The 144179-nt window shown below is 40.3% G+C and overlaps 1 protein-coding gene across 1 annotated transcript; it reads left to right on the top strand.

The window, feature by feature from the left end:
* Positions 1-64759: 64759 nt before the first annotated feature.
* ofcc1 (orofacial cleft 1 candidate 1) lies at positions 64760-136353 on the top strand. Its single transcript, XM_026180920.1, has 21 exons — positions 64760-64790; positions 67176-67280; positions 67930-68013; positions 70124-70348; positions 70677-70774; positions 72168-72254; positions 72343-72413; positions 73656-73782; positions 78313-78555; positions 81634-81782; positions 82093-82207; positions 83030-83327; positions 89092-89183; positions 90975-91120; positions 103936-104190; positions 106236-106488; positions 106871-107034; positions 112170-112329; positions 129509-129709; positions 134985-135117; positions 135313-136353. The coding sequence occupies exons 1-21, from the start codon at positions 64760-64762 to the stop codon at positions 135384-135386; spliced, it is 3111 nt and encodes a 1036-aa protein (XP_026036705.1). The 3' UTR covers positions 135387-136353.
* The last annotated feature ends 7826 nt before the right edge of the window (positions 136354-144179 follow it).

Genomic DNA, 144179 nt, shown 5'->3' with positions numbered 1-144179 from the left:
ACAACGCACACCTTGCCAGTATTACTATAAGAGTAAAACAAATGATTTCCCACTGACCAAAAATCCATCAGAATTTTCTTGAGTGGACTAAGAACAAATTTTTACGTTTTCCCACTGGTCACCATCTAATGTCAATTATAAAATGAGTTTTATAGACAAGTTTTGGGTTAAACGGAGGCACTATTTATATTTTAAAACTTCTAATAGACACCTTTATACAATTTATAAAGAAAGACAACCTTCCACTCTTTTAGCCACGGGACTCAGTCACTCATCTTGCTGGCCAGCCAGTCATACAATATCAACCTCTTGAGCCCGCCAGCTAAAATGGAAATGTGTGTTAGTGCCAGTAGTTGGAGACTGTTGGGGGACTTAGCTTTCACACTGTTGAGATAAAGTAGCAGGTCTAAGCCTTGCCTGGTGAAATGACACATCCCCCCACCTTCCTTTTTTCTGTACAATCGCCATAATATTGTGTTTCTATGCTGGGCCTGTAACCTTTGATTAAATTAGTCCAGTATTGCCTGGGTCCTTTTCTAAACTGTAGGCACTGGAGAGCTACTTAACGGAACCTGTCCCTTGGAGGGAAGAAACTGCTTGAGCTTACAAGTGTACGGCCACAGAAATATCAAACCCCTCTCACTCAATTCTTTCTTTCTATCCCTCCTTCTTTCTCTCTCTTTCTCCGTCTTTCACTCTCCATTTACACCTCTTATGCCCTCTCTCCTTGTCTCTCCTCAAGTTGTTCTCCCTCTGTGTGTGTATGTTTATATGTGTGCACATCGGTAAGTCGATCCATCACAGTCTGTCACTCTCCAGGTGAAGCACGTATTATAAAATCTCAAAAAAGTGCAGTAAAATGACATTTTGTTGTTGTTATACTTCAAATGTATGAAATATTGGTGCTGCAGACTGAATGACAGCATAAATGAACAGATCAGAATTGCATTTTGTTCAAGTAAGTGGGATTAATGTGGGGACAAGGCAATGGAGACATGGCACTGGTCAAACGTCAATCACTTCTAAGCCTTGGTTAAATAAAATGGCACTTCCTGTCCACACTTTGTGTGTTATTTACTACAGAGTAGCAGCAAGCTTTTCCCTAAGGCTTCACATTTTCTTTCTGAAGTGTATAACTTAATACATTTTACATTGTTTTATCCATCAACCTTTTACTAATCCCGTTATATACCTTAAAAACATTTCCACACTTTCCACCTTTATCTAGCCTTGCTTTGTATTGTGAAGCTAATGCTGAGTCTCAGACACAGACTATTGGAAAGGGTGGCTTTAACAAACAAGTGAAATAAATAAGGTAAATTCTTAAGATCCAGCACTGTGCAGATTAGCCGCTGCAATTAAAATCATTGAGTGACTGCATGGCTAAAGTTGGAGGTCTCCCCAATGCTGTGGCTTTAACAAGCTTGTCATTTGTGATCATTTATATCTCATCTGTTGAACAAATGTAAGACTACAACTTTACAAAATCACTTCCTTTATCTAAATATTTATATTCACAAACATGTCCTCAAAAGGCCTTTTATTAAAAAAAAGTTCAATAGCTTTGTTATTACAACACAGATTGATTAATTACATATGCTACATATCAAAAAGACCAAAAGAATTTCAGAAGTGAGTTGTTGGGTTTGATGCAGTCTCTATAATGCAGATAATTGTGTTTTTTGTGATTTATAGTTTTTGTCAAAATGTTTCTCATGTAAATATTTCTGTTCTGATTTGGGCAAAAAGCAAGTGTTGATCGTAAAAACTGCTTGTAGCGAGTAGAAACTTTTGGGAAGAGTCAGAATTGAAGGAGGATGATCAGGATCATGTCAGAGTGATAGAGAGAAAAGTTAACAGTAGAAAAAGGACTTACAGACTTCACTAGAATTGGATCGAGGTGATAGAGGGATCTCTACAGGGGCTGATTGGATGATGGTGTGCAGGTGTGCTGTGGTTCAGGTGGCAAATAGGAAGACGCCACACCCGGTACATGTACACAAACAGACAGGGAAAAATGGAAAAACAAGAAAAGCTAGCGCAGGAATACACTGGAAGTTCCAGAGTTTTTTAAGAATCCCCCCATAAAGTGAAAGCAAAAAATATATATTTTTAATACAGCTTGCATTTTTTTCCCACTGCTGACTGACATTTTTCTTTCTTGACCAGCAGTCAAAGCTTTCTCAGATTCATGATTGTGGTTCTCTTCCCAGGGTTATCTTGCTAATTATTCCTATCCAGAGGCCAACTGATACAGGAAGGAATCACTTGTCAAAAAAAGGAGGGAAAAGAACCCCTCTTAAGATCTCTGTTAGGTGTGAAAAGGGTGTGTGTTTGAGTCTGAAAAAATATATTTGTGCATCTCTGATTAGGTGTGTGTTTGCATGTGTCTTTGTGATTACGGATGGTGTGTGAAATTTAAAACTCAAACAGGATGTGCAAATACACGACTCGCAGACAGCGCTGTTGTCTCCAAGTGAAATGAATCATCTTGTCAAACTGCGGTGGTACATGGCTCTGAGTGGTGAGAGGATTCACTCATTTAAAGCGTGAGAAAAAGAAGACGCACAGAGGTGAATTACAAGTTAATCAGACAGTGAAACTGCAAAGCTGTATGTCTTGGGGAGAAGCATCTTCCACGGTAGGGTCTTCACCATGTGAGGAGCGTGACATCCACATGATTGATAGCACAAATCTCTTTGGGTGACATAATGAAAGATAATCATTTTAAGCTTGCATATCATAGATTTGCTATTAAACGATCGACTTTATTAAATGATTGCCTGCAACCTCACAACTGGATTTTTAAATAACTCTAAATAACCCTGGTAAACCTTTGAATCTGCATTGTGATGCCTCAAACATGCAGAACATTGGCATCAAAGGAAGGAAGAAAACAACTATTTTCCCACAGCTAAAGAAGCTTTAAGCAAATAACATTTCCACATAACGCAGGCCCTGAAAAGCACTCCACTCAGTGTCACTCATGACCCAACTGCAGCTACTGTTGGTGTTACGCAGGTGTGTGCAAGTGTGTGTATACACACTGGGGACCTGATATAGTGAGATGGAGCACCACCAGCCTACACATCCCTAATGGGGAGGTCTTTGCACCTGGGTCCACACATACAGAGACACACATACACAGTCTCGTGTCATATTTCACGTCAGTGGGCATTTGATTTTAGACATGGGATACGACAACATGACAGGGTGGAGCGGGCTTTTTGTACAAGGTAACATCACAGCGAATAAGGAGATCTGCTGTGTGTGTCTGTGTCCATGTGCATCTGTGTATGTTTCCATGCCCACACTTTTCACACATGTCAACACACAAAAGCCACATGGGAGGCGATTGAGAGCTGCGGCAGCTGTGGAATATGTTATTCAAATGGTGTGTGACTGTTTGTGTGTGTGTGTGTGCGTCGCGGCATTAATATGTGTGTGCGCGCTTGCGTTATCATCTCTGCTTGTAAGAATAAACGGCACTGATGTGTCTCTGCGGGGAGCTTATAGAGAATCACTTACCTCTCTGCATTTACTGTAGCATAGCAATGAGTGACTCAGGAAAGATTTAACGGATTTACATAACACTTTTTGAATTAAAATAACAACAGTCAGACAGCAAACACAAGAAAAACATGTGAAAAAGTGGCCAAAGCTTATTCTCCCCCTTCAAACCTCAGTCTAAAGTCATGTGAGCTATGCTTCCTATAACTGAATTGGCTGAAAGGCTATTTTACATGACGTTATGCATAACTGGCAGACTAGTTTCTTCCCAATATTCTACAGATTAGATCAAACTTGTTTTGGCCCCTTGTCTGTCTGTGTGTGTGTGTGTGTGCCTTGCACCAGCTTTATTTGTTTGCTGCTGCAATGTTATATGTGTGTATGCATGGGATCCCACCCTTTGGGGTGTGTGTGTGTGTGTGTGTTTATGCATGTGTGTGTGTGTGTGTGGACTGCTGGCTCCCTAGCCCGTGTCTAGCCTTTGCGGCACGGTCCAGGGCTCCACGACTGCCCCGGGGCCACCATTGTCCCCGGTCTCCACAGCCCAGTGGCCACAGATGTTCCCCGTTTGATACCGTGCTCCTCACACATGCACCCCGCTCCTCTAGATGTGTGGGTGGCCAAGCGGGGCGCCCTGTTGCGTGCCACACTTGCACGCCATTGGTCGCCCAGCGCCTGCACGTGACGCTGAAAGGGGGAAGCCATCACGTCTACAGTTTTAATCCCGCCACCATGCATAATGGAACAGAAGTAGCCCGAAGTGGAGAAGAAAGCTTTGCATGAGGAGGTGTTCATAAAAGGATCATGGGAAAACTGTGCGCGAAAGGATAGAAGGAGAGCACACTGAGATGTTGTTCAAAGCACCTCAAGGAAGAGAAATAGACTTTGGAAGACAACTGACATCACTCGCCAATTGTGCAGTATTGTGTGTGAGTTTGCACGTATGCGTGCGCGTGCGCCGGTGTGTGTGTGTGTGTGTGTATTGATGTATACATTGCATGCAATGCACGAAGAGGGACTGATCAGGTGGCTCAGTGTTACAAACATGTTATAACAATGCAACAACAACAATGAATGCTGCAGCAATGAATGTTGAGAGATGTTGACATTAGAAACATCTTACTTTCTGAAGAAAAATATGAGACACATGGATATAAACTATATTTACAGATCAATGAGTTACAGTTCAAGCTGCAGACCTATAACTTCTTTTTTGAATATTTACTTGTTTTTTTTTTTTTTTACTTTAGGATAAAAACACTTTAAAACCTTCTGCATTTTTTTACTGTGATCATCAGTAGCATACATGCAGCACATTGCTTGAGTTTTCACTTTTCTGCCAAAAAAAACAACAAGTAACACGAGTTAAGGAAACAGTTTATCCTCAGGCACAGATATACTGTTTTACCTTATCTATGTATGGATCTTTAACAAGTTTGATTGCTTACAAACTGAAGTGTTTGACTTAGCTTTTCAGTTTTCCAGTCAAACAAGTGACATGCATTGCATATGCACTTTCAAACAAGGTGTGGTTTAAGATCCTTTGATGATACATCTCTTTCCCAGGCGCTGGAAAACAGGAAACTGCTTACTTTAGTTTGCTGATCGTGGCATGCATGAAGCTCTCTGGTGGTCCTGCGTTTAACTAAATGTTGACAAACGTGTGACACGCCACATGAATTCAGTTATGCAATGGTGTCTATTAAGCTGTCACTTCATAATTAAAATGCATTCCAAAAAGACCAAAGAAATGAAACAGGGAACTGTCCCCTTCATGTCAAAACTCATATTAAAGTAATCCAAGTCCACTGACTGGAAGCATTAGCAATTGTTTTAGATGAAAGGTTTCACTGTGAAGTTCTTGGTAAGGTGACAAATGATGAATGGTTGACAAATGATCTGTTTAAACATTCACGGCGTTGAAGGGTAAATGAGTCACAGAGAAATGGCAGACTGAGGCGTTTATGATCTGGAGGAGAAGCGCAGATGCACTGACATCCCCACAAATGTACAAAGTATAAATTTGAATGGAGAGAAAGGAGCCGCCATTTTCTTCAGCTCTAAGACACAGCCCAGTCTTAATCAAAATCCCACACAGGAAGAACACTTGAGTAGCTTAATCAAAGATCAGCCTGCTCGGTATTAATAATAGAGCAGAGTACTGAAATGGAGTTTTACTTATTCAACACTGCACTTATTCGCCTCATATACCTTTAGAACATATTAGGCTCTGGGTGTGGCAGGAGAGGGAAGTCAAGCTAATAAAACTGGTGGAGCCTTTACCTGTTTTGCCATTAAAGTAGCAGATCTTAAAAGCGCCGCGCATTTTAGCGTGCTGCCTCTGTGTTGCAGTGCATGCTGGGAATTCAAAACTATGGTAGCCATGACAATATCGAAAGTTGATGTTTTGGTGCTATTTTATTGATTTCAGATTGCATCAAATGAAATTCAAATCAAATTATATTGGTAAGATGTTGGGTCCACTGCAATTTTTAGAAGAGTGGCACTTTTCCAATCCAGTGAAATTATAACACATTATCACAGCCATTTGCGAATTACTCATACAATTTGATCAGTTTGGAAAATTGACTTCCAGCACCCCATTTTTTCTTTTTTCTTGTTCATGAAACACCACATTGTTTATACTGATTTATGTCCACATTATATTTATAGTTTAACATTTACATTTTATGCAGGTGTTTATATTTAGGCTTAGGAAAAGATCATGTAGAGTGATTACTTCAACATTACTTTTTTCTGTGTCTAAAGTCAGAAGAGTCCAAATGTGTATAAAATATTCTGGCAGTTTAAATACATAAGATTCAAATTTGGAATTAAAAACAAACAAAAAATGAATCTGAAATCCATGTCCATTTACACAAAGAGATAGCATGTTTGTAACTATTTCATATTTAATATGCAACAACTGTTTGTGTCACAATTAAAAACTGAGAACGATTTTCTTTTAGTTACTTTTTACTAAGTTCAGATGTTTTTGGCTGAAACACCAACAATAGATTTTAAAAGCACCACAGTTGGAGTGGGGACAATACTCTTTATATAAAATATACATAAATTGAAATAAAAATGAATAAATAGAAATATACAAAAAGCAACAAAAAGAACACAAACATGTTTGCTCATAGGATGCAAGACCTTTGTTAGCTTCTAGGTAAATGTGTTTGCGTGCCATTTAGCAAAAGTTGCTATTCATTTGTTGGAGGTTGAGTAATCCAGTAGATTCCATCAAACACTAATGAATGTGATTTTCTAACAAATAACAGAAAAGAACGGAAGTTGCATTAATGGCTCTAATCTTTTAAAAGTACCCCTGTGAGGGAACATCGAAGCTACAGCTTGATGTATCTTTAATAATCAAAGTAAGGCAGTCACAGACTGGTGAATAACAGGAACACAGAAAGACATATAAGGAATGTATAGTTTACTTTATACTAATTGGTAAAAGATTTATACAAAGTTGCATCTGTTGGTATTCTGTTAGTCTGGCAGCAGGTCCTGTATTTACTAAGTTTGACTAACTTCTTATCTGCCTTTATCATTAAACACTTGTTTTACATTCTTGTGCCTCTTATTAAACTGTCAACGGTCAACACCTGGCAGTTAGATTTGGACTCCTGAGCGTATCTTAGTTTGTAAGCATAGAGGGCTTTACCAGTTTGCATCTCAGTATAGCTGGTTCTTGTCTGTTGTCTGCAAATATAACCTATTGTTTACACCACTCACGTGCTGCACCTTTCTCTGGGTGCTCACATGTACCACCCAACTACTACAATTACCAATCAAGCACCACTCCCTCTGCTGATGTCCTGCTGATATGTACTCGTCCTCTACTGTTGATCTTTACAAACTAACTTAAATAATTTCTTCCTATAAATCATTAAAAAGTCTACAACATTCAATATTGTCGAGGATAACATTTTATTACATACTAGACTACAATACAGTTATTGGTATTAAAGGAAGTGTGCTGCAGTGGTTTGCATCATATGAATTTGATGCTTGTAAATTGCGAGGGGGTCTTTTTCACCCACTAAGGTTAATTTTGGAGTTCCACTGGGTTCTTTTCTGGGACCAATGCTTTTTCCATTACACATCCTTCCCTTGGGCAATATTATTAAAAATTAAAGTGTGCATTGTTATTGCTGTGCAGATGATACCTTTCTGTATTTATCCATGAACCCAGATGACACACAAGAATTAGTTACTTTAGGCATGTCGCAAAGACATAAAGGATGACCTCTAATTTCTTCTAAATTTAAGTAAGGCTGAAATTATTACTTGGCCATAAAAATCTTAGAAACATGAGATCTAACCACATAGTCTAAATGACATCACCTTGGCCTCCAGCAACACTGTGAGAGTCAGTTTTGATCAGGGTATGTCCTTCACTACACACACTAAACAAATAGATAGGACTGCTTTCTTTGATTTGTGCAGTTTATCTAAAATGAGAAACATTATATCTCAGTGATGCTGAAAAACTAGTTCATGCATTTATTACTTCTAGGCTGGACTGTTGTGATTCATTATTATCAGGCTGTCCTAAGAACTCCCTAAAAACTCTCCAGTTGATCCAAAATGCAAGCGTGTGTGACCAAATGTGACCAAAGGGAGAACCCATATTTTTCTTTTACTGCTTCTCTTGAATTGAATGTAAAATCTTGCTGCGCACATAAAAATCTTGAATAATCAGGACCTGTCATATCTAAAACCTCATTATCCAATAACTTCATCCTAATAGAGCTCTACACTCTTAACTGCAGGCTTAATTGTGTGTCCCAAAGTTTCTTAAAGTAGAATGGGAGTCTGAGCCTTCAGCTATCAGGCCCCTCTCCTGTGGAGCCAGCTCCCATTTTGGATTTTGGGGAAAGACACTTTCTCTACTTTTAGGATTAAACTTAAAACTTTTGTTATTGATAAAGTTAATAGTTTGGGCTGGATCAGGTAACCCTGAATCATCCTTTAGTTATGCTGCTATAGGCTCAGCCTGCTCCGGGACTTCTTGTCATACACTGAACTTCTCCACTCCCCTATTTTCACTCCCTGTGCTTTACATAAAACTTCATCATGTCATTTTTTTTCTTAGTCTTTGCTCTCTCTTGTCTTTTTCTTTTCCCTCACTTCCCAACCATTCAGTGCAGATGGCTGCCCCTCCCTGAGTCTGGTTCTGCCCAACATTTCATCCTGTTAAAATTGAGTTTTTCCTTCCCACCGTTGCTAAGTGCTTGTTCATAGGAGGTCATCTGATTGTTGTGGTATTCTCCAGTAGGATTTTTACCTTACAATATATAGAGCCTTGAGGTGACTGTTATACAAAAAAATCTGAATTGAACTGAATTTCCTGTATTTCATCAAAATGAGTAATTGTGGCTTATATTTATGTATATATGTTTTCTTTATTTGTAACTGTATAAATATAACATAAACAAAAATGTCATGATTAATAATAAATAATCAATATGTCTGTCAATTATTTCCTTCCTTTTTCAAATTTTTAACAATGGCAGTTTTGGTCCTCCACACACACACACACCGGGGCGAGAACGTGAATCCAAATATCCAGAACCAGGGTTTTGTGCTTTATACACAAAGAGCACTTCTTACAATGCAGTCACACTAAATTACATGCTGCAGGTAACTAATAAATGGTATAATAGCTTTTTCTATCATTGTCCTTGCATGACATTATAATATGAGGGAGCTTCTGATATACTTTATTAGACCCGAGTAGCAAAGCCACTGTTTATGTTGGTTAATGTCACTGGCAAAAATGGGGTATTTATCTTCCTCCAGGTCTCATAAGCACCTCATTTAAAGTTGTCTAAACACTATTGGTGGGCACCTGGTTCAACAGTATAGAGACATTTTTGCAAAGGAACTGCAGGTCGCAGTGTCCTTTCATAATGATTGACAGGGTGAGTCTGCCACCTGCTTTGGTACTGTAGCTTGCTAAAAGCAGCTGTTTTCACACACTCTCAAATGCATAACTCATTGTCAGATTATCTGTATATCTTAACTCCCCACACCCTTATTTCATTTTCATTTCTAAATCTCCTCTCAAGTGCTCCTGGAGAGAACAGAGGACATCTCGCAACATCACACCTGTCTTCCCCAAGGGCGAAATGGCTTGGGAAAATATCTGAGGTAGGCTTTGCCTTTCTCACTCCTCACTTTCTCTCTGCAGTCTCTTGCTGCAACTCAAGAGGTCAGCCCATGTTGGAAATTACTGTGTTTTAACAATATCATGACTAATTTTCCCAGCCAGTAGTCTGACACAAAGTACTGGATGTTCAAAATAACAGACTTGCCCTCTAAATTGTCGCTATTTTTAATAGGCTGACCTAAATCTTGTCTGGGTCAAATAGAAACACTGAGTATATACTGTATAGCTCTCTGTTTAAATTCAAACAAAGCTGTTTTTAAGATAATCTTTCAGACGTGGCTTTAAGATATGCCACAGTCTTATTTAAATTATGAATCTGTGTTATTCTTGAAGGTTATTTTCAATAACTTGAGTTGTGAACATGGGGCTTTATCTCTTAATGCCTATAATTCCTTGGAGACAAAGGGCAAAATGGAGGAACTGACGGGAAATCAAACACTGTCTATGAAGCCGTGTCTGGCCATGTCACTTCAGGACTCACAACCTTAAGACAAAACGTGCAGGCGTTACACAGGATTATTGAAAAGAACCTGGGCAAACAAAAGCCTGTAGCAGTACAGTCGGATAGAGATTCGTACACTGACAGCAACAATGGACATGTGTGGTGTGAGATAGGCAGGCGTCAGCTAATTAGCTCAGTGGGAAAACCCTATTGTTTAGGGTTCGTGGCAACTGTGCATCAATGGCAACTCACTTGTAGATTTTTATGCTGCAGACTGGGTTCGATGTGGCTGGGCTATTGTTGAGCTAAATGCTATTAACTTTTAAGCTGAGTGACGCATAAAAGTGAAGCTGGTGTAAATTACAATTCCCCTGCACATAATCCACTTGCTGATGGAAAACATTACAGGGGCCTTGTCTCTTGACAACAGATTACAGCTGTGGCTTTACCCTACCCCACTCGCAAACAGGAGAAACCATGGGATTTCTGTTTTTATCCGCCCCATCCCTTCTTCATCTTCTTTCTCTTCCTCCCTCCCTAACGTCCCCCTTTTCTGTCCTCTCGTTCTCCCATTGATCTCATAGTGGTATTCAGTATGTGCCAATGGTTCATGCCTGCAGGGGGGCCACCAAATCCATTATCAGGTAGGACAACAGTTTCCACACTGCTTCACTCACACTGTATACTATATGGAGGAGAGAAGACAGGGAGAAAGAGAAGGAGAGATGGGGGATGAGGTATACAATAGGTTTTCAAACCAGATTATGAGCCACTGGAAATATAATTTAAACACTGCAAATAACAGTTAAAAAACTGATGACTGTATTATCCACAGTGCAGATAAAACGTGTGATCCAGCATAAGGGAGCAGAATGTCAATATTCACACAAATCTAACAGATTTAGAGTTTACATATAAACATCATGGGTGTGAATATTAATTTGGACTTTGGATGATTCCTTTAAACTGTTCTTTTTCCCAGCACAAATTTACCATGAAATTAGGCATTCTGATGAATGTATTTAAACTTATGACCACAACTACACATTCATCTTCTAGCCATAGCTGACAGTTCCCACTGTACTTACTGATACTGTATAATGTGATATATAATCAAGACAAGCCTGTGCAAAAAGTGAAACAAGTTCAAATGTGTTCGAGGGTGTGTAAATCCTTGTGACAGTTACGACATGTTACCTGCATGACTTCAGAGATAATATTAGATGAAGCATGAGCATGAAGTATGTCAAGTGGGTGGCTTTTTTTTTTAGCATTCCAACAACCAGATATTATAATACATAGTTAATGTTAGAATGTCTCCAATTACTCATTTTAATATAAGGATAGAACAAGTCATCTCATAAAAACAGTTCTCAGGATCACAGATCAGCAAGATGTCTGCTGATCTAAAGTAACATTCTCGACCCAGACATCCACAGAAAGCTGCATCATAGTGATGCTGTGAGTTTAGTGCCTCAGTGGGTTTTGCTTGTTGGGACTGGTTGAGATATTGGGAACACTGAAACACTACCGGCAACTGGCAGCATTTACTTATTCACACACACACACACACACACACACACACACACACACACACACACACACACACACACACACACACACACACACACACACACACACACAGGCGAACTGCGGACTAACCAAGGACCGATGTAGCAGTACTGATGGCCAGTGTGCCAGCCTGAGCGTGAGTGTGTCTAATTCTCGACTAATGCTGTCTACCCCCCAGGTCCACTGTCCTTGGCTGCCTGCCACTCTCTCAGTACTCACTATGCTCTTTTAAAAGCCTTTCAAGGAAAAGTTCAGGGGCAAAAAGTGAGACAAAAAAAAGAACGACACAAGAATACTCACTCAACATATATAAGAGACAGGTGTACTTTATGTACAATGTTTAAAACGACAAGCAGTATTGCTATTGGAGGTAGAAAAAAAACAATATAGCAGTTAGATTCTTTTAGTAAAACAAACACTTACTTATCCATTCTCAATCTGAAAGTAGTAAATTAAAAATAAAGCTACAGCAGGTATGCAAACTGTCTGTTTGAAGCAGCTGTAATCAAGTGCTTCATATTCCCCCCTCTATATATCTAGCAGAAACAGATGCCATTTAACCATCATTTAACCTGAAATTTATCAACTCTGACCGCAAACCTTTCACCTGTTCCCCCACTCCCACATAGTCAATATCCAACTGCAACACACAGCTCCAAGTTAACCTTGCAAAAATTCCCTCTTGTTGCTTTTCACCTACTCTCCCTTGCGTTAAGTTGAAGGCAAGTTTTAGCTACTGAGAGCGTGTATTCAGAGATTAACATAAATGTGTGTTGTGCTTAGGGCCCTAGGCCCTGTGGCTTAGTGACATTGTGCTGGAGGCTCTCCCTTATGAAACCTGACGCCTAGAGCAAAGCTTACAGATAATGGGTCAGCTGGAGGAGGGGGGGTGTAATGTAAGTTACAGCAGAGCAAACTAACCAGTCGGGCCAGTGTGGCTCGTTGTTATTTTGTGTGTTTCCGTGTGAGAGCCAAGCTTCTGATTTTTTCCTTTCATATACCCACAAGGTATATGAACACAAATGTGGCTGCACACAAATCCGAAGGCACAGGGTGCATCTGTACGCATACGAGCGACGCACACAAACATGCAATGCAGAAATGTAATTTGATAATTTTGCTTGCATCTGTTGTTAACAAGGCGTGTCCAGGAGCACACCTATCAAAGTGTGTCATCTATGGCACCTAAGGCCCTTTTTGAATCCTCCACTCTTCACCCTCTTTCTCAGGTTTTGTACTCTCGAGGAACCCAAAATAAATATGCCCTCCACACTGTTTGAAACATATTGTCATCACTTTCACCCCCAAGATATGAATTTCAAGGAAAGAACCACTGGAATTTTTTTGAGAGATGCCAAAGCATAAATGCTGCGCTTCAGGTAATGGAATAAGACTGATTATATTTAGAACAGTAAGATCCTTAAAATTTCAACACTTGACTCATTCATTTTTTTTCATCGTATTTGATCGCGTGCTTTCTAGTACGGGACTGCCTAAAAACACAGGCCATCTACAACAAAGACAACAAAGGAGTTTTGGAGTAATATTTTAACCTCAATAAAATATAAGGGAAAAGTAGAGTAAGGCAAATGCACATTAAATCACATATTATATGTTGTTGCATGTTACAACTTAATTTAACCTAATAATGCCACAGAAAACACCTCTAAAGGCAGGGAAATAAATATTGTTTTGATCTCGTTTTCATCTCGCTGTCATATTAAGTATCTAATCTGATGGCGGATTGACAGATGAACAAACAATCCTGATGTCTCAGACCGTAACAGCTGCACTTAATGATGCGACTACTGTTCATGCGATGGAAGGAATGATGATGAAAAATAATCTCGAAATTCATTCACAATTATATACTTACATCCACGGGCACAAGTCATGTCTTGGAGATAAAACGATAGAGTGGTATATTTAAAGGTTAATGGCCTTGGGTGTCTACGTGCATGTGACTGTGAATGCACGGCTGTGTGTGAATGTGTTTTCATATGAACTTATGAGAATATGCGCAAATGTCTGCTCACATGTGCACATATCGGGTAAGACAGATGAGGGTGACAGATGTGAGTGTATTCGTGCATGTGGGAGTGTGCGGGATGGGGTTGGGGGGGGGGGGGGGGTGAGCTGGGGGGGGGTGTGGTGTGGGGTATTCGTGTGTGCATGATTGAAAAATGTCGAACAGACATGGGAGCACAATGACGGTTTCATCTGTCTCCCCATCACTGCCTTCATCCCTCCTTCCCCTACTTTCCTAAAGGCACAAACTCTGCCAGTTGTCACCATAGAGTATTTCAGGCCTGCTGAAGCACTCCACTCCTCGGGAGGAGAATGTCAGCCCAGGCTTGGGGCAGTTTTGACAAACAGAGTATATATTGATACATGATAAAGTATGCTAGAAATCACCCGACTGCTGAGGGCTACTATAGTTTTAATATCATCATTTGAATTAACAAGCATTCTGTAGAGAAATAATGAGCTTTCATTATTCAGAACATCATCCTTACCCCGGCGGAGACTCGCAGGGCTATTAGTGCTTGAGAACTTAATGAAAAGAAGATAAAGAAGGTTTGAGATAAAAGTTTGAATGGCCACACTCGGTAACCAGAGTTAAAATTTAATGCAGCCCCAGTGGATGACGGATGAGCTTCTTATCTGGGGCCTGGGGAATGGGTAGACAGGGGATCCGCTTTGGAAGGTGCCATTCTGGGGGAGGTGAAGAATGTGAACCCTTCCCACTTTTTCTGACAGGCCCAGTGCGGTGTGCTAACCTGGGTGGACCCCCCACCCCACTTACTCAGTGATTCATGACAACCTGTAGATAGTTGAATGTGTCACTGAAAAACATATACAGGATTTAAAAAAACAACAACAACCCACTGTTGCTTTGCCAAAATGACATCCCATTAAATTAACTCATTGATTTGATTTGTTTGTTTAATATTTCATATTTAATATTTCCAACAATGTACCCAAAATTAAGTCTGCTTCTCTTCCCTTCTGTAAGCTAGAGAGCTACAGAGTATTACATCATTACTGATTAGTTATCACCAAGAGAAGATAACTAATGCACATAGGAGTTGTTAGTTTAAGATCAGCAAAAGCTAAAAAAAAGTTACAAACCTACACACACTATATGGAAAAAAGCACTGGGCCACACCTCTTGACCACTAAAGTCAGGTGTTTTCAGTCCAGTTGCCACAGGTGTATAAAATTAAGCACCTAGTCATGCAGTCTATACTTACAAAAAATTCTAAAAGAAGTTCTTTTTTCTAAGGATCTCTAAATTTGGGCATTGTACTGTAATAGCAATCCATCACTGCAACCACAGCAGCTCAGCCACAATGTGGTAGACCATGTAAAGCTGCAGAGCAGGGTCACAGAGCGTTGCATTGTATAGCGTGTAAAAGCTGTCAGTGTTCTGCTGACTCAATAAAAAAGTCATATACATGTATATAACATTGCAGAAATTGGGGACAGCTACAAGAACCTAGGAATCCCACAGATGAATGGGAACCACGAAGAGGCTGCTAGGACACCCGTAACTACCAAATACCTGCAGAGGGAAAGGCTAGTCCTGATGAGTCAGCTGAATGAAATGAACATGTTCGAGACAATTAACACCTACACCCTCACTGACAACAAGACCAGGAAGCTCCTGACAATGCATGGAGGATTTCACCCCAAATCCAGCACCCTGAGATGGTACGGTATGTATTCCCAGCAGATGCAAGAAGTGGCTAACATCCAGAATCCTACTGGTGGATGGACAAAGCTGGACTGAGAGGCAACACAGAGGCAGCACAGCACAGGAACAAGCTCTCAGCACAAGATCGATAGAGGCTGTGGTCTAACCACACCAGGCAAGACCCCAGGTGCATGCTGTGCAAAGATGCCCCTAAGACAATCCAGCCAATAACAGCTGGGTGCAAGATGCAAGATGGAACGCCATAACCAAGTGGCCAGTGGCCATAGCCAGTTATGGCCACTTGGCATTATTTTATTTCACCAAACTTTCATCTGTTTCATTTAATTCTCCGCAATTTCAGACATATTTATGCATGCAAGACAGCCCAAAGATGGATCCTCTTCACTCATCAAACTCTGTTATGATGCCCTTTTCCCTTAACTAGTGGTTGTTGCTTTATTCCCTAAATGTGCTTTTGCTACACTGTGTTACATAATTGACATACACTGAGATCTGAAGAGATGGAAAACAAATCAAGCAAAATATTTTAATTTAACCTAAAACTGAGCTTAAGACAGTAAGAAATAATGAAAACGCTGTTATTTGAAGAATAATCTGATGATGGTGAAACATACAGGTAGAACAGTTCAAGAACACACTCATAACACACAATACACATTGGAAAGCACACACACAAGGAAAAAAGACCACAGCAACCACTCATAGAGTGCCTCTGCTTGATGCTGTGTTTGTCCCAAGGGCCTTAAGGGAAGTATGTTTGCTTGCTGAACCATTGTGAAGTCTCCAACAGACATGTCTAGTTTGCTGCTGTGCTGGGCTGTGCTGTTCTCTGCTGGAGGAGATCTCGGTGAATGGGAGGGGAATGCATTGATTTGATGAATGAGTGCATATTTGTGGGACTACTGGTGGCCAATGTGCAGTCTGGTGTGAGAAGTTATTTTTGTGGCTAGAACTTGACAACAAAGCCTTTAGCTCTAAGACGGCGAGAATCACAGCTCAGTGAAAGGCTACCACAGATTTTATTTTCCCAAACTGTCTCGTAATCTGTCTTTTAAATGTATTTTAGTGTACATCGAATATTTTTATTTCTTATGTGCTGTCATGGACTTTTAAGTATACAGAACTAAGCGCAGAATTTACATAATGGCATCATCTGCATAAAGAGAAACCTTAGAAACTGGATTAATTACTTTATGAATAAGATTTCAACTAATGCGTTTCATAATTCTCAGCTTTGTAATTCTGATGTGCACTGCTGACACAATACTTTAACAAGAAAGTAAAACGAGAGATGTTGTCCCGCACAGAAAAAGAGTTTGGGTTTTACAGCTTCTTCCCTTAAGCTCAAGTTTATAAATCGAAAGAATTTAGGGCAATGCTTGTATTATAGCAATGTGTTGCACCTTGTCCCATTCCCATACATCAAGACACATACATATGCTGCCAATGTGCTTTTCAGTTTATAAAACTTTTAAGTTGGCCAATATAATCTTTTTAAAATAACCAATTAATACTTCTACCAGAACTATAAAGTTTGACATCAAACCCAGGTGTTTTATGGAAAAAGTAAAAATATCATTCAAATGTGTGTGACTCAACAACTTTTATGGCTATAAGTGGTTCACACTTCAAAGAAACTGTTTAATTTTTTAAGTTCCTATAAAGGTTCCTTATCCATCATGGCAACTCCATTTATAGAGGCTATATAACTTTAATTAAGCACACCCATGTGTTGGCTCGTACAACAACTTGACACAGAGCAGAAACAATACGACCTGGTTAAAGACACGTGAGGGGGAAAAGGGAGGCTAGGGTTTCATGGGCTAGCTGAAATTCTGGGTTTCCCAGAAGCAGTGTAGCCGTGGTGGTACTTCAGGGTTAAAGCCAGTTAAATTTGGAATCCATGTGTGTGTTTTTCTATTAGAAATACCGATATAAGATGGAAAACAAATGGTTTACAGAGCCATATGTAATTCACATCACCTATTGTTTTGTTTTTTTCAATGGAGAACTACAAATTTAAAGGTGAATTCATATATGTTGTTTAAGAGAATCAAGAAAACTGTGGAGAATGGATTGATTCAAAATGATAAGTGCATCACTGAATGCAAAACATGTTGGACCTTTTAGGAGATGGGCAATAGCAGCAGACCACTCCAGTCAGTTTATGCCAGAAACTAAGTTTATAATATTATAAACGTATAATTTGCACAGTGTTACCAAATTAGAAAAATGTTGCCCAGTGGTAGGGTCAAACAACATGAATGCATCATGACTTGTATCAAAGGTTCAGGCTAGTGATGTGATGGTGTGGGGATGCCTTCTTGGCATCCTTGGGGTCCTTTAGTATGAACTGCTCACCATTTGGTCGCCACAGCCTACTCAAGTATTGCTGCTGACCATCCCTTTATGACCACAATATCTCCATCTCCTGATGTCTGCTTCAAGGAAGATAACATGTCATATAATAAAGCTCAGATAATCTCAAAGTGGTTTCCTAAACATGACAATGAAATCACTGTGCACAAATGAGCTCCCCAGTCACCAAATCTCAATCTAAGAGAGCATGGATTGGGCCTGGGATATGGTTCAATGGAAGATTTACATCCTGGACATGCAGCTTACATATATGCAGCAACATTCACATTTTTACTACTAAAATTAAACTGGTGTGATGGTCATTGGCTGTTGCAAGCCTGAAAGGGCATTTAGACACTTATTCGACTCTCCCTCCTTTTTTAATATATGTAAGATTTTCAGTCATACCAGTCATATCAGAGTTTAGTTAACATGTAAGTGTTGATTTTCAACATTACAAACCCTCCTGCTAGAAAAAATCATTCACAGAAGGGTTAAATGTGACAAAAACAGCAGACTTACATTAAAACCCTTTTTTTGTAATTTAAAGGAATTTATAGGGGGCTCAATGCTGCTTCATTTACAGATTATCTCAGCCTTTGTAATTCAGTTGCGTTGCATCATTTTTTATGGGACGAGGCAGGGATAGCTGGAGGGGAGGGTTGGGGGATGGAGGGGAGCTCGGTCTAAGTCCTGTACAAGTATTCACACGCTCAAAAAGCAGGGAGGCATCATAAAAAATGGCTCACTAATCATTTCAATACAGCACCGAGGTAGGCAGGAAGATAGCTTTATGTCCACAAGCACACACATTCCCAGCAACAGGTGACATTCATGAAACCTTCGGGGACATTACGAGAAGATGACATACGATAAGAAGTGAGCTCAAGGAAGCGAAAGAAAAGGGTAGCAAATGAGTAAGAAAAGAAAATAAGTTGGATAGTTTGTGTTATGATCCACAAGAGAGGGAGAAAAGAGAAAAGCAGACTCAGAAGTGATGTAACAGCTCCACACATCAGAGGCAGCAGAGAAGAAGGTGGTGTGTTTTTACAAGGTGAGCGTGCCTGAGACGTGGAGACACCTCATTTAGATAACTGGAGTAGTGAGCCACTGTCATCTCAAGGGGAATCTTGCTCCTAATTTCCCTTGGAATCACAAACAGCTGTTGTTTAAACTAGATCACATCACTGTCACATGGCTGCGGGGGCTTGGAGTAGTAGCTCTGCTGCTACTACTGACTGTCACCATCCAATAGCCATTTTTAACGCTGATCCCTTTCAGGTACTTTAATGTTCTTGCCGTCTCTCGAGACTGGGGGTGGTGGAAAACAGAGCAGGAGAAATCTGATAATGAGAAATATGTATTTCTTTAATAAGCGCTGACCTAAGCTCAAAAGAACACACAAGCCTGGTGTCCAAACCCTGCTAACACAGAGGCAATCTGTCGTTTTCTCTTTTACTTTCCAACAGGATGTGTGGGCCCCATCTCTGTCCTTTCTTTCCCAGGATCCCATGCTCGTGCCATGTGTTGCTGCTGATCACAAACATATGGTTTAAATACAATGAGCAGACAAAACAACAAATGCCGACATTAGGATAGATTACTTCCCCTATTCTTTAAATTTCTTTCATAGCATGTGATCTGATGTGACCTAAAATGTTTAAATAAAACATAAATGTTAATGCAATTTCTGTACACATGGAGTATGTCAGCAACACTTAGTACTGTTCAACAGGTGATACAATTTTCTTTAAAAATTGCCATTTGTATCAGTTTTCTTAGTACCAACACAAACATAGAGCCACAGTCTGTCTTCAACTTATGACTCAAGATATCAGGTGATCTTACTCCACACAAAGGAATTTTGTAATAACTATGACATTCAAACTTTGCAGTCTGCCTAAACGAGGAACTAATAAACACCTTTGTGATGTTCAAAAATTAGCAGCGGTTTTAAGTACTTACACTAAGATATACTTAGCGTAGTGCTCTCAAAGAGATGATGTAGCTTAGACAGTCTTGTATGACACATAGATTGCAAGACCCTTTGAGTGCAGTCAGTTTTAAGTCCAGTAATATACTCGAACTATCTCAGTCTTTGGTCAACTTAAACTATATTTTTTCCTGTATGTTATTAATAATAACTGGCTAATTCATTGAATATGAATGAGCAAACTTTGGCTTTATATCAGGTTTAAATCTGTCCCCAGAAGTCAGATGTGAAGGTTGAAGGCAAAAAAATATCACACAGTCATGTTTACTTCAATCCACATTGAAAAGTCCCCGTGGAGATCCGTCTACCTTACCTCGGCCAAGAAACAGTAACCATTCTAACAACAGCATACTCAAAATCTTATTTTACATAATTAGGGTTTACTCTAGCTAGCCTAGAGGCTTAACTGGAAGCATCCCTTGTATTTACACAACTGACAGTTCAAAGTTTGTGTGTGTGAAAGAGAGAAAGAAAGATGGCAGCACGCTGGAGCGATTCTCTGTAGACCATGCTTCAGGAGACAGACGTGAGTGTAAAGAAGCAAAAATGCAAATGAGTCCATCCATCCAAGGCAGCACTCAAACCTTTTACACATGTGAACTTTAAATACCACCCACCCGACTGTTTCCCATTGCCTGTCTGTCAGTGCCTGTCTTAAGAAAGGGCAGCGGACTGAACTTTTTAGTCATTGATTATGTGATTATACTGGCTTAGCGTTTATCTAGCACCGGCCTGCAATATGTCTCATGAGACACTCAGTTCTTTTAGGACTGTGTGTGAAGGATAAGTGTGAGTGGGTGTTCTTTCTTACATGTTTGCATGGTTGATCAGCGACTCCTTATTTCACCCATGTAGTAACTGAATGGTATTGTGGGGCAGAATTTTTTACTTGTATCTGCTTCTGATGGAGCTTCTCTAAACTGTGTTGGGAACAGAGTGGCTGCTATCTTAAAATTCATATTTTATCCAACTGTGTCTAAGAAAGCAGCATTGTCTTTGAATCTCAACTCATGAACTGAAAAGCACTGCTGTGTGTTGCTCGTTGCCTTCCTATTGTGCGGGATCTGCCTGCTGTGCTGATTACAAAGTAAGGGACAAATCATCAGGTGAGTCAGAGCGAGAAGCATTCCTTCATCAACAGTTCCCCTGCGAGCCTGAAAGTTACCACACAGTCATACACACAGACACGAATACAAAAACACACGCATATACACACACACAGACTCTGCAGGTGTGCCATAAATTAAGTGCATGAGTAACTGTCTGGAAGAGGGAAAGAAAAAAGTGATCCTGAGAGACATTAAATGTGAGCACACACTCATAAACAGATGTATGCAAGTTCCCCTCTTGCACACACAAGAACAGAAGTACGTACACAGCAGGGTAATGTTTACGAACACGTATAAATCCCTGTTGTGTGTGTGTGTCTGTGTGTGTTTCTGTGTTTTTAACACTGCATTTTACCATGACAGGCGGCCCAGTGGTGAAGTGGTTAGCACTGCCAACTCACAGACCTGAATCTGCCAGCCAGGCGGAACCTTTCTGTGTGGACTCCGCATGCCTCCCTGTACCTGCACGGGTTCTCTCCAGGTTCCCCAGCATCCTCCCACAGTCCAAACACATGTTTGTTAGGGTCACTGGGGATTCTAAATTGGCCATAGATGTGAATGTGAGCATCTCTATGTGTTGGCAACGTGACAGACTGACACTCTGGCACAGAGTGTACCTCTAACCCCCACCATGCCCCATAACCCCTAACTGGAAAACAGGTTAAGAAAATGACTGCATTCCCATTTTAGGAATTTCCCTTCCCCTGAGTTTGTTATTGTTTTTTAAAAACATTAATATTAAAAAAAACATTTTTAGTAAAATATATGTGCACCCTACTAGTTGAACATGTGCTTCACTCTGTTCTGAGAAGGCCTGTCTATGTGTGTGTATATATATATATATATATATATATATATATATATATATATATATATATATATATATATACATACATACAGTGGGGCAAAAAAGTATTTAGTCAGCCACCGATTGTGCAAGTTCCCCCACTTAAAATGATGACAGAGGTCAGTAATTTGCACCAGAGGTACACTTCAACTGTGAGAGACAGAATGTGAAAAAAAAATCCATGAATTCACATGGTAGGATTTGTAAAGAATTTATTCGTAAATTAGGGTGGAAAATAAGTATTTGGTCACCTCAAACATGGAAAATCTCTGGCTCTCACAGACCTGTAACGTCTTCTGTAAGACGCTTTTCTGTCCCCCACGCGTTACCTGTATGAATGGCACCTGTTTGAACTCATCATCTGTATAAAAGACACCTGTCCACAGCCTCAAACAGTCAGACTCCAAACTCCGCCATGGCCAAGACCAAAGAGCTTTCGAAGGACACCAGGAAAAGTATTGTAGACCTGCACCAGACTGGGAAGAGTGAATCTACAATAGGCAAGCAGCTTGGTGTGAAAAAATCAACTGTGGGAGCAATCATCAGAAAATGGAAGACATACAAGACCACTGATAATCTCCCTCGATCTGGGGCTCCACGCAAGATCTCATCCTGTGGGGTCAAAATGATCATGAGAACGGTGAGCAAAGATCCCAGAACCACACGGGGGGACCTGGTGAATGACCTGCAGAGAGCTGGGACCAAAGTAACAAAGGTCACCATCAGTAACACACTACAACGGCAGGGAATCAAATCCCGCAGTGCCAGACGTGTTCCGCTGCTGAAGCCAGTGCATGTCCAGGCCCGTCTGAAGTTTGCCAGAGAGCACATGGATGATACAGCAGAGGATTGGGAGAATGTCATGTGGTCAGATGAAACCAAAGTAGAACTTTTTGGTATAAACTCAACTCGTCGTGTTTGGAGGAAGAAGAATACTGAGTTGCATCCCAAGAACACCATACCTACTGTGAAGCATGGGGGTGGAAACATCATGCTATGGGGCTGTTTTTCTGCCAAGGGGACAGGACGACTGATCCGTGTTAAGGACAGAATGAATGGGGCCATGTATCGTGAGATTTTGAGCCAAAACCTCCTTCCATCAGTGAGAACTTTGAAGATGAAACGAGGCTGGGTCTTCCAACATGACAATGATCCAAAACACACCGCCCGGGCAACAAAGGAGTGGCTCCGTAAGAAGCATTTGAAAGTCCTGGAGTGGCCTAGCCAGTCTCCAGACCTCAACCCCATAGAAAATCTGTGGTGGGAGTTGAAAGTCCGTGTTGCTCGGCGACAGCCCCAAAACATCACTGCTCTCGAGAAGATCTGCATGGAGGAATGGGCCAAAATACCAGCTACTGTGTGTGCAAACCTGGTAAAGACCTATAGTAAACGTTTGACCTCTGTTATTGCCAACAAAGGTTATGTTACAAAGTATTGAGTTGTATTTTTGTTATTGACCAAATACTTATTTTCCACCATAATTTACGAATAAATTCTTTACAAATCCTACCATGTGGATTCATGGATTTTTTTTTCACATTCTGTCTCTCACAGTTGAAGTGTACCTCTGGTGCAAATTACTGACCTCTGTCATCATTTTAGGTGGGGGAACTTGCACAATCGGTGACTGACTAAATACTTTTTGCCCCACTGTATATATATATATATATATATATATATATATATATATATATATATATATATATATATATATATATATATATATATATACCTTTTTTTTTTAGTGGCAGTCACCGTGGTGAAAGGCTGTGGCAACTTGACAATCCAGTTCTGCATCCATGTGTGACAAGCCACACCAAAAGGTCAGTAACTTGAAAGCCTGGAAGCAGCTTCAAAGCAGAGCTCGGCACTTCTGACAGCTACATAATGTTTGTAGAAGTCTAAACCTGTTTGTGAGGTATGAAAATGGAACATTTTGAAATGGGTGGGTTTTAATGAAAACCTGCCAAGAATACCTATCGCTTTATCTTGATGGCTCAACAGTGGAAACACTTTCGTAACAATGCGTTGGGGAAAGGAGATGTTCAGTGAACGAGGCTTGTAAGTAGAAGCACTCAGGAACAGAATACTGCAACAAGTTTTCAGTTATATTCAGTAGATTTTTTCCTCATGTGAGCAGACATTATGACAAAATCACTGTCCCACTTTTGGCATGTACATATTTTAATTTTTAATTTTAGATCCACTTCAAAAATCCTTGAAAGTGCTTCAGATAATTCCCATTTAATGCAGGCAAATGTTCATCTTCCCAAAAACTCGTTATAAAGTTATTGCCTACCACTTTCAGAACAACTGGGGAAAAGCAATGGCCGTGATGCACTTGACATCCACTGACCTGTTGCCACTTTGGTATGTACTTACTTAAGGGGACTTGATTGACATCCTGATCTTAACACAAAATGCTCATAGATGCAGCCGAGCTATTCTTTACACTAAGAAGTAATCAGTACACAGGCATCAGCATTGGCTCTCTTTGTCTCAAAACTCTGCAAAGTCACATTAAACTTGGGCTCACACTTTATTTTTTATTTTTTTTGGAGGACTCTAAAAAATTAATTTGTAAGCCTGACACAAATAAACAGCTCATGCATAAATATGCCCGTAACTTTAAGACAAAAGGAGAACAGCTCTATCTTCGTTGCAAGGAAGGGATTTCTCTTCTTATCAAAGCTACACAGGGCAAGATTAAAGAGTCAAAATCCTCCCAATGTAGTGTGTAGTGTGTGTGTGTGTGTATGTGTCTGTGTGCGTATTTGCTCCTGCATGCCTGCCCCCGGATGTTCTCGCTCCTTCTCCTCCCTCCCTCTTGTCACTCTCCCTGTAGCATTATGAGCTAGCTGCCAGGCTCTCCTCTTTAGCATCCATCCATCCATCCCTCCATCTTTACCCCTTAAGGAGTCTGCATTAATCAGTTCTTTTCAAAGGAGGTCCTGCTATGGTGGCTGCTGTGTTTCCTCACATTTGTTTCCACACAGATGTGGCCTACAGTGAAGTTACACCAATTCATATACAGCGGAATCACATGGCCAGTCAATAACATTCAATAACAGCAAGTCAATTGCCTATTGATGTGTCCACTATTCAACCCAAACACTGTGTACATCCTGTGGATTTTGGACTGCATCAAGAAAAAAAAACTTCCATAAAGTAACTTAAATGAAGTATCAGTAGGGAGAGTGATAAGGTCAGTATTACAGAAAAGTAATAACAAATTTAACAAACAGAAAGAGTTGCCAATCCTCCCTGCAACAATGTTTAAGTATTAAAGCCTTTTCTTTATCCTGAAACAGTAATACAACACAAAGCCTCAGGAATTTTTCTTAACCTGAAGAAACTCTTTTACAGGTAGTAATATGGCTGAAACATCTACTTAGAAGTCTGGAGGTTAAATTTGAAGTACTGTTTCATAATTCAGTAATGAGCAAAAACATTTTTAGTCCTGACCTTTCGTGATGTTTGCCATAGTTACAGATACAAACCACATGCAGGCACATCAGGTTTCAGCATACAGCAGCGGTTCAGGTTAGAAGCAGATTAGAAAGGGCAGTTTTGTTCCACAGCAGTCAATCATATTTGAATAAACTATATGTTCACAAGCTAATTATGTATATCTGAGTCCATTTTGTGCAGCAGAAATGAAGTTAAGGTCATTCAAGCATTGCAGGGCAGTTTCTGTCCTACTCTGGAATTTGAATAACTCATGTTCAAAATACTAAAACATACATTTGGTGTCTTCTCCTGAGACAACATGTGAACCAATTTGTGGAAAAGCAGTTCCAAAATAGTATTTATAGAAATAATCAAAATGAAATAGCTTTTGAGCACCTCCCAATAAGGCAACTTTTGGTTACCAAATTGCAGGTGAAATAAGTTATTTTTGTTTTGATTGTATTGATATGTGCCTTTTAATAACTGTTAAACCAGTTTAACATAAATAAATAAATAATTTTGCACTGCACACTGCACATGTGCAACCCTGTTACTGGAAACTATTTAGGAAAATCGAGTCGCGTCGTAACACCGAGGTCGGTGCTTGTTGATGTTTTGTATTTTTTCAGTCTTTTCTGACTAGATCGAGTATGTCAGTCTAACGAAACAAAACATATCAATTTCAGTTTCCTTACTTTATTTATATAACTTCATCAATCCTGTTACAAAAAAGTGTAACTTTAAAAAAACTGTAACAAAATGACTAATGAAAAGTTGGGCTTATCTAAAACTGAATGACTATGCAGTATCAGGGTAACTTAATGGTGATGGTTTATTCATAGCACACAGCAACTAAAATATCTTGTAAAAATGTGCAGTTAATGCCTCATCTGAGCAAGAATAACTTTTAATGATTTATTGTTAATGTCTTAAATGCATAATGGAGAATTATAAAGTAAAGGGTCTATTTCTTTTATTTCACCAGTTTTGAAGCCTAAATCATCCTCATTCTGGAATGACCCAGTAGTGGTTTGTCAAAAGTACAAGATGTAACACAAAGAAGTACCTGATGCTAAAGATAAGCCTGTTTAGACCCAATTTTTTAAAAAATGCTTATTTTTGCTATAGTTAGAAGATCCACAGAGAAATTTTTTTTATTAAAAATGTAATTTAAAGTAAAAAAAAGGAAACATAAGGGATACATAAATATACATAAAAATGCTTAAATATTGCCACAATCCCTAATGCCAGTCTGCTACTCTGAGTCCAAATCAAGCTGTCAGCGAGTGTGCCAACATGTCCAGAGGGCGTCACCACACATACTGTACTGAGCTACAAACAGACACCACTTCATGCAGTGGGTTTACAGTGGCTGCCAAAGGCCAGAGAGGAAAGGAGTATGAGGTGTGTGGAGAAAAAAAATGTGGGACTGAAAGATGTAAAGAGAAGATGAAGAGAGAGAGAAAGGAAAAGTGGAAGTGAGAATGGAAAGAGAGAGGAGAAGAGAGGATGTAGGAGATGGCATGAGGGCAGCATGAAGATTGCCCAGGACCTGACTGGCATATTCTTGGATAGCTAACAAACAGAGAAACAGAGAATAGAGGGAGGGGCGGGGAGCCTGGGGAAAGTTTGGGCCCTCAGGATGTTCTGTCCCACTGCCAGCCCCAGAAGTGTGGCTAGGAGATAGCAAGCCCACGTGCAGTGGTGCACCATACACATGCAGACATCCACACACATGGACTGACAGTGAAAATGAAGACATTGAGCAATGTATGTATCGGGACGCTTAAGGGAAAATGTCCCAAAGATACAGGGAATAAACTAAAGGTAAAAAAAAACAAAAGAAAGAAAGAAAAAATTGATGTTCACGTCTCTTGGAAGATTTTTCAGCTTCTGGATGACTCTGCATTAAAAATGATGCATTCTTCAAGTTTCATTCCCCAGAATTTGGTAACTCAGACTCTTTTCACATAGACCAGTGTGTAGTGCATCTTCAGTCAGGTCAGCTCTCTTTTTCTGCTACACTTTCTCCATCTTTATCCTCCACTCTCTCATTGGCAATGTAGAGTGGAGGAGCTTGAGGCCATGTGTGCAGGTTTGGGCCAATTATAGGGATTCTCATCAGTGCTGGGCTGTCTCTTGCTGCAGGCACAGAGCACACAGACCAGCCGAGGGTCCACATGGGTCAACCCTGTACCCTGCACATTTCTGCACAATGAGCATACCTGGGAGATGCAGTTTGGTAGACTTGATACATAAAAGACGGGGGAAAAAAACAGAAAAAGGAAAATTATTCTTGTTGAGCTCACGTACAAAGAAAAAAAAGGTGTTTTTCTTTAAAAACATAATACATATTGTATTCTAATACAACCAGACAAAAATTATGTAAACAAATGAAGAAGCTAAAAATGCTTAAATTTCCTAACGTGATCTGGTCAAAGTTATTTGTTATGTATTGTTGTCCCTCTCTGAAAAAGGACTGCTGTCACATAAAATAAAATCTAAATACAAAAGAAAAATCATGAAATTTAAATTCAGAAACACTAACTTCACAACGCACCTGTTGAAACATGAAAAAATGTCCTAAGAAAGAAACACAGAGAAGCTTTGTGTTAAAGTTGTGCCTCTAAAGGTTTCAAAGACACCATGCAAACATAAGAAGGATAGAGCAAAGATGTAAGCACCGAGTTTGACACGAAAACAGATGGATAATCCAGTCATACAACAAGACAGTGGGGATGAGATAATCTGCACACAAAGCATTTCCTCTTTAGTAAGTTATTTCTTCGAAATACGACATGTATTCAAATGTATTTCAGCTCTAATGAATTGTTATAAAATAAAAATAAAGAAAAGTTACACAAGCTTAAACATATGATGGTGTAGTAGCAGGAATTCTTGAAACAGAGCCTGTGGTTCACACAGTTCAGCCCCCCTTTTAGGCTAGAAGAAAAAGTAAATAATTGGTACCCAGTGAGTGAAACGCAACATCTGCTGACAAAGTGGTTAAAGCTCACTGTCCCAACTCCCCCATAACTGCTTCTTGCTGGACTCCTTAACACACTAATGTAGAAGTCACTGCCCTAAAAACAAATATCCACATCAGCAGATACCAGTCAATTAGGTACAAGTCAGTTTGGCTTTACCACAAAGCTAACATGGAAGAACAGGTCAGTGACTTTCTTAGTTTACCTGGAAGTAAACAGCACAGGTACGACACTTGGCTCAGGGCTTGACAACAGCAACGACAGCAATACTTCGAGAATGCGCTTTATTCAGCCGTAATTGCCAGCTTGGAGGGAAATTTGGATGAGAAACTGGATTAAGCATGACCAAATCTTCTTAAATGTGTAGAAAATCAAAGCGCAGTGAATGTTTGCCCCATACACATTGGCTGTGGGATGAAAGGCTTGGCCGAGGTTCGTGAACTAGTGCCGACACCGGGAAGGTTGTTTGTTGTCAAATTATCTGCTTTTATACTACCAGAACTTTGAACAGTGCTGGTTTGTGTGTTTGCTGCTGAAACAGAATCTCAAACATGGCCTAGAACTGTGTGTCTTGGAGAGGGAACCAAACTTGTGGCCTGTTTGGCGCGCCTGCAGTAGCGCAGCCCTTAAAGTGGATTTTGCTGGTGCACAGGATTAGCTGCGAGCAGACTCAAGCAGAGTGTGTACGTGTGTATGAAAAAAAAAAACTATGTGTGCATGTCTGTGTGTTGGCGCTGGAGGCTAGCGTGTGGTGAGGAGGAAAGATTCGCACCTCCATGCATGCTGCTGAAAACCTGCTAACCGTTGCATTTACAACTCTCAGTATGGTGAGGTAAACACATTTTTACTGAAACTGAACCCCCACCCTCCCCTCCACAGTAGATTTTTTTTTAAAGGAAAAGCAACAAAAACATATCTAAAATAGCAGTGCTACAGAGGAGGGATTCTCTTTGCCCCTAAAACAAACATTTTGGATTGCCAAATGATCCCTGTCATCCAAATGCAAACATTCCCAATACCATCAGTTGGGCTTACGCCTGCTGACAAAATGGAAAGCAAATTATGTGCGGTCACCATCTCTACAGAAACTAGCAGTGACATAAAAATATGCCCACTGAGATCAGCTAATGCTTTAAACACTCATTTAAGTGCTCTTGAATTTATTAAAACCATAATATAAATAACCATGGGTATTTTTTCACTCCTAAGAGAAGAAAAATGAATGTCAGACCCAGATTTCTATCCCAAAGTGCATTTTGGCTTGTTAGTTGAAGAGGAGGGAAGGAAGCTAGAGGAAGCTTTAAATCCTTGTCAAAAAGAAAGACATTAAGCCTGAGCAAGATGTTCATTTAGGAAACCTGGTCTGAAGGTAGGTACGACGGTGGTCCATTAATTACAATAATCACATCGTAGGTGTTAGAATAATTCATTAACTCAGATTTAGTTAAGGCTTCATTTAATAAGTCCTTGTTGGTCAGGAGAATAAGAGACAGGAGAGAGGAGGGCGGGAGGGAGACGGAGATAGAAAGAAACAAAGGGAGGGGGAAGCTTGAGAGGGAGATACAGGGTGCCTATTAAACCACAAGGCCTGGATTGTCAATTTGTGTTTGAGCGTTCCACTGGGGGAACTGTTCCATCCTTTTTAAGAGATATATCATTTTATAAACGACCAAAGGGAGGGAAATGGAGACAAAAACTGGGGGCTGGGTTGGGTGGGTGGTGGTGATACAAGGGAGGGATGGAAGGAGGGAGTTACAGAGGAGGGGGTGGTTGGATAGGGAATCAGTTTTGCCTACTATATTTAACTGACCCATAAATCTGTTTTTAAATTCCCCTCCATTAAAAAACGCCTGGGCAAACGGGAGAGAGGAGAAGGCAAGGAAAGGGAGGGCTTTTCTTTTTCGCGCCAGCTGTTAAGTACCACAATCCATGCATAGCCAGCGCTACATTTATCCTAACAATGTAATTGGTCCAGCTCCCTTGGCTGGTGGCTCAGTTACTGGCCCTCCCTCAGGCCCCCCAGTGTGTGTATGTGTGTGTGTGTGTGAGTCTGAAACTGAGGCCCTCCCTTCAGCCCTAAAATGAAGAGAAATCCCTGGATTCTACTGAGACAGAAAGTCACAGGGGGCTACGGTGGCTAGGCTAACCTTGGCTAATGCTAACATAAACTGCATGCACCTGCTAACAACCTCACTTCAGGGCTGTAAATCTGTGTGTATGAGTGTGTGCATATTTGTGCATGGAGGGCACAGGCAACAGATGAAAAAGCAAAGGAGGTATGAGTTAAAACACATATATATGCACACGCATACTTGAACAAGCTATCAGTCCTCCTACCAGCCTCTCCTTGTTTTTTTCTTTCTCTTTGACACATGTACAGTAAACACACATTCACAGTCATCGCCACATGCACCCATACACACACACACACACACACACACACACACACACACACACACACACACACACACACACACACACACACTGTATTGAAAGCCTTGGTGCAATTATGAGCAAAAGGACAAAAGCTTCATAGCAGCGAAAGGGTTTGCTCACTGTCTTACCTGGAGCTAAATATCTGAAGAAGAGTGGAGTAAGAGACGAGGGAGGAAAAGGGGGTGAGGACAGAGACATGGAGAGGGGGAAGAAATGGGCAGCAGGACAACAGGGCAAGACCAGAAGAGGAGGTGGTTAAACGCAACTATCGAAAGAATGGATATGATTTTTTTTTCTCTTCTGTTGTTCAGTTTCTGATTTTAGAATTTTATATCAGATTTTGACAGTGCTAAGAGTGTTGGGGAGCAAGTTTTCTTTAATCAGCATGAAAAATAATGTGAGACGCTGGGTGAGGGTTGGGAAAAACGGGGAGGTGAGGTGGGGTGGAAGAAGGGAGCATTGGGGATGAGAAAGGAGACAGGAGCTGCATAATGAAATGCCGGGCTAATTTAGAGAACTCCAGCTGGCTGAAGCCAGAGGGCCTGAGCTTCCACAACATCTGAAGCACCTTAATGCTGCACATGCACACACACTATAAACTACAAACACACACACACCCTGTCAGTAGGCTTGTGTGGCGTGGCTTTGTGTATGCCCGTTCATGTTGTTTGGTGACGGTTGATTTCATCTGGCTGGTATATGTGTGCATAAGTTTTTAGAAGGAAGCATGCTAATACTTGGATTAGAATTATTTACATAGAGTATCTTTGTTCTTTGTTTTGTGATATGCGTTTCCACGTAAACTGCGTGTCATGCAGATTTGTGAAGAATGGGAACACAATGCAATGCCATATTTTCCATTCAAAATACTTCTTCTGAATGGCTCACCATGAGATAAAATGCATATGTTTCTCTAACTGTGATTCTAACAGCAATGGCCTCAAGCTTTCCCAAAATTTCTCCCCCCAAAAAACTAAAAAGATATTCAAATTTCTTCATATCTTTTCATACAAACAAATGTAAGAGATACGGCGACACAATAGAGCATCATTTGTTGCATCTCGTGATCATAATATGGTGCATGGTATGTTTAAAAAAATGTGACAGTGCCATTGTAAAAATAAACTAACAATGACATTGACGATGAAAGTGTCAGTTACCTTTATGGTGCAGTCATTTTGAAACAATAACCCTGCCACTATTAATAATCCTGCTTTTGTTATTGATCGTCACAATCGATCTGACAGGTTCAACTTGAGGTTGAAGTAGTTCTGCTAGTATGGTTGGCCCGGCACACCTTTTCTGAACATCCAATACTTCTTTTTGCTCCCTGTCAACTTTTCAAATTTCCTCTGTTTGGGGCTCTGCTGCCTTTTTGACCCAAGGAATATGTTGGCCCTGAGAAGTCAAACGCACTTCGACTTAAGAAAACACCAGCAAAAAGAAAAATGCTGTAAAAGCACACAAAACACAACAGAAGTGCTTTTTGGAGACAATAACTTGAGTGAACAGCTGTGGAAGTGACAGAACATGCACAACACAACATGAAAAGGATTGTACTGAGACAAGCTTCAAAGGAGTAGAGCATTCACCGCTGTTTTGAAGAAGAAGATACAAGGAAGTGTTTGCTTTAATTGCATGAGTCATATAACACTGCAGATACATGTTTGCTTTTACAGTTAGCTCGTCCCGAAAAACACTTCCATCGTGTTTGGTGTGCTTTGTGTTTTTTTGGCATTATCCTATTTAGTACACTGACCTTTCAAGGACACCATAAACTTACTTACTTTCCTTTGGCCAGGTAGTGTGTACAGGTGTATAATATCTTGGCATACAAGATAACATTGAATATGTACAGTACTCAAAAAAGAGTAGTAAGGAAGAATATTAGCATTCTATTAAAACTAATAGTAATTATATTGTGAAAGTGAAACTTTTCCGCCTTCAGTTCCCAACTGCAAGGTTTGGTCTTCAACACACTGATGCCAGCTACATATGAGGCACTGAGCAGAACATAATTGGCTGAAATGTTGGAGTAAAATTCCTTTCCTCTGAGGCTACATCACAGTAATGGCTCAAAACACAGCTGGATTAGAGCCTTTCTGGTTTACAACCAATAAGGTTTCCCATCTGCAAACAATGCCCAACTATATTTTGTTGCCCTCCTCCATTTGGTTAACCTCAAGCCTTTATGGTTACCTAGGGGTGGCTTGAGGTGATGGCATTTGACTTAAGACTAGAGCCAGAGTGAAATGTTGACTAATCTGTAACATCTGGCAACCTTTACGAGAGAGAGAGAAGAGAGAAAGAGAGAGAGACTGATGTCAAGTTGGCAGGTGGAAGAGTGAGGAGCAGTCACTGTTAAATTTTTATAACCACACACGCACGCGCACACCTACGTGCACATGAAGCGACTAGACTTCCCATTGCCAGGGTGTGTTGGCTACCGATGCCAAGCAGCTCGACCTTGAAAGTTAACCAACACACATTTGTGCGGTTGTGTTAGTTATCCCAAATAAACACACCAAACACAGTCGTCATCTTAGATGGTCACTGAGTGTTTTACATTTACATGCATGTGCACGCACACACACACACACACACACACACACACACACACACACACACACACACACACACACACAGATCATTGTGAAGTATCATGTAGTCCAACCAGTGTGTTTTGCAATTGTCGCCCTGACCTTTACTGCAAAGAAGGCACGGTGAGCCCGAGACCTGGGAGCTGTCAGCAACTCAAACACTCCAATAAATAATGTTTAGGCTTAGGTGTAAATGTATGTGTGTGGGTCTGTGTGCTACTTAGAAGAGGCCTACAGCACTGTTTCGTTTAGTTGATACTCAGAAACCATTTAATAAAACGTTAAAAAAATAGATAAATGCACAGCCGTAAGTACAAGTCAAAACAACACACAACTGGTCTATTATTAGAGTTCAGTGTTTCCTGGTTACTGCTGCTGCTGAAGTCCTGGGTTTGAATCCAGCAACTGGCCGAGGCCTTTCTGTGTGGCGTTTGCATGTTTTTCCCGTGTCTTCTTCTATGATCCAAAGACATGCAGTTGGTGGGTTTTGGTCAACTGGTGAGTCTAAAACTATTCCATAGATATAAATAGTTGAACTGTGGGGTGGGGTTTTGTGGCAACAGTTAACCATAATCTGAGCATAATTATTCAAAGCACCAGTAGGAATTGATACACAGGTTATTGTGGCAATGTTGACTTCACTTCTGCTTTCTCTACTGAGTATATGCTGTAAAACTGAAAGATAAACAAGCCTCCCCCTTTTCTCCTTGGCATTTATTAAGCATTATTTTTATTCAAGTAATTTTTCATATCAATTCTTAGCTAGTGTCAGGCTTGCAGTAAACAACCTTCCTTTGTGCTATAAAATCACCAAGCAGATCCCCCCTCTGAAATGTGATAAAGGTGGCACACAATTAAGTCTGTGTATATTATATTTTTCTTATACGTGTAAGATGAATAAGTTTGAATATGAATGTTTCCACACACACGCACAACGATGCACATGCTCTTCTTCAGCACAGACCTCCTGTCTTCCTCACACACTGAATTACTCTGATAATCACCGGAAAAATGAAACAGCTATGACACATAATGCAACATAAAAGGGAAAAACACATGCAACACACTTTACTCCATGTTCTAAGCTGTACCACGTAGCAATCACACGTTTGGTACGCACCAGGGTGAGAGGAATAGCAATAAATTGGATTTCCCAAGGATGATGGTGTGATGAAAGATTGTGTGTTTTTCTCATCTACCGCCAGTGCTGTTAGAGCAAGGCATGATTAAATAAAACCTTGCCCAAGTTTCAATAAATGCATTATAACAATTGCATTTCCTTGACAAAGATTTAGGGACTGGTGTGATGCGATTGGATTACTGGGGAACATTGAGCTTTTTTAATGCTGTTTTTGCCCTGCCTGAAGTTGAACGTACACCTCCACTTGAGCAAGTTTAAAGGATTTCTCTCCTCTCAACATGTGGTTAGGGACTTTGATGAACATGATAGAGGTGGCTTTTGCTCGTTCCGTCCCCACCCTTTATGCAATGAAGAAAATAAATGACCACGCTTCTGCCTTTCACGCAATGATTTTAATTCCTATTTGTGGTTAGTGCACACACCAGCAGTGTAACAAGTCATCTGAAAGTTTCTCTCCCAGTATTGATTAAACCCCTAAAAGCTCATCTCTCTTAATCAAAATGGCATATTTAGAAGGTTTTGTTTGGTCTCTTTAAATGGACAAAATGTAACTCTACACCTTTGTAAAGGCAAACCTGTCTCTGCCTCCAGCTCCATCAACCCTCTCCATCTCTCTCCTCCATTGGAAGCTACACAATGGCTAGGTGTAGTATTGGTGTCATTTGCCATGCATGTTTGAACCAGAAAGCAATTCAAGAAATAAAAGGGTAAATTGTACATGGTTGTATGCAAACTTGACTGTGTCATGAAAGCTCATAAATCTGTTGTCGAGCCTTTCTCACGACACTGTGCAAGATGCCGGGACTGGTTCCACAGGAATTTTATGTTTGAAACCGTGAATGTCTGAAACAGGAGATTTTGTGCAGCTCCAAGTTGGGAGTGTTACAATACACGATGACAAATGTCAAACTTTTATGTATTTATTTGTTTTTTTTAATGACACAGCAATGGAGAAAAGCCTGGTATCCAAAAACAAACTTGTATATGCACCAAAAATCTTTTTGTGATTCTAGAACATAGCAACACAATTGATTGCATGGGCACATTCATGTGGTCTGTGCTGCCTCAGATGAAATATTTATCTGAAGAGTAGAGAGAGTATGAGTCATAGCAGATCTAATAGTACAGAAAGATTAGAAGCCTGTTACGCTGATGACTAATACGTAAAAGGCAGTGCATAGTTACTGAGGAAATTCAAAGAGATGTAGAGATAGGAAGAACACCCAGATAAACAAAAGGAGACGAGACAAGTTTATGAATGTGTGTGTGTGTATGTGTCACCTACCAGCGTGGGAAGATTGGGGTTTTTTTTAAATTTAAGGTCAACTGTCTGTCTTTTCATTAATTCAAGTCCACATGTTAGGAGATATAAACATACTCATGACCCAGCGCTACCCATCTGTGATTCTGGCAGGTGGCGACAGGTTTGTTAACAATACCACACCTTCTCTTTCTGCTTTCACCCACACAGATGTACAGAGTATACACTGATATATAGGACCTGTATGAACACATTACAAAAAAATTACACGCTTTAAAATCCTGCTGCTCTTGTCATCGGTCCATATTCTCCTGCCTATCTGGGTGTTTACAGGGGCAGAATAGAGGAGGACACATGACCTTGAGAGGTGTTATTGTCTTCAAAACGGTGTGGAGAATCTTTTTTGCAAGTGTTCAGGATGTTAGAAATGAAAAAAGCTGTCCAGGTTGTTCAGAAATGCCTGAACAGCCCGTAACTGAAACACAGTATTTTGGGATTTAGACTTTACAGCTTGATCATTTACTTTATGTGACCAAAATAAAAAAACACCTCCAAAGACAACATGATGTGTTAGGTAGGTTATTTTCTCTGTGTCAAGAATTTGACTCTAAATAATGGAGGTTAGTTCATATATACTGTCGGTGTTATTTGCCTTATGCTATTGTGCGACCAAACTCTGCGCAGAAAGGGTTCGTGCCATCCCTCCTCTTTGGTAGAATACGTAATTGGGCTCATAGCAAGTGTGTCCAGCGCCAAGATACATGCTAAAATACAGATCTTTCCTCTTTAAACCAGCCAAGTGCTATAGGAAACTTTCTTCACCAATGGTGTCCACAACAGCCTTTTGACACCAGCACAGCCACCAAAGCAATAGAGATGTGAAACATGGAACATTGGTTCCCCACACTCTTACATAAGGCTTCAACAGCTTTGCAAGATTTGAAGAGATCCCAGATTACTAATTGCCTAAACTGACACTTTTATGATGAAACACAACGAGTTGGTCAGACAGTTCTTGCTGATCACACCGCAGTCCCATTCCACTGCCCAAGTGAGCACTGAAGGCCCCAATGGAGTCACGCCAAAGGAGTCCAGAGAGACGCTTGAAGTAGTCCCCCAACCCAAGAGTACAATGAAAGCACTGGAGGAAAGCAAAATGTATGGCCACTAAACCTGGAGCCAAGAGTACTGCAGTGTACACCACTGTGCACTGCTTCTTACCCAGGGCAACTCCAGAGACCAATAGAGTCCAGCCTCTCTCCAAAAGATTGGCTCAAGAACTTGAACATTTAGGTAAATCCAAACTAGATTTAGCAGTTTTCTTTCAAACATAACTCACTTCTTCTTATAGCAGTAGTCTTGGAAAATATAAGTTTGTCTAGGGTGACCCTACAAGAGTCAAATTGCCCCAGACAACAGCTTGTAAAAAAAACTGCCTGTTTTTTTTAACATTGTTTTAACTGGTTACATGTTGCTAATTCAACCAGTTCAGTTCCAGAATAAACGTGGTGCACCAGTGATTTAACCACAACAGTTTAGCACATCAGAGAATTTAAGCTAAAGGCTGAAACAAAGCGAGGAAACATTGCCTCTGGTCTTCTAAGTAAGATCGGACTAAATTCAAGTGATTTGAAAATGCTATAGATTAATTTTTAATGCCAGTAAGGCAGTGTAAACCATTTTAATTCATCTGTCACGTACGGGCGTGTGGCAAGCAGGGAGCGAACCCAGACACAGGACCCATCTCTTAATCTTGGCTTTATTAATGCTGGAAAAACAGCAGGAAAAGCAAATAGCAAACAGTGATAAGGCAGGTCAGGAACTGATTGACAAAGATCACACACAATGAAGAAGAACACAACAGAGAACAGAGGGAAACACAGGCAATATATACACAGGGGGTCAATTCAAGTGGTTGGGCTGTATCCTATCACAGCTGCCATAAGGTTAGAAGCAGGCAACACCGTGGACGCGTCAGCAGGTCCTGTAAAACATTCACAAATTACTAGTTAACCTAACATGCATGTCTTTGGACTGTGGGTGGAACTCAGAAAGAACCCATAGACAAGCACAGGAAGAACATTCAAACCTCGCATAGTAGGTGAATTCAAACCCAGGCAACAGTGCTAACCACCGCGCCACTGTGACGCCAACAACTACTTAATGTTTTTTAGTTTAGCGAGTGTGTGAATCTGCACTTATGTGTTGAAGATATTACATTCACAGTTAACACAAACCCTATTTCATTGCTTCATAATATGTAATAAGGTGAAATCTCATTTAAGCCATCGAGACAATGACGATTTCATAACACTAACTGTATATGCGAATACATTAATGTAAAAGTTCCTTATTGAGAGAAGCACAGCTGTACGATGTTAACAAGAGTGTGATGAAGAACAGCATGTTAAAGTGGATGGATGTTAAGTAGGCAATAGTGCAATATATAGCTTAAAAGGGGAAATGTAGGTTGTTTAAACAAAAACACTAAAGTATAAAGCTTAAAAAACACTTTGCGATGTCACATTCCTACTGACGCTTTAAAAAAAGCATAATGCAAAATATGCCTGGTATGACATGAATAAAAAAAATTGCACAGCTTTAAGCCTTAAAATTAAATGAGAAACAAAACATTGTTTACAATATGCCACGGTTATCATTATTTCAACAGGCAAATATGTGACATTATGGAATGTCATAAAAAAAAAGTGACATTGAGTGATAGCAAGAGCATGCAATTGTGTGCCACGGTGGCAAAGGCTGCTACGTCAAATCACTGCGAACTAAAGTGACACGCAGGTTCCTCAATGCAAAATAAAAATAGAGTATTATAATGAGAAAAAATTGTTTTATTAATGTTTCCCCCCTTTTCTCTTTTTCTCTCGCCGTTGGAGGCATCCAGGGTTCTGCTCAGCATAGCTCACAGTTCCTCCCTACTTGCAGTCTCTCCTTGGAGGGAAAGTCAAAAGGTTTTTCATTTATCTCAGACTGAAGACAAAGCACAAAACATGACTCCCTCGAGAGACCCACGAGGAAACTGCGAACACCTTGCCCTAAATATCTGATCTTGGAGGAGCAGAAAATAGCATGCACGCATTTGTTTGCTGGGACGAAGACTTCCCTCATTCCCCAGACGCTGTGTTGTCATTGAACATTTTGCCTGTGTTTGTTAGGCATATAAAAATACATTTCGATTTTTATTGGGGAAAGAAAACACATACTACCAAGAACAAAAGATAATTGTATTGATTTGCAGAGCATGTGGAGCAGTTCAAAAAAAAGTATCTGTTGGTAATGTTTGGAGCTCTGAGATTGTGAATGTGTGTTATGTGTGCATGCATGTGTGTGTGTATTTGCTCACTTCTGTATCTGGATGTGTATATTCTATTGACCACATTTTTATTTTTTTTTTTTACCAATGTTGACTTCCAGATATAAAAAGGCTCATTGGGTTGTTAAACTTGAATTTGAGAAACAGCTTTGAGGTATAAAAAACTAAGATGAAAGCTAAAGAGGTGGAGGCAAAAGCTTTAGAGTCCTTCTGCGGGTGTATCTGTACACTGTTCCTGCACAGTGCAGCTACATATATAGATCAGTGTGACACAGAGTTAAAGTTCAAAGCTGAAGGGAATGTGGTTTAAAGGCTGTCATACTCATTGCGGTAGCTTCCGTGTTTGTTAATGCAGCAGTAATATTTTGCACTTTGCATTCAAACCTGCATAAAAGTGCCGAGTAAGGGACTCCAATGCTTGCATTAGGCTTTTTATTGTGAAATAAAATTCGTATTTCACGCATGCTTTTCCTGCAGAAATTCATGGCTGCATCTGAACAAAGTCACAGACAACAGTTAATCAGAGTCACTGAGAGGAACTGGTAATGTCAGTTATGGCTCATGGCTCAAAGACATATTTTCTCATCTGTAGGCAAGTTAATCTCTCACTAACACACTCTCTTTTGCTGCAAGCTACACTAAATCAGATTTGCATATGGATAACTACTCAAGTGAAACCGTATGAATGTCCACAGAAAAAAAGAAAACAACAACCCCCCCAAAAAAACTAAAGAGCAAAATAGTTATTATGCTCTGTTTTGCTTTTATAATATATTCTGCCTGACTCGTTGTCTCGTTCTCTCATGTACACATGCAAAAATGTGTATCTTGTATCAAATGTTCGTGTTATTTTGCAAGATATATAAAATGAAGAAATAGAGGAGACAATGTAAAAGTCTGCCCTCTGCTGCAGCCGGAATGGCAGGCTCCTGTTTGTGCCAAGCGTCGAGTCTTGCACAGACTGGTTTGCTGCACCAAAGCAGTGCAACAAGTAATATATTAGATCATTAGTGCAAAACCTTCATCATGTGCTTTTTCTTGTGTGGGTGGGGGACCTCCGGGGAGGCCAAGCTTAGGGGGGAGACCTCCAACCTTTTCACAAGGAGGGTGACCTACAGAGGCAAAGGGGAGTAATAAGACCTTCAAAGGCAGGTTAGTTGAAGAGAGTCAGGGACAACCCACACTTAGTGCCCGCATGAATATGAAAACAAGCACAAAACTTGATGCAATGGAGCACTTAATCATAATGTTTGGGTTTTTTAAAAAAAAAAAATAAAAGGACATACAAGAACATATAAAGCTGGGAAAGAAATTCTCACTGATGCTACAGATGCTAAAAAAAAAACCCTCCTTCCTCTCACCTACATATCCACACAAGCACTCACATAAAGTTTCAATCTGGTTATCAACCTTGGTCTCTTGGCTACAGGGCTTGTGGGATATCCCTGCTTCTTGGCACTCATATCTAACACAAGCTAGAAAAACAGGCTTCGGGTTTGTGTGCGCACGTCTGCGCTTCTGAGTCATTCTCTGTGTGCGTTTTGTTTTTGTACGAGTGAGTGTATTTTCAGAGTACGTCTGTTTCTCAGGCATGTGCGTTTTAGACGGGCTTTTGTTTGTGGGATAACTTGTGCATGCACCTGTGCAAATGTGTGTGGATTACAGAAGGTAAAAACAGATCCACGACTAGATAAAGCTGCTGAAAAACATAAATGACACATAGAGGCGGAAACGGCAATTAGCCGGAGACTAAGAAAAGAAGAGATCCGAAAGCAACTGGTTTCTAAAAAAGCGAATCATTTCTTCTTCTGTCCATGCAACAAAAGGATTACAAAATGTTCTTGCAGAGGGCTTTTGTGTCGTTACTAAACTTTTAATCAAAGTGAAAGATAAATTTTGGATTTATATGTGAATGTATAAATGACAGAATCAAACAAAAAGCATAAAAATTTGAAGTCTTCATTCTTTTTATTTTGTTTGAAGTAAATTGCCTGAGGAGCAGAAAAAGTGTTAACATTTCGTGTTAACTCATTTCATGTTACTCAAATGCTGAATTCTGATTATGCTGCAAGTGTTCATGACAGAATTACTCAATTTACATCTTTCAACAACTATATTTTTTAGGTGTAGGCACAGGTACGTCTGTAGGTATAAGTGGGTGTTACTGTAAGTACAGGGTGTTTTAAAAAGAGTCATCCGATTTGAAAAGGCTATATTTTTCAAAGTAAAGGCGAGAGAAGCTTATGGTAAATTTTAAAATACGAATTCCAACAATATGTGTTTCAGTCATTACTAGTGAACGGCCGTGGAATGAAACCACTTTGTAATCGGATTATTCTTTTTAAAACATCCTGTAAATCTAGCACAGTTGAATTTGTATTATAAGACCACAGTAATACATTATAAACTATCAGGGTTGTGATCTCATTTTTGAGTCAAGGTTTGAAATCTCAGCAGAGATACACGTTTCCATCTCACTTACATGTTTTCCTAAGAAGTTACACATGCAACTCTAACTGCTGTTTTTACTGCCTCCTGTCTGGGCTTTGAGGTCACCTCTTACCTTTAATTAGCTCCATCCGTCTGTCCTTCCTTTCATCCATTTTTTCCCCAGTTTCCCTATTTAGCCTTTTGGACCTTGACTTTGAATAGTTCAGCCCAAGCAAGATGGACTTTAATTCTGACAGGTGTATTTTTTCCCCCACTGGATCACTTTAAATAAGGGCAACATTTATTTGAAAAATGTGGCTCTGATGATGTGTAACATCGTGGAGGATGATGCCAAGGTAGGATACATGTTGAATTATTGACGGTGTTGGTGGTAGAGCAGAGTAAGCAGATATTTGATGAAGATTTTGGATGAGATACCCTGAACAACCTGCTCATAAATGTAGTACTAAGTGCTGACGTGCCAGAAGCTCTCCTTAATTTTTTGATTACAAGCAGCATTTGCAAAGCTGCTTTGCAAACACACACACTCCCAACCTCATTCATACATTTAAACACCTAACTTGTTTCCCCCTTAATCCTAAGATAACCAGATGGTTTGCTTCTAGATACTATTTATCTAACAGCACTATTATTGATATGGATGGCGATAATGGGCAGGGGTTGGGGAGAGGACATGGTGCGGCAGCATTCCTGGTAGCCACTCAGCCAGCTGGAGAGTTAGTACTGCTGAAAGCAAAGAGACTTCCCACCCATTTTTCAGAAGATCTACAGGTACCTGCTACTGCAGCCAGTGTGTTTGTTTGTGTTTATACACTTTTTTGACTACATGAATAAGTTATTAAAAAGCAACCATGGACTAGTTAGACATAGATCTCAAACAACTGCAAGCAATGCCGGGATGTGTGTGCAAATAATCCAAATAAGTGGGCACTGAGCGAAAATAAACAAAGCAAGCATAAAATTACTAAATTTCACCATCAAAACACTGGTTAACATTTTATGACCGAAAAATCAGAATAAATCTGGACATAAAGGCACAGAATTACACAGAATTGTATTGTAATTAACCAGAAACATCATCTCATTATTATGAGTCATGGTCATGCCAATCAAAAAGGTCAGTCCTATAAAATTATATCACTTCCTTTTCTTTCAAGCAATACGAAAGAAACCGTTAACAACTGAGCTGTAGCCAAAACAAGACAGTAGGACAGTAAGATGTGAAGAAGCTAAGCGTTTCATTTTTGAGTGGAGTGTTGATAGAAACCTTTCCTCTCTTCTTTCTGATATGTGATGTCTCGTCTTTCTTGTGGACATGAACTAAATATAAATAAAAGGGCAGGGTGCACAGGTATGAGTCTGAGTAGAATAAAAATGGTAGACACATGCAGACAGATACATTTTTGATTAGCTTACTCACTGCACAGGCTGAATGGTAGAGAAGCTGTTGAATGAATGCTTGTGCATTGCTCATTTTCTAAAATTCATTTTTATTTCTCTACTCTATCACCACTGTTCACACATGTTGGTTTTCAGTTGCAATTTTTACTTAAAATGTTGTGGCGAAATTGTAGTAAGCAGGCCCCGCACCACTGGCCTCCTCTCCTTTAATAGACCTGGTTAGTCTGAAAATCTCCTTGACTCAAGTTGTTTAATGACCATGGCTAATGCTGCTGTGCTCCCTCCTCTCTTTGTCTTGTCTGTGTAGCTAGCCTAATCACTGCTGACAGTCAGCTTTGCTCTTTTATTAGCTCTGCGTCGCTTGCAATCAGTGACAGTGAAGTCAGGCAGCAGGAAGGGCTTGTGTGAACTCAACACCCACTCTGGCCCAATGTTCAGACTTGCACACACACAGACACACACATACACACAAATGTGTACACATGCATCATCACAAAAAAAAAAAAAAACCTCCCTAGTCAAATCAACAATCACGCAGCCTCTGACTTGCACACATGCAAATGAGCAGTGTATGTGCAGAGACACGCACGGCCATAAATTCATAAAAATATCTGCAGCGATGTATGTAAGCACAGACTTGTCCATACATGCATTCATACATCTACTTTCAAAATAATGGAACAGCCTTGACAGCCACTGGCCTCTCTGTATGTGGGTCAGGCCAATGCAAAGCTATATTGATTTTTTTGGCTGTGTGTCTAACTGCGTGCCCCCGTGTTCAAGAGGCTGACTGCTAACACGACAGCTAGCAAGCATATCTAAACGCGCACACACTCATTCACAGATGAGAGGTTCCACAGTTTGCTAGCCCTTCTCGTCAGTGCCCCACGAATTGGCAGACAATGAACTTATTTGATAAAGAGGAGGGCTGACATTCGAACGGGCAATTTGTGAGCGACAGGCCAGGAGAGAGGGATGGGGGTGGGAATAGGGGGTCAGGAATTTGCTTCACTCTCTTTAGAGAATGTAGCGTCACCCATATGTCCGTCTGCCATGGTGCATACTCGATGGAGTGGAAGAACAGGGATGTGAGAGTGCTCTCTCTTTTTTATTCTCTCTCTACTTCCAGCCTATTTTTGCAGGGCTGACAAGCTTTTCTCCCAACTCTGGTGCAGAGCGAAAGCTTAATGCTGTTTTGTCTATTGCATTAAACCATGGAGTGGCCATTTAGGCCACTATGTAGGCCACACAAAGCCAGAAAGAGACAACTTTCAAACCTGTGCCATTCGTAGCTGAGGTTAGTGCAGTGCACTGCTCTTTCTCAGTGAAATATCTCCCGTATTTTAAAACACTGAAATGTCACTCATCCTGAATTGCCGGAACGTTTCTTTTCCTAAAACGTGCATGCTATATTTAAGTGCTTTTCAGGGATCCCTTATTAATCCCCTTAACTGCAGGTTTGCACCTCATATTTACCACAGCTGACCTTTTGACCCTAGCCACCGGCTAACATCTAATGTTGAAATTGGCTAATTTGTGAAATGGCTGAATTTGGGGCTAAAGACCACTTAGTGCTAATGGCTGGCTCATCTGAATATAAGCGCCATGCTCAGGGGAGGGCATGAACAGGGCAGCACTGCTACCAGTGTTGGTGAGAAGTATTTGCAAGAATTTCCCATCTCAAAGAAGCTAGATGTGTCTCCCTCCCACATCAATCTGAATACCTAAGACTTTCACTGTTTCCATTATCTTGCCATTCGTTATCCTTGTGTGCTGTAGGCTTATTCTCAATTACAGCCATTTATGGTTTCTAGAGTAATTACATCAAACTTCAGTCAGTTACCTGTAAGGTGTGTTCTACTGTAAATTAATTTGGAAGTTTCTGTCTTACTTCCTTTTCATTTGGTAGTAATGGGCTGTACTTCTTTTTATGCAAGACAACTAGAGGGCTGAATGAATTTAGAAGCAGGAATCTGACCTCATGAGGGAAAGCAAAATTCCAAGAGTTCAGAACAGTTTCTATTAAAACCGGGAGACTGAACACGATATGTGACAAATGCCGCACATGGATGGGAAAAAAAGATGAGTCATTTGTTCTCTGTTAATAGGAAGATAATTTAACACATTATTACCACATTTTTTAATTAGAAACAGCTTAATTTGTGCGATGGTAATTGGAATGATGATTCAAATAGACAAACTGTAGCGTTGTGCAAAGTAACTAAAAGTAAAGTAACCATCTTAAAATAGTTTTATTGTAACTTCTTATAGTCCAGTAAAATAAATCCACTTATTGTGCAACCAAACTATCTACAGACCACCACTTATTCTAGGTACAGCTGCTAGATGTTCTAGGACAGTGGTGTCCAAACTCAGGCCTCGAGGGCCGGTGTCCTGCAGGTTTTAGATGTGTCCTTGATCCATCACAGCTGATTTAAATGGCTAAATGACCTCCTCAACATGTCTTGAAGTTCCCCAGAGGCCTGGTAATGAACTAAACATTTGATTCAGGTGTGTTGACCCAGGGTGAGATCTAAAACCTGCAGGACACCGGCCCTCAAGGCCTGGAGTTGGCCAAGTCTGTTCTAGGAGAATCTTTCCACAAGTCTTATGGGAATTTAGACTTTTTCCAGATATTTCATGTAATCCCAAACTACCTTTGGAGGTTGCAATCAATATGATAAAGTGTATATTTATTTATGGTCGCCTATCCTGCAGAGCGAATCTGGGATCAATCATACACCTTCCTGATGGTACGGTCCCTAAAACCTTATATTGCTGTATTCTGTTTCCCAAGATACAAACATCATCAAATACTAAGAACACTTTTGGAAGGAGTACGGTGCTTTTTCAGTGGAATTACACAGAAAATATGCATGATGACAGCTATACCTGAGAAAGCATATTTACTTCCAGCTTCTTCACTGTAATTTGTGTACTGGATGTTTCACTATCTCGGTTACCTTCAGCATATTTAGCCAGCCCTTCATTTGCACTCGTCATTTAGGCTAACAGCTTATTCAGCCTGTTTATGGATGGCCCCTCAGAGCTAAATTAATAGAAGAGGCTTTGGGGACCAGAGAGGAAAGTCATAAGCAAGACTGTAATGCTCATTTGCAACGCAGAGGCTAATTACCAATTTGCCACTCTCCAATCTTGTTTCATAATACTTTCACGACTCAACTTCTTTTGTGTTTTGGTGCCTGCGAGCGATGTATGACTTTTATACAACAGAGGATGCTTTGCTTCTGTCTTCTTTATAACTTCATGTGCTGGAGATATTGAGCTTATAGAGTTGCTCCACACAGGCCCACATTAAACACTGGCTCATGTGAGAGTGGTACTGTGATTGCCTTCAGATTTGACAGTCTTCCCTTCAGTTGCATTTTTTTTTTGTCTCATGAAGAAAAAGAGAGGTAGATATGACGAAGCATCTGAGGGAAAGAGTGCAATTGGACATAAATCATCACTCTAAGCTATTCAGTGGTTAAACTTCTAAAAAGATCTTATCATTTCCTTTTGAGATTCAGAAAATGTGGATAATTTTACAGATAAGAATCTTGCGATAACAACACTTAAAAAACAGACTTTTGCAAGTTTTATTATAACCTATAGTTTACAGCAGGACAAAATGCTCAGATGTCAGGTAATCAGGGGTGATTATAAATAATAACACGCTTTTTAAAAAATATGTGTTTTTAGGGATCATAGACGCATGAAAAATATGAACTGACAAAGCAGTATAAGCACCCTGAGATACGTTACCTGCTTTTAAAATGCCTTTTTTCATTGAAGCCCTGAAAAGACAGACAGAAAAGGAATCTGGAGGGTTTACTGTATTTGACAAAAGCTTTGCTGAACACAATCCAGTCAAATAATTTTGTCAGATCTTAACAGAAAAGTGAAGTCTGATTTCTGAAGGACTCCGGGGTGACGTGTTGACTCAAGGATTAACAAACCTGAGTTATAACATGCGTTCACGAAATGAATGTTGACTCCAGCCTTTTATGTACTTTTCATCTATGGTTAAACATCTTCTACACAGTAGCTATTAATGCTGCTCATCTCACAGCAAACAAACAATGGATTACCCAGCTTTAGAGACTGCATTCTTGAGAATCCATCACTTATGACTTTTGGGTGTTAGCCCTGAAAGCGTTCATAAATAAAAATCAAATTATGTGTCTGCGTGAATGCTGTCAAGGCAAATGCCAAAACATATAGCATTAATATCTTGTTGTAGACTTTCACATTCCTATGAGAGCACATAATCCCCATTGAAACCTCTTTTTTTTGTACTGACATGAAGGAGCTGGCTAGCTAGCATATCTGGAAAATTAATTTGGGAAATCAAATTGAAAAGAAACTTGTGGTTTTCTCATAACCACTAAAGGAGCTAGCTTACAATCCTTACAGCTTAAATGTTACCTATATCCCAGTCTTCTTTCTGACTGCCTTTTTATTTGGGCTATTTATATCTGACTGCTCAGTGCTAGAAAGCTGCTAGCTTACTCTGTTACAGCTACTTGTAAAGATATGGTGTCCCTGCAAAATTAAACAATAAAGTAAACAACAAAAACCCACAAGAAGTTGCTGTGTGGGCTACCAAAATTTTCTTTGATATACTGTTTACTCACCTCTGCTATTGCCTTGAGATTAGCTAATGTTAAAGGTTATTTTGTAATATGTTCAAGATGTAAAGACACCGAGGTCATGTAGCCATATTCAAGTCACGTGTTTCTGGGAGGAGTCTTGACAGTGGTGCTCAAGCACCTGTCCTTTTGGCCTCTTCCTTGGTAAGTGCACTTTTTGCAAGACAATTTTTTTGTGGTTTTTTTTATTTTATTTCAATTTTAATCTTAAATTTTGCCCACAGCACACAATTCCCAATTCAAGAATGTAATTTCCAGCAACTATATTTTTATAATTTTGCCAGACCACACATAAGCAGCTAAGCCTGCCAATCAACCGCCATTATGTCTCCTAGCTGCTTTTTTCTGGTGAGCCAGGTAATGATGGTGTTTGCCCTAGCCTCATCCATGTGCTATCAATCAATATAATACAGCCAGCCAAACACAAGCAATGATAATCCACTTTTAGCTTATAAAAAGCAACGCGTGAGCTCAGTCAGTCTCTTTGCTTGATTGCTGAGAGAATTAGGTGATCATTTGTCTACACAAATACTTTTTAATAATTATCATTATTATTTTGGATGAAAACAACGTAAACACATCTAGTTAGAGTAGACAAACCAGGTGTCTGGTTCTGTGGGTGCTTCATGAGGTTGGGCTTTTGCTCTGAGTGGACAATGTAGCAGTACAAACAAAATGAAAGAATATATCAAAGTTCTCTGCAAGACATGAGTAGCAGCAAATTGCGTGACATGCTGCAGAGGAAAAAAAACAACAGAGACGACAGAGTTGATGCCCTGAATAGTTTGGATAATTTGCTCATCATCAGACTGAAATATTCCTAGCATTCTCCGTAAAAACATACAATTCAAAAATGCAAGTCACAAACCTAAATCAGTGTCGGTCACTGTTATCGATCAAATGTCTTTAAACCTTAAATGTTGCATATTCATTTAATGCTGATTAACCCTTAATTATCATGTAACACAGCGGTCTCCAACCTTTTTTGCGCCACGGACCGGTTTATGCCCGACAATATTTTCACGGACCGGCCTTTAATGTGTTGCGGATAAATACAACAAAATAAAACTAGTACCGGTACCGAAAAAAAGAAGATTTATTCATAACACATGTGAAAAGACCCAGGAAAACCGAGTTAACGATGAAAACGATAACAAAATAACGCTGAAAACCGATAAAAACCCTGAAAACCATACATTTCACACCTGAGCCTCAACTCTCGCGGCCCGGTACCAAACGACTCACGGACCGGTACCGGTCCGAGGCCCGGGGCTTGGGGACCACTGATGTAACATACTGCTTTTGTATTCAGCAGTTGCCACAATCCCAAGAAACAAGAGATTTGGAAAATGAAAGAAAGAGAACTACAGCAGGCAGTCCAGGGTAGCAGCTCACCTCTGTCATGGATCAGGCCAGCTATCAGTAAAGCGGTGGGAGGGAGATATATATTATCACCTATTAAACATCCTAAACAGTGACTGCAAAACACCACGCTCTGTGTGAAATAATATTTTTGTAGAAATCTGTTGATTTTTGATCTGATAGATGTTTACATTATTGTAAATAAATAAATCATTAAGTATGTAAGCCACTAAATGGTGTGATATTTTGTAGAACCTTTAATTATTTATTTTTGATTAATACTCATGTAGCCTTCTGTGGCTTGAGCAGCTTAGTTAGCTGCTGGTCTAAAAATGTGTGACAAATTTCAAGTCTTATTTTGAAAAGAACCTTTATATTACACACACACATACAAATTTCGAAATCTACAACATCTACAACAACATTGAGAGTGACACAAACAGCAAAATGCAATTTTACCCCAGAGAACTCCTAGTTCTCAATGTGTCCTTGCTTCCCTTGTGCGTTAATATGTCAGTGCACACACACAGCAGTAAACCGAGTGTTGAATCATTAACTGTAGGAAATAGATCATTAAAAGTTCAAAAGAGATCTAGGTTAAACTCACAGAGTGAACATTATACCCTTTAAAAAACTTAAAAGGCAAGAGGCAGAGGACACATAGTCTATGAATAGTCCAATGAGCTTGCTACTGCCTTCAGGGTCAGTGTTGCATGTCCACTGAAGACAAGCTAAGAGGAGTTGCTCATTGGACATTAACATTTCAAACGTACTCCTAGAAATTTAGACACACGTGTGGGTTAGCTACCAACCTCAGAGATCATGGTTGAACTCATTTGAGGCAATCAGCTGCTGTTACAGAAAGAGGTTAACCTGGACAGCTCAACTATTTCCTGGTACATTAATTAAAACAGGATATGTCCTTGTGAGCCTTTGATGAACTGATTTAAAGAAACTTCAGAAACCTTGCGTACAGTATTTTCTAGAGTCACTTTTTGAGATTTCAAAAAATTAAGCACACATCCTCTCTGAATATTTAATTAAGTTGTCTTACATGTGTGTGAATGGGTGGATGATTGTGTATAGTGTAAAGCGCTTTGGGGTCCTTAGGACCAAGTAAAGCGCTATACAAATACAGACCATTTACCATTTACCATTTACATACATAGGCATTTCTGTGCTACACAGCAGTTCTTACTGTTCACATTGAATGTGAAAGCATGACTGTCAGGAAATGATGACAGTAATGTATACTATGTATACTATCTGTCTATAATTTAATACAAAGCATCACAACATTAGAAAGTTGTTTGACAGGGTAAACTGTTGAATGTCAAGAAGAATGAACTGAAAATCCTAGAAAACCTGTTTAATAAATGATTAGACAAATTCTTAGATAAATATAAATTACTCTCTGACAGTTAATATGGATTCAGATCAAAAAGATCAACATCTCTGGCATTAATCGAATCAATTGAGGAGATTACAAATGCTATAGATCAGAAACAGTATGCAGCTGGACTATTTCAGGATCTCAAGAAAGCATTCGACACAATCAATCATGACATATTAATTAATAAACTGGAACGGTATGGGATAAAGGGGGTTGTACTGCACTGGGTGAAAAATTATTAAAGTGACAGGAAACAATTTGTGAAGCTGGGTGTCCGTTCCTCATCATGCTTGGACATTGCTTGCGGTGTTCCACAAGGCTCTGTACTGGGTCCAAAATTATTTCTTATTTTAATAATTTTGGCATCTGATATATTAAAATTAGTATCATTTGCAGACGACACAAATATTTTTTGTTCTGGAGGGAATATAAAGGAGCTTCTGGATACAATTACTTCAGAAATGTGCAAAATTAAAAAATGGTTTAACAGGGACAAACTATCGCTAAATCTAAGTACAACTAAAATAATCTTATTTGGGAATTCCCTTAGAAATGCACAAGTGCAGATTCATATAGATGGTGTGGAAATTGAAAGAGTACTTGAATATAAGTTTCTTGGTGTGATTATAGATGATAAATTAAACTGGAAGTCTCATATAAATCATATACATAACAAAATTTCAAGAAGTGTTTCGATCTTGAGTAACGTAAAACACATTCTGGAGCACAGATCCCTCCACATTCTCTATTGTTCCCTGATTGCACCGTATTTGCATTACTGTGCAGAGGTTTGGGGCAATACTTACAAGTGTTCGCTATCATCAATCTTTATATTACAAAAAAGGGACATAAGGATAATCCATAAAACTGGTTACAGAGATCATACAAATCCACTATTCTTAAAATCAAAAATTCTAAAATTCACACATGTGGTTCATTTTCTCACTGCACAAATTATATATAAAGCAATAAACAACCTGCTTCCTGACAGTATTCTAAAACTGTTTTCTAAAAGAGAACGGGGATACAATTTGAGAGGGGAATTAAATTTAAAACATCCTTGTATCCGTACAACATTAAAAAGTTTTTGCATCTCTGTGTGTGGAGTGAAGCTGTGGAACAGACTAAGTAAAGACATGAAGCAATGTCCGAGCATGGCTCAATTTAAAAAGTGGTTTAAGGATATGGTTTTTGCAGGGTACAGGGAGGAGGTAGAGATTTGATAGGGTGTCCTTGTCCAATATTTTCATGTGTGTGCGGGTGCACGTTGGTATGGGTATATATATCTGTAGGTTGTGTATCCTTTGAGGTGTTACTGGGGTTATTGAAAATGTGTATATGTGTGTATGTGTATATATGTATGTATGGATAGATATATAATAAATAAATAAATAAATAAATAAATAAAAATACATGTGACATATAATGTAATTGCAAGGAGGTATTTCTGTAGTCTGTTGATTACTAGATAGTGGAAAAGGGGTGGGATTAAATAAGCTTATGCTTCTTCCTGCTCCTTTTTGAAAGTTATTTGTAGTTGTGGTTGCTCGTTTTCCTTTTGTTTTGCTTTGTTTGTTTGTCTCTTTTTAATTCTATGTTGTTGTACTTTTTCAACATGTTCAAAATAAAGATTCAATCAAATCAATCTTTCAAACCCAACGAGTTAACAATTTTCTCATACAGTTCTAATGACAGTTAAAGTTTAAGATTGTGTTATTGAGGAAACTTTTTTTTCAGAAATGAAGTTAAACGGGAATACAGAAGGTTTTTCTAAGCAGAAGCTCGTCCAGCTTTGCAACTGTGTGTATATAATAGGAATTAAACTGTACTTAATAGGGAAAAAATGTCTGGATTTACTCTGATCTGCAGTGATCACACCTGATGTCAGGTTTTAAAACACAAGTAACTACTCCCACTATTATATATTATAGGAATAATTTAGTGTCATTACAGTACAGTTAGGATTGTAATTCAATTAGAATTTATTAATGAACATATTAATGTAATTGCACTTTTTATTGCACGCAAAGGGCATTAGATTGGAACATGCCAAAATATACAAGGAAATACAATATACAAGGCAAAACAGAGTTTGTACAATTCCAGCAAACCTTAACATCAATTCTTCTTCAAAACAAACCGAACTTTCTTGAACAAGCTTTCTTGTAATTTCTTTAAGTGGTCTTCAGGAATAGTCCTCCAGGCTTCTTTAATTGGCATTCAGAGCTCTTCTTCTTCTTCATCATCTGTGGATGTTGTCTGCTTATTTGTTCTATTCTCTGTCGAGATGATCCCACACTGCTTAAGTAATGTTGAGGTTTAGGCTCTGGGGAGGCCAATCCATGACAGATAGTCTTTCATTGTGTGTTTTTATATCCAGGTATGATTTTACTGCATTTCTGTGTTTGCATTCATTGTCATGCTGAAAAATGAAGCTGTTGCCAATCAGATGCTTTCCAGGTGGTACACACTCATTGTTGTACCTCTCTCCCGGACTTCTCCACATATATTGATGATTTGAACCAAAATTTTAAATTTGGATTTATCACTTTATAATTCTTATAAAGTGATGAATTACAAATTAAAAGAAAGTTTGGCTGCTTAAGACTTTTACACAATATTGTATGTCATGTTTTTGTTACATTTTTGATGTTTAGTTGTTCAAAAAAGTCAATAAACTTAAGCTACTTTAAGCTAAATATAACCAATCACCAAGCAGCAGTACGGTTTTATATTACATATTTCTTTTGATGTTTGCTGTGAGTCACCAAAGTTAAGTTGAAGCAATCGATAAAGCCAAACTTGTATGTTCACTCTTGTCTCAGACTGTATTTCTTATCGTATCCTATACACGCCAACCCTTTGAGCCACTAACAGAGTGCAGCCTCTGGCTTCCTGATCTTTAAAAAGAGATCATAAGTCCTTCACTCTGACATGTCTTCGCTGTATTTCAGAATAAATGGCAAAGAAAGAAAAACAATGTATTTATAGCACAAAGTTTCCTAACAATTGTCTAATTTCCTCAAGCACTTTGGGTGCTCATCAAAAGGGGCAGACTCACTGCCTGTCAAAAATAATAAATAATAAATTCTTGTCATATGGAGTCATTTGCATGTGAAAAGCCCCTTGTTGGTCACCAAAATGTTTCTCAAACACGTCCCTCTTACTCTCAATTTCTGTGAGATCATGCCCTAATGATGACCCTAGGCACACTTTTAATCACTATTTGCATTGCCCTTTTAAAAATTATTCCACTCCTCTGCACAATTTTAACCATAGAAACAGGAGAAGGATTCTTGTGATTAATTCCCTTATAGACGCAATCTTTTAGGGCCACGTCTGTTTTCTCTTTGACATTTGAGGCATTCAAAATAAGTAATGTGAAATTTTCACATGTGCTTATGGTGCATCATGTAAAGCAAGTTTCCTTTCTACAGCAATTTTTCTCGAGATTGATGAAACCAAAGTTGAGGTTTTACATGCAAGCCACTTTTAAAAAAAAATGTCACTCACTCCCGCTCTTATAGATCTACATGAACTCTATGGTGAAAGAGACAGCAAAGCGAATTCAGAAAAAAAATTTTGACAATAGATACAGAATTTTTTTTCTTTTTTGACAGAATTGCACTAACACTTACTCTTAGCAACACCTTTTCCAGTTTCACTCGCCTATAAAATCCAACAGGTCACCAATGACTCATCAAGGTTTAGGGTTACAGTTGGGTATTGTTTTAAAAGGCAGGTTTTTCTATATTAGAGGATGTTAAAATAAAAAGATGTCATAGATTTTGCCATTACAGTTTCTCTGTAAAAACGCACACAGACCCCAAACCTTGCCCTTAACACTGAATGGATTCCCAATAACCTGGTGGATGTTAAGGCATTATGTACATGCATAGGAGGCAGTTTCAGATAAACAGTATATAATACAGTTCAGTGTTTCATCCTTTTTAATTTTAACATTTAGCATAAAACAACAGGATAAACTTTTTTTTTTTTACATCAGTTTCCTATACTTGGATCCAAGAAATAGGTTTATGGTGCTGCAGCGCCACATTCATGTTTGAGTAATCTACAGTACATGCGAATAATAATGTAGCCTTCAAGGTTTATATATTTTCCCTTCATGGGCGATGTTATTAATAGCCTCATCTTTCTTGCTGCCTTAAATACAGGGTGAAATATTTTGACAAGTCCATAGCAAAGGGAGAGAGGTCCAGGCCAAAGAAACATTTGTTTGAATTAATCATTCGATTGTGAATTAACGGTAGGTTTACATCTCGCTGGACCTTTCTCTGTAACTCTGACATCACCTTGAGTCAGTATGTGCAATTGCTCCTGTAAGTCACATCTGTGTCTATTTAGGGAAAATCTTTACAGAGATAAATTATTTTTGAGCAATGAAGGATGAATCTCTTGTGTTTTCTTTGACCTTGTGAGCAAAATACAAAAAGTAGAGCAATCGATCTCTACCCTCTGAAGATACCACAATATTGTATTTTGGAATGAACAGCGGGGGGGGGGGGGGGGGGGGGGGATAGAAGTGAAGCCAGATGAACAGCTGTATTGAGATAAACCGTCACCCCATATGCTGAGGGAAAACAATCTCTGCACATTACAGAGAGTGAAGATGAAAAAAATAAGCTTAATCAACTAACATTGATATTACTTCTGGCAATTAGGAGCATGCTGGTAATGATATGAGTTTTCAGCTGTAAATAATTATGCTGCCTGCGGGCCATGCTTTAATTCTCGGCTGTATCTATAAACAATAATCAAACCAACAGCAGCAGGCTAAAAGTTGGAGATTTGTGGTTTGCAGAGCAGCGGTTGAGGAGCAGCTTATTGGAGCCCTGTGGTGATGCTAGTAGTCAGGGTCACCTTCAGGTGCTCTCTCATCTGTACACCAGCGCGCTGTTCTATTGATCAGCCGGGATGTTTCAACACAACAGTTATACATATACAGCTGCACACAAAGCACATGCGAACGTATATGAAAGGTTTGTGCAAAGAAGTGCACATGAATGCATGGGTCCTCCTACCTATATAGTGTGTGTATGCATACTTTCTGTGCACACATGCATAAAGCTGGCATGCTTTACTCATTCTTCACATAGGATTTCCGTGGCAATGATTACAATAATACTAGGTTTAGGAAACTGACTCAGAACTAAACGTGCTTAACATGCTTGTTTACTTCAGTGCTCCTAAAATTAATACCAGTTTTAAAAGAGCAACATAGGAAAAAAAACTTTAAATGCTAGAGTGAGACTTGACAGGTAACTTTTACTCACTGTCACACAGGAAGCAGAAATCTGCTGATGTGTTGGGACTAAGATGAAGTGCATAATTAAGGAAACATATGAAAGCCAGCACCAGGCCTGAGATTAATTAGGTGTGTGTCAATACCCTCATCAATATCCGATTAGCTAATGACACATGGCCCAATGAAGGCTATTGATCTTCTTCAAGTATGCGGAGTTAATAGGTTGAAGCCCACACTCAAATGGAAAGCTGACAGAAAGCTGTAGAAACAGTTTCAATGTATTTGGGACACAGGGCCCTAAACACAGCAAAAATCTGAAATGTCCCTTCAGTCATAGACAGTCGGATCACATTCGCGTAATGTGGCCTCGTGGGATTGCAGTGATTGCTGTGACCACAACTGAACTTACTCAGCTTTGCAAGAATTCCCATTCTTTTAGTGATAATTAAAAATGACCCAAAGGATCCCCCTCCCCAAAATGAAAAAAAAAAAAAAGACTCAATCTAGATTAATAGTGGTGGAATGGCCAACATCATAAGTTGGCCCTTTTATGATAATGATTGTAATGATAATAATGAACACTTGGATGAAGGATGAACAATCCCCTGTCCTGGAGTTGAATCCCTATACAGGTTAATTAGGTAAGATAACATCATTAGCCACTCTCATGCCTGCAAAGAGAATTAATTGGATAAGATGGAGATTTAGGTCTATATTTAATCGCATAAACGATCAATGACAGCTTAGGCAGAAAATGGGAGGTCCAAATCGGTGGGCATCTTATTTAGAATATATTTAACCAGCTTAATAAGCAAAAATAAAATTAAACAAATGTAAGTGTAATATAGATCCTGTAAATACTGCTTTTGATTCAAACATGCATTAATGATGCGTTGTTGTTCGTAGTTAACTTCTGATTGTTTTCGGCTTTGTTCATTAACCAAAGAAAGAGTGTGATACGGGTCCCCTGAATGAACTCAGAGTGTTCACAGCAGCTATCATAAACTTTTGATAAAACAAAACAGTGACTCCGTAGTGGCAAAAAACAAATGAGGGCTATTCATTGCTGATACATATGAGCAATCTCTCTTCCTCAGTTGAAAAGGCCACCAATGGCCTGATGGCTTTGCAGTCATAAATAAAACAGAGGCTGACTGTTTGTTCTAAGGGAAGCATTAGTAGTTCATGATCTGTTTTAAGGAGACATTAGTGTTAATATGCCTTATGCCAAACATGAATGGGCCAATCCGCTGGGCATTTTGTGACTATCCTTCATAGCAGCTGTAAAGCTTGCTTGGTTTTCTTTGGCTGAGAAATACATTTGTCTGTACTTTCCTTTAAATAATGCATGCAACTCGTGTGAATTGTCACATACTACATAATGGATGTTTACACAGCAGCACGAGCACTTTAACGTCAGTTTGGGAGGTTCACTGGAATCGACACTGAGCGATGACAAAAGGGGGAAGTTTCGTACTTTTGTTCAGGTGAAACTATATGTAAACATTTGTTTGAAGAAGCGCCATACCGCACTCCGCATTAATAATTCAGCCTTGTTGAGCAGTGATGCCATCTGTTAGATGAAACTATTACACAGACCAGACTTTATCTTGCCAGCTTAATGGTGTTGGTCATGGGTTGCCACAAACTGTCAGAAATGTCCTTCCCCAAAATGTGAAATTGGATAACTCACAGTTCCTGCTTCTGTCATTCATGTTGTATTCATGACAGTCATCTTGCCGCTCTCGAATAATGAATTGTGTGCTATCTTTCAAATATAAAAAGTTTAAAACCGGACGTGTGTACTTTCACCCAGAGAAAGTGAACATGAGGAGGTCATCTGACACCAAGTGTAAGGGCTTGCTGTTAGGACCTGCGTCACTATCGCCTTGGTGACTGAGGTGTAGCTAACCATAAAGAGGGAGGATTCTGACTTCACAAGGTAACATACCTCTTAATCCTAAGTAATAACAATATCTATGTATTCAGTTACTGTTATGGTGTGCTAGTTATTTGCAAAAGTTTGGGTTAATAATCCATTCAGATCAAATTACATAGTTTAGTGAAAAGCCTTCTTACCTGCTTTTAATTTACCTGAAGAGGAGCAGTTTGACAGAACTCAGAAAAAGGGATTGTTTCTTATGTTACTATAAATTTATAAAGTGCAAAGAGCACATTTAAAGTAAATATGCTGCAAAATGTTAAAAAGCCTGGCCCCTTTTTTGACTCTTATTGTCAGCCGTGTGAACTGTGTGTTTTGGGGGAGACTGACGGCTGTCAAAGAACAAGAAAAGGCTTCTGTCTGCAAGCAAATAAAATATTCTTTGGTGCGCGATGCCCTGTCTCTTTGTGACTATTGAATTACAGCCCCGATCCGTGTTTGTGGAAACGGGAAAAAAAATGTCAGGGAAGATTTCAGGTCACACCATGCCTCAAAAAAAGGGGAAGTGCCTTGTCTACTGCAAACACTGATCCCACTGTCATTCTGGATTAGGGGCTGATTGAGCTTAGCTGACTAGATGACAGAGGAGATGGTCTTTCTCAGGGCGAAAGAAGTAGATGGAAAAAGGTTGCAGGTCAAATATAGTGACATTCCTGAGGAACAATGCACACACTTGCGGTATTTTTAATCAGTAGATCCATTGTTCATATTAGTGCTGTCACTATTTTAGACGTCTAGGGTAAAGCACAAGCTCCTTATTTAATATATTCAGTGTTTGAATTTATGTGAATAAAGTTTAACTCTTAAAAAGTTTTGAGAGAAAACCTTTAAAATGCTGCTTTGTGTGGAAAGGTCCAGAAAAAGTCGTGAAAAAGTTCTTTAAAAGCCGAAATATTTTCAGTTCCAAAATTTAAAACAGCAATCAATCGACGGCAGCGTTGTCTTTTTAAACTCTGAACCGAGCTGCTTGTTCCCACCATTTTGCTGTGATTGAACAGTTTTGTGGTGTGCAGGTCAAAAACAAATGCAATTGCAGGAAATCGTATATAGATCATTTAGCTGCACCCTGGCTCGTGTCGGCAGAGTGTGTTTGCATGGGTGTATTGCTCAGTAAACACATGAGTTAAATTAACACAGCAGAGAAGTCCAAACTTCTTGTCTTTTTTTTTGGATTGATACTAGCAAAAAAAAAAAAAAAAAAGTCCAGAAAGTGCATTAAACTTCCTGGACTTTTGGGGTTTGTTGTGCAGTGCTGTAATATATTCACATATGGCTGTTGACGGAAAGCAGAAAAGTGAGCCAGTCCTTTATATGGTTAACAACAGTACTGGCAATCTCAGTATTTGGCAGGGGGTGTTCAGTTTTAACTACTAATGGACTTATTTTTCTCACAGCATCACAATTTTACAGCCTGTGTAAAACGATTGCACACACACACACACATGCAAACACACAATGCCAGAAAAACAGTTCACCAAATTAAAAACAGGAATGTTAGGGTGTCTTTAATTCAATAAAATACACATGTACAGGAAATGCTACAAAGCACCTCTTTATCTAAAAGTATTATCCTTCTTCTGGTGATAAGCGCCATTAGACACAAATAGATGCAGCTGGAAATGTAGCTGAAAAGTTTTACTCTCCACAGTTGTTTACGCGATCGCTTTTTCCTTTTCTTTTTTTGTTCTCTTTTTTTGTGGGCCGTGATAAGGTGCATGGATATCCTGTGGTCTTTGCCTAGTCAATGTGCGCGGACCGCACACTGGCTCCGCTTTCACTGAGTTATTACGTCGAGTGTAATTTGAAACAATTACAAAAACACTGGCCCACTTGTTACAACACTCATTTTCCCTCACATATACAAACCACAGATTCAATAGCTTTACATGTTTTTCAATCACACCCAGTGGAGCAGTGTTCAGTGTGAAAAAGTATAGCATTTCATCCTAGCTCGCATGGTATGGGATAATCTTTCACATTTTGCCTGGGGTTTGTTTTGCTATTTCAGCAGAAACTTGTGCAAGCCATGTGAATTACCATAGGAAAAGACGATAAAAATACCAAATGATATTGTATCAGATGTAAATGAATAAACACTTTGAATAATCAAGGCAAATAATTTGTTATCTGTGATAATAAATGGTGTTTAGTGTCCTACATTCTCTGAGATGCATTGCAGAGATAACGGTTTTAAGCACACAAGCAGGAGGAGAGTGTGTAATGCTGTGTGTGCTGCAGTAAAGGCTTTCGTACACACATTCAAATAAACCTTTTTTTATAGCTCTAATAATATAGGCATGCTTTAAATTAAGAGGCAAATTTAACGTTTGAAATTAAGTCAATAGTAGCATCTCTGTGCTTTTTATTTAGTTTTTAGTTTTTCATGAGCCTCGGTTTAACTTTATGTTTTTTTCCACCATTTTTCACACATTCTGTTTTTTAGGCCTGGTCTAAGTTCAGAAATCAGGGTCAGCCAGTGATGATCTTTTGCAGTTTGTGGAGATGGACACCTTTGGCAGTGTGAGTACAGTTTCACTTCTGGCCCTCATAACAGTGTGACTGAACACAGCGAGGTCAAATCCTTGTACCTCCAGCTCTCCCTCTCTCTCAAGGTGCTGGAGCAGCCTGACCATTGACATTTAGCATTCCTCTGTGCTGCCTCTGGGTTTTCAATGGGGGGGGACTGAGAGATGCAGAGGCCAGTGCCTGGTTCTCAAGGGTAAAAACAAAAAGGCTCTTGAAAATCCCAAGGAGTTCCCATGATCCTAGGAAAGACCTTGATCCGACCTGTGTTAGATTTCCATTCCATGGATTAGGACAAAAAGAGCATATTTGGCTCATATTTACTGGCATTATTTTGGTATTTGTTTTGTATTTTTCCCTGGATTGTGGAATTGCAGCGTTTAGACGACTTATCTAAAATTTTGGCAACAATAAGAATTTACAGATTCTCTGCAGTTTGTTTTCACATCCATTCAGAATTCATGCCCTTCAATGACATTTCTAAGTCGGTACAAAAGCTTGTAGTGACATTTTATGGTAGAAAGTTTTCAAAGTCATTTTTCAAGGTTTTTTCCAGCAACATACATAATCTGTTAGCATCAAAGGAGCACACATGCATAAATAATTGACTAATTCACTTAAAGGGGGCCAGCGTAGATTAATTAAGCTTGAATACTAATTATGTTTTCTGTCTACACCAACTGACGCGGTTGTTGTTTAGAAGAAACTGTTTGGTGGGTCACAATTACCATGCACATATAAGGCTGCTCTATAAATTGAGACGGTTTCACATTTTAAGGGTAGAATTGGCTTTGTATGCTTTTGAAACAAAATGCTAACCTTATCTATACTCATTTAAATAGAGATGCTTTGTAGATGTTTTAATTATTCTTATGACATTTTATCAATATAACAATTTTTATTATGTGGATAGATAAAAAGAGACTTTGTCAACATGAAAACAAAAGTGGTCATTGATTTAGCAAGGCTCAACTTTTGCGTGTCACATCGTTTTATTGCATGGAGTTATGATGTGTAGTCGCACATATATGTATATTAATGACTTTACTCGCTGTGTGTATCATGCCCTTGGATTCAAACTGTGTTGATCAAGACAAATAAGAAATTATTTTTAGGTACAAGTTGGAGCTCAGTGAAGACACAAAACACATTATGGGATCTCTGTGTAAAGCTCTTAAAACTCTTGTCACTTCCAGAATCACTCTTGTCCCTGAATCCTTTGCCTAGTGCGCAGGGTGCTTGTCTGGAAATGGTAGCTTTAAGTAGCTCAGTGAAGACAAGGTTTTGCTGTCTACTCTCCCCTGGCAAGCAGCGCGCAGGGACAGAGGAAGACAGCTCAAAGCTGGGGCCTTGTTTACAGCTGTATGGGGAAGAAAACAGGCAGACGTAAATGAGGGTTGACGGTTTCATGAAGCACAATTGGTTGATGGCAGATTCAATGTGACTGGGCTGAACTGGGCGATGATCCGTACAGTATGCAAAATTCACTTTCTAGCTGGTCTGTGCCCACCAGCCCCTAGCAGCGAGCGGTCTTCCCCAAGCCCTTCTAGCTATGCCTTTGAATGCAACAAGAACTGAACAAGGCATTGTTGTGCTCAATTCCTTTTGACAACAATCACATTTAAAAAGAAAGAAAGGGAAAAAAGTCACGATTCTCCTTTTTTGTCACCCGTTGTAAATTATTTTTTTCCCATGTTGGCTGCAAAGTAAGCATTTGGTGTGCTTCACAGTGAAATGAGGTGGAGTGGGTGGATTTAAAGGGGCATATGTAGATGCCTTCAGATGGGAAGAGAATGGGCCTGTTGTGCTGTGCTACTATTTACAGTATGGCTGTTGTGAATGGTATAATACATCCAAATTTCTTGGCGTGTAATTTTGGTGCAGCTCCAAAAGTTTAACACATGTTTGTGCAAAGTCACAGAAAACAGCAGAAACTTTGGCTTGGGCTGGTTTTCACATTTCTCAGTGTACTGCATAGTAAGTCCTGCACCTGACCAATTAGTTGGCTTTTTTGTTTTTTTTAATGAGTCCTTTCTTAGCTTTCATGACAGAGAGCTTTACATGGCAGGATGTGCACCCAGAGTCTGGGGCTACCATATAGAGTCTAGGCTCTTTACTTGGTTACCTTATATTCAAATTGACACTTTTATTTGCAGGGCATGAAGCTATCGCACTATGCACAGTTAGAAACATGGGAACTTTTATAAATCAGAGTAATACAAAATGTGCTTTGAGGACAACCAGTGTAAAGACAAAGAAAGAAAAAAAGAACAGTGCCAAAAACCCTTCATGTTATGTGCTTAAAATGTAAAGTCTGCTATAAATTATGAAGTAAATGATATTGCAGATATTTCTAATTGGGCTGTTAGCATAAAAGGTGGCTTCTTCTTAAACGTCCACTCTTCAGATGGTTTGTGGTTCAATCCCCAGCCACATGCCACAGTGTCCTTGGGAGAAACATTGAACAATAATAGCAAACATCTGTGTTGAAAGGACTTATATATGCAGACTATTAAAGATTATTTTCCTAGTCTGAAAATCAATTACAGTAGCAAACAAATCTGAAATGTTTCTAATCACAGTATGTGTTGTTAAAAGGCTGAACAACAAGCTTTTAGTGTCAAGGGGGAAAACTGTAGTGTGGATGGACATTATTTTATATTTAGTCATTAAGGATTTCCGAATTGGCTCTGAGGTTCCAATAACAATCAGCATTTTAATACCATATAAAGAATGCAAATACCATTTAGCTTATTCAAATCACTGATTTAGTTTGCAGGATAATATTATTTAAGTTGTCTGGTGTACAAATGAGGAGTGTGTGCATTTTTCATTAGCAAAAAAAGAACTGTTTGATTAATTTTCTTCTAATTGTTGCAGGGAATGTCGATAATTTGAGTATGCACCTGAACATTAGTGCAGAAAGTTCTGTAAATTGTTTACTGAAATGTAAAAAAAAAAATCAGAGAGAGAGAGAGAGAAGAAGAAGAAGAAGAAAATGAAAGAAACGACATGGAGACATCTTCACCAATGCCAAATTTGTCTCTCATTTTTGTATGTGCAACTCAGAGAAAATGATTGGTACCCAGTCGAAAAGAAAATGGTTTTTAAATAAGTTACAATTAGATAAGCATTAATCTCAGTGGTATAAATGAATGTCTTGCTGTAGGGCTTGTTGAATGTAAAAACAGATTTACAAAAACTCCTCTTACCAGATTGGTCTGGAAGTAGTCCTCTGCTATTTTAATTGCTCTGTCATTTAGAGTTGAAATAAGCCCTCCCCACCCATTCTGCCCCTTGATTTTTCCTTTGAAATTAAATATTGTATACAAATACATGCTGTTCATGGGCATGAGCACAGTTCATCACTGAAATCTGCATAAAATGATGCTTAAAAAGCTCCATACGCTCTGAGCAACAAAGCTCTTTTATATGGCGCATTCTTATGTAAACATATCAATAACAAAAACAACTACTTATGCTTTTTACCTCGGCTTTCTTATTGTTCTGCTTGTCCGCAGAAATGAGAGAAATGTGGGAGTGCGGGGTTTGTTCCACATACTCTTGATTTCAAAGAAACCCATACTTTCTGTCTTATAGCCCTTCTTCTTTTTTCTTTCCACTTCATACCAGTGAAGACCACCTACAACTCCAAGTCGGAATAGTGTTCACTTAGCCTGTCTTTGTATTCCCCCTGCCGCCATTTATATTAAATTTGTGGCATCTTCAAGAATAAGTCCTTCATCAAAAATCTGTCTTTACCAAATGCAGGAGACCTGACATGATGTTATTTAAACACCACTTCTCTCCCTCCTTTGAGGGTTTTTAGGTTGAGTTCATGTGAATGGAAGTAATGAGAAGTGTGCCTGGATTTCCATACTCATTTGCACACCGAGACGGTGTACTCTCATGCAGCTTGTGCAGAAAAAAAGAAAGAAAGAAAGAAAATGCATAATTTTCCAGGCGCGAGTGTTGTTGCCCGTTCTTTTTAGAAACAAGGAGGGAGTATTTTAATGTGACCTTCATTACACATTCGTGTCAACTTTTCTTATCTATTTATGATTAAATTCTTTTCCACTCCTGTTGTTCAATTAGTGCTTGACCCCTTTAGCGGCGATGTAAATTAAATGACATTTCAGTGTCGTCCCATATTTAAAATACTGCGTTAGTTGCGGATCATAAATGATGATCTTCATTCTGCAGCTAATTTATTCATTTAACAATTTCCCTCCAGAAGTTACAGCAGAAGGCTCTGCAGCAACCTAAGCAGAAGAAATCCAAGTCGGCTGAATTTCTGATGGGTGAGTCCTGCTTGATGAGTTATTGCTCATAATTTGTGTAAGGATTAATTAACTAATTACAGACAAATGGCTTTGGGCTAAATTTTGCTCTTGCTTGTCAGGGCGCAATTTGTAATTATTTTAATCATTTCTTCTTCTCCTCTTTTTTTTCTCCTCCTCCTGCAAGATTCTGATTTAATTTTAACCTAATTGTGTTTTAGCATCATTCGAGGAGGATGCGCTTGAACATTTTGGGGCAGTCAAAGCACCAATAGAATTCTGTTGTTTATAAATATGCCTTGTTTTTTTCTTTTTTCTTTTAATGACTCACTTTGATGTAAGTGTTGTCCCGGCCCTGCGTGTCATTGTATTTTCATTTATGTTTCTATTTATTCTGTCAGGGAGAGAAGCGAGAGCTAATGTGGTGGGCATTGAAAACCCAGCCTTTGATGGAGAAAGAAGCACCGAGCGTTCCATTCCTCCGGTTTGGCTTGGGAGAGAAATTCGAGGTGACAGGCCAGATAGCACCCTTGCAGCTCACCAAAAAAAAATGGAGCCGCGAGCCCCTGCCAAAGAAAGAGGTGAAGCTTCATTCTTCATTAGCCTCAAATTTGTTGACAGTAGATGTGTTCCTGATCTAACCTTTCTCTCACTGCCTCTTTCCTTCTCTCAGTCTGTAGCTTTCCATTTGGGGGGCCCTTGGTCCCTGCATTCCAAAGCAAGCGTGTCCTAACAAGCAACCCTCGTATAACTTCTTCCTTCGCTGGAGAACGCTACAGTAGTGGGTGTTCTATCTCTATCTAGAAGTACCCTCGACACAATCAGCCTTGACTCCCACTCTCGGCTACATGCCTTGTGGTGGGCTGGAGTCATAGGAGAGTGCATTTACATACGCTACTACGCTATCGAGCCGATCCGCTGTCTGTGTGGTGTACTCACAACGCCCCCAAAACACAGCTTAAGGCCAATCAGGCATACGAATATGCCCCCTTATAATTCAGTATGTCAGAGAGAACTCTTGAGGAATGGGATGGTAAATTAGGATGTGTTCGAGGTTGTGAGTGTGCCAGTTTTCTCGGGGATGAGTCACATGTTAGATTCTTGATTTAATATGGTTTATTTTGCTTTCGCTGTGTATGGCTAGTAATTATTATCTATTTTGTCATTATTTTTTATGCACAAGAGGCAGAGCAAATCCTGGGTGGAAAATAAAGTTCATTCTCAAGTTGCTCTGGAAAAGCAATCATCTTTTTTTTCCTCTCCCACCATCGGCTCGCATTTGGTGTGAATTAAACACTGTCAATATCCATTATAAGGATTTGCAAGGTAGGCGACCAAATCTGGAATCAGAGAGCGAGCCCCATCCATTCAGAGAGGAGTGTTACATCTGACTGCCAGTAACTCAGAGTAGCGCTGCAATTGGACAAGGGAAGCCTGCTTTGATGGACTGCCTTCATTTTTACATGGACTTGATTAGGAAGGCAATTTATGGTTGCTGAAACACTGCAAATAAATAAAATTGAACATGCACTGAAGAATTTATAGGTTCTGAATCCACAAACTATGAATCAGTAGCACGCAATAAGCACTTCTGACTTGTGTGCCTTTACTGGAAGATCCAAACAGAAAATGTTCCATGTTTGTGACACTTTGGCCTTTTCCAGACTCTTTCATTATCTCTTGGTCTCTGCTAACAGTATCTCTGGCTGCCAAGAAGTGCTAGTTACAGATATTGTGCATGTAAGAACAGATAATTGAAATTTTCATTAGAGAGATGAATTGGAGGGCAGCCAGACTATTTAGGTAAATCACAGCTATGATTCAAAAGGCGATTCACGAAGCTACTACCATTATGCAAATTTGTATTTGAAAAAAGGGTTTCATAACCTCAGAGCTATTTGCGGAGAAATTGTTCAAACTCTCTGCTAACAATGTACCAGGATTTAACATGTGAATTTCACAGTCAATTTATGACACCATTGAAGAGTCATGTAGCAGCATGACTCTTAATAAGTATTTCAGTCTGAGTGTTTAAGTTGGAGTATGAAAGAGCAGGAAAACCTCATGCAGATATTTTACAAGAACACAAAAGAATTTCTGTGGAGTTTTTTGGGGGGTAGTGGCCGAGTGGCCAGTGGTCCTTTTATGCAAACAAACTCGCATTTTTATGCAACCAATCACTGAAGCCCTCAGACTTCTATAAACGCGCCTTGTGTGGAATATATAACATGACTTAATCCATTTTCCCCTCACAATCTGAGAAATACAAGTCAAGCAATTTAGATTGGAGCAAAATATTCAAGGCTTGCAATGATAATGATTCCAGGGGTTAAAAAAAAGCTGTAGGTGGGGTGTACCTTTAATAGAAAGTGCCCCTGAGCCAACTGATTCCCATAAACTCTGTGGAGCAGACTTGATACCCATAGGTCAGTGATTGCTAATAAGAAGTCAATGAGACATGGGCTCAAGTTATTTTCCTTTGGATCTGCTCCCCCAAACTTGCCTCCTTCTCTAGGCCGCTGACCTCGGAGTATTTAGCTGGTATTGTCTTTGAAATTCCAGGTACTTTTGGGCTTGTAGACTTTCTCATTAGTTCCTTTTGAACATGGAAAACATATGGCAGTCATATTTAAGAGATTGCTTGCCATGACCTTTTGCAGCATGCTAATTAGGCCCCAGAGCACCGCAGGCCGTGGAGAGGTGCACTGAGAAACCCAGGAGTCTTTTTCCCAGTTCTTTCTCTGCGCCTCTGAACTCCTGTCTCATCTTGGCTCTGCCTTATCTAGTAGCAGCCACTACCACTGCCCTTCGACAGTGTGGGTTTCAAAATTAACATTTTGCTTCATGTGCTTCTAATAACCACTAACCTGAACCTGTACAACTCCCTCCTTCCCCTCCCTTACCACCCCGCCAACTCCCAATCCCTCTTTCTCTCATTCGCTTTCCTCGTTGTGCACTTTCCACAGGAAATGAACGTGCGCAAAATTACTTTGACCCGTCATCGACAAGGCAGACGGACTCGGGGCATTGCAGGACGACTGGGGTCAGCGCTGAAGATGAGCTGGAATTAAGTATGCCATTCTCTGTCATAATGGTTCTCCTCGGTTCATTAAAGAGGGGTGAGAGAGATCACTAGTAACAGGCTGCCATTCGTGATGCCACGGCGGTCTATGTAAATACACCAAGTGATGGCATCACTAGATTGGCTACCCAAGTCGTTGTCATTGATGAAGGTCATGTATCATTGGTCAGTTTTCATTTCACAGTGGCATTTTCTCTCTCTCCCTCCCCCCCCCCCCCCCCCCCCCTCAAATGACACGTGCAGAGCCATATCAGGAGTTTGCAGCCCCCTCCTAAAGTAGGCCTATTAAAGGCAAGCTCTTGGGAGCCAAGTAATATGCATGTTATAATGAAACCTGGCTATTAATGGAGAAGGCATTTCACCTGTATCTTTTGGATATCACTGCCGTGTAATATCAAAGGATCCACCAAATCAAATCTCATCACATGATGACAGGCCAGCTAACAGGCATGTTAATGCTCCCATTTCATTACCCCTCTACATACACTTGATTTTCACCCTTCCCCACGACTAATTTGCATGTTAAGATGCAGTTTCGATTGAGTTGGCTGATAAGCAGAAAGTAATTATTAAAGCACACAAAAAGAAATATATTTCTTTTTTTGGCACCATTCAAATATACTTGTTTGGATTTACAGAAACTTTCACTGCTGATGAAAAGAAACTGTATGAAAGAATAACTGCGTTGCTGGATGACGAAGACACCTTCATTGACTTACCTGGTATGTATCCCCTATTAGCTATACTACAGTGCCATAGTGATTTGTGGGTCCTTGATTTATTGTGATATTTAGCCAAATTTCATCCAGTTTTGCACATTTAACCTATGTGTATCACTTAAACTAGTTTGCATGTATTTGCTTGTATTGCTGGTTTAAATCATTGGTATAATTCACAGACATGCTGGTTAGTGTAGATAGTGCAGAAGCACTAAATTTGTTTTCAGACTTTAGAGATACATCTTTCTGTTAACTTCCATCTGTATTAAAATATCATTAAAAACACAATTTTGTGAACAAGAATATCATATTTTCTTGTGTGTTCTACTTTCTAATGTTAAATGTAAATAACAGAAACCATCCACCCAAAAATATGATGCTGTATTTCCCACTAAAAGCAGCACTACCATAGAACAAAGAGTAAACTAGAAAGGGACGCTCACCAGCAGACGGTGCTTTCCAAGCAGCCCTATTGTCTCACAGTAGTCGTGCCTTTTCTCATTAGCTCAGTTTCATTTAAATATGTAGCCATCCAGGCAATACTGAGATGGTTTAAGCTTAGCATTGTTCTGGGTGAAGACAGTCATACCAGATCCTGTTGACATGACGCACATCTCTCTTGTAATTCCAGCGCACAAGTGATGGGTTTAGGCCCGCTTCAACACGGTAGAATTTAGCAGGCTTGTATTATTTCCTATTGTTTTGGATTTAGCTGTACCACCGAGATTAGCAACCCCATCCATTGTTTTGGAATGTTCATGAAATCCCACAGAGAAAGTAAAGAGGATCTTGGATTAAGAGTTGCTTCATGCAATAGGCTGAGAGAAAGGGAAGGAAAGAGAGACAGGGAAACAGAGAGAGAGAGAGAGAGAGAGAGAGAGAGAGAGCTTGTACTTCTGTACTGTCCAACACTACTGCCAGTTAGCACTTTACTGAGCTACAATAGACTTCAAGACAATGACCTTATGCAGTTGTATGGATGCCTCCCACCGGTGTAGGCTTCAAGTGTTCTTTGCAGAGGGCTCAGAGTATGTCAGTCCTGATCCTGACATTTTGTGACTGCTTCTCAGGCTTTTGTTTTGGCTTTTACAGCCTGTCACAAAGCACCATACACATTTCACAAGAAAGAACCTGAATAAAACAAAACATTAATGAAATGGACAGTGGCCAGTGTTGGAGCTTTTTTTCTTTCCTCTTTTAAGAAAAAAAATCCTGGAGAAGTCTTGTCTGTCTGCCTTGGATCTTCAGCTCTTCTTCTTTTTTATCTTGATGAATTCCTTTGCTTTGGCTTGGAGATGAAAGACCACAAAAGTGGTATTCTGGTTTTCTGTAAGGCGTTAGGCGTCGCTATCAGCCTCTATGTGAAAAGCATTAAGCAGTTTTAACAGATTTGGCTCTTGCACACGTTGGACTGCACACGTTGAATATAGAGATTGTTGAAGAATACATCACATTTCTACCAATGAGCCAGCACAGCAAAACTGAAACAGAAACAGCGAGCATGATAAGCTACTGCAAACAATGCCTCTCTCCATTCAGTAATGATTTTTAGGTTACTAACTTAAAACTACTTTGCATATGTTTTTTTCAGTTTAGAGGCTTGGTCCCATTTCAGTCTGGGCATGTTAGATTAGCCTAGCCTGTAGAATGCCTTTTACTGAAATAGAGCAATTTGATGAAATGTGCTATATTCATTGATTCATCCTATTTTTTTTAAACTAACTAAAAATATATATTTTTGTACACCTCTTATAATAAAAAACTAACATTATAGGATTCAGCATTTCTTTTTTGTTCCTTCTCTAAACAAAGTCCTGCCTCAGTATAGTTTTAAGCCAAACATGTGGATGTGTGAATTGAACATGATGCTTTTTAACTGTTCACCATTGTGTTTTTGTACAAACTTCCACTTCAGTACATCATACTGTTTGCAAACATACACATATCTATCAGTTTGTGCCTGTTTCTGGATGTGCTAAATATGCTCATCCATCAGTATGTGAATGCATGTTCCAGTGTTTACGAGTGGAAATCCGTGTGCGTATGTGTGTGTGTTTGTGTATGTCTGGTTGTGCGTGTGTCTGCACATGCCCACTGATGCGAATCTCTCCAGGTACGCTGCTAGCCTCCAGGGATGAGGAGGTGTTGGAGGTGAAGGCGGGTGATCTGGTGCTTCAGCGGCGACTGCTGCTCCACAGTGGTGGTGATGCCTCGGGCTCCAGGCCCTCCCAGGCCCATACCATTGCCAAAACCCAGGCTGAGGGTAGTACTGAGCTGGGAGGAGAGGCTGGACTCGAAGCAGGGAGGATGGTAATGGGCAGAGAGAGCACTGTAAAAAGTAATGCTATCCTTTTATTCGTTTTAATGTTGATTGATCCTATACATATATACATAGTACTATTTTATTGCACTAAATTAAATGGATTATCTGATTAAAACAAATATATATTGGAGAGCAGAAAATGTCTCATAAAATCAAAGTTAAAAGTAACATGATATTATTTCAGCATTGCAAAATTAATTAATTCAATTCAGGGTTGCATGATTGGATCAATGATGCAATGGGAGACTTGACATAATATTCAAAGAATCATGCATGCTTTGGTAATCTTGTAGTTTTGTTAAATATTAGAATGCTTTTGCTGCCTCTGTAATATTTCTTGCAGTGAGGACAGCTGAGGAGGTGATCCCCCACTACACCCAGCAGCTGAAGGAGCGTGCGCAGCCTGACATGATCATGCTTGGCAGCCTTTCACTGCAGCAGGTCAGCGCTACAAAGAGGAATATCTGTGTCATCATCCCATATTCACCAGCACATCAGCCATGTCCATTATAGTGTGTACCAGTGGCTTGGCTAATGGACATAGAGTCTGTGCATGTGTGCATGTACGTCTATCTGTTTTTTGTCTCTTCACATGCCTGTTTGCAAAGTGAGTAACTTCCTTGGCTTAATTTTCTTCTTCTCATTTTCTATTTTTCTTCTTTTCTATGTTGTCCCAAACCTCCCCCCCCCCCCCCCCCCCCTCCCTTCTCAATCCATTTCATTTTCTTGGAAGATGGTCTCAGCTGAATGCACTCATGTTTCTTTTGAACAGCGGGCATTCAAGGTACTTCAGAGGTTAGATTACTCATTCATCCTTGACTCAAAATTAGAACATGGATTTTAAATCGATATTCTATTCTACATATGATAAGCTCAAACCATTAATTTATTTGATTTATGTAGACTCTCTTCTTCTCTCTTTCCACTTTGTTGTGCATTATTATGCATATTTGTCTCTAACAGAAGCTGAATTTCCTCGGTGCTTTACAAGTCTCACGGTCTTTTCAGGAAAAAAATAAAAGATCATGACTACTTTTCATTTTCCAAATGAGGATTTTCTGAACTAGCTTTAAGATCTGAAGCTTCTTTCAAAACAAGTGTTTGCATTCGATCAGACAGAAGAGAAATGGGAGTGGATAGAAGAACAGCAGGTTCTCATTGTGTAGGCAAATCTAGGTTCCAAAGAAACACATTAATGCATATGTAAACACAGGAATGCAGGACTTCCATCCACTGTATTTTTAGTTCTAATCCCATTTGAAAAGAGAGGAGAGAGAGTATCAAGTTACATGAATAGAAAGTAAATGTAACCGGGAAACAAAATACCCAACAATGACTTACTGTCACTCCGAAGTCACAGCAACAGTTGACTCATCTTTCCTCACTGGATAATCAGCGGCATCTACTGTGTACTGTATCAGTAGTGGGATCGGTGTTATCTTATTCGACAATAATATGTATGCGCTCTCCTACCTCCCACTCCCACCTCCCATTGAAAGCACATTATCCACCAGAGATTTCACATCTATTTTAAAAATAATAGCGTTTTTCTTCTTTCTCTATTCTGCCGCACAAAGCCGCTGCAGTGCGAGACATTGTCACTTAGCAGTGTCAATGTGTCTGAATGGGGAGTGTGAATGTGCTGACTGAATGTAAAACCGGCAGAAATACTCATCAAACGCTACATGTCTTTAGGGTCTGGCTCGGTATCGATTGCCTGCAGATTGCATTACAGTTGCTCCTTGTGCTTAATTCTGCCATTATGGTGCACTGCACTGTTTCACAAAGCTGCACCCAAAAGAACGCGTGCATGTGATTTTGAACATGTTTTCAGCAAGTGGCTCAGAATGGACCCCCGAAGAGAAGCGAGTGGGCAAAGAGAAAGAAAAGACTAATGGCTTTCTTCACTGGTGATTTTAAGGTAAATGATCATGTATTGTATAGTGCAGAGCAGAGATGTTGCTGTTTTGCTACATATGAGAACACAACATATCCACTTTAAATTAAAGGAGCCCGGTTCACAAAGAGACAGCGATGAGGCAGTGAGACCACAACCCATGATGAACACACTGCTTCCGTGGTAAAGTCCAGCCCATTTCATATTTCTTTCCATATGTAAAATTTATGTCACATGACTGTAATCATTAATTGTGTTGAAAGCATTTGTATTCCCACTGACGTTCGGGAAGGAATGTAATTCATGTGTCCCCCGCATGACTTCTCTTGTCGGCAGACATTGCGTTGTGGGTACTATGGCTCCGGGGCACAGAAATCTGTCCATGTCACTGGGCTCGGAGGTGCATCAATTCTTGGTCCATCCGCTTTATTCAGAGATCACACATCACATCTTGAAGCGAGAGCCCCAAAGGCAATCAGCTTAGCATGTTTAAGTTTTAAGTAATTACGGACTACCGCGCCGGCTGACACGATAAAATCAAGACACCACTGTACACATCAGCATCTCGTCTCGCACCGGGTTGTATTATGGGTGGGTGGCAGTCGGACACCAGCCCTGTCAGATGAATGTGGTTTGGAGTTTAGCGAGATGACCTCCTCTCGACAGCCTTGAACCCTGTAAATTCCCTCTGATATCAATGGTGGGTGGCTATTAGACATGGGAGACTTTCTATGCATCACCTAGGGCTACATCTGCCTGAAATTGAATGAGAAATTATTTCACTTTCTCTCTCTCTCTCTCTCTCTCTCTCTCTCTATGCCTGTGAAAGAAAAAAATTAAAGAGCAGAGACACAGAGCTGACTTGTGGTTTTTGTAACAAATGTGTAATTCATTTGTTTCCACTGTTTCTAATTTAATGGAGGTTGAGTAATTGCATTAGGAAGCACATTGTGCCTTGTTGTGAACTGATGAAAGCACATGTAATACTTTTGATAGGCAAACAGAGAGGAGGGAGTGAAGGAGAGAAAGAAAAGAAAGAGTGCTCGCCTTTGATGCGCAGCATTTATTTGCTGAATTATCCTCCCTTTTACAAGCATCTTATCCCCAGTCACAGGCAGGCCAGGGCCCTTGTGATATTGCTTTATTTTGAGGAATTAAGAGAGGTGGCGAGGAGACAGAGCGAAGCAACCGCTTATTACATTACCACTGATAAGATTGAAAGGCAGAGAGAAGAAAAAGAGGAGGGGGAGAGAAAGACAGAGAGAGCGAGAGACAGTGGAAAGTGTTTTGTTGTGGTGTTATTAGATTGAGCCGCTGTTGGCTACAGAGTGGAACAACAGAGGGTCCAAAATGCAGGTGGCTGTTAACAGGGTTAGCCTCTTGTGTTTGTGCGCATCGCATACAAGTGTGTGTTTGTGCACGTAGCAGCCGCGACATCGAAAGCCCGTCACTCAGAGCGTTGGGGGAAGGCCAAGAAGAAGCGATGGCCAAATACAGCCAGATGACAGAGCTCCCAGAATCCTCCTCTGCAGCATCACGGCCCCTGTGGCAGGTAAGATCTGTTAGAGCGAGCCACACATTCACCGAGGACAGAAAGCATGTAAACAGGAAGTGACATACCCTTAATCTGTAAAAGGGTGGTCTCGCAGGAGAAGATATTGATCCTGAAGTGTTTACAAATAACCACAAAAAACAAAAGTGAATGATGTAATTTTGTGAAATCCTGTAACCTGTTAGAGTATCCAAAAAAAAATCCTTTATTTTCTAGATTTTCAAATTTTGCTCCTGTATGTGCACACGCCTGCGCAAAGGCGCATATATTTGCAATACAGCGCTGACTAAAACAGTTTTCCTTATACAGCGTGCTAAATACGTAGTCACAATATCACTATATATTGACACAATGTATTTTTACGTAGCATATAAAGAATCTTTTTTCTGTGGGGATGGTGTCTTTGGGTTTTGCAAAATAAGTAGGAGGAAAAGGGAGCCTTTAGAGAACAAAAAGGGGGGAACAGAGTTAGAGGAGAGAAAAGATAACTGAGTAGGAAAGAGAGAGAAGGGGACTGCAGCTTTAGTGGTAGCATCACCAGCTGTGGGAGGAGTGTGCTGTTGTGTTGCATCTGGGGATGAGGCTGCCATGCCACCGTGCTGGCTTAAAGATGTAATGAATCTTCAGTCGGGGGCTTTCCTTCCAGGGTGACAACTGGCTTTGAGGAAGGTTGTAAATGCAGGGGAGATTGTGGTATAATTCCTCAGACTGGCGTTTGTGCCCCCCAGTCACCATTCGATTATCTCCCAAATTGCTGTGTTTCACTGAGATAAAGATTTTTTATGGCTTGCTGACTTGAAACAACTAGCACAGGCAGAATAGGGGGCAAAAGAGGGAGAGGGAAAGAGAGAAAGAAGAGAAAGCAATGGCCAAACCTGCCACGCATAGTAATTTCCTTTGGTAAATGACAAAATCTTTGTTTATATGACATTTCCCTAAAATCACTGCAGCGAGATGAATCTGAAATATAAAATGTCACATTTGGCATGCAAAACTATGAAAATATATTTCTGTGCAAAATTCATGGAGGCATTTAATTTAGAACGTGTTTAATAACTAAGGCAGCCTGCATCAGTAATCCTGCCCGGAGGTCCCAAAAAGATTGTCATATTTATTCTCTCCTTTCTTCACCCCCCCCTCCTTCATTCCAAAGCCAAAAAATTTTAAGGGTAAATGTTCATTGTTAATTAAGATATACTAATTAAAATGAAAATAATTAACGAGAAAGCTTAATCTCTGAATATTAGCCCATACTTAGAAAGAAAGGAAGTTTTTGTATGTGGCATTTCCTGTCTCTATTAAGAGTGCATTTTGTGTGATCAGTCAATGTGTGGAAAGCCCTGAAAAGATATTTCAGTGAAAGGACGGCCGCTTGCCAGCAAAACCACGGAGGATCCCTCGCTGGAGCCTTTGATCTCATCTGTAGGAGTGCTGTAATGTTATGGCACTTTAGGCACAACTCAAGCTCGGGGCAAACAAACCACCTCTGATATGGAAAATTGGCTCACTTCACCTTTTACCTTCACCTTGCTGTCTCGACTGACTCCTGTGATGCCTGTGCAAGCATGTGGGCTTGATAATAACAATGCTTACAAATTGGACACCGGTATGACGTTATTATTTTTTATTCCAGTGCTTCTTTATGCTCCTTTCTCCTCCTCCTCCTCTTCCTTTCTTGTCTGTATGCATACATCTCGTTCCAGTGTGGGGGTTTGGAGGTCTTCATCCCCTCCTCCCAAATGTGAGATGTGTGGGCTAAACGGCTTTGCCACCAATTATACTAATTTCGCTTCTGCCTAAATTGTTTTAGTTGTTTTGGTATGCAAAGATGCTCACAGAGGGGAGATTGCGGGGCATTACTGCAGGGCTCAGCACACACACCCCTGCATTGCCTGGCAGAGCAATGGGGATCACCAGCCCTTGCTAGGTGAACGTGTGTGGTGCGTGACTATGAAATAGCAGGGAACAATCTCAGGTACAAACAGCACTGTGTGAAAGTGCGTGCATATGAGTATAGACACTAGCCCCTGAGTGATGCTATATCATTGATTGGAACTGAGGTCTTTAATTGCCAAGCATTCAGAATTTGCCCCTGGCGACTGGTTAACATGGTGTAAATTTGAGCACATAAAATAAATAGGAATTAGAAGTTGGACCTTAGATCATGTCAACACTTATTTAGGATAGGATAGGATGATATGTTGAGTATCACTGTGCGAATTGTATTGTGGATTTATTTACCTTCATCTGGCAGCAGGATTAGGTCAGGAGAGCTGCTTAAAACTTCAGATGGCAGCTTACAGATAGGTTACAAGTAGTTAATATTATAGCAATGTATCAGTAGTCTCATGGTAACATAACTATAAAGTTGTATTACCCGACAACTTAGCAAAGTAAGGACCAAATTTTGTGCCATCCTATGCTATAGGTTGGTAGATAAACAGTAAAATCTTGATGTTAATGCATAATTATTTCAATATCAAAAGACAATTAATCACATAATATTCTGTATTTGCAGCGGTATATTGTTGGCATGGTCACTTTTGACCATTAATACACTAATCAGGGTGAGTATTATTTACATATTAACATTCATCTTGATGCATGCTCAATCATCCAGGTAAGTAAATCTCCAAAAGTTGATTCTGTTCATCTGGATGAACATCAAAAACATTACGTCGAGATGAACAGAATCAACTTTTGGAGATATTAACATTCAGCCATTTTTGCCAACGTCATATAGATTTGGTTGCAATGGCCATGTACTCACAATGCTGTTCTTAATATAACACCCCTGCAATGACACAAAAATACTAGCCAAGAGTAGAGAATATATTAACAGAATATTTTCTGTGTTTCTGAGTTTCTGTGTTTAAATCTTTGCATTTTAGCAACAAAGTACTAACATGTGTGAAATATAGTGTGGTGGTGGTGGTGGGGGGGGGGAGTTGCAATCCAGCTAGAAGCCTGCAGTAAATGATGTTATGATGTGAATAAGCAGAAGTAGATGGAGTCAAACTATAAGCTCAACTTTTCTTCTAGTTTTTTAAAAGTGGTATATTGGCTGATATATATATATCACCAATAAGACAGTTTCTCCTGCTGGTTTTCAAATGATTATAAAATATGCAGTTACTGGTTAAATAAAATAAATATATATTTTTAAAAAATGACATGTGCACATAAGAAAGCTTATATTCCGGCTGGTTGTGGTGATCTGTGATTGCTATCAGGTGGCTGCAGTGCTGCTTCCTGTTTGATGTGTGAAATCAAAATGGCAAATGCTGTAAAGTGGCTTATGGTGCATGATGTCACATCACACACACACCAACATGCACATGCTCCACAGGGTCTCATACTTTCCAGACTCCCTTGCAAGTGCCCCTGATGGAACATGAACTCATGAGTGGAGTTGCTGTAATCTTAACCTACACTTAAACTAAACTCAAATATGAATTGCATTGAAATTTAGAAACAGCACATAATTACATTGTACAGGTTATTACAACGTTGCCATGCAAAGGCAAGCAATGGGCCAAATTTACTGTTTGTGCTAAAAAAGTAAATAAATTGTGACTAAGGGGTTTCTGTTTAAACTAGATTGACTTTTCATCCACTGCTGTTCAACAGATGCCATAGGACACAAAAGGCTAAAAAGTATCTACATTGTCGTCTGATTATGTTTCATTAGAACAAAATAAAAATGACTGTCTAGCCTGCTTAGACTATTACTCATCCTAAGCTCTGAAACAAGGCACATGTCACCAAAGCAAACAAAGGCATTTGCAAGTGGAATGATGTAGCCTGAAGGTTAACGGGATAATCTTAGTAACACAAGGATGGGTTTTTTTTTAAAACCAGTCGTCTGAATAGGGAATCTAGTTTCGTTATCAAGGAATGCTGGTATTCCCTTGAGCAAGGCCTTGAGCTTTAAACGCTGAGGGATTGAATGGAGATATGTAGATAGGAGATTGTGACTTTACTGAGCTTGTCTTTAGTGGAATCACATTTGAAACACCTGTAATCTGAGTATTTATTTTTTGAGAGATAAAAATGTAATTCTTGTTTGAAAGATATACTCGTATGAAGGTTTTTAGTTTGTTTGTCCATCTGTCTGTTTGTTTGTTCTAATGATGTTGCCACCAGCATTAAAGTAAGGACAATATTTAGCTTACATGATAAATAATACAGACGTTAAGATGCCATTTGGCAAACTCCTCAGGGGGTCTCATATATCCTCAGCAGTCAAAGACACTGTTGACAGGCAAAATCTATTAATATAATTATTAATTGCCCCGTAGTTTCCTTAGCATACAATAATTTATATTTATATTTAAGTATAGAGAAAAGCTGTTCAAATAGAATTTGACAAACTTTATTTACACTCACAGTTATTTACAAAGTTACAGAAGTCTTGGTTCAATAAGGGTGTTGATTAAATAACAGTATTTTCCCTAAGAAAATATTTTTATAATCACAGTTTCCACGAATAAAGAAAGATAATAAAATCAAGCCTGTACTTTTTTGTAGGCGGACCAGAGGACTGCTCCCCAGCCCGTGGAGGTGTGTGTGCGTTGCCTAAGAGCCACGAGGGACAGACTTCCCAGGGGTCTCTATACTGTCAGAGTGGCACTTCACAGCCATCTAGGGGGTCCGGCTCTGGCCTGGTGCAGTAAGAAAGGGCAACATGTTTGGGCAGCGTCTACTGAGCCCACTGAGCATCGGGGACGCTTCTACGACATTGACCTCCACATTAACCAGAGTCTGTTCATGGTAGCCACAATTTCACTTTGTATAAGCTGTGTTTAAGCATCAGGGCAAAGCATGGGGTGTGCTCTAATGGGGTGATATCCACTGAGCTCTAACAACAACAAAAAAGTTTTAATTTTAGTGTCATACGTCTTTTCTCTGTTGACAATAATACAACAACACACATCAGGGAAAATACACACAATCTGTCCCTGGTTGTGACTATTAAGTGTTAAGAAATAGTATAAATATAGTACAATTTTGTTTTGCAGTTGACAATTGGAAAACTTGAATTTAATTTTTATTTTTTCAAAGAAAAATGGAACTAAATATAAAATACATCTTTCACCGGGAAGCAATTTTGACACTGAGGAGGCAAGAAATTATATTTATAAATTGGTCAAACAATAAAGCTGCACGTGCTAAAAATGACAGAAGCTACAACACTGCCTTTCTGGTGCTATTTCAGAATTTCTCTTTCTTCTTCTGCCTTTATTTTCATCAGCTGCAGTGAAGATGGAGCAGTTTCTACACTGAAAGGGTTATGAGAAGTTATATTACTGTAAAGGCAGCGTATGAAAATATGTCACACACAGCCTCTAGGTTTTTCTCTAGGGATCCCTATATGAATAAAACAACAACTTCTCAAACATGACATTTAATCCATGCATGTAAATCAAATCCAATATCAATTATTCATTCGTATAGAAGAAATAATGTTTTATTGGAATAAAAATGGAGCACAAATGGAATGAAGCATTTCGTTTCTTTCCTGTGTGTCTTTCAGCATCTGCCACATGCTTGAGCCGGATCAAGGCATATAAAAGCAAAAATAGAAAAGTTAGGCAGAACTGACAAAAATATGTATTTGAAACATATTTTTAAAAATGTCAGCCTACATTTCCATTGCATAATAGATGACTAAATATGTTTTCCCGTTTGGTTCTTTTATTGAAACAACACAGCAGATTACATTAGATGAAATTATGCACATTTTACAACCCCTTTCCTAAACCTTTGGATATGAAGGAGCGGATCTTCTATATAAGCTGTGCTAATCTTTAAAAAAACCCACATACTTATTATAGATGGTCGATATTGACCAGTGGATTAGAACTCTTTGGTTTATTCATTCAGTGATGTGTGCACGGTACAAAAGATTCACAAGCAAAACCTTAAAACAGAAACCACTAAATGCAGTGTCCCTCTTGATCCCATAGAGTCTCATACAGGCTGAGAAAGCATTTCTTCACTGTTGTGATGGCAACTCTAAAGGCCTAGCTGGAGCATTTAGCACATGTGGACACTGTCAGCGTGCTGGTGGGTGTATTCACTGAGCTAGAGCATTCTGATAATATTGTCACAAGCTCCCATGAAACATAAAAGATGGGGTAAAATCTGGCACGAACTGAAAGCAAAACCTGGGCTCTGCGTCAGAGGTAAAAAGAAAGAGGAAAAAGAAAAAGGTTTAAGTACAGCATGGTAAATGCCTCGTGTCACTCTGCCTTCCCTCCTCTCCTCCCCAAGCCCTCAGCTGTGCTTTATAGACAAACCAGTTGTTGTTGTCCTCATTGATAGTAGTTGGAACGTTGATCAGATTTGTCTGAGACTACCAGGATTGGCTTAGCTGGTTTTCTCTCCGTCTCTCTCGCCTCTTGCCCACACGATAGCGTGCGATTTCAGTGGAGCTTGCAGTGCCTTCTAAGAGGAAATGAGGAATTAGTGATGGTAGGAGGAAGCCAGGAGCTTATTTTCCTTTCCTCTTTCTCCATATCTCTCTCCCACTTTTTTTCATTCACCCTTTGCTTTGTGTGTCTGGGTTTGGATTTAGACAGAAACAGTGCCGCTTAGTTTTGAAATGTCTTGGATATGCAGAAGAGTGGGAATGCTTGAAAAGAGTTGAGAAGGGCCGAGACTCATTTTAGAGTTTTATACCGAAAAAGGAAAAAAAAAAAGATCCACATTCTAATTAAAGAGGGGAGGAGGGGAGTGGACAGGAAGAAAATTAGGAAAGATCCTTGGAGGTATATGAATTTATTCTTGTCTTTTCCACTTTTTAAATCTTTTGTCATGTGTTGTGCTTATTGCTAAAAGATCACTTTTTATCAGTTTACTGTAAACTGCACAACTGTAGCCGTTAATTTCCCCTCAGCACTTTAAAAAAAAAGTCAACCTGGATATTTATAATAGTTTAAGTAGATCCTCCATAAACAGAGGAGCAGAAAAAAACTCTGAAGCATATCAAGTCTCACAAACCTCTCACCACATACGCACATATGCCCACGTGTCTACACAAAGGCACTGCGCGCGCACGTAAATGACTATTTATGCAGGTCACATTTCTTACAGTAAATGAATAATATGAATATCCTCAATATCTATAATCTCTGATATTATTCCATAAATTTATGTCCTGAGTCAGACACTACTACCCATCATTTCACAGGTGCATACCAAAGGCTGATTTACAGGGGGGGGGGGGGGTTGAAGAGAACGGGATACAAATGATTTATGTGTTAAAACAAGTCCTCTGCATTTTCCATTACAACTAATAAAGGGATAAAATATTTCCACCCAGTGATGGATGATGTCGCACGCACCTCACTGTCAGTTCATTTTTTAAGCAAACCCACCGTTCTCTGGGTAAATAAGAATGTATGTGTTTTCCATTGACTGCTAACCACTAACAATTTTTGCTTCGCGCAAGACACCCTTGATATTATCAGTCTGATTGATGATGGCTTCTCTGAATCACAAATTCGGTAACTGTCAGCTCACGCTCTACAACAGCAAACTCGAGTTGCCCTCTTCGCAGTGTTTGATGCCGCAGTCTTTATCACGCCGACATCTCCTTTTAGGCAATTTTCTGAGCTCGATGGGTTAGAGTGGCAGTTTAGAACGATCCTAAAACAGCAGATAAGTTACGGGAGGATTCAAGTGTAGGATGTAGATTAAAAGGCAGTTAGCATGAGATACTCTGCTGTTGATGTGTCTGCATGTGTGCATGCGTTAATGCATGCGCCCTGGAGGCATGTGCGCTCAGCTGACTGAAACTGTGAGCAACTTTCTTCTTTCCTTATATTGCTCTGTATGTTTATCCAGGTCTTACCTTCCACCTGTAATATCATCCCTTCCATGGTGCTGGTTTTCCAGCTGATCACAGCACCGGGAGACAGAAGTCACGTCAGCTCTGCGTTGGCCTGGGCAGCATTTCCTGCTTGTGGGCCAAGTCTCGGTTTGGTCGAGGGCAGGTGAGTCAAAACCACTGTGATGAACAGCAAAATGATCTTCACGTGTTTCCCTCTGTCATTCTGCGAGTTTCCCCCTAACTCAGTCCAAAGACAAGTTCTTTAGCTCAAGCGTGTTAGTTTTTAGCATGTGCACCCTGCCTCTCTGCCCCCCCCAGTTACCCCAGATAGGATAACTGGTAATGAAAATGGATGGCTGTAATTCATTTTCAGAGAAAATACCTGCAGTCCAAAAAAATGCAACCTGCAACTTTTATGAGTGTTTCTCATCAACATTTCTTTGTACAGTGACAGGTTTCTGTTATGTGCACAGGTTCAAAACGCCACTGGTCAGGGGCGAGCCCAGCACACAGCTGGACCAGTTTAAAAAGATTGAAGCCCTCATCTCCTCTGATCTCGACCACTGGCTGTGCAACCTGTATTTTCAGGTGTGTGTGCAATTACGAAACCCCTTGTTCACATGTTTGTTTTGATGACGCGAACCTCTCGATTATTCTATTTAAATTCGTAATTGGGTGCAGGTACAGTATGTGCGTGTTTATTTCTTGGTCTCAGTTATAAACCATGTGCTTGTGTGTGCCATTTTTTTGTGTCTTTTTCACTCTGATCCTCTTCTTTTATTTGGAATGTTTAGGGGGCAGAACGGTGGATCTGAAAAGATGGGGGGTGGATTTTTGGATTTTCAACGATAAAAAGCTTTTACAGAGAAATTGAAAATTGGCCCCAGAGAGCAAACAAGAACCACATCTTTACCCAGCAATTCTGAAAGCATTAGAGCTGATGCATTGATTAGATTAGTAAACATCTTAATTGAATTAAAAACCAGAACAAAGCTCTCTGTCTTGGATTTGCTTCTTTATTTGTCCCTTTGACTGTGACATGTTGTTTGTATTACTGCATTATCATTACTGTTGGTACGGTTGCTTTGATTGCTGTGGGATATTTTTTTTGTATCTCTGCATATGCACAGCACAACAACAAGCACAATATTCTTGTCACATTTATAGATTTAATTGAATTGTTTTACTGCACACTTTGACAAATGCTAGTAGTTCTCTGTGCCTGCAGTTTTGAACACCTGTAATGTTATTCATACAGCAAGATGTTCTCCCACAAACAATGATGATGCAATGGAACATTATGCACATAACTACTGATTATTACAAGCTATTAATGTTCACTGAACACATATGCAGACCTCTGACACACGCAAAGCAGGCCTGTTCCTCTTCTGGTTTCTTGTGTTTTAGGTAAAGAGACTCCCACCTGGAGCATCTCGGAGACCAGAGCACTGCATCACTCTATCGATCCCCACTTCTAAACAACCTATCATTCCCCAATCTGAGGTCCACCAGAACCAGCTGCCACTCCAGCCCAAGCCCCCATCGCAGCACCAGCTCTGTCCTCAGCTCGTTCATCCCCAGTCCCAACAGCAGCCCTGTACAGACCCCAGCTGCAGAGCGGGAGATCCCTCTGTGGTACATTCTCACCGGGGGTCCCCTCTCAACCTGTCAGCTGATTCTGCTTGCTCTTCCTCATCTCTGCCAGGTAGGGCTCCGATGTTACAACCCCCAACTATGCCACAGTGTGGAGAAAATGTCACCCTAATGTCACCAACACTGGGAAAAGAAGAATGACAGGCCTCCCTTACAGCAAAGCTCCACTGAGGTGAATGTGCTTGAGGGTAGGGTTTGGTAGGGGAATGCTTGACAGACAGACATTATATTTGTTTTCTCAGTTAGATTATGTGTAAAATATATAGACTCTAATGTTAGTGTTAGCATAGGCAAAGTATCGTGCACAACATTAGCAGAACCTGATAGTTGACAGACATTTAGATAAATAAAACCACCACTTCAGCAAGCAAACAAAAACCTGGCATGTAAAGTGCTGGTTAAATAAGTCCAATCAAGCTAGCTATCGGTGAACAGTGGTTAGCCTAGCTGCCATGATTAGCACAACAAAGGTTTTGGAATTTATAACCACATTTTCTTCTTTATATTCTGTGTCCAGCTGAGCCAAACCAAACATTTTACATGCTTACATGACCTGGAAGACACACATTGCTGTGTTTTGCGGTCTGGCTTTGGTTCACTGTGGATGACTAACTTATAATTACCGAGTTCGAGCTATAAAAAGAGCTATATAGCAATTTTCTGCCAGTTGACTGAAATTCCTTCTTTAAGTTCAATACATAGTAGGTGCTTACATGCTGCAATGCACTTCTGATTACCATCTTAACTTCATCTGCCTTTTTATCCACAACTCACCATTTCAATAACATCCGGTTAGCTTTATTTTATATGATTTCTCCTTAGGAAGATAAGATATAAAACAGATGATGAAATTTTAGATTTAGTTATGAGACTTCATCTTGGTTCAGTCTTTACTGTTGCTTCAAGTCAAGGAGAGGCTTTTAGAGTTCGTGTGTTCCCTTATGTATGTGTGACCTCTTCCTGTGTCCTGTAGTTACTTCTTTAAATCTTAACACAAGCAAATCATGTTTAAGTGAGGGATGGGCGCTCCTTTGCTTCCCTTTTACAGCATGCAGAGATAATATCCTGTGTCATACAACGTAGGTATTAAGGTATCCTTTAGCTACGTAGGAGAAATGTTTTTTTATGGTTTCCTTGCTTATGTGGTGGTCCAACCCAGGTATATTAGTAGAGGGCCCGGGTTAATATAGTTTTTGCTTCATTTCATTACTGAAATGGAGTGAAGTGATATAAGTATGAATCTTACAATGTCCAAAGTTTGAGCTAAGCGATAAAAATGCTGAAATCACATATTTAATCATAACCACATTTAATTGGGGTTAATGATTTTGTTGATAATAATAATGATAATATTAGAGTCCATCTCCTTATTTTAAAAAACATACTAGTTTTAGTCATCTAGCATTCTGGCCATTGCCACAAATCAAGTGCAGACTCATTTGGTATTGATCCTCAACAAAGACGACCGGCTAGCTTCTTTGTTATTAATACACTGGCCTTTTTTTCCTTTTCTCGCTTTCTTTCTTTCTATTTTTTTGCACGCACAGCTCATCTTTATTTAACAGTCCTCAAAAGTTTCTGGGGTGCTCTGCTTTAAACATCACACAGGCTTTTTAATTACAAATGAGTTGTGACAGGTCTGCTGGGTAGCACCCTGGCCCATTTTAAACGTGATGCCGGCTGACAGCTTGGCAGTGTTCTCCCAGCAGTGAAACATGTGGAAGAAATTGGTCTTTTACATTTCACAGCTTGTCGCTTCCTCCGCTGGCTGACCTGTGACCCCCCACAGAGATCCTAACGCCCACAAGGGAAGTGTCCCCAACGAACTGACTGCCTTTCCAGAGAGAAAGAAAGAGAGCGAGGGAGGGAGAGGAGCACTCACTATGGGAGATTTATGTTCTGCCACACAAGGCAAAAGGTACCAGGTCTCTTCACCGCACACGGCTTCAAACTCTGGCTTGCACGCAGGCAGAGATGTCAACACACACGCACTCGCGCGCACGCACATTCTCACAGGTGAGGAGGTTGCTTGGGAAGTGAACCCAATCCGCAAGTGAAATAACGGATCAAAAGGTGTCCTGCACAACACCTCATCTGCGCCGTTCCCTAAGCCGACCTGACGTTTGTGCCTCATTTGCATACAGATCCGTTCATGTTGCATTACCTCTGGAGCGAATTATGGTGTTCAGATGGGGTGATACGTCAAGGTTGAATGGAGCGATTGGATGGACAACTTTAACCTAGCCAAAAATGGAAATCCAATTCAGCAAGGAAAAGAGGAACGAATTACCCCCCTACCCCACCTCCTTCTCAGTTTTTAGTCAAGTCTGAGGGTTTTCAGACATTTCTTTCCTATTTCATGCCTCCCTGTTTCTGATGTCTTCTGCGTGGAGCTCACTTTCTCTCTGCATGTAACGCCTAGATTTTCCTCATTACCCATTTGTCTCTGAGTCAGGACAAGTATATGGAGATCTCTTGTCATTGCGATAATCTGCACAGTGCAGAGCTTGACAGTGAGACTTGAAGATTGCATTCCTCGGGCCTTAAGTTAATTAATCCCCACAGAAGAAACACAGCGTTGGTGAGGTGTCTATACGGAACGAAACCTGACATCCCAAACCAAGATTATAACTCTGAAGAGTTTCAATCAAAACAATTTTATGTGGGCATTAATGTGTTTCTGTTTCATATTATTATTATTAGCTATTGGATGGTAATAATCTGATTTACGTCAGTTGACTTGTCCAAGCAGAACGGAGTGTATTTGGCTTTTTACCGCAGTGATCGGCTGGAGGCACAATGGGTTAAGTGACCTTTCGCATTAACTGAATGATCCAGTTAGTATGGGTTTACTTGAACCCAAATGACTAATTAGATTAGCATCTTGTTTCATGATAGCCTTTAGTGGATCACTGTGAGCATGCAGATGAGTCTGCTGTAACTATGACACTGCTTCCTTTTTTTTCTCTCGTTTTTTGAACTCATTTATTTATTTTATCCCACAAAGGCATCTTAACATCCATCCCCTTGAGCATAGATGGTGATTTCGAGGATTCCTCATCTCATCTCTCTTTTGGAGCATTGCCCTTTACTTTCAGGATGTTTTTTTCCCCCCTCCAGGCCACTCCCAGTCATCAGCATTTCAAACCGCGATGTTACATCATAAACTCTCAATCAGCCGCATGCCACTTCCTGATGATTAATTCGACAACGTTAATGTCCAACTTCCAAATGTATGCAGAAACACACATTTAAAGCTTTACTTTAGTATAAGCAGACTGCATGGGACAAACACAATGGAAGGTGAATTCCCAGAAAAGTGAAGGCTGTGTTTGATTCAGCAGGTGCGATGTAGACAGATTTAACCTGCAAGACCTACAGAATTTACCGGTAACTCCTGATATAATGGCACATAACTATTTAGACATTAGTATGCACTGCAGTGTTTGATAGTCATTAAAATGCAATGGATTACAAGAAAGAAAGAAAAAAAACTTGAGTGAAGCAACAATAAATCTGCACCGTATCATAGCAACCTCAACATGAGAGCCTGACAGACTCAAGGGTAATCCGTGAGTTGCTAACCTTCGATTCCTCTGTAAATTTGGACCAGTCATCAGGCAATTAAGGGCCTAGGTGAACAAGAACTGCCATCTCAGTCTGGTTCCATCTCACCAGTAACACAGTGATGGGGTCTCGACGGTGTTACAGGCCTCGGGCTTTTCTCTTTACTTGGCCTGTTTTTGTGTGTAAGCAAGAAAGAAAAGAGGCGCGTTGAGTTATGCGTTTTGTGAGGTAGACTCTTACATTTCTACCCTGGAAAATGTTTGTCCATATATGCAAGTTTCTACATATTAATATCTTTGCCTTTTTGTGTGTGGGTGCATCAATACAGAGTGTGTGTGCGTGTGTGTGTGTGTGTGCAGTGGATGAGTATGTGTTCTGGTCTTATAGCTCAGAGCACAGGGGGGAAAACAAGGAGTTTGTTGTTGGCCTTGGGTGCCCAGGGAGGCTGGAGTTGTGGCAGCTCTAGCACTCTGAGTTCATGGACGTAGCCTTTAGCTGTCAGAGCTGTCGATGCTGCCTCCGCACTGATTCTCGTTCCATAGCGTCTGAGCGTAAGCAAGTGGGGCCTAGTGTAATAAGTTCGTGTTTGTGTGTGTGTGATAGTACAGTCTCTGAAAAGATCCTAATCCACGGTGGTCCAAGTCTGTGAGTTTATGTGGTTGATGCTTCAGCTAATAGAGTATGAGGGGTGTGTGTATTTGTGTGTGAGAGCATTGCATTGTTCTGACTCAGACTGTCTGCACATGAGCACAGACGTAGTGCACAGAAGACAGACTTCTGTCCAATGTAAACTAAAGTCAGCAGTGTCGCTGTGTGCTATTTAATCCGACTATGCTTTTTAAAACAAGGTAGGGTAACATCCTATAGTTTACAAAAAGATTCTTTGATTTTTTGACACTTGAAGACCTGTACTTTTTTATACTCTTTATACTAAGACACACCAATTTGACACAACTTTAAAATCACTTGTCTAATATTGTGCAAGTTCTTTTCATGCCACCAAACCAGTTCTAACCAGTAAAAACTGGCACAGAGGATGTCTGAAAGTGTCCCATGGTGTTTAGATCCTTTAGTTCCTGTGGTTTGCAGGGGTGGAGTCTCTGTGCATACTGTGAATGCTCGATTGGATTGGTAACAAGGGAGTTTGAAAGACCAGGTATATTTCTCAGGCTCTTATTCTCCTTGTTTGAGTCATTACTGAGCACTTTTTGGCTTAGAGTCTTCTGGAGGGGGTCACTGAAACCAGAAAGGGCCTGGCCTGCAGTGACTAACAAGAAAGAGAGCAAAACATTGCATTTAACAAAGTGGTCAGTTCTAGTCACCTGCTGTTTTAATCTTGTGGCTGGCAAGTGTGTTTATCCCAAGCCCTGATGTGACCACACAACTGAGTACACGGTTATGTAACGTCTTTATAATGTAGAAATAAAAATTTTATCCTGAGAATAGAATAACTATAACACCAGGGCAAATGTTTACCAGCAAAGGGGTGGTAATTAAAAACTACATCAGTGTGAAATCTGATTTCAGACTCTGTGAAAAATAGAGGTGAGCAGAATCTTCCTGCCATTTAAATGCAGTAAAAATTTAGCTGTCAGGAGGATTTCTGATGTGTGGCTAATATTTAAGTTATTATTACTGATATATTTAATCCCACAGCAGGAGAAAAATTATATCATTGCTGAGGCTTCCATATGTATTATATAGATGTGATTGGTTCCACGGGGGGAAAAAAAAGTTTCACATAGTGAGATTTTTACATGTATCAAGCTAAGGTTTACTTAATTGCAACCTCCAGGCAAAGCAGGAACCCTTTTTTAAATTCTGTGAATGTTAATATGCTAAATAATGCAGATCTTCGACTCTTCAAGCATGAGACACACATCTGGCGGCTTACCATTTAAATTACAGCAAGAAAAAAAATGCGAGACAGAGAAAAGAGAAAAAGAAATGGAGGATGAAAAACACTTCAGAAGAAGGGAAATGATGGGAAAATGTGTGAAAATGTATCATAACCAAAATTTAATTTATTTTTTGATTTTTCATCATTTGTAATTGCATATATATCCATATCTATATATCTTACTGTATCTCCCTATATATTTTTTCTTCCCCTTTTTTTATTATATGTGTATTAATATTACTCAGGCCTGAAATTATAATGATAAAGTGTGGTATGCAAGAGAAAACAACCTTAAATATTCTTTTCCTCTTTACACTTACTGCACATTATTTCTCTTTTGGGCGTGCAGGCAAGAATTTCTCATCAGGAGCCATTTCTGGAAGCACCGGGGAGAAGAGTGATCCATGCAGGGAGAAAGCAGAGGGTGGGAATCACTACAAGGTAACACTGTGATTTAAGGGGAAGTGTTCCCACCCTTAAAATGAGCACCCTTTCTGCTTTCCCCTTCCATTCCCTCCCTTTCCTTCCCGCCCCTCTCTGCGGCCTTGCGCGCACCTCCCCGGCTTATTATCTGAGATTTGTCAAAATACATTTCACACTAACAGGTATTTTTCAGCCTTCAAAGCCAGTTTTGATCTGCTTGACAAGCCAAAGCAGCTCAAATTGTGTGAAATCAGCAACGCTAGCCAGGCCTCGCCTTTTTTTCTTCTTCTCCAAACCGTTCTAAACACGCCTCTTCCTGGGCTACAGACGACTTAAGCTAAATTAATCAAAGCCTGCGTGTTACCTGCCATACTTTGAAGTGGTAATTGCAAAATTACTCCATGTGCTGATCTGGCATTGCTGCCTCCCGGTCCGCCCCTTCCATTGTGCCTCTGCTGCGGCCTTTTGTTGTTGTGATGTTATTGTTGAGGTAGTTAGACGCCTATGAACAACATCAAGCCTCCTTCTCTCAAACACATATACCCACCACCCTTTCTTGCCCGTCTTTATTCCTACTAACCTCCTCCTGCTGATGTACAAGAGGCTCTTTGGACCACCATTAATCAGGGATGACCTGTTAAATAAATGAGTTTGTTGATATGAGGTTTTATATCTCTGCAGCCTCTGCAGACCATGTTTTTCCTTCCCCTCTTGGCCTATCTTTAAAACCTTGCTAACTCTGTCAAATGTCTTGGTTGGAACCCAGTTGTCTAATGATTAAGTGGAGTGATCTCCAACCTGCCCCAGCCTGGAAGCGCTAGGGATCAGATTTCAGCCCTTCAACCTGCAGTGCAGGCCTAATTAAAATGAATTTTCTCCAGGCGACCACTTTGCCCACAGGGCAGGAATTCAGCTATATACGGAATCCACTCTTAAGGTATTGCATTAAATTTATTGTGTGGAGACACTGGAGAACATTGTGGTATATCTCCTGCATTTCCCCCCCCCCCCGGTCTCTCTGCCTTTTTCTCTCACTCTTTTCCACCTTTTTATTGTGATCATCACTCTGGAATCCAAGCTTGCTTTGGCAAAGATTGCCCTATGAAAACGGATGGAGCTTTTATGGGACTCTGCCCATTTACTACTTCCTGGGCCTAGTTTATCTCAGAGGGAGAGACAGAGAGGGATGGAGGAAAGGGAAGATGAAGAAAAAAATAAAAAATAAAACGGAGAGAGGTAGAGTCAGAAAGGGGTGGAAAAAAGAGGCAGCTTGCTTATTCCAAACTGTGGGTCTCATTAACATACATCAGTGTGTATTTCACAACTTCAAGCAGAAAGGCACTAAGCCCACCCAAGGGCAACACAGGCAGGGCTGACACGGCCAGGGAAAGCAAGCCGTTAACATGTTGGCGGCTTAACAAATAATATCTGCTCCCAAGTACCTTAGTGAAAAATTTAAAACCCCACTTCCTAACTCCATTTGACTGTGTTTATGACGATGACAGTAAACGACTTGTGTGGAAAAAAACAGTGCCAGCTGCTCAAATATCACATATTTAACGCCACCATCACTGTACGCATGTTTCCCAAATGAACTCAAGTTGAAGGATGGCATGCCGTATGCGATTTTGCCGTCATTCTTGTCTCGTGTCAATTGAGGCGCGGGTGAGATATAGGAGAGGCTCCAAAGCGCCACGCACACTGTCACTGTCACCGTGTGCATCCCCCAAGATAAATTCAGAGGCCTGTTTCCTGCTTTGATTACAAATGACATCCGCATGTGTTCTCCCCGATTTCTGCTCCTCACAGAAGAAGCCAATCAAGAAGACAAATAGCTGTGGCCCCAGCATGAGCGGCAGAAGTGCACCGCCTCGGCAGGCAGACAAACAGAAGATGCAGCCTTCAATGGAGAACCTCTCCGCGGAGGAGATGGAGGAGTATACATTCTCCCTACAGTAAGTCTCACCACTCATTATCCCGGCTCAGCCTTGCAAAATTCAAATGTGTGGGGGAAAGAAAAGAAAAAAAAGCAAAAGAAAGAAAAACGTGGGTGACAAGTGGTTTCTGTGCCTCACAGACGCTGAAATGTACAGCATCAACCAGACAGACTCTGACAACAAGACGTGCCTAGAACACCTCCTTAACAGATATAGATAAAGTAGTCGAGTGTCTTTCGAGGGAAATCCAAATGAGTTTGTATGTGGTATAGCTTAAATCGCATATAACTCAATTTTAATTTCCCAACATAAACAAGGCACACTCAAAGCAATTTCCAGAGCCTGGTGGCCTCATCTGTCCCGAAGGAAAGGAAAGCACTCCATAAGAATTTGGTGAGGAATCACAGAAATTCAGCTGCCCACAATACTATCATTTTTATATTTGATACTTTCAGAAGTCACAAGTCCTCTTTTGTCTGTTAATTAAATCTGTACTTGCCTACATTTGACTTAGATCTCAAGACTGCACAATCAACAGTCAGTGTTTCTTTGTGCTTTGCTTTTCAGGACAAAATAATCAGTCGTATTTCAGCTAATTTGCTTTGTGACAGTGTCGCATTTAAAGCCAAACCAAACGCTGCTCAAGCTACAACAATAATGTCCCCGTGAATTTTTGTTGTTGTTGTCTCCCAGTCCTCTGCAAAAATGCGTGGAAATTACATTTCATCTTTATTGTGGCTCACAGCATTTGATTTTAATGAGAAAACAAGAATGTATGAAATACAAACAGAGCGCCGAATTTCAAACACCTCGGCCAAATTTGCTAAAAGCATCCAGGTAGCACCCGCATGCCCATGGAGCATCAAAACAGACTGAGAGCAAAATTGCTTATTTCAACAAGAAAAGTCTCAGGTATTTGTTTTTATTTGAATGTCAACTAAATTGAGGGGAGGAGATTACCATTACTGCACTGGGGGGGGAGAGTAAAGACAGCGAGAGAGTCTACTGTATGTATGTGCAAGAGAGACATAAAGCGAGCGCTCCCTGGAGATTTAAAAGTACCCATGTTTCCTCATTTCTGGGAGTTTGTAATTTATAGCTGCTGGTCACATATTAAACAAGATCAGAGACTACTCCCTGACATCTTCTGAACATACTGAGGGAATTCAAATGATTACCAGCGTATCCTGCCAACAAATGACGACATAGAGACTATCTTGAGGGAAAGTGAATACAAAAAAAAATAAAAAATGAACACAGAGCCCGGGCAGACTGCGCACAAAGGGACACAATTAAATGGTTTTCACGATTATTCATAGTGCCGCTTTTTACCTCTGAGCAGTTGCTGGGTTCGGTGAGATGAGACATTTCTGTCAGTTATAGGTACGGATTGTATTGAGTTGGAGACTCGGCTGTTCCCTGATGCCCTGTGAAGGTGCTGCTGCTATTGATTTCATCTTTACAAGCACACACATTACGGTATCTTTGAGCTAAAGGCTGATAATTTTATTTTATTTTTTTGCCCTCACCTAATCAGACTATTAGAAAGATACAGTGGCAGTGCTGGCTTTCACAGTGACGTTAAAGACGCAGCAGTCTCTCATCTGTCTCTCCCGCTGTGTTGTTTGACTTATTCTGGGTTTGTCTACATTACCTGAGGACTGACAGAGATGCCGACAAAAGGGATTATTTACAGATATTTTTTTATTTATTTTGCCTTAATGATGTCATCTCGCCCCGCGTCGTCTTTTCGCATTTTGGGAGCTCGGGTTTTTATCTCTGTGTCTGTGTTTATGTGCATCTGTAGACGAATGTGAGAGACAGAGGGTGTGTACAGTATTTTTTGACTATGCAAGCGAGTAGAGTATGCACACACACACACACACACACTTGCCTGTATATTCTTGTATTTTAACTGAGGAAAGGAATCATACTGAAGTGATTGAGGGATATTACTGCCATCTATTGAGCCACAAGAGACTGAGCTCATTGAGATTTTTATAAGGCATCCTGACACAAATGTGCAAATCAGATGCTCATGCATTATTAAGCAAAGACTTTGAAACAGTAAGATTCAGTTCAGACAGTCGGAGAATCACACGAGCGGTTTAACATAGTGCATTCATTTATGTGTCGCAGTCAGGAGCACTTTATTCATCAAGTAAAATAAATGCAGCGCGATGAATTGGAATGAAGTGGGCTAATGTCTTAAAGAGATCTGCAGTATGTATGGGACCTGTATACAAGTGCTTAGACTGTGTGTGCGTTACAGGTGGGACTGTAAATTAAATTAAAAATTTTTTTTTTTTTTTAATGTATCAACTACATAAAAACATAATACTGATACAAGTAGAACCAAGTCGACACGAATGAAAACTACTAGAGGTTTTATGTAAAAGTTTTTTTTATTCCAAATGGTGACAACGTCATCTACTTTGACAGAAATACTGCAAAGTACATCTTTTGGGAGGAGATGTTTCCAATGGATATGATTGTTTATATATTATAGTACACACATGTATATTTTTTATTTAAAGTCTTTGTTTCATTGGGTGAGGATCAGGCTTTCTTGTGTAATTGTTTTCACATTTCCACGCTGGTGATCTAAAAAGGCATAGAAATAAAATAAAAAAATAATGAAGTCGAAAATCAAAGAAAACACTATGCTATGCACTTTTTTTTAAAAACTGCAGGTATTGACAATTGCAAATTAGTTCTGGGCAAATGAAAAAGTCTGAAAACATGTCAGGAATGATCTTTTTGTCAAGCGTTACTGTGCCGCTGATATCTGTTTGAACACGCTTGAAAGACTCCAGCCGACCCTCCAGTTTATTTGATGTCTACAAGTGTAATTTTCAATACTCCTCTTTTTTTCTCACAGAATAGCACTGAGCAAAATCAAAGCACCTGATTCAATATGGCTGTTGTAATTCGATCGGGCCAATTTAATGCTTTTGGTCGAGGATAAACATGCTGAATTAATTTTACACTTTAAAGACTACTTTACATTTTGTGTACTCAGCACGGTGATGAGATACTAATGGTAGCTCACATTCGACCTGTGCAAACCTCATCATGTGTGATATTGACGAATTATTACTAATAATAATAATTACTATTAGTTGTTATCTGATAATATATACCTTCTTCCTATGTAGTGTACCACATACTTACATGATTATTATCAAATTGCTATAGTGTCGTATTATACCTCATCAATGTCACCCAACTGTTTTTTTTTCCTACTCTCGTTTTGAGGAGAGAAACCTGTTTTAATCAAAGTCATTCTCATATAGCAATTAGATCTAATTAGTCCAATTATCAAGATTCTAATTACACTGAAATATATCCCCTAAATCTCATATCAATTATAGTATGTGTGACTCGTCCTGATCGGGAAACATGAAGAGCGACAGTGAAGACAAAGCTGTGTTGAAGGTAGCAGAGAGCGTTTTCATTCTCTGGAGGACAACTGGCTGCAGAACTGTCCCCATCTGTCCCCAAAGCTTTTATTACAAAATGCTGTTTGGTCATCTGGGGATAAATGTCGCTTAACCTTTATCTAGTTGTTTCAAAATCTGAACTATTTTGCTGCTAATTATGATGCCATGATTAGTTACATGCTTGTTTGTCGTCTCAGTTAGATAAGTTGAATGAATAATAATAAATACAGTTTCAGCTGTTATTGCTGCAGCTATTAAACACCACCGTTAAGTCTGGACTCAAGGAAGGAAGAAGCCACTGCGGTGACAGTGAACTAGATTAAAGTTAGGTTGAACTTTTGGTAGCACAGTAGCTCATATTCTAATAAGTCTCAAACAGGTACACAAATCCACACACACACACGAAATCAGGAGCAGACCTTGATTGTGTAGCACAGTATGTTGCTATAGTGGTGGAGTGTTATACTGTAGGTGCACTGGAAAACACACACGCACACACACACACACACACACACACACACACACACACGCACAGCCTGCTCTTGCTGTGGAGTCAGAGGGAACACACTGACCTAATTTCCCCCAGTTAACTCGCCTCGTTGGGGACCAACGTTCCTCTCCACCCGTTTCCCCCAACCGAGCCTATAGGAGCGTCCCTGATGTGTATCTCTGTGTCTCTATCATTCTGTGCCCTCCATCTGTTTGAGTGTGTTTCCTCGCTCAAATATAAGATTCCAAGTTAAGTGTTATTCTATTTTACGTGTTTATAACAAGGGTAACGTGCAACCCCGCAGTGCCGCACGCCTGGGAAAGACCAGCAACTGTCGTGGAGAGAAAGAAAGCCGAGCCTGAAGTTGTGTACAGAAAAAAGGCAGAAAAACACCTGAAATAACACCCAGTTTCAGGCTGTCAATCCTCTGCAAACTGCAGCTACGAATCACAACTCTGTGCAAGGGTCAATAAATTCTGATGTAATACTGGTAGGATAAGTGGGTGGAGACATGGTGGTGCTAGTCACCCCTCTCTAGCGCTTTCCAGGGCTCTTTCCTGTACTGAGAGGGCAGGGAAGTGTCTGCGCTTCTGCATGCCCAAGTACCTGCTTGCATGTGTGAAAGAGTGGCCCCTGGCTACCACGGCCCGAGTGCACATGTTAGGGGTTTTTTTAGTGGCCAGACGTGCCCTGGGTCACTTTCAGATCTCACAGACACATACTCGCAAAATCAACATGCCGCTTCCTTTATGGAAATCAGAGCTGTCACATCCTTGACAGACTAACACTGCAATATGATTGGTTAATTCACACTGATGGTGTGCATCAGTGGGCGCATACTGCGGTCCCATTGGTGGTCTGGGTCAAATGAATGCGCTTCACACTGACACGTGGGAAAGAGGGGAGGTGTCAGATACTGAAAAGTGGCAGGAGCTATATGTAAGAATATATGAGTAATCGCATATGATTTGTGCACGAGGCCTTTGTGTGCACTTGAAAAAATAGAGCTAAGCCAGAGATGGCACTTAACTTACGCTCTTCCTTTTTTCTTTTATATCTGTAATCACTAGTTCCCCAGCGTTATATAAACACATAACTCTTCCAGAAATTACAAGTTTTACATGCAGCTATGTAACAGCCAATGCACTGTAGCACAAACATGCACTAATGGACTGTGTCCTGTGCAAATAAATGTGAACTCTTAGGAAAATATTACTGACAGGCAGCTCTGATACTATAACTGACAAGCTCTCTGGATGCCGATGTAATCAGAAGTTGCAGTTGCCTACTGCAGCGTTTGTATATATATACACTGAACAAAAATATAAACGCAACACTTTTGTTTTTGCTCCCATTCCCCATGGGATGGACGTAGAGACCTAAAATTAATTCCAGATACACAATATAACCATCCCTCCCAAACAGTGGTCACAAATCAGTCCAAATGTGTGGTAGCGGGCACATCTGCTATATTGAGATAATCCATCCCACCTCACAGGTGTGCCACATCAGGATGCTGATCTGACATCATGAGTAGTGCACAGGTGTACCTCAGACTGCCCACAACAAAAGGCCACCCTGGAATGTGCAGTTTTGTCTCACAGCAAAATGCCACAGATGCCACAAGCAATGAGGGAGCGTGCAATTGGCATGCTGACAGCAGGAATGTCAACCAGATCTGTCGCCCGTGCATTGAATGTTCATTTCTCAACCATAAGCCGTCTCCACAGGCGTTTCAGAGAATATGGCAGCACATCCAACCGGCCTCACAACCGCAGACCTCGTGTAACCACACCAGCTCAGGACCTCCACATCCAGCAGGTTCACCTCCAAGATCGTCTGAGACCAGCCACCCAGACAGCTGCTGGAACAATTGGTTTGCACAACCAAACAATTTCTGCACAAACTGTCAGAAACCGTCTCAGGGACGCTCAACTGCATGCCCGTCGTCCTCATCGGGGTCTTGACCTGACTCCAGCTCGTCGCCGTAACAGACTTGTGTGGGCAAATGCTCACATTCGATGGCGTCTGGCACGTTGGAGAGGTGTGCGCTTCACGGATGAATCATGGTTCACATTGTTCAGGGCAGATGGCAGCTGAGAATGTCCCAGTTCTTGCATGGCCAGCATACTCACCGGACATGTCACCCATTGAGCATGTTCGGGATGTGCTTGACCGGCGTATACGACAGCGTGTACCAGTTCCCACGAATATCCAACAACCTCGCACAGCCATTGAAGTGGAGTGGACCAACATTCCACAGGCCACAATTGACAATTTGATAGACTCCATGCGACGATGTGTTGCACTGCATGAGGCAAATGGTGGTCACACCAGATACTGACCGGTTCTGGGTCCCCAGACCCCCAATAGCGCAAAAAACTGCACATTCCAGGGTGGCCTTTTGTTGTGGGCAGTCTGAGGTACACCTGTGCACTACTCATGATGTCAGATCAGCATCCTGATGTGGCACACCTGTGAGGTGGGATGGATTATCTCAATATAGCAGATGTGCCCACTACCACACATTTGGACTGATTTGTGACCACTGTTTGGGAGGGATGGTTATATTGTGTATCTGGAATGAATTTTAGGTCTCTACGTCCATCCCATGGGGAATGGGAGCAAAAACAAAAGTGTTGCGTTTATATTTTTGTTCAGTGTATATGCATGATGTCATCTGCACACGTTTTAGCTATTATTATCAGCAATAAACAAAGGTGGAGCAGGCCTGACAGGCATTTACCTTCTTCTTATATTTGCTTGGAGACAGTTACAGTTATAGTATCTATAAAAAAAACATGATCTTTGTTAATCCATATTTGTGTTGAGGCTGGATTCCTTTGAATGAAGCATTTGAATCAATAACAAAACATTACATCATTGAACATAATTGGCCCCCATTAGTGGTAATGTATTGTAACAAAGCCTGGGATTGGAAAAAAAGTGGTTTGAGAGTTACAGACTCCTACTCCAAAAGGCATTTCAGGCCACGTCTTCAAGTCAAACATCATCTTTGCTTTTTGTCTTTAGCACTCACTTAATTGATCTCTGCGTACCCGCACAGTTAGACTCTATAGCTCTTTATTATTTCCTTTCTTCCTCTCCCTCCCTCCTGTTAATTCCGTCTTTATCTCACTTCTCTGCCTCTCATTTTCTCCATCTTTCCCTCTCCATCCTGTCTCTATCTCTCTGGTGACAATGTCCTGCAGTTATGAAGCAAGGTCAAAAAAGTGAAATCCATTTAAATACTGATGCAACTCTCTGGAGGGCCATACATACATTCTGCAGCACCCGTCCCTGTACACCTCACACAGATTGCTGAATGGATGGATGTGGAACATTTATTTGTTCTGCATTTATCGCTTATTGTGTTGCACATCCACTGGCACCCATATCTGTATTTTCTCAGCGCCCCCCAAAAATCTAGAGAGAGAGCGAGAAAACAACAACCTGTTCTTCATTGTTGAGCACAAGGGTGGTGGTAGTTGCACCATTTGTGTGTGTGTGTGTGTGTGTGTGTGTGTGTGTGTGTGTGTGTGTGTGTGTGTGTGTGTGTGTGTGTGTGTGTGTGTGTGTGTGTGTGTAGCACTCGCAAAGTCAGTATGTGTTTGTCCATCCCAGGTGCATCTGCATTTGAAATGTTTCCACCCTACTTTATGGTGCACCAAGGGACCTGCCATTTCCATTTTTAATTCCCTCTCGTGCTAAGTCAGGCACTCCATAAAAACGCCACATGTTGCTCAGCAATGAAACAGCTACCTCATTTATGCATCTAAACTATTCCAATGTGTGCGAGGAGGCCAAAATGTTTTTGCAGGAGGAGTTTAGGCAATGCAAGAGTCAAGTTGCTAAATTATGGCTCATGATCTAAGACTAGTTTATCCACAAATATGAGATATGAGACGGTTACATGGTTTGACTTGTAGAGCCGTTGTTATACCTCTCATCTATGAATGTATCATAGATATTTTTACTTTTTAAAATTCTGTTGTCCATAACTTCTGTTTAATTGCAAGTAATTGGCTTGATTTTTAATTCTGATGTGTACAGGTTTTATTACATGGCAATTGACTCCAAATACCTGCCACTGTGCTCCAGTTTTGTCAATGGAGCTCGTTTAGGGTATGTATATACTCTTTGGCAGATTTGCAAAATAAATAAATAAATAAATGTGCTTATAAAACCTCAACATGTTAAGGTAGTTTCACTTGGAAAAAAATAAAGCAAAGAAAAAAAACAAATGAGAGGAGGGAGTACGAGAGAAAGAGTGAGCACAAAGTTGTATCCGATGCATTTTTTTTTTCATGCTTTCTGATTCTTTTTTTTCCTTGTATAAATAAAAGTTCTCACAAGATGATATAAAATGACTCAATTATCTAAAAGCCTTACAGGCACAGAGAGATGCTCTGTCCAAGTTGTTATTGTGCACACACACATACACGTTCGAGGTGCTTTGGAAAATGATACCGGCTTAGAAACCAATAATTATCATTTAATACATCTTGTGGGAGCGTGTTTCTTTATGGTTTCCACTTTGTAAGCTTCGTGCATTATATTTGGCCCACCTGTGCAAAGCACTGCTTCAGTGCCAGAACTGCAATAAACATCTGTACTTCTGCATGAATAAAATTTAAAAATAAATACGTTTGTTCACATAATTGAAATGCATACACGTGAATTTTATTTACACAAACTTCTGAAACTTATTTGGCAGTTTTAGTTAATAATTCTTTATTGTGATTTTTTTGCACTCGCATTATAGATCTCCTACAGAACTAAAGAAACCACTTGCATGAAATGCAAAACAGCTTCAAGAACTTTTCAAGCTTTTCAGGATCACTTGCATTAGAGTCAAATGTCAAAATAATTATTAGTATTCAAATATAACTGATAACGTCCACTTCTTTGGTTTCCAGGGACAAAAGGCAAAAAAAAAGTGTTAAATGAAAAGCAAGACATAAGAAGCTGGAGCAGTGATGGCTTTGGCAGCGATTCAATTGAAACAAGTAATAATCTGTTGGGGACCCGTTTTTGTGGAGTATCCAGCTGTGGGAGGCCAGGGAGTGCCTTGGTGTGTCTACTTTGTGTGTAACAGTGATTATGCAGGTGGCATGCCAGGCTAAATTAGTTAGTCTAAAGAAGCCAAAGCGCTCCCAACTACTTTTGGGTGCCAACAACTTGTAAAATGTAACAATGTTCTGACAAAATGATAGATATCTCATGCCCGGAGTGAGCAATGGCTGGTTAACATTACACAAGTATGTTTCAAAACATTGAAACAAAAAGGCCATTTAGTTTAACATCTAAAGCAAAAGAGGATTTATTACTTTTATTATTCATTTTGTTTATCATATTGTGTTTGTTTTGTTGTAATTTAAGACAGTGATGCTGGATGCTGTTGCTGGGCTGACTGACTGACTAAAGTGATATAGGTGTTTAGTCTCGCAGCTTTGGGTGTGATGCCTGTGGTATGTTTTGATTCAGCTTTGTGGACTCTAGTAGCTTAGGTCTTCCCCTCTACATGCCCCATCATAACTATCTACACTGACAGCATACTGATGCACATATACAATGCCAATCAAATTTGTGAAAGACCACTTAAAGCACAAGTTTTATTCTGGACGCTCTCACCACTTTTAAATACACAGTTATCCCCTCACTAATTGTTCTCTGAGTTACTTGCTCTCTCTTTTCTTGGCTGATAGACAGCGTTCTTTGTTTTATTCCAGTTAAACGCATTTTGCCACTACCTGTGTCTGCAACCGTCATTAGCCAGCAATGCCTCTAAGCTCTCGATGTATCACATGGGTACTGCAAACACAGGTGACAAGGCTGACATGATGACCTATAAGTTTCTTTCAGATTACCAAAAACCTTTCACCACGTTCCAAGCCCTAGCAACGCCTTAGACCTGATTGTGTAACGCATGTAGGACAGATGACAGATACACTCCTAATTCAAAACAAATGCATTATCAGCGTTCCTCAAAAATGAAATATAAACAAAGATGTGGTATCTTGAGTCCTATCTCTTGACAGAGATAATCACACTTCCATAATCACCACAACACTTATGCATCTGGGCCACTAAGAAAACAATTACATTATCTGTCAATCTCTTAAGTCTATTTTCACAGTGGGTTTTTTTTTTTTTTTTTTGCTTTCTCTGTTTCCCCAACAGCAAACCGTTCATCGACTAGGTGGGAAAAGAAGTGTGGGAATTTAAAAACAATGCCGGTGGCCTAAATAAGAAAGTGACAGAAAATATCTTAATCCTCCGAATAAAGGGATAAGTCCAAGACTTTAAGTGGTCTGACACTGGAGGGTTTAAGCCATCGGGGCTACGCAGAGGGAATCTGCGGGTTACCTTTACTCCCTACAGCCCTGGAGCCTTCACACCATAAGTGTGCTATTTTAAATGGAACACCCCACTGTACTCCCTCCCCCATCCACCCTTCCATCTCGTATTACCCGTGCCGTCTTCAAGGTATAATGCATGTCACTACTTGCTTTTCGCTTTGTGCTATTTTTAAGAGCGTAGCGTCTGTTTGTTGTCATAGCGTACAACATTAAGGGACACCAGCCTGGGAAAACCAGTCCAGGAGATGCTTCTGACAGAAACACGCTAGTTAAATCTGATTTACAGGCCTTGGCACACTCAGGAAAGATTTGGAGTGGATGATGAGTCCTTTTGCAATATGCTTTGATGACACGGGTATGAAGAACAAACATATCAAAACTAAGATAATGAGCAAACAGCTTCTGGCCCAGATTTCACAAAAGCATTAAAACTACAATTAAAATATAGTATTATGTCCCATGCATGCCTGTTGAAATGGTTGGTTTCATCACTTGGCCACTGTGCCACATACTATCAGCCATTCAGAGGACAGGCTGTGATATTGAAATGAAACATCCTTCATCCCTGCGAGATAAAAATCCCACACGTCCGCCCGCTGCCTTCCCCTATTTTTCTGTATTATACTTTTGTAATTGGAGGTGCCATAATGAAATCAATTCAGTCGGGATAACAGATTTCACATCATGTTACCGGTTTCCTTTAGAAGGGGCCGCTTCGTGAAGACGTCTAAAAATATTCCTCTTTCATGCATCATCAATATCTTCATTACATGAAAGATGGACGTCAGATTGTGTTTGCTGTTTCTGCGCGATGCCAGTTGACAGGGTAGCATCTCGCCTGTGTCTGCGACACACTGCGTTTACAGGGATTTGGAGAGCATTTTTTGTACAACACAGTGAAGTTGCGATAAAGCTGGAAGTGCTTTTGTGGAGAAGCATGAGATGCGTTTGCTAAGACATCATCTTTCTATCTGCGTTTTAACTCCAAATCTTGTATAAAAGCACTGAATTGGATCTTTTTCAGTGATAGTAAACAAAGACTTTGGCTGAATAAATATATATATTTACTCTGTGTGCATGAGCAACCAGTGGTTTCACACAGGAAACACGCAGTTTATTCGCAGTGGAGTATACTTTAGTTTAAGATCTCAAACAGAGAGCTGAGTGATAACAGACTTTCATGACACATTTAGCCCAACAGGATAAATGTTATTTCAGCCAAGCTCGAACATTTATCAGCCCAAACTCTTGACTGAGCACCTTTTTTTTTTTTCAATGAATTCCAACTTTTCCCACATGTACAGCAAAATATACCACTGCTCTAAATAGCATCCACTGAGGAAACTTGATTCAACTTCAGATAATTTCACACTTCACACCTCACAGCGACGGCCAAAATTATCTCTGGGTTCGAACAAAACTATGTGAGGCTCCACATTTTTCGTATTAGTAGAAGCAGGGAACACAATGCACTTGTACATTTTGATGCAAGTCTAGCCCACATTTGGTAATGGGGGTGAGAGAGCAATACAATTGATTCGGTTTTTCGTCTTTAGGCAATGTACCATTTTCCCTAGATACACACTACAAAGTGAATTCCAACTGTGCTCTGGGACACAGTGGTGAGACATGGGGATGTCCACAGGCATATGCCTTAAGTCACATTGTGTGATCCTCGCCATAGCTCTACTGTAAACACCTACTTTAAGTCTTGTTCTAATTACTATCAGGCGAATGCTAGGAGTCATCACTATCACTGCTTGTTGACATGTGCAAATTATATTGAACAAAAGTCAACGAATGTTGTAAATGCACACCTAATTTACCTATACACAAATGTGAAATGTCTGGTTTTTATGTTAGGGTATTTCCTTTCCTTTCCTTTTCTTTCCTTTCCTTTCCTTTCCTTTGCTCCTGCCTCCACTGCTCCATCTGTGCACTCCTTATGAAAGGGAATAGTTGAGCAGGCCTGACAAAGGGCGGCACATAGGAGGCAGAGGTGCTGAGGGAAGCTGAGCACCGCTGAAAGGGATTCCTATCTGTTTGCGTGTCTTTGGTGTGTTAGTGAGGGGGAAAAAAAGAGAGAGCACTTGTGTATATGTTGGCAATTGTATGCGTGTGTGTGCCAGTTTGAATACTACATTTCCCTACCTTTAATGTTTACTGCATGGCTGTCGTGATGGAAATAAGCTTCTGAATAGTATGCAACAGAAAGAGGAGGAAGGATTTGCATCATTATTCAAAGTGATTGTCATAACCTCCAAATCGACTGAACAAAGTCAACACCTTTGTTCTGTTTCAGTAATCTTGCTTTATGTGGTCACCTGTGCATGAACGTTCTTATCCAGCCTGAAAGTGTGATGTAAAATTAATGAGAAAAAAAGACATTACAATGCTTTCATTGGAGGAAATCTGAGTAATGAACTCACATAATTACATACTTGAGTAATAGTATCAGTGTCTAAAAAAAAAAGAAATGCTGAAGAAAACTTCAGATAGTCATGTACAGTGTGTATGATCCTCCTCTTATGAAAACAGATCACAACTGACTGGACCTGGCTCCTGTCCTCCGTGTCTGTCTGACCGAGCGCGTCTGGCTCTCTCCATGCTGCCATCTGAGCTGGGCCTGCCGTTGCTGCGGCAACAACAACAACTGCATAGTAGCTGGCATGGCTCCGTTCAGCAGCTCGGCCTCATTATACTGCTGCTGGCTTTGATGTGGTTTCTGAGGCTCTACCTGCATTACTGCAGCCAGTGGCTCTACCTCCAGGCCATAGCAGTTCCTGTCAACAAGTGAGTTTGCTTCCTTTGATATTGCCCTGCACACACACACATGCATGGAAGAGGATCGCATGAATACACACACAGACGCGCAAAACTTTTCAAGCGCACACATTGCTGCTGACATAAATCCATTAATAAAAACGGAGGACTGACACATACCAGATAATAGTAGCATATTACCATACTGTAAATTCATTAGCATGGCCACACATAACATGACCTGAATGTAGGCTCACACACATGCGGTGTACAGTTATGGGAAAATACGATGCGGAGAGGACAACAAGCTGAGAGGATGAGGATGTGCTGTGTGTGTCTTGGTGTGTGTGTTGGCAAATGCAGGCTTGATACACCCAGATCATCTGTTTGGAATCCCCCCATTAACATTTTAACAAGACTTTCTCAATATTAACAAACCATTGCTGGGGGAGTTTGCTCACCACACAGCTTTAAGTCCCAAAAGGCTACATTATTTGGAAGGAATTTATTGTTATTATTTGGTACGCAGCATTGATAATAAACAGCAATAAGATGCCACAGAACTGTTAAATCACATTGGAATAGCATATGGTGCTGATTTAATTCATCACAATAAAAGGGCTGGCTGCAAACATGCATACAACCAGGTTTTTATTACAATAACTCAGGGGCGCAAACATCATGGAAAGTGATGGAGGAGAGCTCAGGAAGAAAAAAAAATGTGGCTGAGTGAAAAAAAAAGGAAAAAAGAATGGACTGAGGGGGCGGATAGAAAACAAAAATGTAAAAACAGAGGGGGTCAACGCTGGATGACAACTTCCACATGTCCAAATCTGCTGCTCTCCCTCCAAGCATTTCTCTCTCCATGCAATGGTCAGAGCTGATGATGCCCATTGAGAGGGAGGGAGAGAGAGACTAAGTGACAGTCAGAGCGGTTGGCATGATGACAGGCATACCTCGCTTCACCCTTATATCTCACACTCGTTCCTTTTTCTTTCTTTCTACGTCTGTGTCTGTTTGTTTTTGCATTCTCCCTTCCCATAATCCATCCCGGGACATCATTGGCCTGCAAAGAGTCCCCAACAGCAAAAGTCCCTGGCCTTCGGTGCTTCTACAGTCATCTATGAGTGCTTCATTTCTTCTCTTCTTTTCTTTTACTCACTCAAGTTACAAAGCAGTAATACACTGGTCTAAGGTACTAAACATCTTGTGTTCAGAATATCCTGAATTATAAGTAAACATATACTGTAGGCATAAGCAGTATAATATTTTTGTGCTTATTAAATATGTTTTTCAATGTAATCTGTTAAGAGAGCGATCAGAAGTAGAGTGTAGCATAAATCACATTCTTCAAGGACAGAAAAAGTATGTCAAAGTTGTACTTAACTAAATGTACTTTAATTATAGCACAAAATGTCTCTTATTTTGTGCCAAAATAATAGGAAGCATTTGAGAGAGATCTTAAGATTTTTACTTATAATTTTGTCTGGAAATATAAAAAATAACACATCAAAGTCTCTTGTCTTTACCGGTCATCCAGAGAGGTAATCTCTGTTCTCTGAAATGACTTTTTGGGGCTTGAATCTCTTGAGAGATTTGCTTCAGATGAAACACCAATGGACCTCTACTGTCAGATTAATGGACAGAATCTGAGAGATGTTTGACTCTTGGAGCAAATCAGATGGAAATTAATGAGAGAAAACTGGACCCCTCCTCTCCCACCACTGGCTCTACCTCCTCCTGACTGATGGGAAGATTAAGGAACTCATGAGGCTTGCTGTAAATGGGGAGTTTAACGTACAACGGGCTTGGATAAGCTCTGCCATGTATCGGCAAAGGTGGTAATACTCTTACTTTCAGTGTCCTTTGCATCTTTAGTGTCTTTTATGATAGTAATAGGTATAAAGGTTTCCTTAACAACAGTCAGTCATAATGCCATCAAAGTCATTTGAGTGAATTAGCCACAAATACTATAACACAGTATATGGAGTTGCTGGAAACAGCTGCCCTTGAGCTGCAAAGCATCACAAGCACAAATATGGTACACATATATTGACACTTTCCTCTCATACCAGATTCCACTTCCACGCACACACGGTGGACCTCGTGTACCAGAGTTCTTTACTCCACACCCGGGAGGAGCTGGCAATGGTGGTGGTGGGTCCCCTGACCTTGAACGCAATAACGTTCCTGCTGGTTCTGATCAGATGGGGCTGTCAACAGATATTTGGCTCACTCCCTTCCTTCACGTCAAAGTTTATCATGGCTCAGGGAGTGTGGACAGTCCTCGACCCCCTGGCAGTCTTTGCAGTGGACGCCATCCTCGGGGTAAGTCACTTAAAAATAACTTGGACACTTGTGCACTTTAAATAGGAGTTCACTTTATCTTGGCAAAGTGACTTTAGATTACAAAAAAAAGAGTGCAGAGAGGGTGAGAAGCAAAATGTGCAAGGTTGGATGGGTGTCTTTTTTGGCAGCGGGTTAGATGTGTAAGGTGACTGAAATGGATTGGACATTTCTTGCTGCAGTTTCATGTAGGCAGCAACTTAAACGTAAAAAGGGAGAGAAAACGTTGTTATATTTTGACTTTTGAAATATGTGAAAGAAAATCCGTGAACTGTCTTGTGATCTTCATTTAGAAAAAGAGATTTTCTGCATCCACAGTTATAGGAAACTACTTATTATTTATTTTTAATCCTTGTCTCCTTAGCGCCTCTCCTACAGTCCTGACACACCAGTGGGGGATGCTGCCAAGCTTTATTGGCACTTCTATCAAGCTGACAAATCAGGTGCAGCGGGGGTGATCATCACTCTCTTCCTCTATGCTGTCGTTTTTCTCCTTTCCATCACCATCCTTTCCATGTACCTGCTCAGGTGAGCTACACAGTTAGAATACCAAATATAGCAAGAAAACAATTACATTATCTTAAACACAAAATGTTTTGAAGCAATTGGCATTAACATTAAAATAAATCTCAAATATTTTCTTGTTATTTTAGAGATAAAATGAATGTATTTTTGAATGTTAATTTGTTTCTGTTTTCGGTATGCTCCTAGTATATAATATGTACAATAAACGTATTTAATACTTGCTGGCTTGGTTTAAGTCAACCATCTACAAGAACTTTGTTTTGAATCTGAAAACAAGTTATATCACTTGTTAATGCCACTTGTATCTGTGGCATTAAATACAAAGTATCTTTATGAGACACCCACAAATAAGTCTGCCTTAAATTCTGTTTCAGGGGCTACATGTAGGTCAATCTGATCTCAAGTGAGCTGGGACAATAAAACCACTGCAGTAAAACCTATAACACCCCCGCAACCCACAGCACACAAATGCACAACCAGCCCTTAATCGTCCAAACCTTACCTCCTCCCCATTTAGTAAATTAGAACGATGACATTTTGAAATTGGTTTCTTTGGGTCTCAGTCACACCGGCCTAGAGACAGGTAAGTGATCTCCTGACAACCTCTATTTTCGAGGGAAACATTGTTAACAAGTGGTTAAGAAGTGGTTGCTAAAGTTTCTGCATTAAAAATCTCTTTATGATTGCTTCGGTTGCTAGTAATCACACGGCTAAAATACAGCTAGCAACTAGCTGTGGCCACCTATAGTTGGAAGTCAGCTACCTGCCTACAAACACTGGCCAACTGCTCCTCGAGGAGTAGTGAAACTTGATTGCAACTTGCAAACTGCAGGTGGAAACAGCAATCTGCTAGCAACAAAACAATCATGAAGATGTTTCTTGTGTAGGACTGTATACCTCTTCTTGAACAGCAACTTCCAGCAACCACTTGCTAACCGGAAATACACATTTTTCTTTAAGGACTAGAGGTTGACAGGGGTTGCTGGCTAGTCTCCAGGCCTTATTAAACGCAGACTACTTTAGGCCCAGAAGTAGGATTCGTCACGTCATCACTTAACGACTGGATAGTATAGCACCAGTTAATAATAATACAGTATATCTAAATGTTACTATCCTGCTTGTTCCACCCTTCATCAAGTATTTATTCACCTTTTCTGTCCACAAAAAAACTGTAAACAAAAAAAAATCAAAAATATAAACAGATGTTGATGTAATTTATTTTGAATTTATAGTTGCAGGGAATTGCTGATGGAGTTATGCATCAAAGGCTCACATACACAAGCATACACAAACTTATTAAACACAGAATCAGGAATATACACACGCACCACACAGCTAGATTGCCTGAACATACCATTCGCTGCAATTCACTGGAAAATGGAAATCATTTCTAATTCAAAAGTTAGATGTGTTTTGATATAGCGTGAATATGGAACCCCCTTACTTTATCCGATTAGGCTGGGTGTTTTGCATGGTTGGGATCACTGCAGGTTTCATACATATTGAAAAGGACGGCGTGCGGATGGTGATGAACACACATACTCTATCTTAATGCACTGTGTGTTCCACTCATGTCTTGCAGATTGAGGTCAGCCATGTTGAAACATTTGGTTGCTAGCCTGCATTGTGATTTGGCAACTCGGATGGCTTTTTCATGTCATCTATAGACCTTTTGCTGATTAGTTCGAAAGCCCAGGCAAAACAAACACTGCTCTTTCTCAAACATTCAAAGGCATTTGATTTGACAGACTTTTTGCAATATAGGACTCACTTTAAAGGCAGGCAGGTGATAAATTACTGAATTGTGTAACTCAGTATTCATCCAAGGTGTGTTCTCTCACTCTAACATACGACCAAATTCCATTAATAGCTTAAAATGTAAGAAAGCGCCTATTGAATTAATCAGTTTGAGATTGGCAGCCAAGGAGATGGTGCCATCTAATTTCAGTGAGCGAGACGCTTATCGGGATCAGACTAAATGGACAATATTAAAACAGCAGCCGGGAATAATGACTTCTGCCACTCAGCAGCCACACGGGTTTGTACTGAATGTAGGCCACGAGGCTGAAGCAAGGCTGATAATTTTATGGGTTACAATTTCCTATTGGCTACAAGGAAGGGGCTCTGACACAGACCATGACCTATTTCTAAAAAATATGCTCCAGGCCGTATGTATAGATAGAATGGACTGTTATCCTTTTTTCTTAATTACATTTAGGAAGCTTTTATTCACTGCCTGCAAAAATACACGTAAAATACCTCTGTATTCTTTGACCCTTTATGGAAACCAAAATGAGCAGCTATAAAAGTAGTAGTGTAGTGGTAGTTCCATCAACATTTTTGCAAGACTGTAAAAGAAAAAAAACTTTGTTTGTTTCAGTTACTGCAAGTGTCTACTTCATCAGTTTCTTTATCAGTTTTCCTTCTTCATTAGAAGAGGTTTGCAAGTTTGTTTTTGATGGAACAAGATAAGAAGGTATCTTTGTTTGCACTGAATCCTTCTGTTCCATTAAATTTAGTTTGATAGGATCCTTTAAAATAAATCACACATTCTGTAAATTGAGAAATACAGTTTAAGCTACTTTTGACTGCTCCTTTGTTCACTAAGGGTTTCCACAGTGGGTATCTCTGCATGTTTGATTGAGCAGTTTTCACACTGAATGCCTTTCTTGATGCAACCCCAAAGGGATTTGTGTCACCTCCCATCTTTTGCTTGCTAGGCAAATGTGTAAACCACTACACTACAGAGCAACCAAAGTGAGAAAAACCTTTGGGTGAGATAATACTAACATATACGTTAGAAAGACAAATCATTTGTGTTTTATTCTCTGACCCTTTCATCCACTGACATCAACTCGTGAACCTTGTGCTTAAACAAAGACCTGCCATGAGCCTTGTCATCCAGATCACAACCTACATGGTAAAGAATTACATACTTAAATTCAGGCCTTTTCCACACCAAAGAAATTAGCCCGTTTTGAAGCTCGGAGATGCAAAGATGGTGAATTCCTCCAAGAGAGAAACCGCATAAATGAATGAGAAGCACAATTCAAGTGTAGGATTAAAATGAATGCATGCTATTCCTGTGTCTGAGGTCAAGATTCTACAAACATCCCACTCCCAAGAGCAATGGGGAATGATGCTGAGTTCAAAGCTCCGTACCAGCTTCTTGTATAAATCCTTGCCTCCTTGATGTTGGTTTTATTTGAGAGTTGATTACCCTCTGACAGGCTAGAATCTCTGTGGAAGGGCACAAGGTCTGTTGGTTTTGATGGTCAGCCAAGACATTTGTTTACAGACATGGTGTTTCTTTTTAGGGGTTGGCTGCATGTGGCAAACGAAAAATAGCATTTTGGTGATGCGTACTCATGTGGAGGTATGAATCAATATGCCTTCTGCTGGGCAGAAAATTTTCTTGTGACTCAAGCCGGGCTCTCCAGATGCATCTGCAACCAGCACGTCCACTGTATCTGCCATCTTTGAAGCACAGCATTAACACTGAAGAACATCCCAGGATCCGACTCCCACACATTAATATTTGTGCAACCACGCAGACACCCAGCCAAACTCAGACATTTCTACACTCAGCTTGTGTCCACAAAATACTTCCCACTCACAGGCCAATTTGTTTGATTCCTTTTGCTGTTTCAATTGATGTATTAGACTTTTATAGAGCATCCAACCCAGCTGTCAGAATAAAAAGTTGGCCCTGTGCATTTCTGCAAGCTGCAGATCCACACAACGTCTGTGTTCTGGAACCAAAAATAGGTTTCATATGAACTTTTCTAGGTATGTGTGAATAAAGGTGATGTTTCAAATGCTCTTGGAACTTTTGAGGGCATATACTGCAGTAACCTATGAAATAACAAACGTATATATTTAATTACGCACCGCATTTTACATGTTTCTGCAACAGTGGAAACATTTTTTGGTTCACCATCCTCCAGCCTCCATTTCTCATAGGTGCACTTGTTTACAACCAGCGACCATGATTTAATGAACGCAATTAATATTCTTAATAACAAACTGAGAAAAAAAAAAGATTGGTTCTTGGTGGCAATGAAACAAGCAACATGTTCTCATACGTCAGTGGTAAAGCAGGTTAATTGCCAGTGACTCCTAAATTGATATACATACGTGTTTGTAGAAATAACATAAACGAGTAATTTCACTCATTAGTTGTGTTTGTGTTATAATGCTTCAGTAAAGTCTGATGATTTAAGGCGTAAATCTGAGTAAAAAGTCTTTGTTGCTTTTGCAGCTTTGCCAGTAAAGGTTTCTAGGCTGCATCAGTCAGGTTCTTGTATTTCTCTGTGTGTTTAGTCTCATAATGGCAATTTTAAATGTAATTCTTAAACACAGCAATGTGCTCGACAAAAACTAAGGACATAGCTTTACTGACTTCAGTAAATAAATACTTAGAAGTCCGTGGCCTGTCAAAAACTCCATATTCATTCTGCATCAGTCATTCTTTTTTTTTTGCCGTGATCTGACATTTCTCATCACTGTCTGCTCCAGTGCATTTACAGTGAAGCTATATCCCCTTGCAGACATGTATGTACATACATAGAGAAATCCTCTTCAAAATATTTCCAATAAAAAAGAGTGTTTAATGGGTGAAATAGGAAAAACAACATGATGCATGTATTTACATTTGAATCCGATTGACCAAACATGGGCTGGTCAGGGACAAACAAAGGGCCAGGTGTGGCTTTACAATGCTAGGTCTGTGGTGGGCAGTACAGTTACCGCTGTATACTTTATTGGCCATCATTCATTCCCTGTCATTGGGAAGTTCCCATTCCCTTCTGTGTTTCTTTAATATCTGCTGTATTTGCAGGCTAAGTACCCTCATATAGCAAGTCGCCATTTTTTAAATCTCATGCCACTGTCGGGCATATTCTCATGTGCTCAAAGAGCTTCTTATCAGTCTTGAGTTGCCACCAGCAATTAAAAAATTATAACGCTAAAATGTAGATATGAAGCCATATTTTTTGTATCAGGAATGCAGTGCAGTATTTTATTACAAAAGGCTGTGTTTAGTCAAAAACGTTCTCTAAGATCTCCAGTCAGTCTGCTTTTGTTGCGCCGTCTTACATTTCTGAATCTTTTCTTTTTTCTCACCACACACCTTCCAGACTCCACAATGATGGTCGCATGCTGGATGTCTTTCAGCGACTCACCGCCAAGGAGGGGGTATTCTTCCTGCCTCAAGACCTTGAGCTGTCCAATCAGGAACTGAGCTACATTGTCAAGAAAGCAGAGCAGTGGAGAGGGTTCAATGGAGAGAGGCGCAAGGTAGATACATTATTGGTCTCCTTTGCTGTCTCTAAATAAATTGCATTGTAATTAAACCAATAGTGACCTGTTGGGCTAATGATACTAGTCTTTTCAATTAACCTGGTCAAAGGGGAGGAATTAACTGTGGTGTTTGTAACCAATAAGGTCTTCTGCCGTGGTGCAGGTGCTCAATGAAAGTGCTGAGCTGGGTGAGATCAGTGAGGCACTAACAGAAGCATTTAAAGGCAGCCAAGATAACACAGGGTTAGCATTCACTGGTCACTTTAAAGGAGATATTACATCCGAGAGGATGTATAGAATAGGTTCATTTTATATCATTAAATTTTCTTTAGTTACATTTGAGAAAGCTGAGAATTCATCTCAGAGGTCTTTAGCTCCGTTCTAATTAGTACAAGATAATTACCAAAACAGAAACTCAGCTAACAGGCAGCCTGATTAGTCTGTGGAAACCAATTTTCGAAGATATTTCATTAAAGAGAGACTGCTCAATCAACACACACAGTGGAATGCGTGTGTGAGATATAGTGGGCATTCCCTTATTGCGGACATTTCGAAATCATCTAAGGCAGCTGAAATAAATGCTTGTCCCCATGAAATTACTATCACGGGGGAGAGGATGACGCATGTGGCCCAGCCCCGTGTAGGTCGATGATGGTGGCACAGGAGAGGGCAGTGTATTAGCACAAAGCCTACCCCTGATGTAAAATCTTTGCATAGTGATTGAAAATGTGACTTGTTGAGATAAGGGAAATAGAATGCAGCGATCAAACTGCAGCCCCCTTTAATTTATTCTGTAGGGTATTTTAGTAGCACACTGCTCGCTACATGTTCTCCATGTTCATTAACTCCCTTGCTCTTTTCTCAAATAAGTATGTGAGGCAACGGGATGAGAGGCTGCAGTGGACTGTGGTGAAAGATGGTCTGCGCATTAGGAAGTGATGCATTATTTTGTCTAATTGTAGAACTAAAACAGAGTGGGCCAAACCAAAATGTAGTTTTTGAGGGTCGTAGCAGTTAATATCTGAACGACTACACATCAAAGTCGCGTCAAACCGTGTCGTAACAAAGTTTACACTACAAGCAGGACTGCATTCATTATGTTGCGTTCACAGCGCTGTGGAAAAGCGAATTTCGTTTCAATGAAAAAGGCAACATGAAGCTGCTATCTCATACCTGACACTTGTCACCGTGTGACAGGTGTGACATGTGATAAAGCAAAGTTAAACATTCCTGAATTTCTTCAGGGCAGTAATAACAGGGTGAAGCAGCAACCAACAGAGCCCCACAGGCAGAGACGGAACAAAACTTCAGCGGTGAACGATGCAACAAAGTGAGCTTGTTGCCGATTGTGTCAACATGGCATTAGAACTTGTGTCTTCCTCTCAATGATGCAATGCTTTGTTGGGGTTTTTTTAATCTGTAGTTACACTTTATTTTGAAACAAAAGACAGGACGTGCAACAGGAAGCAGGAGACATGAAGACAAAACAGTATGCAAAATCTTGTTTTCCTAAACAAAGTATTTAACTATGTCGATTGTGACGTGCCAGACACAGGGGAATGGATACCTTTGAAAAGCTGGATTCTTCTTGATAGAAAATTGTACAAAAACTCAGCTACAAAAGTGAGAGAAACAAAGGAATACATTTTGCATCAGCAGGACCTAAAAAATACACTTTTTAAATGGTTTTACACTACATTGCTAAACCAGATAGTATAATTGTAATCGTGTAAATGCTATTCTTTTTCTAAAGTCTTTTTTGTTGTTGTTGTTTATTGGTCTTCATGCCTTAATGAAATGCAACCCCTGTTCTGAGAGGTGACTACACCGCCATTAATGGGATGGTGATGGACCTGTTTATTGGAAGAAAATTGAGCCTTCCGTTGTTTGGAGACTTTAAAAGAAATTACATCCCCAAAGTTTGTGATTAAGAAAATGCCTCATTTAGCAGCTGATGGCCTCTTGCTGTGGTGCACTGCTAAATCATCTTTGCATTACTGCATATCCCCCTCCATGGTAACAATTACAGCATACTTCATATTATACCTAATTTGATGTTATTAAACTGATAAAATGCTAACACGTTAACATGTTCTCTGGTCTGATGAAAATTTAGGGTTATTGCATTTTAACATTTTTACATTATTCAAGCAGACCATTTTTCATCAAAATAAGATGGGCCTTACCATTATTTCATAATTATTGTAACAGTTTCTCCTATGAAAAGGGTCACTTTCCTAACTCAGCAAAGACATATCCCTATTAGACTAATTTGACTACATGCAAATTTTTGTCATTTTTCCCTCATTAACTATTTATCATAGACAGGGAAAAAATATATTCATGAAAGCGAGCAAAGGAGCAGCCCAAAAGAGCTGAAACTAATATTTTGCAACTCTAATGATTTTTTGCATCCTTAATTAGATAGAATAAGGTTGATATGATTAGGTCAGGATGTAGTGTTTTTCATTAAAAATACATTTCAGAAACTGTATTCCAAATGTGCCCTTGCAATTAAATAATGAATCTGACGCATTCCTTATTATGGACCCAATTAATATCAGAGGCAAGGGCGTAATTTTAATAACAGTGGGCTACGAGACCTTCATTAGCTGAGCGAGAAAAAGGAGGGATGAGGGGAAGGAAAAACAAGGTACCCATAGGAGCATCAAGAGTTTGTAACCAAATTTAAAACGTTATTGAAAAAGATAGAGTGAGATATTTTGAACAAATCCGATCTCGGGCTATCGGGATCTGCAAATAGCCCATGTTTCTTTTAACTAACTCTGGCACTTTTGAATATTTTTATAGTCTTAGATCCTCTTCTAACCCTGTAGAGGTGTTGAGGCTGGACCAAAGCTGAAAGAAGCTTAGCCTTAAAAGGGAAAAGAACGATTATTGCTTTTTATTTTTAACATCGCACCTCTACTGAAATGTGGTCACCTTTGAAAAGCCACTTCCCCTTTTTCCCTCTCCCCCCCTGGAAAGCAGGCAATGCATTCATCAGACAGTCACCACCACACACTTGACCTTTGTGTGGTCCATGTGCAAAAGGGCGGGTGTTGCTCAGTGCTCACACAGTGTCAGCGTCATCATGGATATACCTCCAGATTCTTCTCAGCCCGGGGAAAACTTCTCATCCCATCCATACTTAAGTAAATACATGAAACAACTCTGCTGATTATGATTCCTCCTAAACAGCTAGCTGGTATCCATCTAGGCTAAAATCATGTTAAACAGTGTGTAAATATGAAAGTTTTGTAACTGCACATATTCTGGCTGCCTAACTGTCATGTAGCACAGAAGCTCACCTGCTAAAAGAAAGCCTCTTTAACCCTCACTGAAATACAAGAGGCTTCATAATAATGGGAAAAAAACAGGGTGCTATATCTAGTCTTTAGCCATGTCATCAAGCATGATGTGTGCACTTTAAATGTGCATGTTACACATAGTGTATCATCACAGAGTTGGTTAGCATGGGTGAACATTGGTGAGCCTTCATTGTGGGCATTAGCAGAGTTTTGAGTTCTCTCTTTTTTGCCATATTTTTCAGGTATATGACAACAGCAAAATAAAATTCGAAATTCTGTTTTTGCTGTGCCAACGCAATACTTTTATTGGCCCTCATATGGCAAGATTAAGTGGCGTCCCTGTTCTTTGCTACCTGTAATGTAGCTGTTTCTGTCCTGGATGCTCTTTTCACTTCACCATTGACCTCTCGTCCTTTTGTGCAAGTAAAAGTAATGTCCGCATCTAGACCGCGCCACCGTTTTCTTCAGCCTTCAAGCTGCAAGTTTTCTTTTTTCTCTCTAACTATTGTTGAAATCACTGAGAACCTTTGTAATTAAATATTTGTAACTGTAATTGGATGAAAGTAACACATTCGTTTGTAGCACGTTACGACATTAGCAGTGAATAGCTGTTTCTGGCCTAGGCATGGGTTCCACTTTACCCCCACTTTCTTTTCCTTTCAAGCAATAAAGGTTAGGCTTATACTTACATCTCCACTCCTTAAAAGTTGTAGAACCACCTATTTTTCTATTTTGGAGATTTCTACAGACAATCATTTAAAAATTTCTGAAACGTATGATTCTATTATATGTCGGCACCTGTTCTAGAAGCTATATTGCTGAGACTTCTCCATTATTTTTAAACACATACAAATCATGAACTGACTTACCATGTAACACCTTGAAGCAAGGACTTTACAGATTGTGCAATGCTAATAATGGAGCCACCGATCAGTGCTCCAAACCCCAAAGTAAAAAAACAGTCCAGATAAACTTCAGGGGCATAAAAATTAGCCCTGTAACAGGTGGCAATTTCTCCAAAAATCTCCAAACAACAGACCTGCCAAGTGCAACATGAAGTCATACCATTTTTTTCCCCCACTGTTTCTTTTTAAAGAATTTTTTTTAAAGGCTAAAATTAAACCAAGTAGAATATGAGAGGCAGGTAATCAGTTAGGCTAAAAGTAGATTCTTGATGGTGTTAGCATGCTCAGCAAAATCTCTGTAATGCTCTATGTCCCCCAAGCAATGAAACAATAAAAAAAGAATCCACATTCAATAACCAACCTGCAAATGGCCTATTATTATCAAACTTGTAATTTTCACAAGGTGGTCATAAAACATAATCTCATTTTTACTTTCTCACCAATTAACTTTATATTATAAGATTCATCCATCGAGTTGTTCCATTGAGTTGCTTGAAGGTTTAAAAATTCCTCAGGTGAAGATGTCAACAGCAGGGTCCACTGACTAAGCAAAGAGGGTGAGTAAAATACTAGTATGTAGCTTTTTAATTTAATCGTGTGATAAATACAATCTTCCTTTTCCTGTGATAACAACAATCATAAAGAAAACATCATATGTTCTTCATTTGTTTATCAGATTTGCCCTGATATACGACTGATTCAGGATGATGTTTTTAAAACCTGTGGAATAAATGAATAAAAACTTCACATATTTTGCTGGTAGACGGCAATCAGTACCACAGGTTAGCCAACTAGAGGCGCATTTCAGTGATTTCAAATAAACAAAAATCTTCACTTTTTCTGTGCCGTCAGTAATGCTCCCAGCTAGTGAGAGGGCTTGCATGCTCCACATCTTACTAGTGGTGCAGTAATGAGCCCCATTAATTATGTAAAGGCAGTGATGCAGATGGACCTAATTAATTGTCTCCCATCACCCCCTTGATTACTGTACCTGGAAGGGAGGTGTTAATTTCTGTAATACTTAAGCAGGTACGCAAACTGTTTTGTCGGAGCTACCGCTATGACAGTGACAGAGTAGAGCACCAGCTTTCCCGTTGCTGTTAATTCACCGAAAGGAAAGTTTCCCAGTGGTGGTGGTGACATTGTATTAATTGAAGGAGGGAGGGAGAGATTAAAAGAAGTGAGGAAGGAGGGAGAGAGTGGAGAGAGGGGGTTGTATGATGGCCCTGGAGATGTTTTCTCAACCTGATTGCATCAACATTTGCGTACCTTTGTGCCGTTTGTCTCTGTATGTCTAGGTAATGGGTTACCAGCAGGCGAGTTTGGGAACACCCAAGGTGTTTTGCAACAGCAGTGCGCTTGGTGGAGAGTAAACCTGTTGAGAGTCAAATGGCACAGACTGGAGTGGTAATGATAACTTGTGTCTGGGAGGCTGGCTGTTAATCATATGAGGTGTGTTCTCCATTTTAATCCAGAGCCTGTGTGTGTTGTGAGCCCCTGACCATGGAGGACTGTCAGGGTCACACTTTTGGCACCAATTACCAAGTGATAAAAATAGATTTTGAGCTTTAATCTCTTTGCAAAAGTTCATCTGGAGTCAGACAAAATAATATAGGCTACAAATATCATACCTGCCTAATCTATACAATAGCTATGAGGACATGCACGTTCTCTATTTTCAGAGGCATCAAAAAAAATCTTAATCCCATAGTTAAATAAATAAAATTCAGTCCTCAAAACACTACAAGTGTGCATGCCTGCGCACTTGTACTCATCAATCTTGGGCTTGTTCAAATAGTACAGTTAAATGAGTGTGAGCCACTTGAGATGCAAATCTAGACTCATGTAAAGAAAGAAGCTTTGGAGAGGAAGGTAGACAGAGGGAGCAGTAGGCCGTGACAGGATACACAGGAACCGCTGTCACAGAACAATAGAACCTTCAGCTCCTCAAAAGGAACCCATAACAGCAACACAGGAACCCCGGGAGAGGAGAGGAAGAGCTGAGTGGTTCACTGGCACAGGAAGGGTTTTTAGAGTCAGAGGGCAACTACTGGTCTGTAGTGTGTGTGTGTCTGTGTGTGTGCGCCTTTGTGCGTGGGATCAAAATAGTCCTCCCAACCCCCAATAAGCTCTACAAAAGAGCAATGTGGTCAGTGTGCGGGCAAGTGTACGTGTGTGTGCACGCGTGCATTTATTTGCTTGGTTGCGTGTGTATGAAGGCAAACCTGTTCATGTAGGCCCAGTATGCCTGCATGTGTGTAAACTGTCATGCACATTTATAAGTGTGACTGTGTTCATGCAAACCTTTCTGCTTGCCTGCGTGTGCATGTCACATTAGAGAGACTTCTTCAATTACAGTGGATTTTTGTTTCTTCTTTTTTTAGTGGACAGTGCTGAGGGCCCCAGTGGCCCGAGGCGATAGCGAGCAGACAGGCAAGGACAGGAGCGACACAGCAGCAAGCACAGCATCCACAGTCGGAGCATTAGGGAGCGCAATATGAGATATGACTGCAAAGGCTACATGCCTGTGTTCCTGAAAAGGTCATGGACTTTGCTGAGCAGTAATGTGTGAAAGTGGTGCACAGTGGTTAAAAAAGAAGAGAGAGGGGGGAAAAAACAGATAAAGATCAAACACATTCACCTCTTTTCCAATTCGCACGCAAGATTTTATGGACACAAATACAGAATATCTTCAGTAAAATGAGCTGACTACTTTTAAATGAAGTGAGATCATTGCAGGCTCATAAAGAGGGTTAAAAAGCACAAACCTTATCTTATTTGGGTTTAAATTTCACCACACACTTCCTTTTCTTATAGTCAACCTGCATTCCTAAACAGGCGCACAGTTCCAACATTAGATAGCAAGAGAAAGGAGAAAGTGTTCCAGTATGAACTCGTCGGTGTGAACAGTTTAATTACAGGGAGTGTCAGCTCCATTGCTTAATGTGTCCCTTACAATTAATCCAGGGAGAGGATGTCATTATCTACCAATGCCTGGGCCTGGGCAGGCTTTTCTTTCAAAGAGATGGAATGTGAGAGGGGAAAAAGAGGAGTCTAAACAAGGAAGCGCCTTTGGTTAGCAGCCTATATTATGTTCAACCTCTGTGTCAACCAAAAGGATTTAGGTAATATGCTCGGGTGTTGTTTCGAAACATTGAGTTTGAATATTTTGGACACTTGACTCTCATGAAACCATTAGTGAGGAAAAGCTTTTCCCTATAATTTCTTCATAATATGAAGCTTTGCATGTCAGCTGTCAAAACATGGGCAGCTGGAAGAGGTTAAACTGACAACAGGTTTTCGCCACTTTCAAGCCTCGACTTCTTCCTCCTCCAGCGGGCCACGTCCTAAAGAGTCCTTTTTTTCTGCTGCACTGCCATCCCCTAATGTGAAACAGAAGACAACAAATTGGACTCTTGAAAGTGAGAAAAAGACTGTAGCGAGAGCTTTTCAACCATAGAACAAATTTAGGAAGACTCGTTTTACATCGGTTAAAGAGGTTTTCCACCCAGAGCACCTGGCTCGGATCTGTGAAGCTGGTGCAGAATGTGGTTTCACCAAACATTTTAAGTGAATAATGACACAGTGAGATGCCATTATTGGAGGAAAAGATTTGATTATATCAGCTGAGGAAATGTTACAGGGCAAGTACCCTGCAGGCAGATATACTTTGCATACACACTGGGGCAATGTTGTATGTAATGCATACTCAACATACATGCATGCTTAGGTATACAGCTTCTAGCTCCACAGAGGTTTTGTGGCTTGAATTTGACAGATCAGATTTTTTGCGACTGTCTGCCGTTACTTACTTCTCCTTCCTTCACTCCCCCTTTAAAGAGTTTGACCTTGGCCGCTTCCTGTGGCCCTTAGGGGATGAAGAAGTCCTGGTGATTGTGACAGGTGTCGCGTCTTAACAGCCCCACGTGACATCCAGAGGAGAGATAGACATTTGGATTTTTTTTTCACCACATTTGGAGATTTTTTTCCCCCCTCATAAGCTTAAAGAGACAACTTAGGGTGTGTGTGTGTGTGTGTGTGCTCGTGCGTGTGTGTGCACATGCAGCTATAGTGTGTCTGAGTGAGAATGTGTGTGAAGTCTTACCACTTATTCCCAGCTCTCATTTTGGTTATTGGCTTGGATACTTATCACCTCCAGCCTTCGAGGCTTTATTAGGTGGAAGCTACTCCAAAGTCAAATTCTGGATATCAAAGGCAATACTCAACTTTGGCATCTGTCTGCAGCATCTTAATACGAAGCCTGGTCTCCTAAAATTTTAAGAACTCAACATGACATTTTGAAATGCGTCCTCGACGGAAATGTGTTTTCCCACCACAAAAGGGCCAGCATGAGGAGTCCATGCGACAAATGCCAAATGAGTAAGTTGGAAAGTATTGGTGACACAATTAGTTTGAACTTGATACACTTAATGTTATAAAGTTATGGTCCTGACTGTAGGGGCTGGCTGGAAAAGTCTAGCAAGACCCATCTACCAATCGGAAGGTCAGTGGTTTGTTCCCCAGATACTACTGTCTGCATGACAAAGTATCTTTGGGCAAGATACTGAACCCCAATCAGTTCATTTCAGTTCAATTGAAGTTATATAGCAACATTGTAAGGTCGAGACCCTACATTAATACAGAGAAAACCCCAAAAATCAAACGACCTCCTTTGAGCACTTGGCGACAGTGGAAAGGAAAAACTCAATTTTAACAGGAAGAAGCTTCCAGCAGAACCAGGCTAATGGAGGAGCAGCCATCTGTAGTGACTGGTTGGGAGCTGTTGAGCTGATTCCACAGAGGAGGGTCCTGAAAGCTGACGACTCTGCCTCCCATTCAGCTTTTAAATACTTTAAGGAAGCCCGTAGTCTGAGAGCCAAGTGCTCTGTTAGTACGGTACTCTACTATGAGATCTTTAAAACAAGATGGGGAATGATAATTCAAGAACTTGCATGTGAGGAGAAAGATTTTAAATTTGATTTTGGATTTAATAAGGAGCCAATAAAGACAGAAGCCAATATGACACACAAACCTTTCTTGGAGGTTGGGGTTGTAGCGTCGCCCCCAATGCATTCATGTGTGTGTGTGTGTGTGTGTGTGTGTGTGTGTGTGTGTGTGTGTGTGTGTGTGTGTGTGTGTGTGTGTGTGAGTTCAAATGTTGACAAAACAAAATAATTACTAAACGTTTGACACTTGATTATAGTTTCATTTATCATCAGTTCTGTTAGTGAAAATAAGGATAATAAGAAAACAGTTGAAAACTAGCTGCTGCCTGCTGTGCGTCTTTATGAGAGAGAGGTTTCTTATTCCAGTAATAACAGTAATACAGTTTATTCCTGACAGAGAGAACGAGTGCCTACTTTACTATTTCACCCTGCTTGTCAGTATTCTTAAGTATGATAAGGTTCATACATTTAACTAATGGTAACTAATTTATTTTCTGTTTTATGGGAGGTAAGAGTGAAAACTATGCTCCTTGGCAGGAGAGCGTGTATTCTGTTTCTTTATAAAAAAGTGAAGCAGTAATGAATCATGCATGAGAAATACTGTAGTAAAACCCATGATCAATGGAAATTCAAATACAGAAAAAAGGAGTGTGGAAAAAGTAGCATATCATCAATATTTTAGAAACCAGCAACATTTCATAAATCATAATCAGGTGAGCTCATGACTTATCAAGAGCAGTTCAGATCCTGGTCTTAAGAGTCTTAATGCTCGTGGATACTGGTTTACGTGTTCGCCTTTCTTCGGTGGATTCATTATTTCAACACTGATGAAGATTCCGATCAACTTTAATCACCTTTACTTGCAGAAACGTGTGACTGTGAGTCATCTGTAAACATTGAAACATTTAAATGTGGCACAGGCTTATTTATCTTTTGTTAAAGTTTCAAGTAAACTTCAATATTCTCCAGAACAAACCTGGAAAAAGTGATCTCCCTAAGGCCCAGGGTGAGTCAGACATGGTGTGGCAGAAAAAAAGATGGGCTGCTATCTGAGTTGTTTACTGTAGGTTGAGAGTAGGCTTTCTGCAAAGGAGATTAGTAATGGTGAATTATGCATATCTTATTTTCTGGATTATCTCAGGCAGTCAGAGATGCTATCTCATTGTATAATCTCTTTTAAAGTCGTTTGGTTTATTCTGACTGTAAATACAGTCATTTTTGCTTGTTTATCTTTTCTAGAAGTCCAATTTAGCCTGTGCTACTTTTAGATGGAGTGTATTATTGCTTATAATCTATCATTCTTCAAGTTGAAATAAATGCAGACGGTGATCTTTGCTTTACCGGCACAGCCATGTGAGGAGGGTGGGTAGAAGCTACTGTAGCATAACAGTCATTTTGTCACTGTGCGTGTGTGTGTATACGCATGCACGTATGTGTGTCCCTCCATGCAAATATGAATGGGTGGCCTGTCTTGTCCAGTGGTGCGTTTAACCAGACACAGACCTTTGCTTCAGCCAACTCAGGCCCAACGCAGACAGTGTGCATCCATGCCATTTTCAAGCTGCTCCAATTACATCCGCTGAGCATCCACATATTGGCTAAATTTGCAATAATAGCATATCTATTTCCATTCTAATGGCTGACATTGCTTGGCTTATCCATGCATGTATGTCGGTGGTCTTTTATGCTTTATGGTTTGGTCTGTTCCCAGCCATGTGCAATGTGCTGTGGCGTGTCTTGGCTTTGGATGTGTGTGTGCTGGACGAACTTCATGTGCTGCTATGCACTGTGGAGTGCAGCAGTTTGTTACTTAGAAAAATGCTACACTAATGTGGATGCATTTTTTTCTTTCCTTTAACAGGAACTATACATGGTTACAATTTGAAATTCAGTTGTTATATTACATTTGCTAATCTCAGTGCCTCCATAGTTACTTTGACATTTGTGGTTGGCCTATTAGCTCTTTTATTAGCTGTTCCAGGATGGTGGTTCACCTCTACCAAAAGACAAATGCCAATTCTAGTAAATTCAAACAGTTTCATGCTATCGACTGGGAGTCACCTAGTTTTTATTTTTAACAGTTATAGTGTACCTGCTGAGAAATAAGGCTAATGTGACCTTGAAGACAAAATTCCTTAAGATGCAAAAAAAAGTTTTTCTTGTAAACATTCAGATCAGTGTCGAGTAACAACAGGTTATTCATGACTTTTGTTGCTGGGTAATGAGTAATGCGATTACTTTTTAAATAATGTCATGAGTTAAGTGACTGATTTTCCAGTAACATTTCCAACATTATGTTCATAAATGCATGAAGTGATATCAGAGAATGAGCTTGTGCTTTAGTACAATTTAGCCTCTGACGTACGTGCAATGCATCTGTGCATCTGCACCACAGCATATGCACTTATTAATTCAAATTGTTGTGCTGCATGCAATGTATAATTACATGTTGGTGGTGCATGTGTCCACGAGTCCATGTTGACAGTGTGTTTGTGTTTCTACGTTCTGTCTGTATCTGTTACATGAACCCCGTGTTCAGCAACCAGGCCTTGAACCCAAGCCAGCTCTGACAGAAACGATGGTGGTGTTGGAGAGGAGGGATTGACCCTCTATAGCTTAGAGAGCCTCAATGCACAGTACACACACACACACACCCAACACACACCCTCCTCCCCATCAACCCACAACCCACTACTCCCTGCCTCCCCCCACTCCCTGCTGCATAGCCCTAAGCGCCCGCAGGCATTGGAGATGCACGCATGCGTTGCCTTACTGTGTGGGGCTTTGTCTGTCTGTGAGCATGGTCGTATGTGTGTGTTAGTATTTATATGAGTGTTACTGTTTCTCTCCTCTCTCTCTGTATGTATGTGTGTGTGTGTGTGTTTGTTTGTGTGTACATGTGGACAAAAGAAGCAACCATGTCTACCTCTTTTCTCACTTGGTAATAATCACTGATGCTTCTTTCAGATCTGTCTGTGCTAACCCACTGCATTTACTGCCTTAGATGTGATTGCCTTTTGTTATAAAGTATACGGATGAATTTGTATTAAATGGTAATACCAATGAGCACTAATTCAATGTACAGTGAAAATGTGAAAACAAAATATCGCTTTAATGTAAGTACCTATGTTCAATACCACTAAATAATCGATCTATCTATCTATGACACAAAGTCTACTTCGTAAACTTAATGCAATGCAGTGATCCAGATGAAGCTTCACTGGATCTGCTGAAACGCTTAAAATGTTTCCTTTTGGATCATATCACAGTTCAGCATTTCCAGCCAACATGACTCTGATCTGGTTCCCAGCGTAAAATGTATTTACAGAAAGACTGCTAAAAACCAGGTGACTCCTTAAAGCTTTCTTTGTGCTCAAAATATTCCTTATGTAAGAATCTCCAAGTAACTTGCTAAGGATACCCCAAAACCAAGTCTGTACACAGACTTCTATTTTTTATTTCTAAACCTCTATAGGGCAAATTAAAGCAGTAATCCATACACACAGTTCCAGACATACATCAGTCTCTTTAATCCAACATAGGTCCTACTACTCTCCCCATTACTGGTTCTCTTACCACTATGGCCTTAAATCTCCTCCATATATCCAGATTCACTCCCATATTTCTCTCCTCTCTTCTACACTTCTTTCCCACTGATTTGGTGCCAGCGCTGTTGCTGCCTTTCTACCTTATAAGAAGCAGCATGGATCGAGCAGGTTTAGAATCAAATATTACAAATATTAGACAGCATATTTTTGAGGTAATTTACATGGTAAAAAAAAATCATGGTGGGTGGAATCTGCAGACTGAATCTGCAACTCTTTGATTAATTTCTTGCAGTAATCCCCAAACCACTGACGACTGTGGATCTGAATTTGGACCAAGCAAACTTGTTGGATGCAAACAGAATTGCTGGGCAGCAGTCTTTTTGTGGTGACAGTTCATGGAAGCGGTGCTAGGTTGGGCACCGGTGCTGTAACTGCTTTGGTTGGCAAGATGTGCAAAAATGCCAGGAGCCACAGCACCGTTCTGAGCACCGGGTCCAGAACCAGCAACATCCTCTGTAGTCTCCCAAAATCCAAACCCCGTATCACCCTCTCCACTGAGTTTCAATCTCGTCCCTAGTCTGAGTCCCAACTGCAGCCGCAGCCGGGGCTTCCATGTGCGACTGACACATAAATAACCAAGCCTGTCCGCCACCCAGGCAAATTCAAATGCACCTGTCAAAGTGATGAAGCACCCACCCGCAGGGAAGCATTGTTTACATTTTCACTCCATTCTTTGCAAAAGTGAGATTCTAATTATTTTCCCACTGTAAATTAAAGCCAAGTGGGACAGAACTACAAACCAAAAGGATCACGGCAGTGGAGAAAACCCCAGCCCTTGCGGAGTAGGCGTGAGTTGGTGACGGGCGGGACGGAGGCAAGGTCAGCAGCTTTTAAGAAGGGAAGCAGAAATGGGAGGTATAGCATTCACACTGGCTGTAAAGCAAGGCGATGCAAGCAAGACGAGTCTAAGAGAACTCCAACCGGCTGGAATACATTATGCCCCTCACATTTCATACATAATAACGTGCCAAAAATGTGCTGCATTATTTTTCATACCACTGGACACAGAGTGAGACAGAAAGAGGTAGGGAGACAGAGAGAGCAAGAGAGGAGGGAAATGTTTAATTAGTCCATGGAAACGTGCAAATGGGAGGTAAAATTAGGCGAAGGTAGGAAGGTCTGGAGAAGAGAGAGTGCATGAATGGTAATGATGGCTATCTAGTTTGGATCAATCATTAAGGGATCAGGGGGACTGACAAGCCTGTTTGTGCCCATGCCTTAGGCTCCTGCTCTGGACAGTAGCCAGCCCAGCTCAGCTTGTGTGCTCATTGAAAGTTCTCCTTTCCTCCTCCCTTTAGTTGCAAACGTACACACACACTCTGGCTGCACAAGTACATCATACAGTATAAGTATAAACAAGTTTGTGCAGTTTAGTATAGTAAACCCATCATTTTAAAAATAACATTTTAATATCTAATACATGTAATTAACTCACTTGCAAAATAGTGGATTTCCACATTCGTGGGAGATTTTTAACTTGCTCTTGAGGCCCCGTGATTAGTCCCTGCTCTGACACAGTGTTTTGATCAGTTCATTACAAGGTTACAGGGTTACATTTGGGAACTGTTTTGATTGTCAGGAGCGACATGACAGGTTTTTTTTTTCATAACAATCAAATCTAGACATGGTGTTTACATGTGTCATGCCACAAAATGGAGCAAGATGTCACATGTATATGTGTATAATGGGGAAGGCCATGTAAGACAAACAAATAAAATACACTGTACCTTTCCCAGACACGCATTACCAGAGAAATGTGTCACCCAGTGGAACTGCGTCTCTCCGTCTGCCCTCTTTTTAGCTGTTATTTGCAAGTTCAAGTCCTATTTTAGGTATAAATATGGGTCGCTCTTAAAATATAACACAAAAGAATACCCTTTTAGAATGAAGTGCATTTATACTTTTATCTCTGAGCCATAGATGCCTCCGATCGCAGTTTATTTTTTATTTTGTTTGCCCTCAGACTAAAAAAGCAACAAAGCGTCATGCTGTCGGTGACAGGTAATCCAAATCCATCTGTTGCTAGACTTTATATTTGCACACGCACTTGAATAAAAATGACTGTCAGGTCAGTCAAATTTTATCACAAGTCACACTGGATTTTTTTTTTAAAGAGAACCTTTCCACAGGCGCTTGTATTTAAAGACTGATGGCTTTTCTTCTGCATTCATATGTGGTATGGTATGATTCGCTAGGTGTGAAATCACATCTTCTCCCAGAAAGACAGACAGACTATATTTGCGAACCATGGAGCCACGTCTGCAGCTGTGCCATCCCCACTTCCTGTGCCCCTGCTCCTCCCTCCCATTCCCAATGTGCATTTGCGGTAATGTCTACAAATCCTGAAATTTATGTCCCTGCTGGAAAACATGGTTTGCCGTTTATAGTCCTCCGCTAAAAGAAATAAGGCCCATCTCTCCTGATACAAGTCAAGGGACTGATGCAGACTCTATCAGATTTCTAAATACAGACCCCAACGATAAATCCTGGCTTGATTGGGTTTGAATTGGGTTAGCTCACTTGAATGCTATCTGCTTAACCCACAGCTGGCCTGTCTGCTCCATGCAGGCATTGAACCTAAATCAGTCACTTAGTGCTATCAAATGGAACAATGGTGGAGTGGAGGGAGCACTCAAGCTAGGGCTAGAAGCCAGGCTAGCACCATAACACAACACAACAGACCAGAACAGAGTAGTGTCGAGCAGACAGGCCCTCTAATGCTCTTTCCTTTTTGTGTCTTAGCAATGATGCTTCTTGAGAGCCATGGTGCATTGCATGAAATGGCATCACCCAAACCGAACACACAAACACCTTTTCAAGCTTTTGTCTCGTCTTGTCAACTGGATTTCACGTGCTAATTAGCATAGGATGGTGGCATGGCAAACATTTAAAAAAATAAATAAAAATCCATTTTCATGCAAGCCAAAATACAGACACGCAGCACACCATACCGGGGGAATTCAAGCAGGTGCGTTTAACCAAAGTGACTGAGAGCACAGAGGCAGAATTCATGGTGTTTCTATCGCCACTGTACAGCTTGGATTAAAACATCCTGGAAAGGGGCCATAATTGAGTCATAGGCACACTTCCTGTGGCCAGTAAAGGAGGAAAAGATGCTTTCTTAGCCGTTTTTTAAGACTAATGAATGACCTTAAAAATGCAGCCTGACCTCGCTGAGAACCATGGTATTGGAAGAGATCTACGTAGCTTTTACTCAGAGAGAGATGAAAACAATAAAAATCTGAATATCAACATCGATGTAAACATCTTATCGAAACAGACTGATTGCTGCCTTGCAGGGGCGCTAAACACAAAAGAAATCCAGGTAATCAGTTTCCCTCTCGTGTGGGCCGAGGACAGGCTGGAGGCAAGGCAGCTGAGGGGATTCCACAAATGAGCATCTGAATTAGCATCGAAGAGATCCATCCTAGCATACACACCCAATACACACACACATCTTCTTTGAGTGTTTTTAGCTAGTCTTATTTTCTGCACTCATAACCCGTTGACATTTCGACTCTGAGGTCTTTTTCCACTCTTTGGGTCGTGTGCTTTGCAGTTTATACTAGGCTTCTAATTACAAGAGGGGTAATAGCTCCCACTGTTTTCTCAGTGAAGCGCCTAGAGTTGTGTTTGGCTAACCGTTTCCAAGTCTGAGGTGACATCGATACACCGCCAAATTAAACTTCTCCTTCAGCTTGACCCTGCCACTCACGGCCCTCTGAATGAGTTTGCCTTTTTTCCCATATTTTTAGACGAATCATAATTATGCCGCCAATTAGAGGGTCACCTTGAAAAACTTCCTCCTTCTTTTGACTCTCTGTGTGTGGCTCAGTTTACGTGCGTGTAATGTTCACTGTTTTGGGTCGGTAGCTGTGAGCTAGACTTTAAATTATGTCTTTAAGTACAGCCACGTACACACAGGCAGAGAAAGAGTGCGTCACTGATTCAGCAATGTCACAGTCGCAGTTTATGAATATGAAAGAAAAAAGTTGATTTAAAGACTCTCTGTGAGCCAGATTTAGGTGGGCGGTGCTCGTGGCTTTACTACCTGGTCTTTCAGTTGAAGTGACGTATACAATCTGTGACCATTACACGTTCAAGACTTTACCAGCAGACACTCTCGGAGAGGAAGAGAGCTTCCATGATCTTCACACATGGATGACTTCAAGTTACATGACCTACATAACATGTTACACGCGCCGCTTGCTCCCCATGCCTCACCCTAATAGGGAAGGGCAGTACATTACAGGTGTGTAATCCCTAATATGTGCATATGGACACACAGAGAAACAACTGGTCTCTTTACATGCCACGTGGTACGTTCATATTTGTTTTGTGTTTTTATATCTTCTCATGTGTTCCTGCTGTTAGCTGGCCTTTATGTTCTTATCTCCCTCTCAAAGGTGGCCGTGTATGACTATATCTTAACAACGGAGGACCCCGTGTCAGACTCTGCAGCGCCCAGCGATGAGTCCCATAGGGATGGTGCGCACATGCCAGAGGGTGAGACCAGCACCCACGTGGCAGTCTACACACTGCACCTCAGCGGGCTTAAACAAATATACAGGCACTTTCTTCGACAGTCAGATGGAGCCATCATAGAGGTGAGATATCAATGGAGATGACACTGAAGTCTTAATTTATTTGCATGTCTCCAATTTATGCAAATGTGAAACAAGAAGGAAAAAAGAGTCTGTTGTTGGAAGACGTTGCTTCCTGCTTTGCTCCAAAATGAAACTGTATAGTGATCTATACTGGATCTGAATTTATATGCCTTTAAAACCTGAAACAGGGCTCCCTCTTCTGTTGCTCTGTCCTGTTTGTTCAAAGATTTACTTCAATTCAAATTAAAGGTCTAATGCGATAGAATTTCAGATGGTGTACAAATGACAAAACATGAGACAATTGTATCATTTAAAAAAAACAGAGTTGTGTATTCCCTGAAAATTGAAGCTTTTTGCTTCATCTACATTCAGATCAGCAGTAAATAAACAAAAAGCTACCTTTGGCTGCTCCCCTATTCACAAGGCGTCATGACAACGGGTGTTTGATTTGATGTGGAGTTGCTGGGATTTACGTCATACTAAAAGAGAAATCTGTTAATGTAGATCATATTAATAAAGCTTATCTGTATATTTATTCAGTTTGAGACCATTTTAGTTTGTTTTATCTTATTCCCTCACTCTTTCTTTTAATACTTACTGACGTTGAAATTAAAGGAAGAGGGCAAGAGAGAGCAAGAAGAAGACAGAGGGTGTGATTGTTTCACTGGCCCTTGCATCACTTGGTTTATTCCCTCTGAATAGAGTAAGAATGGGAAAGGACAGAAGTGGATGCAGCAACTATTTCTTTATTCTACTTTCAGCACAATGAGAGGCAACAGTACAGCTCTGTGGCCTGAAAGGGTGAATAACTATGATTCTTTTCTTTTTGTTGTTATCCTTGGGCTAAAGCAGATTTGAAATTCTTTCTTCTTTTCAAACAGAAAATGACAGGATTTGCTTCGAGAAACAAATCATGACTGAGTTCAACATGTGAGCGTAACTACAAGCCGAAATTTAGCCGACAAAACAATTTCCTCTGTCTCCGTGTGTGTGGGTAACAATCATTTAGAATTTTTGGGGTGCAAAGATCTGCTCTGTATAAAGTCCCGGACATCGGTTTAAGTCACGACTCACGGTGACATTGGAAAATATTGATTGCTGTCCTCTAAGCACTTTTAAGAGAGACAGGCCAGAGTAACCGGCTGATTCATAGCTTGTTGCCTAATTAAAAGTAGGACTTCCTAACGACTGCTGCTGTGGCAAGAATGTTTTCCTTTCCTCAATCATTCTGTCACTCCCCTCACAACCTGGATCGTCCCAACAAAATTAATATTTTGAATGTCAACAGAGTGAGGATAGAGGGTGTCATACGCACTAACAATTAGCTCTGAGGCTCTGTTGTGCGCTAATAGCTCTCAATCATAATTTGAATGATGGAGCGCTTATGTGAATAAACACATGGCATGGTATATCTATTACTGGTGTCACACTGTCTGTCTGTTTGTGTGTGCGTAGCCTCTAGACCTGTGCATAGCAGATGAGACATCTGGGAGGATTTTTCAAACAACAAAACCGCGCACACACCGACTCACATATCCTTTCTGTCTGTGAAAAAAATAAGTTATAGTGTTCACACAAAACCTTCAGCGCTCTCCCTTCGCATAAACACACAAATTTACTACACCAATAACCTTGGCAGACACAGCCTTAGCTCACTCAGAGAAACAGAATTCATTCCCAACCTGGCAACATGCTATTCTTTAAACAGTGCAGGAAGTGTCAGAGAAGCCACCATAAGTGAAAGATAGGTGTCACAGAAAAACAGGAAAACAGGCTCGCACTCATGCACAGACACACACACATGCACACACAGACACATGCTGTTCATAATCTTTCTGTTGATCCCTTTTCTCTCTCTCTTACACACACACACACACACACACACACACACACACACACACACACACACACACACACAATGTCCCGTGGGTATTGCTGTCTGTTCCTTGCAACTTCACAGGCAAAGGACCCCCAGCAGCAAGACATGCTGATGGCATCCTCTTTCACCCGCCAGTGGTGGGTATGATAGTGCCGATGTGCGGAGTTGCCAATAGAGTACTTTGTCGCTTCCTTTTGCTTTTCAGAACAGATCCCCTCTTTACATATGCAAAACTAATCCCCTGGATATATAGACTGGTTTTATGTATAGGGCAAGATCTAAGAATCTCCAAAGGGCATCCCCAGCACTTGGAAGAACACTTGAGCTGATTTTATTAGTGCTTTATGTAATTCTGGCAGTGATATACACACTGCAGCCGGGTCCTATATACAAAATGGCTTTAAAATGTAAGGTGACTGCTGCTGAGAGATGAGAACAGCACAAATTATATATATTTATATTTATATATGTGTGTGTATATATATATATATATATATATATATATATATAACATCTCAAAACATGTTTTTTACATATGTAAAAAACATGTTTTGAGATGTGATGATGTGGTTACACTACAGTTGCATGGATTCTTTATTTGTGAAATTTTCACAACCAGTGACAAAAGCATTTATCTTAATTAAACTGTGTACTGACAGTACTCGATTCTCCGCCTCAGTTAGCTTAAAAGCTAATCTTACTACTTAAGGAGTCTGTTTCCATTTATTGTGGAAATATTGACTGATGCCTCATTTCCTTTAAAAACCTTTGTTTTTTCAGGCAGCGTCCTGGACATCGGTGCCCTGGAGGACTTGTTCCGCCCTTAGCCTAACATGACCACAGCTCGAGGGGCCTGTAGCTTTGCATAACGCAACACATATACACTCAAGATTTGCCTAAATGCACATTTTAAAAAGCAAGTCCCAGAAGAAGTGCCCTGAGCTATAGACACTGTAAGACACCGTTTGGAAGGAGCAAAACAGTTAGGTGTGTACTGTTTGATTTGCTGTAAAATGAACTTCTGAGCGAGAGTCACGAGAAACTAACCTATTTCTGTTGTTTATTCAGCTACTGTTGAAACAGCTCCGTTCTTTTCTTTCCTCTGTTTCCGTCCTCGGTGACACGTAGGACCAAACGGAGGAAAGCTGAAATCGTGGGTGCGTCGTAAAAATTAACTGATGCTCAAGTCTTTATTGACTTGCATATTGAATTCTGTTTAAAGAAAGTTAATATTAATGATCCATCATATGCTCTCGTTCAGTTTGTTGCCCAAGGCAGGTGTCTGTAATATGGACCATGTTGAAGGAATCTTATCGCTGAATCACAACAATAGAAAAAGTTAAAGCTACGTTCCCATCAGTGTGCTCCAATAAAAGACATTAAAGGTAAAGTGAGGTGTAGCTTTTCAAACACTCATTACCTATAAACAGATGTTCCACAGCTGCCGACTCACAAAACGCACTGCTGACAACAACTGTTAGGGCCAAAATTATGCAGGGAAATGCATCTATATAACCTAGGACCTTCAGAGAAGGACTCATAACCACTCTGTCTGGAGAAACAAGATGGCTGATGAAGAAATTAATGCAGGCAAAGTCATTATCTTCCCTCCTAAAACCACAGTGGGTTTATGTCCCCCTGTGTCGTTTTTTCTCCGGGGCTAACATTTAAGTGTCGATGGACTTATAAAAAGATAGGACAAGCCAACTGTGCTCCTTTTGTCTCCTTTCCTCCATATGGGAGGCAGCAGCATATGCAAGAACTGGCTCAGCTTCTGTAAAACTTCCATTAAAGATGCACAACTAAGGCTCTGCCAGCTTGAATATTACCTCTCTCTGCAAATTATTTATGGCTCGGAAAAAACGCTGATGATGAGCATCTCCAGCGACTTGTATAAATAAAAACACTTTTTTTTCTGCAATTTCAGCTGTGCTTTTTTTTCCCTCCCCTCTCTCTCTCTCCCTGTTCTGGGAATGCACTTAACTGTTTGTAGAAACCAAAGCTATGCAGTTTAGACACATACGGTTTCAACTCCATAACATTTATTAGTTTACCTTCCCAGCTGGACTTATGGAGTTTTACAAGTACAGTGACAAAGCAAACAAATATGATAATAATGATGCAGAGCAATGCAAAGTTGGGAAGAGGTTTCATAATAATCATTATATACCATCTCTCATTAACAGAGCTGTTTGTGTGTGTGTGTGTGTGTGTGCATGTGTGTGTGTGTGTGTTTTCCTTCCCACAGCTCAGTCCACTGTCCTTCTGCACACGACGACTCTTCACCGGACCAATATTGACCTAATTTAACATGCAGACAATATGAAGAAGTTAACCTTTTGAAAAAACACCTTGCAGCAACATTAATTGACAAACCACATCAATTCTCCCTCCTACCCCTCTTTTGTAATTACTCTGCTGCATGTTTGATTGCCGCTGTGGAGCTGAAGACCTGCGCTTCATTTGCCGTGAGGTCATCGGCAGCCCTCAGAAATATGAATTTGATTTTTACAGGAAGTGAGCGCGCTCTCTGTGTGCGTGCGTGTGTGTGATGTCGTTTCATGTGCCGCGTGTGTCTACGAGAGGCAGAGGAAAAGAATTAGGGAGGGAATGTCCTTGGCTATGTACTATATGTTGCATGAGGAGATTAATGCCTCCCTGGCAGTCATATCTGTTTAATAGGAGGACTTCCCTGAAGTACACCACAGGCAATTGTCAAGCAAGTTTATACTAATTTTAGAAAAAAAAAAAAAAAAATGAGCTAAAATGAAATAAATAATAGAAAAGAAAACATTTTTTTGTCAACACTTGCAAAACTAAACTTTGAATATATAGACTGGTTTCATGTATAGGGTGCTTTTGTGCCAGCCTGCATTTTCAGCCTGACCACTTGATGTATAGCACAACCTGATAAACATTATTCTCTTCTTTTATATGCCTTTTCTTTTGACAAATGTGTGGTTCATCATTCTGTAATTGCTTATACCAGTGAGATTTAAGTTATATTTCCTATCACTGTATATAAGTAGGCCAACCCAGAGTTGTGAGAGCCGTTTCCCCTCTGGGACGAGAGGTAGTGTGTCATATAAAGTCTCCATTTCTGCTTCTCCTCCAACTTCACTCTAAGCACGGGGACAGAGGAAGAGACTGTGCATGACAACACTATTCGCAGGCCTCGAGGAAAATCGCAGTTCTTCTGCCAATCTCAGTCACTGTCATCCAAGTTCAACCTGCACTTTGTGACGCTTGATACGTTTACAGGCCGCGGGGGCTCCTGAAACAGTCGGGTTTATCATTGTTGTGCTGTTCATTTCTTTTTTGTCACCTTTTCTCGTTTATGCTACCTGGCTGATTTAAGCATGCTTTGGGTGAGTTTTTTTTTTTCTTTTTCTGAAGGTGATGGGTGACATAGAAGGCCTCGACAACGCATCCAGCACGGTGCCCTGCCCGGCTCAGAGCTCTGACAAACAGAGGGAGGACAAAGGAGGCGACGCTCTCCAGCTACGGAAACGAAAGAAACAATTCTGGCGTGAGTGTCTCTCTCTGTTATTTCTATCACTGTAACAAAAATATGTTTTTCACAGTTAGCTCGTCACACTCAGAGCACACAACTACAGCACATTCAGTCGTCCCAGTCACCTCACCTCACACACGTTTGACTCTCTTGCTTGTGCAAACCTACCTGTTATTGACACAGTTTTATCAGTCGTTTCATTGCCCTTAGGGTCCCATCGTGTTGAGCCAATAGGAGGAAACAGGTGTGACTCCAGTTTTGCACTACAAGACCTCAATCAATGACACCAGATGGAAGAGAGAATAAACACTGAGTCCTCTTATTGATCATTTAGCAATGCACTGCAGAAGTTATGCATTCTGAATGTTACTTTTCCTGCTCTTTGTGTTAAAATCAGCGTTTATTAATCTGACAACAGCTCTCATCACCTGTTTGTTTTTTAGTAGTTACAAAAAACATCCCCCTGTTCTGTGTATTGTGTAGTACTTCAAAGAATCACAGTGAGAAATGCACTGTACTTTTCACTCTTGAGACCCTGTGCAAGTAAACATAAATGGTGTATGTGAACTGATAAGCCATCTGTGACCTAATAAAGCAAATAAATACTTCACCACCACTTCTAATGGATACAGGTTGTTAAGTGCTGGGGACTGCCTCAACACAATGAAATATGAAGATTCTTAAAGTCACTAATCAGAACACGAGTGATAAAATATCAATATTGGCCCCACATTAAGCAGGATAATATTCAGGCCAGCTTGATTTGTATTGAATATGTGTCTGCTAGCCGGTGCTTAGTGTAATGAAGTGGCTCACAAATCAGACTGTAATGGCCGCCTACTTACACATATTGCTTAATTAAAGGTTGTGAGCTTATTAGCATGTGTCTCTGCACAGGGTGGAGGGAGATGAGGATCGGGACTGCTGTCATTGAGGGCCAGGCTTTAAAGGTTTTATAGATAGCTAACCTATCATACTAAAGCCATAGCACCCCCTGCCACCCCCCTAAAATCGGATCTTAATAACCTGTCATTTTCATTGATGATGATTCTCCTTTATGGGCAGCCATTATAGATCAACTTCTGGGTCTTGCTGAATGGCGATAGCGCCCGTTTGCGGCCCATCATTATCGCGAACACACCTTACTTTTGCCTTGAAGTTGCTCCTCACCTCCATGTTTAAACCATCACAGCCCTGCCCCTATGGCCCGGTGCACAGTGCGTATGGACACACACACACATACAAGAGGCCTCTCCATCCCTATAAAAGAGGGAGAATAATGAAAGCACTTTAAGGCTCATAAGTCCATTTTTAATACAGAAAATGAAGTTAGAAGACATCGGCATACTTGTTGATAGGTTATCTGTAATTTATGCAAATGTCAGCTATTTGTTTATCACAGTGTACCTCCAGCATTCGCAGGATGTGTCAGAGTAGTGTTGCACCTTGCCCTTCTGTCTGCCTTTGACACTAGCCAGAACCTACAGAGCTAATTAGAGATCGCTCCATTAACGGTGACAGTGCTACACCCACCAATTCAATCAGCCCTGAAATGAACATTAAACAGAGACGCTGTTTTTCAGAGATGACAGGAAGCTCTTTCTCTAATTTTCTTACCTTGCTGCCTGCGTCATTTCACGGACCTACTCAGTGTCCTCTGTCTTACTTTGTTCTATAGTATATATGTGACATGACCTTGGTCTGAGGTCATCGCAGCTAAATAATGGACACATTTCACCTGTTTTCTCGTTTGCTTCGGCACGTTATTCTCTTTTTTCATATATAAATAGAGAAAATTTGATGAATGGCTCTTCTTTGTCCTCCTTTCTCTTTCGTGTGATGTTCTCTGGGAGCTCCATCACCTTTTTCTGTTCGCAATCATCAAAACAAAGCCCCGTGCAGTATTTTCTTTTCCCAACTAGGGGCAGAGGGTGCAGAAACGGAGGGGGCAAAGGTATTTCAGCGGTTCAAATATTTGATTGCTAATGACAAACACCGTTTCACAGCGATTTAAATTTCAAATTGATCCCTGGGAGCAATTATTTCTGAGGGGAGAGAAACACGCCGCTAGGTCTCTGCTACACACATTTGCTGATTTAAGTTAAAAGAAAACCTTTTTGCAGTGCTATCATAAGGGAGCAGCAACTTTTTGAAGTAAGTGCCTGCATCTGCTTGCAGCCAACCCAACCTGGGGATGTTGCTGGAGAGTGAGAACAGAGGGGGGAAAATAAAACATAAAAAGAAAAAATAACACTTTGTCTAATTCTATATTTATGTAGCCCTCAGCTTGAGGTATTCACATAAAACAGTTTGTATTCAGAAGTGCTGCCGTGATCGTTATGCTGCACGTTGAGATCGGCAACTCTTCGGGCAGGGTTGGCGGGTGCAGCTCAGCCTGATTCATTTGAATTAAAGTTGCTCAACTAAATAAAAGGGATTCAAATTCCTACTTTTTTTTCTTCTTTTCAAACCTGTTTTTAAGGCAACCGAGCATTTCTTTTGATGAGGAATTTTCTACCTTTAGTCTTTGGCATACACGCCTGGATTCTCTATTTGCACAACCCCATTTATGGCATCGCTTTGTTTGATATTGAAATTGTATTATGTCTTGTAAAGAGTGGAAGAGCTTGTTGCTTTGGGACCTTAAGAAGGTCTGAGAGCATAGAGAGTGATCGAGTGTTAATCCAAATCTTGTATTTCTCTGCACTGCTTGGCACACACTTCTTAAAATCCAAAACTTTTTTATAGAGTGTGCACCATTAGAGTCAGAAGGGTGTGCTACGTTATTTTATCTATTATTTCATGTGTTATTTTTAAAGAAAGCATCCCTCTGCTTTAGATTGTGCCAAATCAGATACAAGGCATAGCGATCTAGCTTTAGCAGCAAGTCCGCTGATCCTCTTGTCAAATGAATTTAGTAGGGTCTCCGTAAAACCTCAACACCAGTGCGATGGCAGCATTCGTGCCACTGTGGAAGAACAATATTATGCAAAACAGATATACACTCCAGACCTCTGTCAGGTTTTTATGCTCAGGCTGTATTCTTCTCCGCTGACCCCGAAAAGGATTCCCTGGTGCTTAAGCTGTGGAAAATCCACACGGTTGGGGTATGTGACGATGTCAACATCGTGCCATATTTCTGTGGCATCTGGATAGATCATGTGCCTCTCTACACACACATATTTATTTATTTTTCCTCTTCCAGAGCAGTGTCGGGGAGGCAGATGTCCTGCTCACAGGAAAAATAATTTGCAGTGGGGGGGAAAGAAAAAAAAAAAGAAAGGGGGGGGGGGGGGGGGGGTGGTGAAGGGAAAAATATATGAATATGCAAATCTTGTCACAGTGTGGAACCTTGTAATGAGTGGGAAATGTTGTTGCCATCTTTCATTATGCAGAGGTCATTGCTTAATGCCAGGCAGCTGGGCCCAGATTCTTCTCTATGAGCTCCCCCCCCACCCTCACCACCACCACCACCACTACCACCATTTCTGCTGTCATCTCATAGCAACTTGAACCAAACTACAGCCTGGCAACACAGTTCACAAAAAACACACAAATGCACGCAAGGCACTCACAAACGCTACAGGTACACGACACCTGGATGTCTCCGTAGCTATAAGGAAACCTAAAAGGAAACCTTGTGTTGTTCAATTTCCCGATTAAGACAACTCTGCTGCTTCTATGAAGTACTTCAGTTTAACACAATTGCATGATTTACTGTGTGTGTATAAATTATCTTGATATGTCTGCATGTAGTTTGCCAAACCACATGTGAATAAACCTGACAGCATATTTGATCAGTCAGAAATTTTGGTCAGAACTCCCGAGACCAGATCTGGTGATTATCATCTGGCTCATACGTTACACTATCACCTCAGCAGGACTGTGTTTGTTACCAAATGGGCTTCTAAGTGTGGAAACTAAGAGATTTTGAATCATTTTTAGCATATCAGTTTTACTCTTTAAAAACAAAAGTTAAGGTATATGAATACTTTCTAAAGTGACTGCTGCTGTATGTCTTGTGTTTCATTTGTGCAGAGCGATGCTTGCACAGCTTCAGAAAATGGAAAAGAGGCTGTAAAGTACGTCTCTTTCCAATCCAGCTTTCCAATCCAGCAGCTTGACCGTCTACTGGATGATCTATTGTTGTTTAAGCGGTTGCATCAAGCTCTTTGGAGCTGAAAGTTTAAAAAGTGGGCACAGCTCATAGTTGTTGTTGTTGTTGTTCCCGGCTTCCTTTTGATCAACCCTTTCATGTTTTGTAGATTGCTGAGACAGCTCACTGCTGTTCTGTCTCCTCTTGCAACAGCTTTCCTGAAATTTCCGCTGGCATCTGCCCGACATTGAGCTATGGGGCTAATCATTAGGTAAACCCGTCTCCCTCTCTCTCATGCACTCTTCAAATAATCCTGGGTTTGAATGCTAAAAATGTAATGAACTTCACGGTTCATTGTGTCTGACATTGCTTAATTAATGGGTGCATTTAAAGTACATAGGGCCCCGGTAATTGATTTATATGCATGATTTGCACATACAGCTGTTGGTTCCTGTAGGAGACTCATCACTCAAAAAGTGGCTGTGCTGATGTTAGGCTTGGTAGGTAATATTAAGATTTTTCTGTTGGCAGATCCAGCCTTGAGAGAAAAAGACCAGGTCACATGTTAGCATATTTTTTCATTTGCAATTATGAACAGCTACTTAAAAAATTAGACTTGGGCAATTTAATATCATATTCTCCACCAAAACACTTAAAGGACTCAGTCTGAGCCTGGAAATGTTTTTCATATGGAAAACCTTTGGCTCCTGTAACATAATTGGAAAAAAAATGGCAGAATATATTTGAGAAACTTTATTTTCATTAGGCTGTTCCTGACAATAGGGCTGGACCAGTTAATTCTGTGCTACCCACAGGACCTCCAGCATGCTTTGGCTTCACACCATCAGTCTGTCTTACTCGCCTCAGTTAATGCATTTGCCAAGAAGAAGTTGGACACAGGCATTACCATAAATGTCTGCATGCTGAACATGATGCATTTGAATCTGGGTTTTGTGACATTTGTTTTTTCAGTTTAGTTTAATCTATAAAATAATATTTGTCTTTTATTTTGTTTTGTTTCTTAATTCTTTTTATATCTTTATTTATGCTCAGAGCCATTCTTGTGATTGCACTTACCCGTCTAAAAACTGAGGATACTGTACAGTCCAAACCGGCTTACCATCCATTCTTCTCACCCCTATAGGAGCTTAAAACTCATCTGTTCAGGCTTTTGTGTGGTTTTTGTGTTTTATTTGTTTCATGTGTGTTCATTATTGATACCTCTGTAAAACATTTTACTTTAGGCAATATTTGTATAATCTATTGACGTCCGCCTACGAATTTATGCATTCGAAAAGTACTCACAGCACTCTAAGTTTACTACAGTAACCAGGGTTTGTTGTCTTTAAGTGACCAAGTTTAGTGAGAATCATTAGGTGGCCAGGAAATAGTTAACTAGGGTAAATGATGCGTACCAGAAGACACATATTTGAGAAGAAAACAGAAGTGTTGACAGTGTGAATGCAATTATTGTTGAAAGTTCCAGGTTTTTGTTTTATGCTGAAACACAATATTTGTAACATTAGTGTTCATCTTTCACGCCTTTATGCTTATTCCAGGCATATACAGTGTGGTCATAATTATTGTTTTCTGCAGAGATCTCGAGGTCACTGGCTCCTAACCATTATTTGGCTTCGGACAGATTCTCTGTGGAGCTCAGATCAATCTATCAAATTCAAGCATATTTCTATCACCATCAAATTGATTTTTCCATGAGCAGGCCCTTGTTGTATGCGTGTGTGCATGTGTGTGAAGTGTTTTCATGCACAGCGCATAGGGAATGCAGCCTGCAGCATGCACGAACACACACAGCTAAATGCGCCACACAAAAAGACGCATGCCCAGGTGCACACGCACAGATACTGTACTTGTTCATTTATTCATTTCTGTAGACACCCTTTGGCATTTCTGGGAGTAAAATGCAGGCATCGGCATATTTAGCGGTCTCAGATCTTAAACGCGCGCTCGCACACGCATACAGTACACTTCTTGTTAAAGCAGACACCGAGTGAACCGTGGCCTCACCCAGGTGTCTCACTTTCTTTATTATGTACACATTAATCAATACAGACTGACCTGGCGTTGAGGCTTGCCATCTTTTCATCTTTCCCCAACACACACACCCTCTTCAACCCTCCACCCCAGCACCCATCGCTCATCTATCATTTTCCTTCCCTCCTTCACCTCTCCGCACCTGAATGCCATCAATCCCCTTCCTCGTCCATCTATCAGCTCTTATCCGCTCATTTCACTGCCCAGCCATCACTCCTTCTATATGACTGTCTCGGTCCTTGGCATCCCTTTGATTCAGGAAGGGGGGGGGGGGCATCACAAGAAGTTGTGAAGAGTAAAAGAAAGAGTGCGCAAAGAGAGGTGGGGGTGTGGCGGCAGTGAATTGTGGGCTGGCAGCATTATTGTCATCCATAACGTAGCTGGACAGGGGAGGGTGATTTGGATTTAAATAATGTATTAGTTTTTCAGAGCTACCATCCACAATACCTCACAACACTGTGAAACATAATAACTTAAAGGTGCGCGTGTGTGCGTGCAGGCTTGTGTGCGAAGGTGAAGGAAAGCAAAGGAGATGAAATTGGATGTCTTTTAGATGCAAATTGAGCTGCGTGTAAAATGGTTTGATGCAGACTGATTGGGTCAAATTGTATTCCCACTGTTGTTTAGCAATAAAGGATAGAAGAAATAAAGGAAGTCGTCTTTTATTGTCCGAGTGTGCTACAAACACACGGAAAGACAGGCTGCCGTGTAGCACTGGTGCCGAGGACTTTGAGACAAAGGAGGTGGCTGGGCAGAGCGAGGAGGGCGGGAATAAAAGATTGTGCTGGAATTTGTCAAAAGCCAATAATCATTCTGGTGCAGGAGAGGAGTACTACATCAGAGTGGCAAATCAATATCGCATTACTTAGTATGGGAGTATATACAAGACTCATCAAATTGATTATTTTTGATGCTACAATGGCAGTTTCATTTGCTGGGGCCTCTCGACAACAACTACTGTTCAATTACCGGGGACGTCTGTGAATTGGGGAGAAGGAAAAAAAGAAATACAGCAAGACAAATGGATATTTATTTGACTAAAATAAAGCCTTGCCTGGTAAAGAAATGAGGAATGGAATGTCACAGTCAAGCTCTGGTTAAAAGATGACTTGTCTCATCGGACATTGAAATTTCATGAATATATTTTCCAAGGGCCAGGAAAAACAGAATTCATCATGAAGTTTGTATACAGGCCATAATGTCACAGCAAAGATTAGTCAATCTCCTAATGCACAGTGGCACTGTTAAGCATACGCCTCTCCTGACTCGCAGAGTTACAGAGTGGGATGGTTGTAGGCAGGGTGCAAAACTTTGTGCTGTTTTAGTAAAACTGTGTTTTGGGTTTCTCCTAAAAACCTTAGAGCCCAATTAAATCTATACTCCATAAATTATAATTTAATGGGAGTAGATTTGCAGCTGTGTCGAATCTTATAAAACATATATTATCGACGCGTATGTACGCAGCAAGCGGCCTGAACAAAGAACAGAATTTTTAAAACCATTATTTATAAAGAAAAAAAGAAATGCACATCAGATGTTTCCAGTGTTTCATCCCAGGCGCTCTTCAGTTTGGACTAGTTCATCCCTAAAAAGCCCAACTGTTGCTAACAACAGCTTCTACCAATGAAGTCCTTCTCCTAATGGCTTCAAGTCTTCAATATGGGGCCATCAGGAGATACAAGGCGCAGCGGCTCCTTGGATGATTAAAAAGTCATTTCCTTAACTGTCCTCCCAGGATTTGTGGGCTTTTTTTTGTAAGAAAACATTAAATTGCTCCAATCAAGCATAAACGTCTCCTGCTTGTGGTGTAATTTGTACTGCTGTTCGCGTGGTGGGCGCTTATTTGTCATCCTTTTCCTTTGGCGCTTTTCCCAACCGCCTTGATCAACAATTAATGGTTGAAATTGCTTCCCTGTTACTTATGGCTGTGGAGACAGATGCAGCAATGCAAAAAAAAAGTAAAAAATAGTGGAAAAAGAAGTTTAATTGAACAACAGAAATGAAGTTCAGATTTATTTAACTTTATTCATACATGCTTGGGAACAATATATATATATATATTTGCCGTTACACTTTTTTCGAACAGTTATAGCTCGGAGCCTCCAGCATTATAAGTTCTGTTATTGGACAAATGCAGCATCGCATCAGCAGCAGTCCACTCGTTCTTTCCTGTCCACTCTGCCTCTCTGCTCTTCTGTCTCTCTTCCCCCACACTGTTCTTTTGCACAGTGACCTTTAGTGCTCTTTTCTTCATTGCGGGGACAGGCTGGGGCCTGGCATCTGATAGAATCAATATTCTATTATGATAGTGCGTGGAGCGTGTGGGGCTTTACAACTCTGCTGTAATAGTCTCTCTATTTCATCCCGTGGCAGCCATGGCCTGAGGGATCATCCAGGCTTCTCCAGGCTCTATGCTCCCAGCATCGCCCCATTTCCATTAACGTCGCAGGCCTCTGCCTACCAGGGGACATTCTGTGTGACCGATGGATGGGGTTGAGAATGAGTCCAGCCCGGGTGCAATGTGTGTCAATAGACTGTGTAATAGCCAGGCCTGGGTGAAATGTTAGTTAAATGGCTTTCCAGTTTTAAAAGAAACAGGAGGGATATTTGTGCTATTTCTCTTATTTTATCTTGGCGTTTTTCTTTTTTTTTTACCCTATTGTCTCTCCCTAGAGGTGATCTCAAACTAAATCAGTATATTTGAAAATACGACTGAAACCACCAAAGCAAAATGATCTTTTTCTTGATTTTCATGGCGATCAGTTATCCTCCACAGTGATTAAAGCAGTGGCAGACAGACAGTAATTCAGGATTTATTAAAAAAAACAACAACAACAAAAATAGCACCCATGATTTGGACTCAAGTTAGCATCACACTCTAGCATGTAAAGCATTTTTTTGATTAGGGCAGACCTGGGTTATACTGCCC

Source organism: Astatotilapia calliptera, chromosome 9, assembly GCF_900246225.1.
Source record: "Astatotilapia calliptera chromosome 9, fAstCal1.2, whole genome shotgun sequence".
Taxonomy (NCBI): Eukaryota; Metazoa; Chordata; class Actinopteri; order Cichliformes; family Cichlidae; genus Astatotilapia; species Astatotilapia calliptera.
Note: the sequence above shows the minus strand (reverse complement) of the source record. Positions and strands in the feature narration are given on the sequence as shown.

Bases quoted from the DNA above. Each gene is read 5' to 3' on its own strand.
- ofcc1 (XM_026180920.1), top strand. From the start codon at position 64,760: ATGGAGCCGCGAGCCCCTGCCAAAGAAAGAG. The intron at 72,414-73,655 runs GTAAAGTCCAGC...TTGTGCACGTAG, and splicing joins ATGAACACACTGCTTCCGTG to CAGCCGCGACATCGAAAGCC. The intron at 89,184-90,974 runs GTAACACTGTGA...TGCTCCTCACAG, and splicing joins AGGGTGGGAATCACTACAAG to AAGAAGCCAATCAAGAAGAC.